General features: G+C 41.7%; 2 protein-coding genes across 5 annotated transcripts; one reads left to right on the top strand and one right to left on the bottom strand.

Annotated features, from left to right (window-relative positions):
- Positions 1-61255: 61255 nt before the first annotated feature.
- Positions 61256-85545, bottom strand: GLRX3 (glutaredoxin 3). The gene is made up of 11 exons (XM_075026647.1): positions 85408-85545; positions 79715-79823; positions 76674-76748; positions 75798-75999; positions 69202-69374; positions 69046-69107; positions 66244-66301; positions 64312-64364; positions 63167-63206; positions 62992-63084; positions 61256-61530 (listed from the first exon to the last, which is right to left on the bottom strand). The coding sequence occupies exons 1-11, from the start codon at positions 85482-85484 to the stop codon at positions 61480-61482; spliced, it is 993 nt and encodes a 330-aa protein (XP_074882748.1). The 5' UTR covers positions 85485-85545; the 3' UTR covers positions 61256-61479.
- Positions 85546-94338: 8793 nt separating this feature from the next.
- On the top strand, positions 94339-109757 carry C4H10orf143 (chromosome 4 C10orf143 homolog). 4 transcript variants are annotated; one of them, XR_012650196.1, is made up of 6 exons: positions 94339-94588; positions 98997-99137; positions 99264-99329; positions 103048-103218; positions 108299-108369; positions 109045-109757. XR_012650196.1 is itself a non-coding variant. In XM_075026645.1 (4 exons), exons 1-4 carry the CDS (start codon positions 94505-94507, stop codon positions 103075-103077), a joined length of 321 nt encoding a protein of 106 aa, XP_074882746.1. In that variant the 5' UTR covers positions 94339-94504; the 3' UTR covers positions 103078-108190. The 4 variants fall into 4 exon arrangements, 2 of the variants coding, with proteins under 2 accessions (XP_074882746.1, XP_074882747.1); XR_012650195.1 differs by having other exon boundaries at positions 108299-109757; XM_075026645.1 differs by lacking the exons at positions 108299-108369; positions 109045-109757 and having other exon boundaries at positions 103048-108190.
- The last annotated feature ends 34422 nt before the right edge of the window (positions 109758-144179 follow it).

Raw genomic sequence — 144179 nt, 5'->3', positions numbered from 1 at the left:
CCTATAGCACCTAGAAACCTGAGTGCCACTGCAGTAACTTTTATTCAAACATGACAAAAAGACAGTTTCGGCGTTGAAACAGGAATGATCTTCATCAATCCCACTGCAGCCAGTAAAAACACAGTATTTTTTGCTTCTTAAGATAAATAAATCTTAAAATATTCAAGCTTTAGCAAAATTCTCTTCTTAAACACATACATAACTATGTGAGTCTACCCTCAGTAGTTCAGACAACTGACATTTTCAGGGAAGAGACTCAGTAATTGAGGCCAACCGAATAAAAGCATCCAGGTAAATGGAAGCTTAATTTCATGGAAAAGCTGTCTAGAAACAGTTTCTGATAAACCTAAGGTTTTTCTAGAATGGTATCCTTTCTTTGAAAGTGGCCATTAGCTGATACCTCACAACTATAAGAACAAGAAACATGTACAATGTTATTTTGCCTGGGTGTACCTTTTTATTTTTGCATTTTAAAGGTTACCCTTTTTCTGAACCCATTTGTAGTTTTTGCACTGTGCAATGGTTACAATTTCCCCAAGTTAAGTATGAACTGCATGAAAAAGTACTGCCTTTTATTGTTAAACCTCACCCTCTTCTATCCTACTACACTGTTAAATTACTCCACATTATGCACAAAATATCTGGCATGTTCCGTGTCGAATCAAGCATTAGCACAGCATATTATGCCTCTGTACACAACAGCAGGAGTAAAAGAAGTGTTTATAGTTTACTGAGCTAGCAAGCAATCCATTACTTGAATTTTTTCCTGTAGTTTTCAAGTCTCTCAAATTAAGTTTTACATAAGATGTTTAATTTTTGCACAGCAGACCAAACAACTTGTCTGAAACATGGCTTTAATTAAAGTGCTCCAGCATCTCATCTATGCGCATGCAGGGTTCTCTTAACAAAAAAAAATTTAAAAAAAATAAAAAAAATAGGAGGGACTGGACACTAGATCTGAGACAATGGTGATCTGCTGAAGGAAAAAAAGAGTCAAAAAGAGAGTCACACAACCACCAGGAAGGAATAAAGGAGCAGTGTAGAGCCAAGCTACAGATATCCAAACTGAAATCCTTTTTCTGATGGGATCATCCTTCATCTCCCAAACGAATAAAAAAACCTGCTACAAGCATTGCACTTGGCATACAGTAGTTGCCTTCCTGCTCTGTGCAAGATAGAGAGGTTCTCACAGGAGCAATTTGGATCACGATAGAAAAATGCCTAAGGAGAAGATACTGTAGAAGTAGCCTATGCTTAAGTGAGCTGCTGGACATCTACTTCAGGCTCTGAAAGCCCCAGATGTCATAGACAGATATCCAGTAACATCAACAGTTTGCACGCAGACACGTCAGTAACTGTAAAATAGCTGCATACACAATTGCTTGGATGCCCTGCTTGTATAGACTAGTTAAAGTACATCTCAAACTATTAAAAATGATTTGGCGAAGCTCCACAGCAACCTTAGAGGAGATGTGAGTGCTAAACCAATCTCCCACCAGCTGGGATGTGCTTTGGAGGCATTCAGCTCAGACTGGAATAAGCCTTTTCAGAAGCTAGTCAGGCTGCATTTAAAGCAGTTTATAGACATGAAAACCATCCACAAACTCAGGTCAAAATGTGTAACTAATTTAATTGGTGAAAGAGACAAAAGTATTTCATCTAAACATTAGAGTTTTGACACAAATACTTTTTAAATATCCAAACTTAAATTAACTGTAAGTTGAATGACATATGCCTGAGGTGCAAGGAAGTGGTTGTTCTCAGTAAAAGTATGAGCAAGTCATGAGTTTTGATGAAGAGAAAGTCCTTCAGCAAATGAAGCACAAGTCCAGAACCGAAAAACAGAATGACCGATTCTTCACCCTCCATTGCTGAAAACAGTGAAGAGTCTGGACAGTTCTCAAGTCTTAAAAAATAACCATTTAAAAGATTTATCTGAGCAGTACTCCACAAGTCAAAACTGGAGAGTGTTAAGGGAAAAGCTACAAAAACATATTAAGGGATCAGAAAGTAGGACCACAGAGAAAGATCTGCAGAGGTCATACTACTTAGTTTATCAAAGAGGAGGTGAAAGGGGAACTTTTATCACAGTTTAAGAACGTAAAAGGATAACAAAAATCTGCTACAGCAAGCACTTCAATCTAGAGATGAGCGTATATCAATTTCCAGGGGTTACAAGTGGAAAAGTGCCAGAATCACACAGGAAAAAAAGAAACTCTTGAAGTAATGGTGTGAATAATTAATGACTGAAGAAAATTACCAAAGGTTCTCATGGACGCTGTATTGCAGAGCTCTTTAACACAAGACAGTTTCTCTACAAGAAACATTCCAGTTCAACCTGAGTTATTGGACCTGAATTAGCTCGGAGAAATCCCACAGCCTACGTTGTGCACAGGGTTCCCAACTTTGATGGACCTCAACAGAAAACAAAAAACAAATTCGCACTCGTGTTTTTTTCATAAATTGTTAGAAAGCACACACAAACACTCCAGGTATAGAGTATTTCCATTGAAAATCTCATTATGGCTAACAGTGCAAAGAGCCAGCAAGTAGGCAAACTTTCTTGCCGCTGGTACAGGAGCCATATTACTCCTTTCTAAACAGATTCAGAGAGAAGCATCTGGTGACAAATTTCTGTGCCCCAGAATCCATCTCTGCTCTTTCCAGAAGGTCAGGGACCAGATCTGATCCAAACTAAGTAACAAAGATAGTTACCGTGTTCAGAAACACGCAGGTTGCCAAAGTATGCTCCTCTTCCACCACCTGCTTCCTTGTCTTGTCCACCTCCCAAAACCACCTCTACTGCACAAACGGCAGGCTGGCTGAGCTCTGATACGGTTTGCTAAGTAACTCTCCCAGTGGCCATTGCACAATTGGCCATCACCAGCTCTATCCAACTCAAATTGCATTCCACTTAATTGATTCATTAAGGTAATCACTACTGTCATATCATGTGCTCATTACGAACAACAACAAATTATTCAAAATATGTTTTCCCTTCTGAGCAACTGTATCAAATATATTAATCAAAAGTTGGTTGGCCGTTTCAGCCGCTCATTATCTGCATGCCATTTATATAATAAAAAGCAAATGAACAAGCAACTTGCCATCAGGGAAAAATTAAATAGCCGACTGATGAGTTCTAAAATTTGTAAATTAAACAAGCAGTGGTGCTCCTGATTTATATGAGGAAGGTTTTGACCAAAAATATATTTAATCCATGGGCAAATCTCTTTTATATCCAACAACTTGTCAGTTTTCAAAAACTCTGCCAAAGGCTATTATTGATGGTAGAAGGCAAAACTGGTATGGAGAAGCCAACATTTTCACATTATACACAAGAAAAATCACACCGGCCATAACAAAATTGTTATTTAAGATGAAAAATGCTTATATATGAACTTGATCGAAATTCAAAAAACACCCTTTGCCCAAAGAAGCAGTCATACACCGCATCTTATCAGGTAGGTGTAAAATTAGCATGTAAGTGATTTATATAAATTTCTTTATACTATACCCTGAATTTGGTATCCTCTATCAGCACAGCAGACGATTAAGGTCTGCAGACTAGATAACAAAGCAATGAAGTGGGGCCATAGTAGTTTAAATCAGAGCAGCTGTGAATAATTCCCATTATGTCAGCTACGTGTTTCTGGCAGCTGATGTACCATCATCCAGGTCTTCAACTGCATGTCAGCCTTCTCATTTAAAATCCACACACGAGATTCAGCTAGATACCCACAGAAAGGTCTTAACTGACAGCGATTCCCTCTATTCTGAAGATTAGCAAATTAAAAGAATCGCGTGAGTGACTATTCCCTCTAAAGAGGAAACATTTCTTTACAGAATTAAGTCAATGCATTATTTATTTCTTGCCATAGTACTATTCGTGTTTTCTCAAAATGGGATTCGCAAGGGATGCTCCTAAAAGCCCATCAGGATACCATGATTTGCTGCAAGCGTTCATTGTTTTATACAGCTCATTTTACACCACCCTTAGATGAGTCATCACAAGTTACCTTCAGTGCAAAAGGTGACGTTCTTTGGTTCCTCAGGAAGCACCAGCATACAGATTTCCAATTATCTTTGGCCTCGCAGATGACAGAACCAGCTGCACTAGCAAGCAGAGACTGTTGTGTCACCTCGGGTAGACCAGCGTACACGGTCTTTTGGGTTGCTGAGGCTCTCCCGGACACATCGAGGAGCAAGCCGGTGACCATCCAGCAGCCTCATGCCATTCGCATGCTTGGCTGTTCCGCGAGGGCCGTACCCGCAGACCCGAAAAAAAGGTCTGCGCTTGACAGCAGGACAGCCCAGGGCTTGCGTGCTCTGATCAGCGGTGGGGCTGGCAGAGGGGCACACTGCCCATCCACACCAAGCAAGCAAAATAGCACATCGTCTGCACGCCTACCCGTGCAGGCAGAGTTGCATTTTTTGTGCTTTAAATGATGTTATGTTTCCATTTTCCCAATTTTTGAGGCAATCTACAGAGCGGCAGAGTTTGAGGGAGGGAGGGAAGAGTCAAGAGGGTGAGCGTGAAAGTATTGCAATAAAGAGGGATGAAATGAAGGGTAAAGGAGATGGCCCGAAGTGATAGATTGGCTGTCCTATCAGCAATGATAGTCTTTCTACAAATCATCAGAGCTCCTGCCCTGAAGACGGATTGTCCAATTCATCTTCATGGGAGCACCACCGAGACCCTGGGGGATGAGGAGAGGTGGCCAGGAGCCAGGATGGGAAACAACAGTTTTGCCTTGTTGGCACCCACGACGTTTGCCAAACAGCACTGGCAAATTATTACTTTCCACTACCACATTATCATCCTCTCACTTCTAATAAGCTAATCATTTGAGGTAAATTAATTACAGCAAGAACCAGGGCAACGCTAACAGATAATCACGTTAGCGACACTGCTAAATGCACAATGGTGCGGCTAGTCATGCTGGCTGGGAGTGGCAGCTGAAAGTGTTGAAAAGAGACTGGCTTGTCACTCAGCTAGTCCTCTCTACAGCAATATTTCTTTGCCTTTTAAGACAGTTTCTTGTTTTTCAGGGTTACCTGTGAAGCAACAGATCTGAACTCTATTAACTCTATGCCTGACACATTGTTTATAAAAGATCCTGAAAGCTTCATCTGTTCATACTGAGTGCTTCCTAGGAGAAAGAAATACCCAAGGAACTGTAAGTCATGTAATTATTATAAATGAAAATATCAAGCCATAAAGAATATTCTAGCACTGTTCATATTGTTCAAAGGAAGAGAATAACAAAGTAGCACAGCTTTGTTTAAAATTTCTTTTTCCAATGTAATCCAAAGAAATCCTACACTATCAACAGGGCCATGATATTACCAGACAATGTTAAACAAAATACCAGGCAGGTTAAATTGTACTGTGAAGTACCCAAACAAAGGGTATTTTTTACAAATAGATGTGTAAATAATATTCTTTGGGGATACAAAAAATGTATTTAGGGGAGGAGACATTTTGAACTCTGTAACATGATAGGAGCTGTCTTAATTTTCACAATATTTAAAATTGTTTGAATGTGTGTTCAACTCATTAAATCATTTAATACATATATAGGTATGTACGTACACTATGAACATACACTATGTATGGAAAATGAATACCACATAGCTCAAAGGTAGATTTAGCCCTGTACCCTATTTTTAGCACTAGCCAATTAGAGAAGTAAGAAAGAACAGGGCAAGTGTGTACGGAGAGTTCCCTAGGAAACTCTTCAGCCTCCTAAGTTTTGCAGTGTAGGGATAAGAAATGGTTCTTTAATATTCACATACCTCTGGTATTCTTTGCCCTTTAAAAAATTCAATCCTTTGGTGCCTCCGTATCTTGGGCAAGCAATGGGTTAATGAAGAAAAGCATGTGAGGTTACTATGACAGATTTGCAGTTTCCCCTTCATACACAGGATCAGAAATGAAGTAGCAGGTTCACAGTCACCATGGCCCCTTCTTGGGAAAAAAAAAAAAAAAAAAAAAAGGTCTAATGCCTCTTTAGGAATCAGAACTTAACAAATTTTACTTTAGGAAAACAGTTGAAACCTTGATTTAAATAGTGAAAATTATGCAGATTCTGAAAAGAAGAGATTTGTTAGAAGTCTTTGAAATAAGAAGGGAGAATCAGGCAGTATTATTTAGACTTTCAAGCCTCTTTTACAGACCATTATGAGAAGGCACCATAAAAACAAATTTTCAGAGGGCAAAATGAAGCTATACTGTGGTTAGTATCCAGTTAAGACAAAAAAGTGAGTAGGAGTGAACACAGCTGATATTCAACAAGGCAAGCAGAGATGTTTTCCAGAACAAGTACTTGCATCTAATATACAATTGGTTTGGAGAAACACTTTAGAAATAAATGCATATCTCAGCAGAAGATATCTATTTTCCTTGTCAAATTGACACATCATACATGAACTTTCTCTGCTCATATGTGATAAAGAAAAATCTTTCACTTTTTTGACCACTGAAAGAGAGAAGAAAGCATACTTTTTCAAAGTTTTCCTTTTTTTATATTAGTAAGACAGAAAAAAAAAAAAAACCAAACTAGACCAGTTGCCTATGTGACTGCATGCAGGTAACACACCATAGCACATTTTCATTTGTTAATTCCAAGCCTCAGCAGAAAGGCCACACTGGAACAGTGTAACTGTTTGGAGAAAAACAGCATAGAAGTGTTACGGGAAAATACGCTATGACTAGTCCATTTCTTGTAAGAAAAACATACAGTACTACTTGAGGCTACAATCTATGACCAAGTCATTTAAAAAGCACCTAATAAATGTCATTACTTTCTTTATTCTTTATGGTTATGATTATTCTGATCTCTCTCTCGAGAATTATTTCCAAGGTAACTAGTGAGAGGAGAACAAGTCACATGCACGGGCTGGCTTTCTACTTGTTTCAAAGGTAAGATAAACTTAAAGAATCACCACCTCTTGCACTTCAAGCATAAGGGTCAAAAGAAAACCAACAGTTTATAATAAATTACTGTCAACTGATTCATGAAATAGCCGAAACTGCAAGACCTACTGCCCACACAGAGGCAGAGCTGAGAGTTGAAGGCAGACAGCTGTATTCTTCAAACTGAGGGCACACGTGTGCCAGGGTAGTATTCAAAAGAAGGGAAGAATCAAGCATAGCTAACTGGAAGTACAAAGGCAAGAGGTTCAGAGGCATTTACATTTTTGCCTCCAACAGTTCGAAAGTAGACGTGAAAGAGCAACCGATGAAAACAGACCTGGAATTCTTCAGAAAAGGAAGCATTTTACTGGTTCTGCTTAGTTTGAGACAATTCACTGAAACACATTGGATACTGTTGAAACAAAACACGTTCTCACCTACTGGCTAATTGCTTAGGTCAAAAGAGGTAATATTCTCAAAGCCTCCTTAGCGTGCTGCACTAAGATGACCTCAGGTGACTACCTCTTGCTTCTAGCTGACTTATCTCAGCCCATTCCTCTGCTCTTTGGCCAGGTTCTTGACAAACTATAGCCTAATACTTCAGCAGAAAAGCCATCAACAGTGGGATAGCTCATTACAATTGCGTGGCCAACATTTCTTGCAGAGTCTGCGATGATCAACCTCACGGTGAAGAAACCTACTGCAGAATGACCCTCCAGTGGCCAGATCAAAACATGGTTATATACCAAGCCAAAACCAAAGCATGTGCTTTTCATCCAGAAATACCATATCATCCTCAAAGTACTTTTTCAATTTAAAAAGCCTTTACTTCATCCTTGTCCTGCCCTGTTGCAAGTGCCTCCTTGCCTATATGCCTTGAACTGAGCAGGGTATGTGGGAGTCTTCACAGAAAACGTCCCAGTCTTTCAACTTTAAAGTTTCTTCTGAATTACAGTTCTTAACGTTTTTACAGAACAAAATTTTTGTGTATAAGCATGCAGAAGTTACCATCACCTCATGTGCTAGCAACAACCATATTATTATAAAATCATTTGCACGAATCAAATCCCTTCCACTCCAGGACTCTCCTGAGGCCATTGCCTTGTGTCACCAGACATCCATTTCACACTTCATCTTCCTTTTGTTTCCTAGCTGCAATATGGTCTGTTTAGGTTACCTTTTGCCTCTTTCATTTGTCGTCTTAAGATTGTTTATAGATAGATTTACACACATATATACATTATTTACATAATTTCCCTATGGCTATGCATGGCTATATTTCTTGTTCTCTTTGTTGATTTTTTTCTTTCTCTTTTCCACCTTCTCTGCTTTTACTTTTCCGTATCTGTTTTCTTGCACTGCACTTTCATCCCCTTCCCTATTCTCTCTCAGTTTTCTCAAAAATATTCTCCTCTCACAGCTACAGGCAAAAAAAGCAAGAAGGCAAGAGCAAAAAGAGACTGCTCATTGCAAGAGCTGGAAGGGTGACTGCATAAGAGGTGTTCCTATTGCAACAAAATACAGTTTGCTGTGGCTCTGTCCCTTTGCTACTTCACATGTTGTGGAATAGGAGAGCATTTAAAAAATAATAAAAATAATCCAAGTATCCTTGTTGTTTAGTAAAAATTTGCACAGGGGTTTCTCAGTAGTCACCAAGATGTCAGTCCTGCTAAGAGCCATCTTCACAGGATGACCACACGAGACTAATTTGCTGCAATGATGCCTTCAGGTTGTGATGAATAAACCAGATGTAAAGTAAATGTTCAACCTCCAGAAAAACACCGAAGTTGGCTCAGGGAAATAACATCAGCAACACAGTAGGAGGCAATCTGCTCTTTGTGTTAGCACTGGGCAAAGGGCCATGGCACACTTCTGTTTTCCTATGTATTTTTCTCATTGGAGAGAACTTTGTGGCCAGTGTTTATTAAGCTATTAATAACAGCTTTTAGCAGGAGAGATCTTGACTGACATTTGAGCCAGTTCCAACTAAAAATTGTGTGCTGTTTCAGTCGGAGAAATCATTCTTTTCTCTGTTACTCTCAAAATAGTATGCTTTTTTTGTCAAGGTAAACCTCACAATGTGCTAGTGATAAAAAAAAAAAAGGCTTTTTAAAGAAGAGAGCAAGTCTAATAATTAATACCTGAACACCACCAGCCCAGGCAGATTCATGGCACTCTCTGCATCACTTGTACCATTCTCCTCAAATCTTTGAGTAGGTAAGCAGGGAAAATTTAGCTCTTAGAAGGTTTTTAGATATCATTTGATAGAAGCAACCTGGGGAGACATCTGACATCAGTTAGTTTTTTCAAGTTTCAAAAGAGAAGCAGCACCGTATTACCAGTCCTGTCTAGTGAATCAATGACATGTTCAAAACTGAGAAAGGAGCTTGTCCTGTAAGTCATAACTCATCAGATAAAATACTCCTTTAGGATCAAAACGAAATTTAGACCTGGAAGGAACATTTGAAACCTGTGTCTTCCATAGGGCAAAGTTTACCCGTGCAGAACTATTATCTGAAACAAGAAATTAGTGTACTATCTTGCTCTACTGTGGGGCAATATTTCAAATAATAGCAAGCTCCTGAATGGGTTATTTTTTCTGTGTGAACATTGGAATTTTCTCCTGTTACAGACTCACTATCACAACCCAGCTTCATTCCACCAGATATATATTTACTCAGCCACATGAAAAATCTGGTAAGTGTCATAGGACTGACTTTCAGGAGTGCCGTGCTCCCACATACGTCATCACTTTTTTAATTCTTGGAAAATGAAATAAAACAAAATATAGACACCTCAGACCTCATATTGCAATGTTTCACTTCTGTCTGGTTTTGCAGCTGATGCATTTTCTGCTTTACTTGTGTCTTTCTGAGACCTACCCTGTGCAGAAGGTACTGTACAAAGAAACCCTTACCAGGAATTTTTGGGGTGTATGCATGCATGTATGTATGTGTATGTGTGCACAACTATATCTTAGAGTCCCAGGTTTCATCTAGAACAGGTTTTTCTTTATATACATTTTTTGAAAAATCCTGATGTCCTAGGACTTATCAGGCATAGCCCTGAAAACCGAGTCCTTCCTGAGCTTTACTTCCCACGCATCTCATCAGAGATTCTGTTTTGAGCATGCTCAAGGTTTGGCACTTCAGCAACAGCTACATGGAAAACCTCTTATAGCAAGCTGACACTTCTGTAGGACCTGTTGTCATCCTCTTTTTCCCTCTCCTGTCCATTAGAGCTACCAGCTGATCTAAGTTCACCTTGCAGACACCTCTAGACCAGCCATGCCTTGCAGGGTTTGTACAAACCAACCCGCTCATCTAACCCTAATTTCTCAAAATTCCCATGGATGACTTCTGATTTCAAAAGACTGAAAAGAAAATAGAACAGAAATGATGCTGCTCAGAGAATTAGGAGACCTGTACTGAGTTTTTTTGCTCTGCCACATATCCCTTCTGCAGGCTTTTAACAAACTACTTCAGCTGTTTGTTTCTCCTTCCACTGCCACCTTTGGTGTAAGGAGATGGTGCTGGTTGGTGAGGCCAGCTGCAGGACACCATAGACTGGGCAGGAAGACATCCATCCACGCTCACAGGTGCAAACTTATTACAGACCCCAAAGAAAAATGGCAAATCTAATGACCAACTGCTACCAAGCAAACAGCACGCCGAAAGCATTAGGAAAACAGAATCTCACAGCATCACCCCCTTAAACATTTTCCCAAAGATGAAAGGAACCAGTACCACAGTGAGAATTGCTGTGTAAAGCAATGACAAGGTCTCTTCCGAAGAGACTCATTAATCCCCATCTACTGAACTGTGACAGTGCCAGGCTCTGCAGTGGCAAGATGGACAGCAAGGAGACATCACCCACACCTTTCAATGATCTGCACAACCTGCCTTTTGCCCTATCGATACCAAGACACATAGTTACTTCCTGACTTTGTGCTACTTAAGTTAACAAATTATTACTGAAGTGATTTTCTAAGGTGTTGAGGTCAGCAAAGCACTAGGAAGAATCATGGCTAATGAGCAAGCCATCGCTACTGCCAAATGAAAATTGCTATAAGGCAGTGCAGAGTATCTTATTAAAATTGGCCATGAATTTACAACTGCCAAATGGTATCTCTTGTTTCATGAAGGGTAGGGGTTTGGGTTTAGAATTTTTTAAAAGACTAAAGGCATACAGCTTTTGAACTTAGTCCAATCACCTGCAAACACATTCTGAACTCACTGTGTTAGTAAAGAGAACAAAAGCAAAAAGAAGGGCTTATAGTTTCACTTTCTAACTTCCCTTGTATTTCTAGCTCTTAAACAATTTTGATAACTAGTTGCAGTGAGTTATGTATGTGCCTTAACACTCAAGCAATGATTTCTCAGAGACATTTGTCATGCAAGTAAGGGTTCAAGATAGGCAGTTTCGCAGTGCATATTCATAATTTCACTTAAAAGCAAGTTGTTACAGCCACAGCCGCTGTAATCCAAGAGCGGATCTGGACTAGGAAAAAAGGAGAAGCACTTCCAACCACGGAGAACTTGGTCTGTTGGGCATCAGCATCCCCTCTGCAGCGTCTGTGCTATTACCCAGCAAGTCCCTTGGGAGCCGCAGTCTCTCCAGTCCAGCCTGGCAGTTGTGTGCTCATCAGAAGGAGATGACATCACCATAGACACACAAAAAGCAAAACCACCACCATTTCTCCAAGTAGAGTAAGTGGTGATGTCAAGGAGGTGGTTCCTGTCCTTGCTCTGTTCCTACTCAGTAAATACTCACAGCACTTTACAGCCAGTTCTAGACCCAACTCTTGTGTGCCAAGAATTGAAAGGATTTCCCTGATATTTTCATCCCAGACTATCTAGAGTCAATGCACTTTAGTCCTAAAATGCTGACCCTCTCTCACCAATCTCCCCAAAATATAACTAATCTGTTTCGTGGAAAAAAATCAGCCAAGCAGGGATCTTGTGATGCAGTTTGTCACAATGCAAGTTCAGTTTGCGGCATCTATAATGGTAATAATAATAATAATAATAATAATACAAGAAGCAACACAACTGACATTTAAAAGAATTTGATTGATGCTAAAGCCTGTGGGGAAAAAACATAGAACTTCAGAAGGGGTAGGAATGCTACTCACTGAAATAGAGACTTTGAGACATAAAGGTCTTAATCCTGGGGGGGTGGGGCGGGTGAGTGGGGAGAAGAAGGAAAGAAAAAGATGAAAATACTTCCTAGGACTTTTGTTCCTACAGGACAAAAAAAAAGTAATGCTATTGAGGATGCATTTTCAAAATTGTGAGAAGTCCTAAAAGCCATAATACATTCTGGCTAGAAAACAAATTGTCTTCACAGTATTATAGGATTTAAAACAAGCAGACTTTGTCAGTGGCTTTAGCGTGATGAATCAGGTAAATTGGAGGCTGAATCATCACTATATCCCCAGGCATCTGCAATGAAACAGAGAGGAAAAGAAAATAAAAAATTAGAGAAGCACCTAGAGGATGTTCAGGAAATCACAGGCAAACAGAATCACACTGATGTGGAATGTTTGCATCAGGTTTTTTAATGACAGGTAGTATTTGGGGGTTATGAGGAGATACAGCAGGGGGGCTTCTGAACCTCCCACAGCTGAGGCTAAACCCAGCAAGAATCGGACCACCACAAAGCAGACCCCCAAAAAATAGTGGAAGAACAGAAAAGACCTCTGTGTAAGCGATTAGATGGAGGTAACAAACTGAAATCTCCAGAAATTATGAAGAAGGAACCCAAAATAACTCCACCAGCAGCTGGAGGGCTGCCTTTCACCCCCACTGCCCCAGCAGTGCGGACTTTGGGACAGGCAAAGCCGTTCTCGCCCTCAGCCTGGGAAAGCTCCCCAGCCTGCTCGGCAGATGCTTTCATCACGTTTGGAAACAGCCCGGTGGCGATACCTTCTCCTGGCATCCTCCCCCTGCCTCCAGAACACAACTCTTCCGCCTGATTGAGGCGGCAGAGGTAACAAACCAGCCCCTCGGGGCTGGGCGTCAGCCGTGCTCTTGAGGAACGGGGAAAGCTGTTCTGCTGAGCAGGTGCCGTGGGGATGGGACAGCAACACGATGCTGTCCATGCTTGGTGTCTTCTTTTTCTTTAAGTTTCTCCCCCCCACCGCCCCTGCCTTTTTCAGAAAACTTATGCCTGACCTGTATCAACCTAACAGGAAAAAAGTTTGGGGGTTTTTTCTGATTGTTTATTCGTTCCCTTTCCCCCCCCACAGACTAGTACCATCAAGACACACGTTATCCTGACGGCAGAGAAAAAAGTCACTCCAGTAATGCAAACCAACCCCACTCCTTGTTGTGCCGCACACCGGTCCCTGGTGGCTTCAGGCTGCTGAGGAAGGTGAAGGACAGAGAGCTGCAAGAGCCTTTCCACCGCAGATGCCGTGAAAGCTCTCAGATCTCACTTCTGCTTTTCAGCACTTGCGAGAAAGGTACAACAGGACCTTTTCTTTCCGTCCATACAAAAAACAACCTGCTAGCTGAGGAATGAATAATATCTATTGTAGAGGCTGGCTGATTTCCTGCAGCAAACTACAAAAATCACTTTTAAGTGATATGCACGGCTTATTCTGCACATTTTACACATGGCCAAATGGAAGTGCTAGATGGCAGCAAGGCCCCAGGTAGATCCCATTTTAGCTCTGACTCACTTAGGAAGTGCCTTGATATTTACTTGACAGTCATTTCAAATACTTGTCATTGGAATTTGTCATCTACATTTTAGATCTGGATGTCCTCAATTCATCAAAACTCTTGTGCCCAGAATAGCACATACGAGACTTCCAGTGACCCTCTGCGGGGAAGACTACAATTATTCCTTGCAATTCACATGCAGCCAGGTTTACCTGTGCCTGTCCCCAGCGAGAACACAGAGCATCGGCTTCAAAAGCGCCGGTCCATAATTTCACAGATCTAACAGTCGAAGCACAGCTACTGTGAAGCTTAAAACAAACAAAACGTAGGTTTGTGCCATTTACATAACAGAGAGAAAGTGGAAAGAAAACTTGCTCAGATCTTGTACGTTTGAACGTGGACTTCAGTGCCACTCTCTGAAAGCTCAATCTAAGATTGGAGCTGCATTGAAGAAAGCAAAACAAGCCGAAAGCCCAAGCAGAGCTGTCCTTCAGCTTAGGCACTAAAACAGGGTGACTGGTGGGAGAAGGGACGTGTCCTCAGCCCACAGCCACGGCCCAGGTGAACTGCACATGTCCACGGCGGAGCAGTAAAAACACATAATCACTTTGGTTTGAAACTTCTCCTGAGAAGCCTTTCAACCTTCAACCAAACATCAGCTCATTAGCAATAGGTCAAAGCCACATGGTATTTAACTTTGGATTAAATATCACTCTCATTCTCAGCGGGAAGCCAGGGCATTAACATATGTCTTGTCATGTATTTTCCCTTCCTGTTACATCTGATTAATTATGCCTCTCTCCGAAATCTTTGCTTAGACTTTATGTGAAATGAAAACCCATGTCAATGGGAAGAGGACAAGCCTCAGGAGAGAGATGGCAGCAGGGGGAAAATAATTCTTCCCTCTCCCCAAAGCTCTGCCCTCTATTTAGAACTGCAGCAAAACCACAGGGAAGCATTTTTTCTTGGTTGAACGTACCTTCCATTTTCCTAAAGACTTCACTGATTGCAAGACTTCGTTAACACTAATACAGGCTAAAAACCACAGGTTGTTTCCATATGGAGTGGTACTGGTCTCAATCACAGACTAACAAAACATACCGCAGTAATGATATATGTATATCACGACAGTGAAAATATAACGCCTACAGGTACTTCCACTTCTAACTGGAGAAACCAGTTCCATAAATTTCCCAGTTTCTCAGCTTTGCCACTTTTTTTTACATTTTGCAATAAATATTGTTCAGCTTGGTGACAGGATATTCCAAAGCTTTTAAAGCAAAACAAACTGTTTGATCGTTTTTCTAGCACAGAAACATTAAAGCTCTTTCACATTAGGTTGAAAGCATTTGGACTAATATTTTGATGTTAAAAACATTGATTTTTCTTCTAGAAAGTTAGCAATGTTATGGATGCAGCAGCTGATGTTCACACATGACACATTAATGGTCAACTTGATCAGAAGTTATAACCTCAGATTTTAAGGTGCCATAGCCTCTTAATGAAAATTTGTTTCATGGTACAAATTTATTACTTAATTATTTTCATTATACTTGTAGAAACAGATTTGCATGTTCAGTAATAGCTGAGTGGAGCTTTGTAGAGCAGATTTAAATACTCCATAGATTATCCAAAAAAGCATTTGGAGCTGGAGAAGTTCGTTTTCATGTTAAAGTGATAAATACAGAGAGAGAAGTCAAACTGCATGTGTGAGAAACAAAAAAGCACTTCAAACAAAAAGCAAAGCAATGTCAGGAAGGTTGCAAGCAGCCACCAGCCATTCCCAAACTCACTCACATCTGCTCACGCAAACACAGTCGCAAATTCTTTCTGCATTCATTTCTCCCAGAGGCTTTGTCTCTGCACCGTGCCATTCCTTGGGGGGAGAGATGCTCCCTGTGCCATGCACCACAAAGAGCCTGCCATAAGTTAACTGATAAATGCATTTCTCTTACCTCCTGACTGGCAAAACATAGGTGTAGAGATTCTGCATCTGAAAAAAAAAAAAAAGAAAAAGGAAGAAAAACCCACAAAACACATAAAACTGGCAAAGACGACATGAAGATAGAATATATAGTATATAAAATAATATATATTACTATTAATAATGTATTACTACAATAATTAATGTATAACTATAATTATTATAATAGTTTTATAATATTATTGTATTATTGACAGTGTGCTTATACATATAGTAGTACCTATAATACACATATTACTGCGTAAGCAAAGAGACAGAATTGGCAGCTGGCACAAAATCAGGAAAACATCATCTGCCCAAAAAATTAATGGCAACTCTTTCACCATAAAATTTGCATGGTAGATTACGCACCTTCACAGCCTCTTCCCCATCATTTCTATTCTGCAACATGCATCGTGCAACCTCTCCTTATGCGCAGCAGATGCAATGGGCTGCCACATCCATAACCACCGTTTTAAAAAAGTCCATTTCAGTTGTGTCTGCATGTGCCTACATGTCAGTTCTAATGCAAAGATGGAATTGAAGACTACAGTTCCTCTGCTGTCAATTTTGGAGGTAAGCCCTCAGCACAACCATTTCCATGGGCGCAGCAATGCCCTGCCCATGAACGTCCTGGATTTCACAGAGGAAAGTTTTATGGAAACGAAGGATTTGTGCCTTTTGTAATGGGGCTTTTTACTCCAGTAAGCTGCCAAATGCACGAGTGTCATAGAGATAAAAGTGATTTTTAGGTTGTGAGGAAGTTATTTCAGGATTTTTTTCAAATAGCCTTTGAAGGAGCAATGAGGTATTCACAGCTGAGTAGAGGAGGTAAGAGGGGATTTTCTCCCCAGTAATACACCACACAAAATAATATTGAAATTCATAAATGTAAGACGCTGTATTTTATACCAAGCCTCCAACATCCGACTACTCTCTAGGCTTCAAAAACATCCAAGATTGCTAAAGTTTCCCTTTTAATTTTGGCTACAAACAGTCCAGGAAGGTCTCCGATTATATTAATGGCTCTCATCTGTCATTTAAACACAGAGCCACTTTCTATCATCTCTGTGATCAGGGAGCAAATGATCCCAACAAAACAACTTTATTTTTTATGTCTTTCTAATAATTTTGTTACTGCTGAGTTCTTGTTTCAGAGATATCTCTGTGATTTACAAGTTATTGTTCTGGCTAGAGTATATTATCTTAAGCAGCAACCAACATAATTTAATATCTATGGTGGTATGTACATATATGCACATATAATTTTAGGTAGATGTATGCGTTTTATGAATGAATGCTACCTGCTAAAAATGAACCTGTTGCTTAAGAAATTAATTCCTCTGGGAAAAACAGCTTTCCTTACCCACTGGAGCCCTGGCTCCCCTGAGGAATGCCCACGGATCAAGGACACACACAGCAGAAAGAGTGCATGGGATGCTTTACAGACAAATGCAGCTCCTGCACTTTTCAGGCCCCTAATGCACTAAAATAAAGTTATTACTAACAACACAAAATTCTAAAGACCAGAGGAGAAAAATTTAGCGACTGAGGCAAAACAGTCAATTGGGTTACAAAGCACCATAATCACGATTTATTTATACCTGTGCATCCACTGAAGCCGTTTGCTGGGGAAGGAGCTTGTGGTTGCTCGTATTGCACACACTGTGGGAATTTGGGATGAAGGTGCCGCTGTGACGCCGCTGGTCCTCTGATGGGCAGTGACCGCTTTGGAGCGCCTCCATAACGCACACAGATACCACGATGCTATGGAAACGCTGCTGTTTTACGCCAATTCCCTTCTTATCTCTGTGCTCTCTGCATCCCCGTCACAGGTTGTTATCAATAACCTGCAAAGCAACGGAGTCTGCGGTGCATGCTGTCCCTCCTCAGGGACTTCTGGCTACCCATCCGCAGCCTCCACCACACCATCAGGGCTTTGCTGTCCCTTCTCCCACCTTCTGCCGCCCTACTACAATCTTCGACTATCAAATTGGTGCTGAAACCCAGCTGCAGGGTGGGCTTTGAGCCTTGCAGCGCTGAAGGAAAGGGTCCGCGCTGTTTTGCTGCAGCACATCATCACGCCCTGGGCATGCCAGTCCCAGTAAAGCTGCAGCCGTTACCGCTCGACAAGGCAGGTTAGGCACCGCAATCGGTCCTTGGCAGCGTCCGGCCAGCCATGGCTGTAACAGCAGATGGTGAATGTCATCCTTGTCACCAAAGAGCTTCGTACCTCCTTACAGCATGAGAGCACACGCCTGCTTCTCTGCCCTCCTGGAGATGCCCAGCTGAGAAACATCAGACACGCGCACTGGGGTGTCCTCCAGCACCGTCGGCAGCTCTCGACGGTAACGATCCTCTCTCATTATCTCATACACAAAATTAGGGGTGCCTAAAAGGTTGTAACAAAGCCACCTTATGTCTTGATACTCAGAAACACCTATGAGTTTTTAGCACAAATTAGCATATATTTTTTGTAATATATATACACACCTACACTTTTTTATGTGTGTATATACACCCACACATACACACTTTTTTTCTGCCAAAGCATTACTCTAGCCCTGAAAAAAACATTGTGGCCCTTGTAAGCCATCTCATTTTCCGTCTCAAACTCCCTAACAAAAATTTTGCTTACTCTCCACCAGGCTTTTATGGGAAGACACCAGCCCTCATTATTTATCATGCTGGGAGCTCTCCTGCAGTTTCCTTCCCCAGCACCTCCAGGCTGTTTTAGCACAGATCCTTGCCAGGATGCAGACCCCGCTTGGCGGGTGTAGTCCTTTCTGGCTGTCGCCACACACTGTAGTACATTGTCACAATGGCCAAATATTTTTTTGCGTGCACCAAAGGATTATAACTGCTCCTCCTGACTGCCCTCTCATCATTATTTACTGCTCACCAACTCTTGTCATCTATTTGTTTTATCACTGGTGAGTTTATATTTACTTAAAATACTATGATTAAATATATGTAGTGTGTGTGAGTCTATATGTATACACATACAAGTCATAGGTAGTGAGGATTTTATCAAGGAAAAGGTACCTTTTTTTTGTCATCTGAACTTTGCGTTTCTGAAGGGGTTTCCATGGGCAGAAGCTGAAATTCTCAGCCCGTGAGCAGCCACACTCGGGCAGCAGCAAAGCACGCTGCGGTGCAGCGGCCAAACCTCCCTCCTCCGCAGCTTCCCTGGGAGCCACGAGCCCAGCAAGTCCTCTTCAGCCAGAGCACAGAGGGACAATACGTGGGATCGACAACTGCTCAGTAAACAGGTTATTGCAAGCATAATACTTTCTGAAATGTTAAATATTAAAACACTTTATTGTCACTCATAACCAAAATAAACCCTGTACCACCTGTCCCTCAGCTACAGTGCTACAAACCCCCCAAACCAACCAAACTTAAGTTCTCTATTAGAAAAATAAACTGAAATGATTTTGTACAACTGCATCAGCGTGATGTGCTCCCCCCATCGCCGGCGGGTCTCACCCTGCCGCTGCAGCCCACCCTGCAGAGCCTCAAGTCCTTCCCTGCAGCTCCCGAGTTACCTCAATGAAATCAGCACAAGCTACAGCTCAGCCTTGTTGGGCCTGGCTTACCTGAATAACTAATGTTTAGCACGAGGCTGTTTTCCACCTACTGAATGCGAACAACGTCTGAACCTTTCGGCTAACGCAAAGCGTCCCTGGTTGCCCAGCCCAGCCAGCACCGGCTGCAGGGCAGGGACCGAGGAGCTGCTCCGGCCACCCCTCCTGTCCAACAGGCGAGAGCAAGAACAGCGAAGCCTTCACCCCACTCTGTGAAGGAGGAAAAAGCAGCACATGGCAAGCATCATATGCAACATGGAGCCTGGTTTTCACCTGTTTTCATGGCAGTAACAACTTTTAGGACTACCACTAAACCTAACACCCTGGGAAATGCTGCCTGCCCAACACAGAGGGATCCACTGCTCTTACATAGCCTTCACCTGTGAGGGATCTTCTTACAGGTTTCAGTGGAAACAGGAGTAACCAGCACCTCTGGCAGTCCTTCACCGATTTTCAGCTCCTGCTCAGGTTTCTTTGCTAGAAAGAAGATGAAGTATTTGCTGATGAGTGGGAAGTTCTGCAGCAATTCACAGTAGCTTCCAGGAAGCATATCTTCCAGAGCTATGCCCTCTGACGGGCTCAGACGTAGCAGGTTACTTGGCAGCCAAGAGATTTTGGACCATGAGACGGCTCTGGAGCACAAGGACTATGAAAACAGCCGTCTCTCCCATTTAAACCTTGGGTTAAAGTGAGCTCTCCCCCTCTTCACTCTTTTCCAAACTGACTTCCAAGCACATTTTTTTGCTTCTACATACCAGTTCCTGCCCAAACAGCTTATCCTGACCCAGGAAATCCTTTCCCTAAGCTTATACTCTTTCTTTTCCAGAGAGCAATTTTATTTTTCACTTGCATCTCCTGATTTACTCTGTATACCCTTTAAGTCCAGTTGTGCTTCATGCAATGATCCCTGAATTTAAGTGATCACTTATCTCACCTAACACAAACTATAGAGATAACTCATTTTAAAAGCCTGCTCTTTTCATAGTACCCTCCAAAGCGGGGTGGCTTAAGACAGAAAGAAAATTGTTGCCGTAACTTTTTTTAGTGTCACTGCTGAAGTTTCTAGACTTTTTTTTTTTCCCAGTTCCAAAAAACCCGAAAAATGCTGTTAAGAAACCTGCATTAGGATCACATGTGATGCTTTTACTAGGGAGGTTAGTGTAGATGCTCATACAGTTTCACTGCTTGTCAGAAAGTCAAGATTAATTACTCCTCTAAAGCAACCACATGCAAGAAGTCCATCAGCATTGATACTCCGATGGCTGCAGCACTTCAGTGGGAAGACACTGAGAGATTTTTCTGGATATTCTCTGTTTAATGGCTTAAGTAGCCGCAAACACTAAGAATTATGTAGCTTTATAATGTATTTTGCTATAAAGCACAACATGCTGGGTAAGTCAGCCCTGAGAAACCAGTAGCCTTCCTCTACCGTCTGGCACAGCAGGAAGAGCCACTGCTGTGAATGTGCTGTGTGACAGTTTATTAAAAATAAATCTCACACCTAGAGGAGGAATATAAATGCTATTATCTCATCATGCAAACAATTTTCAAAATTTTCTGTCAACAGTGTCAAATCTAATGACATCTTAGAAGCTGAGGGACAGCAAAGAGTAAAATGTTGGGCTTGTTCTCATTAAAAAAAAAAAGAAAAAAATTCAAATCTCTGTGGGGCAATGGAAGAACCACATCCTGTGTCACATCTGCAGATCCATGGCCGATCTTTTTCAGTATCAATGACACACAGCCACGAGACAACCTTCCTCTGCGGGAAGCAGAGCGGGTGTCCTGGCTGCATCTGCACCAGGCAGAGGGTTTGGGCTAGAATCTGTCCCTCTGATGTCCTAGCACAGTGCTGGGAGTGCATCGTCACCGATGCCAGCCCGGGGGATATGATTTTGAGCCTGGCCCCAGGACACAGCTGAGAAGCGTGCGAGAGCACACGTACACCCCCGGTAACCTTCCCTGCTCCGGCTGTACTGCTGCCCTTGAGAGAACACCCAGCGTGAGCAGAAGGTACAACGAGGAAAATGAATTAGCGCAGCGGGTTGGAAAAAAATTAATTAATAGTTACAGGAGGGGGATAAAAATAGAAGAAAAACCAAATGATCCCCTATGTTTTTCAAGGGATTTGAACACTCACAGTCCACCGTGTCACCCAGCTGCTCTTCAACACATCCAAGGACAAGGCTTCTCCACTGGGACGGCCATTCCCCCACTGGACACCCTTCGGCTCTCCTGGGCTTTCCACCTAAACATAAGCATCGAGACAAAGACCCTGCGTAAGGCTGCGGGAATCTCTGGTCTCACACCAAATTTCCCTGACACTCACGGAGCAGGGCCAGCGTGGCACATCCCAGGTGTGGATGCCATGGGGGGACATCACCAGGGGCTGGCCTGGCAGGGACCGCGTGAGATCTTATAGCAAAAACGGGCTCGAACTGGACTTCTGTTGTTGGAAAGCTAATAACTTTTTCTATAAATTTTCCTGAAATTAGGACCACTCTGCCCTAAGTAAACAGATTCCTTTATAGAAAAAGTAAGCAAAAAAATAAGAACTTTATCTTTTCATGGATAGGGAAGCAATCTTATTATTGCAGGCTATTATAACTTTGAGGTTTCCATCAAAAAGTTCTCTAAGGGAGATAAATATCACATTAAACTAGCCATACAGTCCCAGAACTCCTGCATTTTAAAATCACCCTGGAGGTCAGAAACTTACACAATTACCTCTACATCTTACATTCTCTTATGAACCTCTATATCAAAAAGGAATAGTCAATTCTATTCAGGGTTAGTATGGCTTCAAGATAGACACAAAATTTTAGCAGGAAAGGTCTTGCAATAGAAATTTGGAGATACAGGGGTGGGTTTTGGTGCAGATAGCAGTATCAAGGTTACACTTGATTTTTTTAATGTGAATCCTGCTATAGTTTCATATTCATCATAAAATGCATGTATTAGTTATACTGTTTCTATTTGTGCTAGTTGGATAGGTTTAAATACGCCTTGTTTTCAATGTCATTTGTAGTAAGCCATGTTAGACTGAATCCATCCACCTTTGTATGCACAGTAAACCTTTAGAGATGAGAGGATGCTGAAGACTAAAGCATAGTGGGGTTTCTTCTCCAAGAAGGACTTTAGTACATTACATAGTTAATTTACCTTTTCAAAGATGATCCAAAATAACTAGTATTTAAAAGATTCAGGAGTTACTATCTTTTATTATGTATTAAGCAATGTAAAAGCTAACAATTGTTAAAAAAAAAAAAAAAAGACAGAAAAACATTTTTCCAGTTGGCTTATCCTTAACCCAAAAGTAATTTTTCCAATTACAACAAGAAGCTCCTTTCTGCTGATTTCACTTCCCTGGAACAGCTACAGAGCTAAGAACATTACTGCCAGAAGTCCTGTTTCTTTAAGATTCAACTTGTATTGACTCACAGCACTGGTTTTGTTGACTTCACGTGTATATAACAATCCTCTTATTTTGTCCTGTACTAGGAGCAGAAATATTCCACTTCTGATTGTGCAGTCTGCCATGCAAGTGTGTATAACTTGCATTTTCCTTTTGTGCACATAAACAGCTTTGTGATTTGTAAGGAGTAATTGGAAAGATGATCATTCCTGTTGTTATCTCATAATTATTACACACTTCTTGTTGTAAAGGCTCCTGATGAAATACCAGGGCACCATCTTCTGCAAAAGAATTACATTTAGATCACCCTAAAGAATTGAAGAGCAACAAGGTTTCCTTAGAAGTACAGGAGCATCCTTTTATAGCCAAAGATGCACAGTTTATTCATTTATTTCTCCAGTATCTAATTTTCCAACATAGTAAGAGTATCTGCATGGATCCTTTGAGAGAGGTCTGAATTCTAGCCTGCATCATCACAATAAAGAGAAAAGAAGCAGTGTAGAAATGTATTGGCAAGCCACGTATAAGCAGCAGTCTAGGCATGAAAACAGAAAGCTAGACACAAATTAATTTATGCTTTCAGAAAAAGGAAAATGTTGCCCTGTGAATATCTGCTGCAGTTAGATTGCCTCTAATATCCAATTATTTCCATGTTTTGCTGAAGATTATAGGACAGAGTCTGGAGCTCTGGTTTCTAATTTCAGGGCCGGGGGGTGGTCTTCACTGAAACTATGTCCCATCCTTCAAGCCTGACATTAGCAAGTTCAGAGTATCCCCAAGTGCCATGGTGGCCAGAGAAGGGAGTGAGCAAGTGGTCCCTCTGATCTGGGGTCCTCATTTTTTTGACCTATAACTCAGATTTAAATATAAAAAGAATACACAGGTAACAAAAGAATTATTCAGTTAGACACTGTTATCCTTATTTCACTCAGATGAATTTCTCTGACAAAGATTTCCCTGAAAGGGTTTTTCTCACTTTTGCAGCTGATAGTAATTAGGAATACATAGCTAAGAACTTTCATTTGTACAATGAGGAGTACTTTTCCTTGTACTTTCAAGACTCTGCCCTACACTAGCTCATTAACTAGCACAGCTTTAGTAATCACTGCAAAGACAGCACTGCAGATAAGAGGCAAAGCCAGTCCCTGCTTCCCACAACAGACGGCGAAGGAGGTCAGTGTACACCACACAACTACAGAACAAAGCCCTCTCTTTTTCCAAATCACTGCTGTGATCCTTTTATTAAATACCCATTGCTGGAGCCACCCAAGCAGTCAGGGAGTCCTGGTTCAGGGGCAGACCAGAAGGGGTATCCTTGGCAGAGGTGCGGAGAGATTTGTGCCAGGGTCCCTTTTCCCACAATCCCACCCAGACGCCCTGGACCCGATGCCGCAGGGCAGGATGAGGGCATCTGCAGCAGCCCACAGATGCTGCTGCACATTGAACGGACCAGCCAGGGCTGGTAAGTGATGCCAGCAGCCCCCGACACGCCAGGTTTCAGAGACAGCCAAGTCTCTGACATTACCACCCAACATATCTTCAGTTCCCCAGGAACTGGGATTTTCGTCTACATTTCTCAACACCTGCTCAAAGACACACAACTGAGCCAGTTTCCCAGAAACACATCTTGTTTATATACACTTACTTTCTTCAAAGAGCTTCAGAATTTAATTTTGCTTTTCGTTCAAAGCCAAACAGACATGGTCCTGGGAGATTCATTAGTGGCACAGAGGAAGCTTTTACAGCACCCTGCTCTGCAGAAGGCGGGTGGGGAGTTTGTTTTCCAGTCCTGGCCCAGGGTCCAGCCTCACTGGCAACGTCTCATACAGATGCAGAGCTCTGCTTGTAAGGATTATGTTCTGGGGATTTGCCTATATTTTTGTTTACTCTTGCTTTATGAATTCAAAAAGCCATTTGAAATTTTAATATGATTCACTATTAATCGCTATTACATTTTTTTCTATCACCAGATGACACACATTTCTATGCTTTTTTTTCTTTTTGTTGGTGTTTTACAGGATTAGTTTCTCATGGCATTTAGAGTGGCAGTGTAATATCACACATTTTGGGGTGCATCATGGGTGCCCCTTGCACCACTGTGGCACCAGTCCATGTCTCTCCCCCCTTCCACCGCAGTGGGCCACCACATCAGAGCAAACCCTTCCCATCTCATGCTTTTCACTTCTCCAGCCCCAAATCTATATCTGCTTTCATCCTTCCAGACCTCCTGTTGGCTAAATGGAAATTCTCATCTCATGCAGGTTTTTAAGCACATGAATTTTGATATAGCATAAGCTCACTGTAAGATTCATTTTCCTTAGGTGCTTGTAGTTTTGGGGTGAGGTGCATTACTACTCCATACCAGCCGCAGAAAATATGAGTAACAGAACATCTCAGCCATGATTATCCAGATGATTAACACATTCACCAATTAATTTGCTAAAAACCTGAAGGCACCTAAATCAGAGACCGGCTGGTCAGAAGCCTGGACATGCCCACCTTCCACCACCAGTCCCTCGTGGGGAGAAGGCACCCGGCTGACGAAACCTCCACGGGAGGGCTGTCCCTTCCCCTCAGCCATGCCCTCCTGCATGCCTACAAGCTCTGGACATAGAGGCAGGAGAGATACAAGGATATTTGGCTAGTTAACCCCCCCCACCCGACCACATACAGCAGACAGGGTGCCTGACACATACACTTTACGTGCTTGAAAGCAGATGGCATGGCAGCGCCCAAAGACATTACAATTTAAATATTCTTCCGTTATTAATTTATACTTTCATGCCAACAGCACTCCATGTCATCTCAATAGAGATTATTTTTGAGAATGGAAAGCTCAGCTTTTACTCGACAGATTTGCAGCAATTAAATCTCTTAACACTGGCACTTATTTTACATTTCTTACCTAGGTAAATGTCTTTTTTGACCAATACAGCACCTGTTGTCTTATCAGATGGCCCTATAATGAAAGTGAACAAATACTGTTTAAATGATAAAGTAATAAACTATAAACTATGTTGATTATTTACTGAGATTGTATTTTTCAGATTTAGTAATACTGAAAAAATATATACATCAGAATTATAAAAACAGCAAGCAGAATCACAATTTTAAAAAACTGACCAAATGGTCATGATCAGCAGTGCTATACTGACTAAAGTATTTAAGCAATATTATATTCTTTTTATTTATCTTCTCCTGTAAGCACAAAGACATAAATCACTACAAGTTTTAGCAAAACATTGGAACAAAGCGCAGACCCCCAGGGGGGTTGGGGCTGGCAGGAGCTTGGGGGGCTCTGTCCCACCCAGCTCCCAGCAGGTCCCCACAACTGGTCACTCAGGGACATGCCCAGGTGGGTTTGAGCATCTCCAAGGATGGAGACCCCACAATCACTCAACACCCATCCCTGTTCTGAGAGCTGAAGATCCTCAAAGAAATCACAGGTGGTTCCAAGTACTGAATGGATTCAACCTAAAGAGCAAATAGTGGGATGTGGCACTGCCTCAGGATATCACACTCCCACATCAGCGGTGCATTAAGCTCATTCCTAATAGATTGCAAAACTCCATTTTTGGAAATAGTAGTGAAATCCTGACATTTCTGTGCCTACACCCAGACTCTGTCCTGTCCCTGGAACCAGGCTCTGCATTTTCAACCCAAATTAAACAAAGATTTGACAAGTACTCGGCTCCCGGGGCATGGCTCCCTCCGGTCAGTAGATGCTTACCCCAACCTATCTGTCCTCCATGCATCTCTTTCCATTGATCAATACTGAACACTTCATCAGTGCACAGGCACTGGTGTTCCCTTTTTTTTTTTTTTTTTTAAATCTATATCATTCCCTCCATACTTCCACAACTCGGAAATAACAGGAACCATATGCTGGTTTAGGGTTTTCCCTTCAATTTTAAAATTACTTCTAAGTTGTGACCTTGAATACCAAGATTTTGCCTAAAGCAAGGTTTTATTGCCGTGTTATCAACTCCAGAAAATAAAACCTTCACATTATAAAAAGAAACAGACCTTTAATTAACTGCAATGATAGTTCTGGGTACCATTATCACACATTTTAGCTACAATAAAAAGCTTTTAAGAGAGTTGACAGCAAGTTCAGCCCATATTTCTCCCTCCTTCTGAGCACCTAGACTTAAGGAAGAAGGCAAGATCTCAGCTCCCTCTGCAAAACGCAAAATTTGGAAACATCTCAGATACTTGAGAGGTTGCACTGCAAGTGCTACATTAAACCCACACGGGCTTGAGGGCTGCTGTGACGGCATGGGCAGCTCCCTGGGAGAACCTCTAGAAGACATGGAAGACAACCAACCCTATAATAAGCATTTCCTTCAGCATCCTGAAGAGAAAATGGCTTTGGGAAGGGCAGCCCCAGGCAAGCTCCTTTCCAGTTCACATCTCGGTTCTGTTTTCTCTTCAAGACTTTGCAATAATTCCATTTTTTTCCTCCTATCCCTTTGGAAGAAAAGTCTAGGTAAGAAGTCACATCTAACATCATTCCAGTTGTAACCTGAGGTGGAACAGGCAAACCTCCTGAAAAAACCCTTTTCCTGAAAAGCATTCTGACTTCCAGATTTTGGATTTTCACACAATCTGAGAAGGAATTGCTTGCCACTAACTTTCAGCTTTTTAAAGTCCCAGCCACAGTGGAGCTGATTCTCTCCTCCCTCTACAAGTCTTATTGGAGTAAGTAAGAAAGCATGGACCCCAGGGCAGGTTGCCGCCCGGGAATGCAGCAGTCAGCCTGAACACTGACGGAGCATCACTTGTCACAGACTCACAGGCTGGTTGAAGTTGGAAGGGATCACTGTGGGTCATCAGGTCCAACCCGATTCCTTGGCTGTACAAAAGAAATTTCCTCAAAATACGTCCTGCAGAGAATAACAGCTTTTATCCACTTTAACATTAAAGAATGTCAGACCATTATTTACTTTGATTATAGCCAACTGCATCACAGGGCCCTGGCCTCAGTTGCTTTTCCAGGCACAGTATGCAGCGCAGGAGCAGTGTAAGCCACCAGCGTTCAACACAGGAAAAATCAAAATTTGCCCTGGATGGCAAAGCATTTTCTGAATTTTCCATTCTATCATCAAGATGGTTAGTATGCAAATTATAATTTGTCAACATTTTTGCAGGCTACAATTACATGGCATGAAATGTATTTACATGCTGTATGGAACCAAACCGGCGGGACTAAAATTGCAGATCAGTCTCAGCATTTAATTGGACACAGTAAATTTAATGAATAAAAAGGACCAAGGCAGCATCACAATGGCAACATTTAGCACATAAAAATTAGTATGGAAAGAGAAACTGCTAGGAAGGGCTCTGTTAATGAAAAAACACTTGTTCACAAGTGAGCCATTAGAACAGCACAGGCCAGAGGAAACATCAAGTAACATAAAACAACCATTTAGCTTTGTGTCTCATTACCTGCACTTAGGGTATACCAGGAACCTTGGCAGACAGAAGGGAGCCGAACCCTCATCTGGAGGCCACATCATCTGCAGAGTTATGAACTGGACCTCCTCCAGAGACTGCATCGTCTGCAGACCTGCCCTGGACAGCTGATAGGGACCCCCAGATTTGGGGCTCCTGCCTCGTGGGACCCATCTCTCCTGCTGCACGCCTCCGAGGACTGCATTTTGGTGAGGCTGTTTTTCCATACAATGGTACTAGCGCATAGTTAAAAACGCAAATATTTAATGGCCAAACCCATTAAATATAATTTTGTTTCAAACTTCTTCAGCTATTTTGGCCCATAGGTGAGCAGTCTTCCCTAAGAAATAATGTAAAAAGACCAAGGGAGAGGGAAGAAAGCCAAAAAGTCTGGTCTTTCCTGTCCCACGTTTTCCTGACTCCTCCATCACAGGAGAAGGTCCCTGAGATTCTTCTGTCTACACACAGATTTTCACCAAGATTTCTAGACTCCTAAGATATAGTCAGATCTTTCAGTGATCAAGCACATCTTGTCCTTATACCCCCATTTTCTGTGATTTTGCTGTTTTAGATTGAAGGAAACTTGCCCTTGCGAGAAACCAATACTTGTTCTTACTGATGCTAGAGATTCCCTACGCTCTAGTAATTTGCTTTTAAATTAAAAGAAACTATGGTTTAGAATATTGATGTATTTCTCAAATTTGTTTTGGTTTTCCCAAGTCACTCTATGCCAAGTAATAATTATTACTTACGTACTTTTTCTAATCAACTGGTTAGATAATCTACACAATAATTCCAGGTAGGCAGTCACTGGAGGGGTTTTAGCCTGTATTTCTTTGGTGCTCCCTAAAGGTAATAGCCCCATTCTCTGCCATGTAACACCTTTCACCACGGGGCAGGGCAGAAGTTATGTTACCCTGTGCTGCAGCTCCTTCAGAGCTAATCTCTCAGTTAGTGCTGCCATCAGAGTAAGAAATATCAGTAGCAATTTATTTTCTTAATCTACATCAAAACCTTCCAAAACAGAAAGAATGAAATTAGATTTTTAGCACTCCAAGATTGTTCCAGCGTCAACAAGGAGAAAACCCCTGCTACTCTTGAAATTAATGTTTTCATTCTCTAGCAGCCCCAGCATCTCAGTCAGGGAAAATAACAGAGGCATTAATATAAAATACACTACTTGACCAGAAGGAAAGCATTTCAAAATTATGTAGAAAAGTGTCTCAAAGGGCACACTGTGATAAAATATATATATGGTTAAAAATGAATCGTACTTTAATATGTTAACCAGAAACAGAAAAATCAATAACAGCAATTTAAGTTTGCAACCAAGAGAAAAAGACATGGTTGAGTGAATGTTCAGAATGCTCCACTTGCTGCTCAGTGTGCTTCATTAGGTATTTCTATATGCTGGATTTGAGTAGATACAAGAAACAGAATTTCAAATGGACAGTAAGAATCCAGAGCTGTGCTGACCCTTTGATCAACTTTGCTCAGCCCATAGCTAGTCAACATCATTTTTTGAAGGTGAACAGTGTACCAGACCAGAAGCACTTTTTTGGTCATCTTTTTAGTTTGATGCCACTTCATTTTACCCCCTTTCAGAACTGGACATGTTAAGATACTGTGTTTCACATCGTTCTCTTTTGTTGTTTTTTTTTAAACAGTTAGTTTATAAATATTTTTGTTTCAAATTCAGAATGGCAACACAGGCCCTGCACTCCTCTTTCTCGAGTACACTTAAGGTATTTCATTGCAACACAGAGAAATTATCAATTGCCTTCCATCTTTTTAAGCCCTGTCACTTAAGACAAAGAGATGACTTCTTTGTGTGAACCACTGTCCGTTCTCCTGCTGTCCCCAATGCTCAGCTCACTGTGTCTTCGTTAGAGGTGTACTATCACAGTCACCTTCTCGCTGTATCTCATTGTCTTCCCCTGCATTGGTTTTCACCTTACTATTTAAATAGAGCTACTCAAGATAAATGCTAGCAGAGCAACGTGATCTAAATTTGCCATCAACTTTTGAAGCCAGACTCTAGTTAGCATGTTCCATCAGAAAACAGTCATAGCTTTTTCTTGATATCCAATGCATCATTATTTTTTAAACAGCCTCAGAGAGCATTGCATGAAGTCAATTCTCCAAAGAGGCCAACAGGAACATAAAGATGATGTTACTTTTTCATGGGCTAGGCTGGGAAGAACTAATTCCTTTGTGATAGAAAGTTTCTAACCCTTGCAGAGTATGAAGGAAGAAGAAGGTATTTCCATAATTAAATAGCACAAACGCCAGCTGATACAGAGGCTATCCCTCAGCAGTCTGAAATAAATTCCTGCTAACCAAAGTAATCACCCCTGACTTCAGAGAAAGCCAAACACTTGGAGAAATAGCATGAAAGGTAGAGCTGACTTTCTTGTGAATTTCAATAAAACCAGGCCTCAAAGGGGAAGTTACTCACTGGGAACAATTATGCCGTGGTGTTTGATTCCGCAAAAAGGCACAGCAGCACTGGCGAGCTGAAAAGGCCAGATCAACAATGTGGAACAACTAAGGCTACGTTATTTGCTGAGTATCTTAGAAGTGCACGAGAGAGAAGTGACAAATTTACTACTTGCATTTCAAGGCATGAGTGGCAGGGCCATTGCTTCCTTACCCCCAGCATTTTCTATTATCTTATAGCTTTCCTCAGCTGAAGTAAATGCTCTTCTCCAAAAGCACTAACAGAAGAAGACTGAAAGCAAGTTTCTTAATACTACTGTCATCTTATCCACTTACCAAAGACTTGTTAAAAACTAAGCGTTCCCCAAGCATCTTTGCCCAAAAGCAGATAGAGCCACTATTGATAGTATCTTTGATAACTTAAAACTAGCTTGAAGCCCTAAAGTTGAAGTTGGAGCAGTACAAAGGAAACAGAACTTAGCTAGGCACCGTTAGCTCTGATGAAAAAAGTTGCCATGAGTTAAAGGCAGATGGACAGGACAAGCCTTCTAGTAATACTTTGGTTGGCTCTGAGTCAGTAACTTATTCCTTGTATTTTTTGGATTCATACCCGTATCACTGGCAGCTTGCAATGCCTGAAGACCTGCCGCTCAGACTTAGTGTGTATTATCACCGTAAAGGGCTTGATTGTGGGGTAGAGCAGAGGTCCACTCTTGCACACATCCATTACTAAACACTAATGAAATAGCTTCAAAGACACTAACTTTTTGCACTACATGAAAACTTACTTTCCCTTTTACTACTGCTATAGTCTGTTAGGACACAGCTAGGTCAACACATGATCCACCAACCCGGTCTCCTCATCCAGCACCTTCCCAGCCTTGCAATGCTAATGATGCAATGCACTTCCATGAAACTCGATGGTAGAGGCCAATGTTAGAAAAAGCAAAGTGTCAGAAGGCCATCAGTGAGCTTTGTGAAAAACCAACAGCATATTCCAAAACCTGTTTTTGCAGGGAACAAGACAAACAGACATCCCAGAAGCAGCTGACGTCCCACAGAAAATAAAAGGCCAAGACACAAGACTTGCCTAGGTACTACCCATCTTAGCAAGAACTGCAGAATCAGCTACAAAGATTAGATTTTTAAAAACACCCTTGCTTGGCCTTTAAAGTAGAAAACTGTCCAGAGCAAACCTCTAATGGAAATTCCCCAGTCACCTCACCTTTTAGAGGAGAGGACCAATTTCCAAACTTCTGTTGTTCAGTCAACAAGTGACAGATCTGGGATATCAATATTGGCAATTACTGCCCACAGCCTGACACGTTCCTCTTCTTCACAGTGTAAATATCTCACAGAAGGGATCGGATGTGTATCTCTTTTGCACAAACTCCTCTTCAAAGTCCTTAATTCTCTCTGTGACTTACTCATGTTACTGACAATCACTCCTGACAATTATACACATCCTGTTGACCTCATGTGCCCTGAGAAACAAGATATATTCTGCACATAAATAGACTTTCAGTTCTCTAAGATAAATTCAAGTCATTACAAAGAGACTCTAGATAACCAATCACGAACCACAGACACCTCAAAGTGCCTGATTAACCCTATCAAGGCCAACGTTAAGCATTTGCCAAGACGGCAGCAGTTTTATGGCTGAAGGTGTCCCCCAGCAGTAGAGCACTAGCAACACAATTTCAGTCCCTTGCTCACATCTACTGGGAGAAGAGTGCCTCAATCACAGTCCTCTACTTTTTAGCAAATTCATTTAATTGCTGCTTTCTCTACAGATACTTTTTTCCCCAGAGATTCAAGTGAAGCTGCTGGTCAGAAGCACTGTCAATTCAAAACAAATTCTTCTCGATTCAAACCTTCCTTCTCGAGTAAATCTGTCCAGCTGAGTGATACATCTTACCCAACTGTCTTTATGGTAGGAACAATAAAAATGATCAGATGTCAGCAGACATGTACTTTGTAGTACTTCACCAGAATTTCTACAGTTTTACCCAGTTTAATAGGAATGAAAAGCATTCAAAGATGACTCAATAGTCCCTGGAGGTACTCCAGAACCTACAAAGTCTAAAGGAAATTAAAAGTGATTTTACATACTTGGGCACAGCATGTTCTGAGGATGGTTATGTCTTACACCTGCATATATAGATAATCATTAAAAGAACCAAGATACTGTGGTCATACAGAATTCAGTAATGTATAAAATAAGGATTGAGGTGAAACAGTAAGAGATGTAGCATCTGGCCTCTCCTCACCGAGGAGAGATCCTGCTCAGTAGTAATAACACCTCTTTTCTGCAAGCAGGCTCAGTGGCAGCAAGACCTGCATGTGTAGTTCATGTTGATATTATGCATTAGAATGACAGCACACGGAAAAGTGCCTGATCCCAACCACAGCAGCCTCACACGTTCCCCTTTTATTTTGAGGACACTAACCTCAGTCAGGTGCCAGCTGGCAAGTACCATACTCCCCTCTATTAGCCTTTCTATGGGTGCCTTTTTTTTTTTTAATAATCCTTTGAAATGTTTTTAAAAAACATGTAAACCCCATTTTTAAAGTAACACAGACCCCAAATCACATCTGCCTTTCATAGCGGTATTACTTAACAGAGCTTTTTGTTCCACACATCTTGACACTATTCATAGACCTATGAATCAAGTATAATTAGCTTTTATTCTAAAAAGAAACAGGTGCTTTTCAGTTTATTACTTCATGGCCTCCCACACTACAGAATCTGACGTAGGAAAAGTTAGATTTATTATGTGCTCAGGAATTATTCCACTATATTAAACACCAATATAAAGTGATCTCGTTGGAGACTGCATTATCATACAAGCACTTCAGCATCTGCATGATGCAATGTATTCCAGACCCTTAGAGAGGTAAATAATTGATAGGAAATGACTCATTTTTCATCTTTGCAGCTTTTTTAAATCCTTTTTTAATGTACATCAGAGCATTCCTAGGACACCACAGTGCTAAAGTTTTGTTCAGGCAACTCGCTTATCAGCATTGTGGCAAAAAATGTATCACACGCTGGATATTTTGATGGGTGCTTAGCAACATGGTCAAAGATAGCTTTATTATTGTGGTATTTTGCAGAATTACTATGTACGTTAACAAAGCAGGAAATTGAATATCAGGTACATGTGCCAAATCAGGAAATTACTTGCAAAGCTCTTTGATGAGAGCAAGTCTACTGTCAACTAGGACACGGTATGAGTACAAAGATACAACATACAGCAAAAGCAGATCCTCTGGTTTGGGACAATATTGAGGTTCTGGAAGACACTGAAAAACTTGCAGATAATTGCAAAAAAATCAGAAAATGGTAAGATTTTCTTCTGCTGCTTTCCCATTGCCTTTCTTGTTTGATGTTCTAATCTCTGGTTACTATGTAGTAAGTATCTAAAAGAAAAAGATAAAAACCACAAAAAGCAGAAAATAAACAACAAACCACCAAAAAAACCCCACAAACAGAAGTAGTGAAGAAAAATAAGTTAGAAAGGTAAAAGAAGAGGTGAGAGAAGAGTGAAGGCCACGTGAGAGAGAAACTGAGGGAAGTGACTGATCAGATTTCCTTTGTGGTAGTTTTAGGAAGAAAAAAAAAAAAAGTGTTGTATAAAGGATCAACCAGACTATCTGCACTTCTGATCAACCTACCCTTCAGAGAGACTACAGAAAAAAATCATGCCATTAGCAATTCACTCTGTGCTCTGTAGGAAACCTAATTACATACACTGCTCCAAAGCAAGCTCTCTCTCCGCCCATCATAACCAACCAGCTCTGAATCTCCTCCTTGCGTGCAGCCCTTTTTCTAGAAATTGGTGCATGTGGCATGATTTACACTACACCCACAGTGACTCCCTGCGGCCCTTTGAAATGCACATAAATCAGCTCAGCTCGCTTCCCTGTTTTCTTGCTTCGAGAGTAATAATTTTGCTCCTATAAAGTTCATAAAATCTAATTGTGGGGGAAAAAAAAGGGTACCCACATCACCAAAATGTTGGCTTTTTGAATGACAATTAGCAACCATGCATTAAAGTCCCATCTTCTTTACATGCTAACACAACATCTTGCCAATTAACTTGATCTGATACAGCTTTTTATTATGGTTTCTCAGGACTTTCCTCCTGTTTCTGTTTCTATTTCTCTCCCATTTTCATTTTTTTCCTGAGTCTTTCCTGCTGCTGTGCAGCACATCAGAGGCCACTGAAGACCCCCAGATCTCAAGCTGACAGGAGGGATATCGCCTCTGTATCACTGTTGCCATCCCAGGGCTTTGAATTGCTAAGACCTAGTCAGCTCCCACCCAAGGATTTACAGTCCAGCAGGTATTCCCCTGCACATACGTTTCCCTCTGCTCTTCGCTGAGTGTTTCTGAGCAGAATGGATGTCAGAAAGGGTTTGCCTCTTCTGCAAGTCACCAGCCCCTCCTGCCCGGCCCTGTGGACAACTTAAAGCTACTCTCCTCCTACAGCCCTTGCTGAACTCCCCTGGTGAGAACAATGAGGATATATGTGCAGGTGAGGACAATGGTGTTTCTTGTTACTCTGCCCTTCTCCATCCAGGTAAGTAAAATGCCTTATCCCTAAAGCCCCTGGGAGTCTTCAGAAGTCTCCAAGGGAGACACACAGAGCAGTAATAAATGAGCAGGGATCAAATACCAAAAAGCTCTGAACTCACTGCTACATGAATTGGTCATCGTTCGTACCTGACACTCGATTCCTTCACTCCTCTATTCCAAGCCTTATATCAGGAATGAAGTGCAAATGTGCATGGATCTCAGGAATTGCAGTAGCTCCCTACGTCACTTTTCCTCAACACAGAAGCTACATAATGGTTCACTAGAAATTAAAATCAACTAATGGACAGCAGTGCGTGAGGTATTTCTGTGTTTTCTTGAAGTTAGAGGACTACTTAGTCCCTCTGAGCAGAAATGAAGAATAAATAGAACTGGAATTAAATCTCTCAGACTATTAGACAAATGAAAAATCTCTCTCTGCTGTCAGCTTCTCTGGCCTTTCATCAAGTACTGTCAAATACAGCAGCACACCTTGCATACCTGATGCAAAGTCCCCACTGCTCAGAACGAACCTGAAGCAACAGAGAGGCGAAGCTGGGCGCTTAGGCTGGTTAGGTCTGACTTGCAATATTCCTAGGACTTCTGTACTCTGCCATGAGGTCTATTCGCATGTTTTCAACCCAAATGAGAAATTATACATTTGTCAGCTTTATGAATCAGAGCTACCATAGATAATCTATTTTGTTCCCACAATACATCTTTCTTCTAAATAAGAAACTGTTCATCAGTCTACCTCTAAAATCAGATCTACTTCTCTCTCTATTGGAGAAAGAAGACAGATTACTCATAATGGTGTCTTGTATCCTATTACAAAAGCCCCGGGAGATGTGAAACGAACAGAGCTATATGTAACCAAAGAACGCGTGGAGTAGGTTCACCAAGTTGAAAAGAATTATAAAGAGACTTCATGATTTATAAAATGATACGACTGTAAGGCAAAAAGAAGAAAGTTAAGCCATGAAATGAAGACACGTCTAGTTAGGATGAATTTAATTTAATTTTTCTGTCTTCTAATGATTGGGAATACCTAAAGACTCTTTGATATGGATGACATGTCCCACCATCTAAGAAAAAAGGATGGGAAGGAAATGCAAAACAGAAGGAGAGAGATGAAATCCAAACAGACCAGGATCAAGCACTCAGTGACAAGAGATCACCTGCCCCATAGGGAACACCCAGTTCAACCAGTGGTACCAGTTACAAGCACAGGCAGAGCAAGGTTGGCACTCACATGCCTAGATGCCTTTATTCACCCACCTATACAGCATGAATCCAATCAAAGAAGGTGAACTCAGGGCCCTTCAAAAGCCAGAGGTAAAACTACTCCTTCTAGTAACTAACCCAACATTTGTATTCTGTTCAGAAATTATGAGATTAGGATTCTTTTTAGATTGTTTTTTCTTTTTTTTTTTGCTAGTTTGTCCTTTATTCTACCATTTTGCTTGCAGTTGAAAACAAACTATTGCCTATGCCTGTTCCTGCAAGCTAAAAAAATACCTTTGAATCCCATCTGTGCCTGAAACTGCAAATAGCAGCAGGGGTCCGTGCCAAGGCAAGGGTCCCTCTGCACAGGGGAAGGCATGAGCAGGACATTACTGGTCAAAGTAAGGCTGCATATCAAGGGAGCAACAATTGAGAGCAAAAATAAAAGGAAACAGAATCAAAGCTCTCTCAAGAATCTGGACTCAACAGGCTGTATATATAGTATGGAATGGAAAAGAACAGGTGGCTTTCAAGCCTGACTAAAAATAGTTTGCTCAAATTTCTTTCTAATGCCTTTAAAGATAGGAAGTGACAGTGGAAATGAGAAATCAGGCTGCCCGTGCTCAAACCACAGAGCGGATGAGCTTGAAAGGGACTTGCAGAGATCACCTAGTCCAAATCACAGCATCACAGTAATATTTTTTTCTACATCTCAGGTGAACATGTATTTTCTCTTTCCCTTATAATAACACTTCCAGTTTTGGACCATAACTGCAAACTGATTGTTTCCCTCCCTTTACCCCCAATTTGAGCACAAGCTGACTCTTCTTTTCTTGTTCCCTATAGGTGATTGGAGTGATGTTTGCTATGACAATTTAACATCCTAAGTTCTATTTATAGTTTTAAAACCTATACACTTCTTTTAACTGTCTCCTTCCTTTCATTGACTGTGCTTTGTTGTTCATTTATTATTGCAGGTGAAATCTTCTCACATACATCCTATATTCACGTATTTAATAAAGTTTTGATTATGCCATTGTATTTAGTAACTTTTCCCTCCCCAATCATGTTTTAGAAAACTGCATTTTAGTGAGCTTCCTCAAATATCTTTAATCACAGAGAATAGATGGGCAGTCTTCTGATATCAAAGTCCAGAATTTGGGATAGCTTCCACAGCATCTCCAGCTCCATTTGCAGAACAGCATCACACGATATGACAGATCCTTTTTTATGCCATGCAGGTGTGCTGGGGAGTCCCAGAGGTAAATGGATTACAGCGGATGCCATAATCCCTATCCCGCATTAATGCAGTGTTTTACCACTAGGAAGACCAGGGAGAACTCCGGCTGTTTATGCATTGCTTATCTCTAGAGCACTGCCTCGCAATATGTCAATTTTCATGCCAGTAAAACAAATCATTGAACCACGGAAGAGAATTCTGCATCCGGAAACAACACAAATCCTCTTTGGTAGTGCACCTTCAGTCCCCACACAATGACAGTTAATTCTTGCTGACTGTAGCAGCCGTCAGCTCCGAAAGCAGCAGCATCGGACTGCGATAATCACACCATGGTTTCTAACCCCTCCTGCACAAATGGCTGCATCTGCTGCCTGCCATTGGGGCCAAGCACTTTCATGGGGGTTGGCCATCCCTGATCAGCATCAGTGCAGGCCTAAAGCAAATAAAACGGCTCTTTCTCAAGGAGGTGATCTACATAGGAACTACCCCATCTAAAGGTTTGACAGCAGTTGTCCAAAAAAGTAAAACAAGCTGAGAAATGCTCTCCATAGTCCCAAATGTTACATCTGACTCCAGCTGCCTCTACATTTCTGAGGAAGGAAAAAAACCTGCTTATACTTAGCTCTGGTTTTCCAAAAGTACTATTGTTCAGTTTCTTGTGGCCTGATCTCAATAATTACCAGATCCAGAGCCTTGCAGCCAGGCTTGCCACAACCCTCACCGCTCAGTGCTGAAAGGAGAAAGGAATCACACATTACCGCAAAACAGAAAACACACAGCAAGCTTGCAAGGGACACCTTATCTCTCCTACCTCATTTTTAGGGAGATTTTGTGTCTTGGTTATTCAAATGGTAGGCAACTGGTTTTGTTTCTTGGAAACAGAAGAGTTTCTCAAAACAAGGAAGTTTAATCTTGGAGGTGATTCTTGCCAAATGCAAAAAAGCTTTCTATTGATCCTATTGCTGTCAATGAAGGATTACTTCTTTATTACTATTTCATTTATTTCAACAGAACTTCTAGAACTAAGAACATACAAAAAACTTGAACATTACAAGAAACTTAAGACAACCTTAACCTCTTCTAGGATCCTAGTGCATTTGTGATGCACTCACACCTACAGATGGAAAACGTGTTAACATTGGCCTTTAGAAAGGCTCACAGCTCCTCTCGGCTCACCTTGAACATGGCAAGTGAAGCCAAGTGCTCGCCACCTTTAAAGGATTCTGTTGGATTTTGCTTTTCAGTAGGATTTTTACCGAGGCAAGCATTAAGAACAGGGAATCCACTCCATTCAGTTTCCTTCTGCAGATAAAAATACCCTAACGCCCAATATTATTTCAGTACAGTATCTTCTGTTTACTTCCATTATGAATATTAGCTCACTGCAAACATAAATACACAGTAACACAAATATGCCAAGAATCATTGCATCTTCCAGGCTAGTTTCAGTGAGTTGCCTAACAATGTTGTTTCTCCTTTAAACATCTTTATATTTTGGTACACTGATAAAACTCCCTTTCATTTATTCAGTCATGTCGCATACATTCTGCTTTGTGCACTTCTGCATATTTGCAACTGCACTAATCATCTCAGTCTATTCTCCTTTAGGCTTGAATGAGATGTTCTACATTAATCAGTTGATTGTTATTAACCCAGTTACATTGTATCTTTGCATAATGCTGCTCCATCTCTAAATCCATAGTCTAATCAGGTATTATGACATACGTTTAATTACAGTACTTGTGTGCTTCATAATAATCCTCTTATTAAGTGATTGGGGTTTTATGGTTTAAGCCTTACGATATTTCAGCAAACCAAAGGATGGGAAGGCTGGTTTATGGGTCAGGATCAGGTACCTAACAGATAATGCTGCTCTGTATTGAACAAAACAAACGAACAAACAAAGAAACCAATCCAAACCCATCACAACTCATGTATGATACTCCCAGAGGACAGAAAAACCCTGCTCCCTCAGTCGTTTCTATAGCCAGGCCAGAACAAGCAAATGTCCACTTTGATTCTGCTAAGAACAAGCATTTGGGGTTATTCATCTGAACAGGAGTCCAACCAGTACTGCCTGTGGTCAAAGACAAAGGCAAAAACTACACATTCACCTCCTCAATCTACCCCTGAAACAAAAGGGTCTGCGTGCCAGCAAGTCTGTACTTCTCTCTCACAGCAAAACACATCAGGCTTTGGAGACAAAGGCAAATCCCCAGGAGGCAAAGCCACCAGCAAGAGCCTAGAGCAAAGCCATGCAAACCAGCGGGCTCTGAACTGGAAAGGGGGAGAACGCGACAAAAAAACATCCTCTCAAAGTAGGATAAATGTATATTCGTTTATCAATAGATATGCTTACTGTTGTCCAGAAGGGACTTACCACCACTGTGGGACCAGAGGACAGGAGGACTCCGAGGATGCAGAAGGAGGCAGGAGATACTGTCATGAGGCTGCCCTCAGCAGTCTTTCCAAGCTCATGGAGATTAGGGGAGGTTCCCCATGGCTGGAGAAAAGCAGATATTGCTTCAACACCAAACAGGGCAAACACCACCCCAGCCTCTGGGAAGACTGTAGATCTTCAAACCTTCACGTGCCTGGAAACAGCATCTGTGAAAGGCAAGAAGGGAACTGGGATCACTTTACCAAGGACAGACTGTGCCCAATGCTGATCAGCTGCTGGGATGAGATGACAGGATCTGTTGCAAGGTATAAGTAAGGGATGCCATTCATTGGGGAAAAGGAGGTGAGGGAGGGATCTAACAGCTACCTATAAAAGACGGTCATGGAGAAAACTCATCCAAAGGTGCTCAGCAAAAGAGCAGGTGGTAGCAATGCCAAGGTGCAATGAGGCAAGCTCCACTGAGGCCAAAGGAGAAAAAAAACATCACAGGGAGGCTGGATAAACACTGGACCAGACTTCCCCTTGCAACACCCTGTGAAATCCCCATGCTTGAAGATGCCCCTAGTTCAACAAGGCAAGACCCTGAGGACCTGGTGACTCTGGCCACCCCCCCAGCTACAAACACAGCCTGTAGATTATGTTGCTGTGGCTGCTACTGCCCCTATTCTTTTGGTGGCAAAGGAAACAAACACAGGTTTATTTTGCTTAGGTAGTAGGAAATCAGGTTTATGTCTTCCAGGGCAAATCACTTAACGGGAGATGTTAAGAGCTGGGCTGTATCCATAAACAATAGTGTTTGCCCTCACGCAAACTGAAACATAAATAACCAGTGCTAAAACAAATCCATAGTGAACTGGGAAGGTAAGTTCACCAGCAAGCAATACCCTCCAGAAAGTGGCATGTACTGGAAATTAATAAACACAAGAAGAAAAATAATATAAACTGAAACTAAATCCTAAAGGAACAACAAGACAAAAAAAAAGGTTCAGCCACAGATCAAAGCATCACCTTCCCACCACTGAAGTCTGGCCATAAACTACCCATAAACACAAAGAGTCCCGTTTAACTCAGTGGTTAGCTCAAATACTTGAAGATGTGTGGTCACCTAACTGCAGCCAAGATCAGGTTGTACATGTGTTTTCTTCCCTTCTTTTATCTGAATTTTGATCTCATTATGTAAATTTTAAAGCACGTGTGCAACTTCAGTCAAATAAACACCTCTATTGATTTGGGTGGTTATTCCTCAGCACAAAGTTACATATCCAAATGAGTTTCTAGGGTCATAATCTTAAATATTTGAACCAAATATACATCTTCCTATACATCTTTCCATGGTATTCAGACATACTTGTGAAAAGCCCAAATTAAAGCTGTAGTTCACTTGTTTGTTCACTTGTTTAGAAGAACATAGCTTAAGATACGCACAGCTGTCTGCAGAATTTTGGCATATACAGACAGTCATAATATAGTGATATATTTTTTTATTTTATTCCTCATACCACAGAGTAAAGTGAAAATATATTTAAACTGTCATCCCAATTGTTTTTTAGGTTTTTTTTTTTTTTACTGTAGACATCCCATAAAGATCATTTATAGAAGCAGACTATTCTGTTAGTGTGTGCTTTAAATATTTTATTTTTCATTTTATTACCTGCAGGTCTAATCAGACTTTTCATAGTGTAGAGTCTGATAGCAAATAATTTAGCTACCAGACATCTTTAGTCCCAAAAAATGATTTTAAGAAAGTGCACAGTGACACATTAAAAATGTAGTTTACAGAAAAATTATCTTTATAAGTTATTTTTGTAAAACATGCAGTTGCTGTGTATACACAAAAAATATGCTATACTTGGAAAAAGGATTTGCAGTATCTACATGAGCTTTCTTGGAATCATTAATGTATTTTAATAACCACTGCCACATTAACCATAGGCACACCATACAATGTAGATACTGCTTAATTATTAACGTGTTTACAACACATTTGCAAATAATGAGCTAATTACTACAATTATGTGTTTTTCAATCATCTGAAACTGCTCAGCTCCATTTCAGGCACGGAGGGAAGATGTGCCCTCGTTGGCTGCATGCTGTGCACCTTGGGTACGGGTTCAGTGATGGGACCAAAAGGTGACCCCCAGCCCCAGGGACCACCAGCAAAGCCACGTGGATGGGCAGTGGGTACCACACACTGCCGGTGACTGAGACAGCTGGCAGGAGCTTGCTCAGATGCCTGGGACAGCGGGCAGCTCCATGGCACATTCGGGAGCAGGTCTCTGTTCATGTGCAATCCCGGCAAAAGCGGCATCGAAGCCTCCAGTTCCCAGGCTGCTGTTTATTTTTGTTGACTATTGATTCTATGCCAGAAGTTAGTAGGATTCAATTTTAACTGATTGTCTAGTCATTCATACCAGCTTTAAATTATTAACGAGCATCATGTCTCAGTCACCTGTTCGCAGTACTCCAATGCCTCAGAAGTGACTGGCTTCAATACATAAATACCAGAATGGCTGAATACAGAAAGTGAAATATTTTGCTGTGGTGGCTCACTGTGAAACTTCTGCTACACCTGGACCACTGCAGGATGAAGAAACCCTAGGCTACTATAAATAAGCAAGATATAGCACAGGTAGAGGTGGGTTTCCCACCCTTTGAACTCTGCTATTTTGTCCCACAGGCTGCTATGAAAAGGTGAGCTGTCACAATTTTTTTGCTTGAACTTAAAAATAGTAATAATAGATAAGGCTAGCCTGTAGGTGAGCCAGGTGTAAGAGATCCTCAGCAATCTTAAAGAGAAGTAGAGCAGACAGAGATTTGATTCACAAATAATCATGATTACTCACTATCTACTATTCCTTTTGCAGTGGGGGAAGAGGATGTTAAGTCAAACTGCTTTAGTTTAACAACATTTACTGTCAAACCAAGCAAGAAAAAATAAGCCTCAGGGTTTTACTACCAAATTTGGAATTACATATAATTAATATAATGGGCTCAAGTTGATTATAACCAATGGCAACTGATTTTCTCCAAGTTAGCATCTGCTTCACACTATATCCACTACATGTATATGCTATGGACTATATAGTGCACTATATACATGTATACACAGACACACACACCCCCATATGCTCAGTGAAGATCCAAGTCTAGAAGAGAGAGCTTCCCCAGCCTCAGGTGCCAGAGACACAAGCCTCTCTGGCTTCAGTGTTTATTTCTTCTAAGCAATCTGCTCTATTACATATCTACGTTTCATGGCAAGGTTCATGGCTTAATATGAAGCCTTTTTTTGGCTTAGGAATAAAGAAAAATGTCACTGTTCATTAGGACAGAGAGGAAGCCAGGCTGTGTCAATGAAAAACGTGACTAGTGCCCATCTCTTGTAGGGTTAATGCAATTTTAACACAGGTACCTCACTCAGTTTTAGAGTTTCCTTTAGGTCTCATCACTTGTCAGGAGCTCCTTTAACACAAGTCAAACAAAACAGAAAGAAAGAGATGTGACTTAACAGCCACTAAATGCTCCAAGTGGGCATTTCCCCATCCTGAAGCACACCAAGGCCAGACCACATGCACAGGCTGCCCAAATCATCACTTCTTAGCAGAGGGGTGAAAAAAAATCTAAACAGTAACATGAATTAGAAAGACAGCAAAAGGAACAATGGCATCTTCCCTTAGGAAGAAATGTTCATTTAATCCTAAGGAAGAAGGGCATACCAGCACAGCAACCTGGCTGTGTTTATTGGGCATGGATGACCAACGGGGCAGTGATGCTGGAAGAGTACATCACACCCCGTTGTAGTTGAAATGCAACACAGACCTCACTTGAGAAGGTCTAGGGCTTCCAAAAATGTCAGCTTCAAGCATGTTGTAAGAACTAACAAGCGTAAAATGAAATACAGAGAAGTAGGAGAACTATCACACACTATTTTGCAGGAGCATAGGGCAGAAACAAGTCAGATCCAGTAAGTGCCAACAGCTGATGAGGGGACACTGCTCTACACGGGCACAAAACATGAGTGAGCTGACACTAGGAGCCTCAAGTAGAAGAAGATTAAAATCTCAGTAGATAAGCATTAGTGAGACAGCCATTAGGATTTTCTCTCAGGCTATTTCAAACTGATTCACTGCAGATAAAAAAAAAATCCTGTAGATGACTCTGCTGTAAACAGCCCAGTAACATTTTATAATCTACAATAAACTGATCAATTAAAAACCCGTAGAAATGTAGAAGATGAGGAGCGTTTGAAAGCATTGCCATTTATGTTAAGTAGCATAAAAGACCTCTTCGTCTGAGGAACCTCAAAAGAGATAGAAGATGACATGACATTGGCCTGCTGAGGATGAAAAAAGACACTTCTCATTTAACTCATTCTCAGAGAGCATTTTCCAAAGAAAAGGAAGAATGAGGTAGAATATGGCAAAGAAGGACAGAAGGGGTTACTGTACCAATTTATTCATGCGGCCCTGTAAAGTCTTGTAGTAAAACCAAGTGTCTTTATCTTTGTAGACCACAAGAGACACAAAGAAACCCCCAGGTCTAAAAATGATATTTTCTTCTCACCACTAAGATCAGTCCAGACTGACACATCCCATTCTGGATGACTAAAGGGCCAGAAATCTTATTACAGAGATAGTGACCAGGATTTTGCAAAGCTCTTGGGAAGAAAAAGGCTGGTAGATGCTGTAACTTAAAATGCCGTTCATAAGGGGGGAAAAAAACCCTTTTGTGACACAAGGATACATCCTAATAACAGTTTATCCTTTTGAGGAATGTAGGTAAATAAAAAGTTAGATGTAATAAACAACTTTTGTTCTTGGAACATGTAGTCAATTTTAGAAAAGTGAGCAAGGACAAGTCCAGAAGTTAGTTACATTTTCCTCTGAAACATCTGGCAATGGCTGCTGCTGTGGGAAGGATAAAGGGCCCACGAGTCTGGTCCAGCAGGGTGGGACATATATCCCTACCTTCCCATTTTGGTACTTCTACATCTCCTTGGTAAGATAACACTTTGGGGGGGGGGGGGGTGGAAATTCATTTATTGAAAAATCAGGTCTTTACATAGTACTCATAAAAGACAGTTTTCCAAACCAAATGGGATTTGACCACATTTCCAGCAGCAGCACTCAATGCTGTTCCCTGCTCCCAGCCATTTAATCCTCTCTAGCCAGAAAACTTCCCAGAGCTTTCCCCCCTTCCTCTGGCTGCAGGAATCCTGCCCCCCAGCAGCAATCCATCAGGAGGTCCCTGCCAGGGGCCAAGTGCTATTTCTGCAACTAGAGGTGTGGAATGCACGTGGCACCCGCAAAGCCAGCATTTAATGACAGGTAATTTTCTACTATTGAGAAGTTCATCGTGCCTCACAAAGAAACAGAATTATCTGAATTACAGAAACCAAATTTTCATTTTGATGCAAGGAAGTAATAGCAAAGGAGATATTAAAACTGGGGGGGTGGTGGTGGGGGAATATCAGTTGTCTCCCATAAAATTTAAAGGTTGAATTAAAAAGGGACAACTTCTGTGGTACATGTCTGTGTCAGCTCCTATCACCAGGGCTATTCATTAGAGTAGAGAGTATTTGGTGAAATAGGAATGTCCACCTCCTTGTGGCCCAGCAAGCTTCACAGCAACAGTTTGTGTCAAAAAAAAAAAGCACTAAACTGACTTCAGATCAGGAGGAGTCATTAGGAACATGAGGTTAGGTAGTAAAAGGCTTGGGGTTTTGCATGCAAAATATCCTTACCCACAAATTGAGGGTAATAATGACACCAAATGCAACAACTGGGAAGTGTTTTTTTTGCCTAAGTAATTTTCTTATTATTTTTATTGTTTTTATTAAGATGCACTGGGAAAAACATAGTTCAATCTAAAATAGGATTTTCATTAAATTCTCTGGTTCAATTCTTTTTACTATTTAGGGCTAAATGCAGCAAATAGCCAGTAAATAGAAGATTTGTCCTGTTTAAAGCTATTAAATACAGTTTCATAAATTCCACAGAAATCTCTAGATTTTGCTTTCAGATGAAAAGATAAAAACTGTCGCCACAAAATTACGTTCTGTCTGGGCATGAAATTCAGGAAAAGGGTGAAACCACAAAGGCTGCAGTGGAAAGGGACAGACAGAGGATGCCATCCTCATGCGAACAGCGCATTGCCCATGATCTGGACTTCACTGGGTGCGAGCTTTCTACTCTTTTAATACATTTAAATTGGGCCTTTCATAAATTCTTCCTACTATGCTTGCTTGGAGCACAGAAATAAAGACTTAGACTTTGCTTAATGAACACAGTAATGTCAGGTTTCAAAAATGCAAACAAAATATCCTTTGCCTTCCCTGTCTGTTTTGACACAGTGAACAGCCCAAGAGGGTAAAGTCAACTCCCAGCTCTCGAGGAGAGGAACAAACTGGCCTATTTTGGTTTTGTGGTTGGCCAAAGCACTGACAGCTACTACCCAAATGCAAAGACTCTCCATGCCAAAGAACCAGCCCTTTTCCCTGCACAAGTCTCAAACTGCCAGACAGTGACACAGGATCCAGCACTGTAATTAGTTCACAATTACTTTGTTGCATGTGCACCAACTGGGTTTTTTTTTAAGTATTCAAAATAACCTAAAATTTGAATTCATTCCTGTGCTTCACCTGAAAGTCCCAGATATGACTGCAGTGCTGTATGCATCTGTAAGTGCAGCTGACACCATCAAATTTCAGGCAAGTGGTGGGTTAGTGAAATCCAGATCTCTATTACTCAGTGGAAAAAACAACACAGAGCAACATCTTTTTTACTTGAGAAATCAAGGTACTAAAATACCAGCTTTCCAACTAAAAGCACTGAAAAATCGAAGGTAATACAGAAATTACCACTGCCCATTAGGGTCTATAGTACCCAAGTGTCTCATTAAATAGATGCACATTTTGCACAGATAGAAAAACATGATTTAATCTGAGATTTCAGAAGAACAGAAGAAATGAGAATTCTGGTAATGTACAACAGTGATTCTCTGTGTTTAAACCTGATGTTCCTATTTCACATTTTGATTCTCCCAAATGCCTATTGTGTTTTATTTATGTTTTTAAAATTAAGGTGAAGGTTTCACTAATGTGAAACCACATTTTTCCCCTCCCACAGTGGGGTTTTTTTTATTTACCCGTTCTACTTCAGAAAGCCATATCCCACAGTTCTCAGACGCACACCGCTCATCAGATGCTTCAACACACAGATGCAGTTCTTCCCTGGAGCTGGGAAAAACTTTTCAGGTGAAGATCTTTCATTTGGCAAAAGTTATTTAGGGCAGGCAAACCTGTTTAAAAATTCAAATTAGGTTTTCAAATAGTTTTTAGCTAAAGAATTCAAAAACATTTCCTGAAATACGAAATTTTAGTGCTTGTTCTCAGAGCGACTGGAAATGAATTCTGGATAAAAGTTAAGTGAGGAAAAAAAGTCACCTTTTAAGAAAAAACATTTTTTGAAAATTACCATTTCAGGGGATGAAATTGTGTTGCATTTGATCTGAAACTAATGAGGTCTGCTCAGTTACTTGGCTGTCCTCCTGAACAAAACCAACAGCTTATTCACCAAGTTCTGTCTTTGCACCATCTTCACTGAACAGCTACATTATCGTAGCAAAGACGAGGACAAAAGAGATGTCAAAACCCAGGCAGATGCTTGTCATACTAGATATTTAACGGCACATCAGCCATTGCAAGCCATTCCTCTCAGAAACAAACACCTCCGCACACAACATTACTGCTTTGTTTTCTATTAGCACCTTTGAAACACTCCAAACAGAGACCAAAAAAATGCATCTCATGTTCATGCTCCCACCCTCAGGTAGGTGAGGCACAGCACTGGCATACCGTGCGAAATTATGTATTAGTTTTAGATGATTACTGCCCAGTTCAACACCAGGAATATTGCCAAAATTTCTACTCAATTCTTTTGGTCACCTCCCACATTTCAGGAGTTTCAGATGGGACTTTGCAAAGCCCTGCCACTCATGAGCCTGAATTCCCTGCTAAGTAGTGAAGGAGCTTTTGTCACACTCTAAACTTATGACTTGTTTCATATGGAAAAGTAATTCATCTGTTGGACTAAGAGACATTACAGTAATCCTTCCCTGTCCACAGGCCAACTTCTCTTTAGTCGCACTTTGAATTCTTGGAAATCAAATTAAGGCATTTTTTATAAAATAAAGGAATTTTATTATCAAATATGTTGGACATTTGAAAGAAAACAATGATCTACCAGTTTGTAATCTTCAGCGACTTCAGCAGTGCTTTGTCACGCTCCTGATGACTAAGGTAAATCGGGACTTCCATCACCTCCCTCTGCATAATCGTCACGCACACACTCCCATACTTGCTCCTCTTTTCCTTTCCCTGTATCCATCATGTCACGAAAAAGCTTCCTATGCTTCCATTTCCACAGCGCTTTAACAGGGAACAGTAGCCCTTGTTCACCCATCTTATTCTAAGCCACTTCCCCCTTCACAAGTTTTCTTGTAAGCAGTCTCCACATCCATTGTTGCCCCAACACAGATGACTCACAATTCCAGTAAAACCCATGTATTTTTAATCACAAGAGATATGAACCAATTAATGGATGTGATTTCTTCAGTTCCTCTGCATCCTTAATAAATCAGCAGGATTTTGTTTGATACCAGAACTAAGCGAAAACCCTGGACCAATAACATAAGCTGGTACAGCATGTGAAAAGCTGGAAATTAAAGAAAAAAGAAATGAAAAGAGGCAGGAGAACACTCTCTGAATTTCTATATGTGTAACTTAACCCAGCCAAGAAAACAGTATAATGCAGCCTCCAGGATGGAAGAAAGCCATACGCAGTATTTCATCCCGTGAATGCAGTTGACACCACAGAGGAGGTTTCAGCCACAAGATCACCACCAGCTCATAACCCCTTTTATCTCCTCGCAGCCCAAGCACGCATGAGAAGATAAACCTAGCAGACAGGCTGCGTGGAGCATGCAGGTGACTTCTTACTGAATAAAAAGGTAGGAAAGACCATCATCTTGGTCACTCTGATAACACACTGACTTACAGGTAGAATGCGAAGTGTTAATTATCTCGACTTTGGTTTCTTGCTCTGCTGAGACAGACTCAGCGAAGGCTCAGACATGAGCTGCAGGTCACTTCGTTCTGTGCCTGCCACGACAGATGCCCCATCCATGACCACAGACATCAAGATCCAGTGACAGAAAGCTTGTCATTCCCATAGGATTAGTTTATGTTTCCTTTGCTTAAATTAAAATAAGGATGGTTAGAAGCCATGAGATACCTTTAAACATGGACATTCAGAATGAGAACAAGTGAGAAGCTGACTTTTAGGATCACACAGTCTCTTCATATTTATGAATTTCCCAGCAATGCTTTAAAAGGAGTACCTTGCCAGCACTTCCAGAATGCAGAATTCTCAAACGATACCCCAAAACCAGCAATGAAGTGGATCTGCATCTCCTTTGTTTGTCAGGAGCCTTTCACAAGGCAAAAGAGAGGTAATCTAAAGGAGGACTGGGAGGTATGACCTGTTCATATACTCCAAAGGCATTTGATAAAGTTCCTGCCTAGCTAGAGGCTGTAGAGAAAACACTGTTACCACCAGGTGAACAATAAAGTCTTGTCATGGATTAAAACAAGTTAAGAGATAGGAAAAAGAATAGAAATAAATGGCCAATTCTCAGCATGGAGAAAGGTTAATAGTGTAGTGCCCTAGGGACTGGTCTTCAGGCTGGTGTTTTTCAAAATATTCATTAACAGCCTGCAAGAGGTGGTGAATAGCAAGGCAGCAAGCGTGCCTAACAAAATTGTTTTAGGTCAGTCACAAGGTGTGGAGGCTGGGAAGGAGCAACCACCAGTGCACAAATGCACACTGAGCAACCCAGGCCCTGCTCCCCAACTGCAGCAGTGGGGAAATGGCATGGAGACATCAGAGCGCCTGGTATTGCCAGATAGTTGTAAACACCCAAGAAAAGCAGCCAAAAGTCCTGTAAGAACTCACCTAATGCTATACCTGATATAATGCCAAACATCTGCTAAGGTCCAGGAATAATCAAAACGAACAGTGAAAAGAAAAAACTCTAGACACACAAAAACATTATACAAAACATCTCCCCAACCTATTATCATTAAGATTTTTTTTTTAATAAGATGACAAAGCTAGCAGAAACAAAACTATTTTGAAATATCACAATATCCTTAGAATAGTCCATCACCCCTTCCACATCTCTCTAACCTTTTTTGTGCACTATTTTGAAATATCACAATATCCTTAGAATAGTCCATCACCCCTTCCACATCTCTCTAACCTTTTTTGTGCACTTGGTCTTCTCTGGTCCTTACAAGCATCTTACAGCATATCCAAAAGTTCTCCTTGGAAATCACCCACATTTCCAGCATTTAGAGGTCATGGTATTTTCTCCTTTACCTGCATTAGTGGCATCACTCGGATTAAATAAAGGCAGAACATTATTCATAGGCATAGAAAGTGCAAGGAACATTTGATGATACTATAGTTTGATTTGAGATTCATTGCTGCTCACCAAGCCTTAGATCAAGGGAAGAAGCTACCCCCAGGAACAAACAGTGGGAATAAAAATATCCCAAGAAACTAGTGGGAATTAGCACAAGAATGGGTATTCACCCAGGGAGATAATTTGCAGCAAGAGCCTCTTAGGTGTTGGGGGCAAAGGAGATCAGTTCATTCTCAATAAATCTTCATTCCTAAGAAAAAAACATTGCAAAAAAATATGCATGCGCGTGGCCAGACCAATGAACTATTGTTATTAATACCCACAGGGTGACTGATGTCTTCAAAACACTTGCATACCCACCTTCAAAGTATTATGAGAGGACCTCAGTACACACAGGAGGAACAAAACGCGATCATCACAGGTGAGAGAGAGACACGGATTTTGTTAGCAAGTAGGTGCCTAAAGAAAGGAGTCAGATACTCAAATACACACAGGAGTTAAAAGCCATGCAGCTCACACAATTCAGTGCTTTACAGAGCTGTCCAAGCCGGTTGTGAATAAGCCAGTACAGGGTACTAGGGTCAAGTAGCCGGATCTCTGCTTTATCCTTAGAGCAACGCCACTCCATTTTGATATCCCTCCGGCTGGGATTACCCACATCCCACTATACATCCCTGTGCCCTAAAGCAACGACAAATGACTGCTGCCTTGGAGCTGCTTGCAGCCGGCCGAGCACTGCCTTGGACTGACAGCCCGGCCCCCCCAACAACGAGGGATTTCAAGCAAAGATCCCCAAAATGACACACTAAGATGCCTCAAGGAACTCCCCATCTGCAGCTTGTAGATGGCATAAAACCGTTCTCACTGCGGCTCCAGGTGAGAACGGCCAAGTATCAGCTCTACGACTGCTCCCTTGTTCCCTGCGCAGTGTGTCGGAACATTATCAGCATTGAGACCGAGACAGCAACATTTCTGTTATTAACAACGCACCCCATACCACTACCACAATCACGGGTAACTGTTTTTAATACAATGATAAAGCACATTTTCTGAGCTGGCCCTACCAACACCTCTTTACTTTGCTACACAGCACACCGATACGTGGCTGAAGTAGAAAGCGGTAGCAATTTAGGGGAGAGAGGATGAATGTCAGCTTTGACAGATTACTTTTTCAATTGGTTGTAGTAATCTTTTAAAAGGCCACTGACAAACTCTGAGCAGCATATGAAAGCCATGTTCACCTGAAAATTAAAGGAAAGCTACTCAACACAAGGGGCCTGCATATCTGATGACTTATACCATGCAACGCAAACTTAGAAAGGCACAGGTTAATTCAGGTGGTTTAGGAGAAATATCATTGTTCTGAATTATTTATAGAAATTAACTGAAACTTTGATATCCTGTTGGTACTGCATTTAACTTACAAGACAAAATATTATACTGTGGATGATTTTGCCGTCGTTTTCAACTTATTCCTGTTACTTTACCAGACTGAATCCATCAACCAAAACTTTATAAAGTCTTTTTCGGTTGGTTGGTGAGTAGGCAGATTACAGGCAGTGATTATTTCTCACTGATAAGAGACTATCAGTCCATTTTATCGACTGATTGGAAAGCCATTGGCAGCCTCTCCTGTTCCACCCCTTACTGCAATAATGCAATGAAACTAGTGTCTTATGCAATGCATGAGCAAAGCATATGAAGGTAGGAAAGAACTTTAATTCTAAAAATACAAATTTTTTTTTTTCTAAACAATTAAGCAGCACATACCTATTTGCTTAAACATAAGAATTTTAAAAGCATGTCCTTATGTGTAGGAGTATGAAAGACTTAATTATCTTTCCATTTTTCCACTAAAGAGGCTATGATGAAATGATTCTAGTAAATTCATTGGGAACTATTCAGCTGAGCACAAAATTAAAGACGTATGCATAAATACTTGCAGAACTAGGTCATTAACCCATCAAGGATCTCTTTCTGCAAGGTTTGAAAATTGTTGGCAATCTTTTGGTCCAGAGGCTCTATCCTTTGTGTGGCACCGTGCATGACTCTGTAAGAGTTTTCTACAAGAGCTTCTCTTTCAGTTATCATTCTCAGTACAAACATATGTAATTTGCCCAAAATTTGTTTTATATTTGCATTTTCTCAGTATCCTATAATCATCCTGGATGTCAGCAAGATGTACTAGTTGTTTATATGCAGTCTAAAATTTGCAAAGAATAATTAAGATGACATGGTTCGTTTCATAATGATGTTGCAATTTTGTCTTCTTGGAAACTAGTATTCTGTAATCTGCTTTCTTGGTTGCTTTCAGAGGCTGCATATGTGCACAGAATGCTGACACCGCTCTGCTTCTGTAAGAATAACATTGGAAAGAGCTCCCCAATGTAACCACCACCACCATCGCGTCATTCAGAAAGATCAGCAGCCAGTGCGCTACAACACTACCACCAAAGCCATAATATGAAATAATAATCAGCTTATTTTAAAGTGTCAAAACCCATCATATTTTGAATAATTTTCCTAAGAAAGATAGTTGCATATGGTTGTGGAAAGCCAGACATTTGAAGGACAGGAACAATTCTACGTATATCTAGATGCAGGCACGTGGTCTTAAAGCCAAATATAATCCTTCGTCTACACATACTTCAAAAACTGCTTTAAAAATGATGTGTACATAATCTTCACTGCTATAACCTTTCTAATTCTTCGTTGTGATGTATTTTTCATGCAAAGGGAAACACCACATGATTTTTGCCCTCTGTAGGTATAAGAAAGAATTTCCTACCATGTTTTTCCTGTTAAATGGCATCCTTATTGCCAGCAAATACTTGCATTAACACATTTTACAAGACACTGCTGGAAGTGAAGAATGCTGCTCTGAACTCTTCTAACTCCTCTCTGCTCCTCCAGTGCACAGAAGGCTCCATCTAGTGTTACAAACACATAATCCTGGGGAAAAAGAAGAGAGAGGGGAAAAAAGCCAGTTGATAGTAATTGATATAGATTTTTAAGTTGTCCTGGCAAAATAACTGGACTTTCCTGCCCATGCTTTCCCATGCTTGCTTTGCTATCCACCTGGAGGCTTAGAGTCTAGACTGAAAAGCAATGAAAAGAAGTTAGAATAGGGAGCAGACTTTACTACACAGAGCTCTTCAGCCTCCTACCTAAACCCCTCACACATGTACAAACAATTGCATTTAATCATACAATAACAGGAAAGGAACTAAAATTTACCAAGTGGGAATGGTGCCAGGAATCGGATTTTCACCCATTTTTGGCAGCATGGCCATGCTGTGGCTGCTTTCTCTCTCATCACATATTAGGGCTGTGGGGGTGTTAAGGATCACAAGTCTCCATCCAGAGACAGCTAACAGTGGATACTGTACCTTGAACCTGGAAGTCACATCATGGATAAAATGCAACACAGCATCTCCAGCCCAAACCAAACCAGCTGAGGACCAGGTCTTCCATCCCGACTCGCACGTAATGCCATTAATGCTGTTGCCATCGCTTAGTTACACTAAAAGTCGCACTGTAACCAGCAATGGTTTTGAATACAATAGGTTTCTGTACAAAGCCAAGTTCTCAGACCACAGTGCTGGGCAGGCAGACTGGCATCCTGAAAAAACATGGCCCAGGGTTAAGCCAGCTCAGCTGACGGATTATCCCAGGCGCTGAGCAGGCAGAAATGCCAGACTGATTCTGCTGGGAGCCTGAACATCCCTTGGCTTATTTAAGAGTTTCAGTCTTCATGACAGCTTCAGTCAGCCTACTGTTAGGATTCTTAATTTCAACTGAAACTTCCAAGTTGTAAGAAAACGTTGTCAGCCCATCCTTCCTTCAGAAGCACAGGTGATGCTGCCAGGCTTTCAGAGCCACTCCATTAGCTGTGACACTGCTTGCACAGGGGCTGGTGTCACCACTCACCCAGGCCACACTTGGGGTCTAGGAAGCCCCCCTCAGGAGGCTCAGCGGAGGTCCCCAGTTTCATTCCCTGCCTCGGTTTCCATTGCATCTGCTCCCTGGCCCCCTTGGCCACGCAGCCGTCTGCCCCAGCCCTGCAGATGCCCCTTTCTGTCCCCCTTGTCCCCAGCTTTCCCCGCCTGCATCCCTCCGTACTCTGCCGCACATCGCTGCTTCGTCTGCTGCCACCCCTCGAGCTAAGACTGTCTCATTAATCATTTACATCTTTATTTCCAATATAACTGGGCATTGTGCAGCACTCCCCGAGGACAGCCATTTGGGGGATTTACCAGTCACCGTGGGCAGCTTTTATTGTTATTACTACCCAACATGTAAGCTTAAAAAAAGCTGAAAAGAGCCCAAGTTTGCCTTTGTAAACAGCTTCCTAACGTTTTAGCTTTAAACTTTAAAAAAACAAAAACAAAAAAACAATAGAGCAACATTTGAGAGAGCTCGCTGTGAACCTGGTAGCTGTACCAGATGATGCGCTGAGCTAACAAACTCCCGAGAGCCAGCAACCACCAGCTCCCGAACAACAAGCGCCCTCAAGCTGCACTTCAGCAGCCCATCATGAGCACTTCATTATATTCCCCCCCAAAACCCCCTGGTGCCGCTCCGCGGTGCGCACCGCCGCCCTGCGGTAGGAGAACACCTTAGGGCTGGGGGTTTGGGGTTTTTTGGTTGGGGTTTTTTTTTGTTGTTGTTTTGTTTTGTTTGGTGTTTTTTTTTGTTTTGGTTGGTTGGGGTTTTTTTAATCCAAATTCCATGCTTTTCAATATACTGACCAGGCTGCTCAGCATTTGCGTTCATGGCTAAAGATTCGCCTTTATCAAGTGGTCTAACTGGAGACAGACAAGGCAGCTTTCCAGCCGGAGCACTGGGGAAGCACATCGATGCCTGAATTACATTTAACCATTCACTGTTTTACTAGTTTTAAATATTCATCTCTCAATGACTATGCTGCAGAAAAACGTGCTGACTGAAGGTGCACCCTCCATCAGGTCACAAAACCAGCAAAGTTGGCAGCTGCTTCTAAAGATTTTGTCTTCAAGGTAAGTCTTGACTATTGCTAAAAATAACACTGCAAACTAATTCTAAACTAGGCACAGCACTGGCAAGGAAAGGCACTATAATTCCACAGCCTCTATTCAATTAAATTATTTGGAAGAGGCAAAAGTTTGTGGCTTTTTTGAGAATTTGTCTCAAGAAACCATCTCGTACCTGTAGAAGTTACCGCATTTACCATGGACACAGCAGCACAAGAGACCAGCACAAAGGTGATGGATGATGAAAGCAGCCCCCCAGACCGCAGCAGGGGTCTGGGCCTGACCCTCTGCTCCAGCACAGGGCAGCCGTGGGGAGCATGGCTCTGCCTGCCCCAGTGCCACCACATTCCCCCTCCTCACACCTCGCTGGGGTCAGCTTTAGCATTTGTGCCACCATAAGCCACACTGGGGGACTCTGGCATAGCCCACCCTAGGGACTGTGGAAAGCTGACCGACCACACAACCAGACCCACTGCTGCCTCACCTTACGTTCAGTGTTCATGCAGGACATGGAAGAAACATCTTCCCCTGGAAACATGTTTTTCTTTCATGTGGGCGAACCTAACCAGTTAGAACTGGTCAACCTGCAGATGAGTTCACCATGTGAATTTGTGGATTTAAAGAACGAAGGCTGCAACAGCCCGTGATCCATCCGTCCCCCTTCCCTTCACATCTTCTAAGGAAGACCAGAGCTTAAACAGATCTCAATTTAAGATAGGAAATAAGATGGGAAATTGGTCAGCGGGAGAAGCATTTTGAGAGTAAAAGGCTATGAAGCTCAGCAACCCACTTATCTGCTCTGATGAACCATGAGCCTTGTCCTACCAGCCTCTGCTTGTCTCGGATCAAGAGCACTAGCAATTCCTTCACCTCTCGCTCACACCTCACTTTTGCCCGAGGCTACTGTGACCAGAGCAACCAGCCAAAACTTGTTCTGCATGTCAGCCATGTGTGCCAAGGCCCAGGAGCCCACCTGAACCCGGGCTGCCCATCAGTACAGAGGCGCTGGGCGCTCAAAGAGCCCTTACAGGGACAGTGTCTGCTGGGACCCAACATGAGGGGGCACTGCCAGTATTTCTTTTAATAAGCCCAAGGCAGTTTCACATGCTGGATGTCAGCCCTCCCAGTTCAGGATTTTAGGAAACCAGAAGCTCAGCTGGAGCTCAGAGTACCACCAAAGCATCGGTCCTGTTGTATCTAAGGTCTTCAGCACATGCAGAAAGGAGAGGTCTTTCTCCAGTACACACCAAGAAACCCTTTAATCAAGTTTTTAAACATTTCTGTACACAAGCAATAAAGTCAGTAGAAATACTAGTATGACTGCTGGGCATAAATAGTTCTTGTACAGGGAGAAATACTTCACACACACACACAGATCACAACTACACTGCAACAGAGAACGGTAAACTTACCACATGGCCAAAGGACTTACAGACCCTGAATTTACAGTGGGATGCAAGTTTTCCTACAAAGGAGGAGGCAAGGACTGTATCAACATCTCTGTCTCCTCTGCCCTTAATTTTATTAGCCCACTTCCCAGTGTTCCCCTTGCTTGGAAAGGGACTCTGCTCTCCCTCACCATACACATCAGGAGAAAAGGAAGACAGTGACCAGGCTTTTTACACCCATGTTCATTGACTGTGCTTTGAATAGCTCGATGGTCTCATCTGAATCGGCTGCCTGGAACTACAACTTGAAAGAAAAAAAAAAAAAAAAAAAAAAAAAATCACTGCTTTCCTCACCTTCTGCCTCAGTACTATGAAATGAGATACTGTATCTTTCTGAATGCTTTCCATTAAATACTCCCCTTATTAAAATTATTAACTGCATCAAATTTCTCCTTGGACTGTCAGAAGCCTTTAACCAATGTTCACATAATGCCAGATTAATTTGTAATTTAAAAATTATATTGCATTACCTATCTCAGCTATATGACACTTGCCTTTAAAAAATGGAATACTTCATGGCATTTTGAAAGTGTTTCTTATTCAAGCACAGAGGAGGTGATGGGAGGTGGCATTTATCTGTTATGCAAAGTTATTAAATATAGTTAACACCATACAACAGTTAATCACTGCAGCAGGACTCTCATTTTGGCCACTCAAAGGGAGCCGTAGGTGCTGTTCTGCATTCTATTCACCAACACTTTTCACTATCCACTAACACTTCACTACCATACCATTCAAAAGCAGAAACTAATTCAGGTTGGGACAGACCTCTGCATGTTGTCTAGTCCAACCTGCTGCTAAAAGCGGATCAAATCAGATCAGGTTTCTCTGAGATTAATCTAATTCAGTCCTGAACAGCTCTGAGGACAGAGCCCCAACCTCTCAAGGCACCCTGTTCCCCTTTTGCCCATCCTCACGATTAATTTTTTTTTTCATTACACCCTAATATTAAAGTACAGGAAAAAAAACAATCTAACTGAAATCTTGGGACAAGCAAGGAAAAGAAAGCAAAAGAAAGAGAAAAATACAAATAAGTAGAATATAAGTTACATTGTTAATTGCAGCTGAACACCAATGTCAAATACTTCTCCACCGGTAAAAAGTAACATGCCATCTTTAGCAGCCATAAAAGCTCAAGACCTCACTTACCTCTTCACCTGGAGGACTGTAGCTCCGACACGTCATTGCCTTTTCTCCCTTCTGTGCAAAACACATATTTTTCCTTGGGTGTCTCCCAACACAGCACCCCAGGTCTCCCCCCATTCAACTTTAGAGGCCTGGGAACACCATCTGACTGTAGTGCCCAAATCATTCTAATTTACAAAAAAACAGTTCAGGAACTTAGTCTGCACTTTTCTATTGGTAGTTAAGAGGAGTGACTTTGGGAAGAGTACCAAGAAATGCATTTGTAGAAGGCAACATCTGTGTGTGAGCGTGCATGTGGAAAGCTGAAACAAGAACCAGCACCTACACTGGTTACAGGTATCAACCACATAAACTTCCACCAGCACTTCTTATCTCTCAATTAATTAATCTACCTCATCTTCATCTCATTACAAGTACTAATAAACTACACACTCTCTCCTCCATTCCATGTAAAGCCAAACTTTTTTCCCCAGTAGCAGCAGTCTGTTCCAGAGGCAGAGGGAGAACGTATTCCTATGGAAGGGCGACAGTTAGCCCTGCAAGGCAGCATACAAGCCATGCTCCCCAGTGGTCCCTTGAATTAAGGTTTTGGCCATATGGCTGAAATTGTTTCCAAGCGCGTTTTATGTAACTGCAGATATCCCTTGTTGAGCCAGGAGGGGACTGCAGGCCGGCCGTGCTGGTGGAATGTACGCTCTCCTGCCACGGAGCGGCAGCCTCCACCCACACATTCTTCCCTTTGCCAAGGCAGCTCGGCACTAACGGCTCTGCAGCTCCTTAAACACAAACACACCTAGCCAAAACTACAGCTACGGGACAGTAAACCCCATACACAGACTCAGTACAAATTCTTAAATTACAGAGCTGCAGGGGTGTCCCCACACCATGCAGCAGTGCAAGCCCTGTGCAGAGATATGCCACTTTCAGAAGCATTTTACCAGCACCAGTGTGAAATTTGGATGACACCCCCTTCACACCATTAAACTGCTGGAGGTTGATGTGCCGGTTGCCATGTTAAACACCCCGATCTGGAGGGGTCCTCCCCACACCGTGCTCCCCGGCCTTGCTTGGGCATCCCCCAAGTGCTTTGAATGCAGCCGCAGGCTGCGCTCACAGCCAGAGGCAGAATGGGTTAGAAAAGCGCTCCTCAGACAACCCACGTTTAAAAGTGCTTGTTTCCAGAAGGCCTGGTTTTGTCCAAAGAAACGCCGAAGTGCCATTTTAAGTTACACAGAGTGGGTTTACAATGAATTCTGACACAAGAACGAGTACAAAATATACCAAATGTTGCTAATTACCAAAGCTGGAGACCCCCAGTTGAGCACCATGAAAAGTTAAGAAACAGTCACCAAACATGAACAGCAGCACACGTAGTTTCACTTCAAGAATAAATTCCGTACTGGTTTAAGTGGAGCACTGGAATATACGGAATATAAAACCATAAATTGTCAGAGGAACAACTGTTATTTACTGGTGGCCTGTTGCACTTCTATAAACATATTAGCAGGACTCTATAAACCTCAAGTAGTTAAATTCCACTATAGTGAATTTTGAAGGAAAACTATTGCAGAAGAAATAGCATTTTGTATTTAGTCTGGTTTTAATTAAAGCTTCTAATGCCTAATTTGACCACAGGGATGTTACTTTTTGGTATAATTTTTTTTTATTTTTCTTTAAATGAAGTAGGTTACGATTACTACTGACAACTGCCTAGATGCATTTGCAATTCACTTTGAGAGATTAATTAAGGCTTGTTTTCATGAGAGGGACAAGATTTTTTATAGCAATTAAAATCAGTTTTAAAGTTATAAAGTATTTTATAGTAATTACTAAAATTATTCCTAGAAAATTGATTCTTGGACTGAATTAAATATCAGTCACTTTAAGAATTCTACAACATGTATAAGTACCTTCTTCAACCTTTACCAGTTTGGGACTAATTCCCATAACAGTCTTGCTTCAGGTTCCAGTGTATTTAGATCGTATTTAGAATTTAAGCAACAAAGCCCCAAACGTGCTTCCAAAAGCTTACTTCTCAGCTGCTGCCTAAAACTTCGCACCACCTAACTCATCAGGCATCTCTTCTTCCAGGGACATTTTGAAGAGCACACGGTCAGTCCTGACCCCTCCTAACAAGAAAGCAACTCCTCAGAAGTTTCTGGCCACAAATCTTGAGCAGACACAGGTGTTTCTCTGCAAGCACAACCAACACAGAAATTAGCAAGGAAAAGGCTTTCAGCAATACCTCTCTGCTCAAAATGTATTACTGGTAAGGTTCAGGCACCTGTCTCCTCACCAGTACTTCATTTGCTGGGTTTCATAAAGGGAGCTTGCTCCTCTTCAGGTTCTAGACCTCTCTAAGAATATGGTGTCCTCGTCCTCTTTAGTGTGCATAGCCAATGCACTCAAAACAGTTTTAACTAGTATTTCACAGCTAGAAGTCAGTAGCAGCTGATACTGCTGTCACACGCCACAGTATATTCGTAGTTAACCAGAAATATTTCAGTATTTCACAGACACAAAAACACCTTCCAAAATAAAAACCCCATTAGTCTCAGCACACATGCTAAGACCTCAAAAGACCTGAAAGTAAAAAAATGTTTCTCTTGAAGAGAAATACCCTCCTGCACATATTTGCAAGTACACCTCTCCTGTAGCTGGTTTGATGGTCAGCCCATTATTAGAGCCCATTATATTTCAGAGCATTGCAGGTATTGAAAGAAGGATTAAAAACAAATTCAATCCTCTGAATAGAGAAGTGAAAGATTCAATATGTTAACACGATTTAAATTGCCAAAGTCATAGCCCAGAAAGTAAACCTTTCCATCTAACTGAAGGAGCGCTGACGATACACCAAAGACTGGCCTAATCACTGCGTTTATTGGCTCATTTCCACTGTAATTTAAATATGTCCAAAAAGCTATGTTAAAATAGGTTGAACATCTGAAATTAACAATTACTGTACCTACTTAGATAATGAAGATGCATAGTATACAGCTGAAACTCATTAATAAAAACTTCCTAATGGTGCATTGGATTAAGGTTTCAATAGTGTTTTTCTCGCTCACTAGACATGAAAACAATTATTAACAGTGACAGAAAATTATTCCATACCACAGAGGTATACCCATTAATATTCTCCTAATGAGAGCTGAGCCCCTCCCAAAAGATGTAATTTAGTCCTATATAGCACTGCAACGGATAGTGGTGTCATTACTAATTCTTAAACATCTAGATGCAATGAATACACAGAAAGAGTGTAATAACAAACCCAAAGCTCTTTAGCATTACATTTTAATTGAATTTGAAGATCTTGACATTTTTGTCTCTTCAGTGGAAACACATTTTCATATGTAGTATGGTCTTGCAAAATACAGAGTACATAAGCTGTCTTTATTTACTCCTGATCAGTTCCACAAGGCTAAGTTGTATATTGCTCCAATACAATCTATAAATGAGTAATTGTTCAAAGTATTTCTGTTCCCATTGATGTCCTTTTCCATTAATTTTCTCCCTTCAGAATAGGCAACAATTCACCACTTTCCTTTAGTTCCTGTAAAGAAATATATACAGCAATTATTCTTTATGTATATTTTGTGATTATGCTAACAAGATTTCAACAGGGACAGTTTAGGGATAAGGAAATCAATTCACTGGCTATTAAGGGAATGCACTAGATGACCCACTAGAGGTCCCTCTTGACCAAGACACTGAAGTTCATAACATTGTATTTAAATTCTATTTTGTGTCTATTTAGTAAGAGAGGAAACTTACTTAGTTAAAAGATACACCTTCAAAAGAATTGGTAGTTGTCAACTTTACCTGGTAAATCCCATGGTATATCTCCTTCTAGATGTAATTCACGATACATTTTAGGCATACGCAAAATTTTACAACATCCAAAATGCCTTCCACAAAATGAAAAAATGACCATCCATTGATAAGACTGTTACTACCACACATTAAAATGAGACAGTAAGAGAGTTGTAGGAGTTCTAAATAAGACGTGCTTCCCCATATTATCTTGATGACTTAAATTCAAATTATAAGGCTGTTAACTTACTCAAGAGCTAGATAACACCAGGAAATAGTTTTAAAATAACATGTTGTGGAGTATATATTCTTTTCCCCCATCTCAAGAGAAACAACTGTCTCAATTTTATTACATGTTATGCTATATTATGGAATGCATTTTAAAATACTGACAACATTCATCTGCCCATACAAATTAGTGTGAAGTGAATACAGTCCAACAATGCAAACAGACAAATTACATTTAAATACCAGTGAGAGAAGTATTTCACAGCATCTCTGCAATGCCCAAGACTATACTTACTGATCACTGAAATAACCCCCACACTTGTTAAATAAATAAAATTAAAGTAATCTATATAATTTAAGTAATACTAGTATTTTTAGAACTAAATGAGATTTATTGATTGTATCTTCCCAGGAGTTACAATGTCTGAGGAATTGGCTATAAAACATTCAGACAAGAATGGGCTCAAGAGTATTTGGGGTTTAGAACACTGTGCCTGCTCTGTTACAAAAATCAAAAACCACAGTTACAGATGCAGATCTATTTTTGTTGCTTCAGGGTCTGTTCAAACAACTACAATAAACCTTACTTTCTTCCAGGAATGAGACTGTTTGCTAGGAAGAAATGTCTCACCCACCTTATTTGAGAAAAGCAATGTCAGAAGTAAAACTAGGAAGAGAAACCTGTAAAAATGCACCCATGGGGTAAAAATGGTCTTTACAGTAGCAGTAACTGACTGCTGTCAAGAAAATACATTTCACTGCTAAATCTTGGCATATGAGAATGGTAGAGATTTAGAGCTCCTTTCAACTGTATGTTGAGCTAATAGAAGTCACAGTAAAAGCAACCAAGTCATTTGGTTTCAAGATCTGGGGCCACTACACAGGAATTTCTGTATGTTATGGGCAGAACACATTTCTACAGTTTTAAACAAATGGTCAATTTACATCTCAAACAAGATTCTCCCATTCCTACCTTAACAATGTCCACCCCTCCAACAAGTTCACCTTTCACATATAATTGAGGATACGTTGGCCAGTTTGAATAGGTTTTTAATCCTTGCCGCACCTAAGAAAAATAATCTTATATGTAAACTTCAACTTCAGTAAAAGCAACAATGAAATCCGCAATGATGGAGAAGCTTAATTACCTCCTCATCTTCCAGTATGTCAAATGTCTCATAATCAACGCTAGGGGAAAAAAAAAAAAAACAAACACAACAAAATCATCTACTGTGTAGTTTTGCAATCTAAGACCCTCAAAAATCAACACCTTATGCACCAAGAACTGTAATATAAAAAATATCTCGTTTCATGGGAAACTCCTTATAATGCACATATTTAAAATGTATACTTAGGCTCTGATTGGCAAAAATGTGTTCAAAGTAATTCCATTCCCTATTAGCTTAAACATTAAAAAAACGCACCAAAAAACACCCCACCACACATGTATACTTCGGAAGTTTGGAATCAACCAGCTGCAGCTATTTCACCATCTTCATATACCACTTGCATAAAAACACAAAAATAAATTTGATTTCTGGTTGATTCATGTATGAGTTTTGGTATGCAATTCCTAGTATTCTAAGAACTAGCACTTTTCAATAACCAGCAGGTATGTAGATTCCTGCAAGTGAACTAGGGCCAGTAACAAGGAACAACGATTTGAGTTAACTGCTACTGATTTCCGAGTTGTATATTGATATATAGTTATCTGTTATCTCAAAAAGCCCATTCTAACATCTAGTAATCAAGACAACTGCTTAACCTCTAACTAGCAGTACAAATGAAACAGGAGTTTATTCAAAGGAAGATGATGCTAATCTCTCTCACTACAGAAAGAACTGCTTTGAAGAGGAAAACCGAGGCCAGATAACATGAGAGACTCCAAGATTAAGGAAACAGATCAGAGAGATCTCTCTAAGATGTGCTGCTTATCAGAGTGGAAGGATTTCTTTCATGCCAACAATCACAGAAAAAAAAAAAAAAGAAAAATTCACTGTTGCAATAAACTCCTCAATCCGAGCAAGACAATCACTACATAGTAGTGCTAAAGCAGTGTTAATATCTGACACGCCACATTTGACTTGGTATCGAATAAGCATAGTAGTGATTTAAACTATATGCTTTTACATAAAGATATTTTAAAATACTCTTGAACAAAGAAAATTATATTTGGGGAAGTCTTCCACTAGTATTTTCCAAACTCTTTATTTATAAAATGTAGTTTTTAAAACCAAACCGGCTTCCCAGATTCAATTAAAAAAAACCAAACAAACCCAAAACACTTACGTACCCAGTACTATTTATGATTTCTATAATTTGCTTGCTGAATCCACATTTTGCCATCTAGAATGCAAAACACACGTATGTTAAAACATATATCTGCTATATTTAATCCACAAAATTCCAGGTCCTCAAGCTACACCAAAGCTATTACCAATTTATTGCCAGTGATGACCTTACTGGATGAGCAATACTGCTAATCCCTTTTTCATTCTTCTTTATATTCTTTGAGCTTTAAACTGTACTGAATGTCTCTTTCTTTACATACTCTGCTGAAATAAATGAAAACATTGAGAATATTAAACACTTTCCTCAGCTGTGGTATGAAATGATACAAGGTGAATCTGTTTTCCGGGTTTGGCAATGCTATCTTGTAAACTAGTTAGGCTTGATTATTTTCTGAATGTTCGAAAAGCCAAAGCTATAGGTATGATGGGTATAAATAGCTTATATGCATTTGTAAAATAGACATGTTTTATTTTCAGACACACACTACCCTTTACTTTCCATTCTGGGGACAGTAGCAACCTATAGTCAACTGATAAATAGGTTGCATGTACGGCAACTCCCAACTGAAATTAGTAATTGAAAGTATCTACTGCAAACTCTTCATATTGACAGTGTAAGGACATAGAACACCCATCATTTTTTAGATATTGAATTTTTAATCTTCTTATTGGTGATTTCACTCCACCGGTAGCTCAAGCAAAATCAACGCATGTTAAGCAACCTGCCCAAAGTCTTGCTTTTCATAGGCAAGACACAGGGTTCTACTGGAGATAAAGTGCATCTCTTTAGAAGACCTAAGCCCATCTAGCTCATCACCACTGTTTCAGTGAGTCAGCCTAACCCACAGGGTTCCAGTGGCTACGAAATGGCTTAGTATAACAGCCTACAACACTCTTAAAAGTATCTGTTGTTAATACACACAGAAGGCTTAGGGAACTAATGAGAAAATGAAATGGAAAGACAAGTCACATGAATGAGCTCAGTCCCCTACCTCTGTACCCTTTAAAAAATTACCATATAAACAACTCTCATAACATGCAGTCACTAACAACAATTATTGTTTAGGGTACACCACTCCAATGAAAAGTCTGAGTTAGGTGCCATTCAAGTAATTTTGACGGGAAGAATTGCAGTGCCTTGCTGTTCAGAAGGGAATAATTTCTCCCTTGGCTACTCTGTTTGAGTATGCAACACAAAGCAATAGACTGACCTTTTCGTTTACAGTCATTTGTTATTATTTTAATCCTAACTGTTAGCAGTTGTCTGTCTTCAGTCACTACCTTCATTTCAGTGAGCAAGATAATTAAGTGCATCTTAAAGACACCAGGCATAGACCATTCCACGCACATGAGAAAAAGTGGATCATTTATGGTATGTGGCATTATACTTTAGCCTTAAAAACATCTAGCAGCTTTTTTTAAATGCAGTTGTGAAAGCATAAAGTGAGAGAAATTAAAAAGGATAGGACACCCAATCCAATTAGGTCAATAGAGGGAAATTTCAAGAAACATGTATCCAGAGATAAAGTTTTGGGCAACACTCAAACTGTAACCCTCAAGTAGGCTAGCCATCAGGGGCAAGCACTCAGAACATCAGAAGACAATCCATTATCTGCAAAGACAATCAATAACTAAAACCAAAAGGACATGCACAGTTCTTCTATTCATTCCTGAATTGTAGATCAATTGACAGATGTCACTGCAGGGCATCAAATTCCCTGATTTTACCGTAACACAGCTATTAGAATTTTAGCAATATATATCCATCAGGAAAAATAGGGACTGCTCTTCTCTGGCTTATAGAAGCACTAAAAAAGACAAATCTTCCCAGCACCATTAATTTTCATTAAGCAGGGAAAGCAAGGAAAAAAAGGTAATTGTCAGTGTTTAAAAAACTGTTTAAATATAATATATTCTGCAACATTTAATCTTACCTGTTTGCTTCCCTTCATAAAAAGCATCACAGGAGCTTTGTTTATCAAGATTTTAAGCCTACAGAAGGCATAAAAAGACAGACATAAAACAGCTCAGTTATTATCCCAACCTTTGTTTCAATAGGAAAACAAAATGCAAAAGTGGAAAGACAGCACCTTACAGCTTTACCAAATACATTTAAAGCATTATTATAAGCAAGGCTATTCATTTAAATTGCTTACAGTAACTCTAGTGAATGAATTTGGACCATCCTGTTACTTTTAGAGCAACAATTTACTTTTCTAGATTGACCTCTAAGTATCAAGCAGCAATAAGTTTAAAGAGAAACATCATTTTAGGATATTTTAAATACCATGCCTATATTTAGTGACATACTGCTTTTTTTTTTATATATACTGAATATAATACTTGGCATTTCTTATTCTCCATGTGAGAATGCCTTTTGCAGAGTAAGAGCCACACCTATTGTCCATCAGTCATAAGATCTATGGACTTACGGACTAAGGACTAATGACTCCTGAAATTCAGGAATAGGTCTGTTTTGCCTCACTGTGCCCTGCCCACTTCTGGTGCACCCACATGACTCTCAGACACTCCCCCTCTTTCCCTCTCCTTTCAGGAAAGGCTTTCTGTGACAACTGATGGAAAAAGTTAGCAAAGACTCCCGTCCAACAGTTGCCTGCTGAGGGCAAACTACCCTCTATAAAATGCATAACAAGTGATCCTTTTCTGTAAACGGTCACTTTGAATGATTCACACAATGCAAAAAGACTCTAGACTGGAGAATCCAGGGTCTTTGCAAAATAAAACTAAATGAAGTTTTGTTGGTGACCTACAGCCTTTGCATGTGTAAACCTCAAAAGAGTTTTTGTAACCAAGTTGTCTTTAGGGCAAAAAGCAACAGCAAAACTAACAGCTACAGCAAGGGTGAGCTACAGTAATCTGAGCTGGTTCCCCAGCTGTCAGATCTGTTTTGTGAAACCAAGCTGATTTCCAGAGTTCATTTTCAAGGGTATTTTCAAGTGAAGACACACAGTTAATTGGTGGAAAGAGATCAAACATTGAGTAAAGGAACATAATTTAGCATTAAATAGATTCTACTACTGATATCCCTTCATTCTATTAATTCTTAGCATGTTTGACTAACTATCACATAGGGTTTTTCTTGTGAGTGACTGGTAAGAGTGAATATAGTTTGAAAGAGAAGTCAGTTGCTCAGAAGTTAAGTATGAGGTTAGCTACAAAGAAAAACTAATCTGTGTCATGGAAAAAGAACTTCCCACTTGTCACCAGAAAAAAGACAGACAGACCTCAGCTAAACATCATGTGTTAACCCAAGAAACAAACACCTATTGAAAGACGAAGAACAAACCAGGGAACAAGAAGCTACTTGTGACTTATCTAGTAAATTTTTAGCCAGTTTTCCTTCAGGCCACTTCTACATCAAAATTTGATAAAATTAATAAAAACTTCACACACCTGTTCAAAAGATGATGATGATGCTCCTTTAGGGAGGCATTTAGCTATACCAACAATTTTAATCTATTAATACAGATTAGGTAAGCAGAGGACATTTCCCATACCTTCTTTCCCCAAAATAATTAAGCAAAGCAAAAAAACTATGGATACACTCAATAAAGTTGCAGCTTATGCAAGCTTGCAAAAAGGAAGGAAGAGACTAGAGGAAACTTTCTAAAATAAGGTTTTCAAAGGCCATACTGAGACAATCCCATCCTTACCTATAATTTAATCTCAAATTGCAAGAGGTAGTGATTGTTTTTTGTGCCCTTGGTGAAACAATTTACAAGTTACCCTACTAGAGTAACAAAAAATAAACATCAGCCCACAGAACAAATTAAAAATGAATTAGTAAATACACAGCTGTAGAAGTACAACTACTTTATCACTATATTGAAATGGCTTGCATTAAATCATTTCTCCACTGTGCTGAGAAGGCAAAAGAACCAGAACCAGTCACATCTAGAGCACTGTAAAACTTGTGCTTACCATCCTCAGACAGCAAGTGGGAATCTATGCTAACATATTTGCCTTCAAGGTACAGGCCACCTTCTTGGTAAACCAGCCCCCCTTTGCATGTCTTAATGGCACTACTCACATAAAAACTAGAAAAAAAGTCACATCTACTAGCAACTTCTCAAACAGAACGACTTGTCAGAGATCTGGAGCTTGACTGCCTGGGGCACATCAGAATTTCAAACAAGTGAATCTTCAAATGGGAAGGTTAAAGGACGACAAATTGGTTTCTAGATATTACATCTGATTCAGGAAGCAACACACTTCCTACTGCTGCAGCATATATTCATTTTGCCAAGGTGAAAGAAAACAGGAACTGAAGGACATGAGTAATCAAGAAAAATGAGGAGACAAGCCTAGATGTTTTCTCCAGTGACATCATAGTTATGAAGTCTACACTAAATGAAGGTAACAAAAGCTACGAATGTTTAAAAGATGATTTTCCCAGTTATCTTTAAAGAATAAATTCTTAAAAGAGAGGCAAGAAGGAATCTATATGTTCCTGCTATAATTAAAAATTAAAAAACTACAAATACAATAAGAGTAAAGCCTACTGGAACAGTACAGCTTTATATTAAGTGATGCTTACTGTATAGGAAACAGACCATATTAAACAACTGCAGCTGTTCTGTAATTAAAGAAAATCTTGGCACACTTCTGATAAAGCCAAAGAACAGGAATTTATATAGGGGTTCCCCCTATATAAATGAACATACAGGAAACCTCAAAAACAGACGACCTTAAAATAATGACATAATACATCACACCTGTCCTCCAACTTCTGTGCCTTCGGACAGACTGTGTCCAGCTCTCCAGATGCCTCAAGCTCCTAGGGAGATTGGGGAGAAGAAAAATCAGATGTAAAAAGCAAGAAGAACGTGCTTCTGACAACTAACAAGATTAAAAATGTCTCAGTTTCTAACCTTGACAATATCAAGTCCACCTATAAGCTCTCCAGCTACATACAGCTGAGGGTAAGTCGGCCAATTAGAATATGTTTTCAGACCCTGACGAACTTCTTCATCAGAAAAAATGTCAAAACTGCTAAATGAAATACCATGTTTGTTCAGTATCTCCACCATTTGTTTGCTGAAACCTGCAAACACAAAAAGAGGAATTACATATAATTTTAAATAAAGCATTCCCATGTCTGTATGAAACCTTATTCATTTAAAAAATGCAATTCTTCTAGATGGTAAGTTCAAAACAGCTCTAGTGTGTTATTCTTTACTCTGCAAATATCCTCAAATATTATAAACAGGCAAAAACCGTATTTATTACTGCGATTACAAAACCAAAGTATATGGACAACTTGGCAAGTCTGGTGCTTCTCTATTTAGAGAGCTACACAGCAAGTAACCTTCCTGTTGTTCCAACACACAATTAAAGCAAAGTTAAATGCATTCCCTTATTCTGCCTTTTCCAGCTCTTCTTCACTGAGCATTCACAAAGAATAAAAGCTTCTTAATGACCATAACAGCATCTTCAGTACCTTTCACTTCATTCCTCTAATTGCATATCACTTCCTCTACCCCTGTCATTTCTTCCTCCAACTACTACTGAACTTATCCTACACCAAATGTGGATAAAGTTGACACACCAAGTGGCAACCAGGTTTTAAACACACTACTGTGTCACTAGTTTAACTTAGAAACTTGGCTTTTATAATGTTTTCTACTACTTTTGCTTTAAGATCACGTACTTTCCTACTTCATGGTAAAAGGCAGACTCCTTTTTATTTTTTTAAATCTTTATGTTCACATAAGTACTTAATATTATTTTACTACCCTTGTGACACTTTCATACCATGTTTTGTTTTCCTTTATGACAGATCTTCATTATGTCCTACTCTGACAACACTCAGCAGGACATTAAGCACTGAATATTATGATGTAAACATCCAGATTTTCTAAGTATATTATGTGGCCAAGCTGCAAAGAAAAGTTTCTCCCTTCTGTAACTAAGCACCTTTTTCCTAAGAAAATAGTCACATTATTTGTAAAAAGTTGCGTGTATGAAAACTTTAACATTATGGAATTTACAGTCCATAATCACCTGAATCTTCTTACACTAGAGGGAAACCTACATGAAATTTCACTTTCAAACAATTCTCCTTCAACTCTTATTTTAAATTCACCATTCTCATTAAAGTGAAACATTGATTTATTTTTTTTAAAGAAGATAAATTGGTTTCTTAAATCATTAGTCTCTACAGAAACTCTTCAAAATCACTTTAAAAACCAAAACACACACATACACACCACCCACACCTAGTCTGTACCCTTTATGTCAACAAGTCCATTCTTTATGGAGTAACTTGAAAGGAAACCTTAGACCGATGTTCAAAGTCATCTTCATTCACTTAACACTGCCACTGATGCGGAAGCACAAACAGTCCTCCAGAGAAGACATCAGCCTACTGGATGTTTCACAGTATGTTCCAGATATTTACTCCGTAAGAAAACAGATGAGAAGAGGTCTGCTGCACTTTACAACACAAGGGAGCCAATGCCTTGACCTTTAGGACTGGTGATCAAATCTTGATTCACAACTCCACTGTTCCTCCATAAGCTATTTGCCCTGCTACGAAAATTATGCTCATCAGGAAACCACACTAAGTACATTGCAACACTTTGAAAGATTTTGGAGTTTTGCTTCATTTCTAACACATGGTCTTTATCCTACAGTATTTCAACACCTGCCACTGTTGCTTGCTTGCATGCACATCCCTTCTAAGGAAGTAGAAGCCTCCTAGACAACACTATCATATGGTTTGCAAAAAGGATCTATGAGAATTTGTCCATAAACCAATGTGATAATAATGTGTGTGTTATATCATTGCCAACTCATTCTGTTTTGGATTCAAATGCCCTTGCAATCCTACCAATTCCCTCAAAGAATTCCAACAAATGCTGTGCAGACAAATGAAAACCTCTATACAAATATTAAAAATAAAAAAAAGACAACGCTTAAAGGCTTTAATAAAGGAATAGAAAAATAAAGACTCTTTAAATGGGAAAAAGAATCAAAGTGCCATAGAAGAATAACCTTTGATTTCAGCTTGCAAGACCACCTATTAGTTTTTGAAATATGGATTTTTACTACAGCTTTCTGCACTTTTCATGATCTGCAATTTATTGAGATATGAAGTAGCAGTATTTATATGTACAGCATCTAAGTTGCTGTTCTTTCTACAACTGAAGTGTTAAGTTCATGTACAGCCTGAAGTAAAACACAGATTCTGAAATTTTTCATACATCTGGGAGTTCATTAGTAAACAGCTAAAGGCTGATTGCTGATGGTTATTCCATCGCCAATATATTAACTCATTTCTACTGTAAGGAACTAGGGAAAAAAAGCTTTATTTTAGCTGTAGGCAATTACATGCAAACTAGAAAGATTGATTGGTTGTGTTTCATTTTGAAGGGTTATGGCAGCAGTCTGGAAGTGTTATGCTTAAGGATAAAGCGCCAGAACAGCTTTACTTTCATAACAAAAGATTTAGGTTGAATTTCTGAAGAAATGCCATACATGCATTACAAGGAATAATTAAACTGCTAACAAAATGTTTTAAGCAGTTATCTAGATGATCACAAATGCCACTCCAGATTCTACACCAATAAAAACACCCTAAATAAATTATGGTATTGATGAAGCAAGTAAATACTGCCACAGTCCAAATGAATTTGCTGAAATAATACAACGTACATAGTACTCACATACAATTGCCAGTAAACACATAGCCAAGGGCACAAACCTTACTTTACACTATGCTTAGCTGGCTTTTCCAAGGAAGAAATTACAAACTACAAGATTATCCCAAAATACACTGCTGGACAGGGTTCCCTCTACTTGCCAACTGCACTGAAGTGTTGAGTGCAAGACTATTATTTGTATCAAAATAGGTACAATTCAAAAATACTTTCACCTTTAAACAAGCATGGCTCCTTTTAGTTAATTTTATTTCTATTACTCCTACTACAGATCCATATCATCTTTGACAAAATGTTAAATTACCTTTACCTTGAAAAAGACTGTCTATTCTAGGAAATTTAATGGACCCAACTTACTAACATCATCCAACTATTGCCAGAAACTACCACAGCAGTCTAAAGCAGGCACAGTATTTAACTGCAAAATTAAGAGCTGTAAATTCAGATTATTTCATGTGTTGCACTACATTTGAATACTTCCAATGTACCTCTATTTAGGTAAGTACCTCCTGTGCATTTTTCATGGGGTACCTTGATCCTAAACCTTGATGCCTCGATGTCTTTTTTTGCTTGTGTTTTTTGTGGGGTTTTTTTGTTTGTTGGTTTTGGTGGGTTTTTTTTTTCAAATAGCCTCACAATGCTCTCCCATCAAAAATTCAAACACATAAGAAACAGTAAAGGGTCTTTTCTCTACGTAACTTTAAAATCTGCCCAGTGTTCTGCTCAATGCCCTTTAGAAAGCTGGGTCTCTACCGAACACCTGCAGAAATCCAAAGGAGAAACGGTGTGCCAGTGCCATGAATTGATCACGCCGACACAAAGGCTGACTCGGGTGTAACAGAGAACCTGTGCACACAAGCACTGCAGGGGAGACTCACCACTGCCTGCACAACACCTTTGAGCTCACCACAGACATAGCAAGAACCACGCTCTGCTCCGACAGCTTGCCACACACCTGTCAACTCACAGCGCAAGCACAGCAGGTTCATTAACAATAGTCCCACATTAGCATCCAACACAATTAAACTTAAAGCACGTGTATCTGAATAACCTAAACTGTAGACACCTCAAATGCACTCATAAATATCAGGAGCTCATCAGAGCAGTGCTCTATTACGCACAGGTAGACTTGCCGAATCTACTTCTGAATAAGCCAAAATTTCCATTCCTGCAAAATTATCTATAAATTCCTATGATGATATGTAACTTTCACACACCTATAACTGTACTATTACATAATACAAATACAGAATCATCTACACATAAATAGATGGAACTTCATCAGCTCTTCGTAGGAGCAAATGCCTATGCACAAACTGCTAGAATCCCAACCTACGACACAACAGCATAATGAATGTGGAAGTTTTGAAATCTATGGTTATTTCTGAAACCATTTCTACCAAAGTGATTCTGGGACCTGTTAGTGCATTGAAATGAAACAGCCACCTCGAAATTAGAAAGGGAAAAAGAAGGAGAAAAACAGAGTGTGCAGGTACCAACACAGTAGAAGCCCAATACAGTATGTGAAGCCTCAGTACATACAGGATCTTGCACTTCCTCTTGTATTTCTGTAACCCTTTCACAGCAACACCTGAAAAAGCAGATTGTAAAATGGCATGCAAATATTTTAAAAGTAGCTGAAAGTACACTTAGGTACGGAAGGCAGAGGCAATAAGAAAAGCTGCACACAAGCTGTAAGCAAGTGCTTCATCAACCTGAAGTAGCCTGGACCAAGTTACAAGACTCCCCTCACTCTGCCAAGGCAGGATTACCCTCTACAGCAAATGGCCCAGATTGACATATATACTTGACATGCTTTAACCATTGTTTCTCTTTCAAATATTGTTTCATGACTTTTACACATAAACCTTCCTTCTCGAAAAGGGCAGCACATACTAAACTCCCTCCAATTAACAGCACTTGACAGCAGACTCTCCTCCTTTCCTGCCCCATATACACAATATCAGTCCAAAGCTGCTCTTTGTAATTCAATCCAGACAGGCCCACCCAGCAGCTTCACCACTGTTACCACTCTGCTCAGCTCCCTCATTTATCAAGCATTGGTCCTGACACGAAACCACCTGAAGTTAATGAAAAGACTCTTATTTACTCTGTGGACCCAAATCCTCAATTTCAATAACTAGAACTATATAGAACTGCGTAAATAGCTCTCCTGTAATAGAATGCCTTCCCAGATAAAATGCAAATTAGCAGAGGCTGTTTGGCAAGTCATGTATCACAAATCTGCATTATTCTCACGTCACCAAATCAATGCGTTCCATATCTTTATCCTTCCCTTTTCCCCCTTTTAACAGCACATGGTGATATGACAATTTGAATCCTTCCAGATTAACAAAAAGAGACAGAACACATAAAATCAGGGTTTTTTAGGTCCTTTAATAACATTTCATCCATTTTCCTTTACATAGTTCTGCACTCAGTTACTTTTGGAAACTTCCTGGACACAGTCCAATAGAAAGCACAAGAAGCAGCTACATGGGGATGTCTGCCCTTGAAACTGTTAACTGGATTTAATACTTAAAACTGTGGCAAGATCTTCCATGGCTGAAAGATCAGCAGTGCATGCACACCACAAGGATATTTGGCAATTATGTGAATATAGCATCAATAAATCACCACACCCAACAGTTCAAACCAAGCATTTGTGGACTCCTGACTAGACACGAGAAGCACTGCTCTGTCTCTAGGATGCACCTGCTGAGCCCTTACCAGAAGGGGTCAAAAAGTATAGTTCCACAAGTCCTCATTCCTTTCCTCAAAATGTTCTAAACACATTTAGTTCACATGCATCTCTGTCATTATATAGAAACATTTATGAGGAATCTTTCAAGCTTGTGCATGCTACTGTAATTCATGGACAGATGGACAAAACAAGTATTTTCATTATTTGCTTTTAGACACAAATAACTGAGGTTTTTGCATCACAATTTAACTTTTTGAGCAATTATCTCTTTATTGATTCCATAAGTATATGCCATGGGCCTTTCTTCAGGAGCTTGGCTGTAAGGAGTTAGCTATTGCTAGTTCCTTTCTTATTCTCCTGTTATGTTTCACAATTCCTTCATCTCTTTGGCCCAGCACTGTAGCTGATATGATTTGCCCCACAGGATACATGTTTGCTTAGCAAAGAAGTCAGCGCAACTTCTTGAGACTGCAGGAGCAGAGGGATAGCAGCTTCATAGTACTTAGAAATTTTGCCTTTTAATATTTGTTCATGTGTTTTCCATATAGATCAACACTTCAAGTTAGTTATGAACCAACCACTCTAAACAGTGAGCAAGAGTTAAGAGAACTAGGTTTAAGAAAAGGCCTTTCCACTGCAACAGAAACACATGCTACTTGGTCTTTAAATTTTACCAGCTGGGATAGTTTTATTTTCTTTTTCCAAATGGCAACAGTGATCCCAGATGTTAGGCAATTCTTGTTATTCCTTGAATTGAAACATTCTCTTCAGACTATTTTACATTTTCAATGTGTGTAACTCGATGCACAAAATATGTCAGGAATAAACACTGAGCTACCTCGGGAAAAGTGTCCTAGTTCAAGGATAGCATTGCATATCACATATTCTTTAGAAAGCCCCTAATCTCTGCAATTCCATTTCCAAAATTTAACTAAGAGAACAGCAATTCTCTAGCTGCTTATAAGCAATATGAAAATACTTTCATTAATACTTCAGGTATACAAGACACTGTTGGGATGTATCTTCCCAACATTGAGTAAATCTGACAACTAGCCCAAAGCAAGTGCTGTCACATTGAACACGAACTTCAGAAAATGCTTACCACAGCGAGGTTCTTTTGGAGACCCTTTCATAAACAGCATGCAAGGGGCAGCATTGATGAGTTTCTTTAGACGCACATTAAGATCTTCTTTTACACTGTCATTAGAGCCAGCAGAAACAGAACTGCTGGACGCATGGCGCTGCACTTTTTTGGTCAGCTCTGGGGCATGGGCACCATCTAATCTGTCAACTTTCTGAGAATTCTAAGGAAACCAAAACACAGGCTCGTGTTACAGGATTAAATTCAGAATTTGTACTGTAATAAAAAGAACAGTAAAACCACCATATAAAGTATAGATTTTCAGATGCAGGGTGGATTAGCGTATTGATCTTTTGGCCAGTCTTTAGTTCCAAGACTCATACCATTCTGTTGGCTGGCTACCGTTAATGCTAGCAAATTTGCTATTAGAAGAATTTATTAAAGAAAATATATTTAATTTTATTATCACAGGCAAACATGACCCAGACGGACTTGTAATTTCTACCAAAAGATTATTTACTTGGGTTTTTGCCATGTTGTAGAACTATGGCTAGACAAGGAAACATTACTGAAATTTTTTTGACCCAATACAAGGTAGGACAACTAAAATATAAACTATGTAAGGATCCCAAAGCAATTAAGGAAGCTCTGAAATATTATGTATAAAGTTTAAGAACCATTTCTACCTACTTTAGGTTTCACTGGATAGACTTAAATGTAAGAACCGTTTCTATCTACTTTTTCAGGTTCCACTGGATAGACTTAAATCAGATACATAAGTGTTTCTTCACTGAGAAAGTACTTAAGGTTCTGCTCTTCTGGTAGCATTATTAAAAAAAGTATACATATTAAGAGTCCACATGGAATCCATTTTCTCTTAAATCCATTTTCTCTTACCTTAAAGAATAAGAACGTTGGAACAGAACTAATTTCGTATTTTTCAGATACTTCAGGCACAGCTTCAGCTTCCAGCTAAAAAAACAAACAAAAAAAAACCCAGAGAAAAAGATTATTTTTATAATCTTCTTTAAAGTTTGACTGTGGATGTAAATCCTGTCTAGAATGTTCTTCTAGGCATTTTATACATTTAAAAAGGATTTGACGCAGAAGTTTGTGACACATTTGCATTTAAATGAGACTCACTGGGTTGGCGTGTCATCCACTGAGCCTACACAGTGTCAAAACAGGTTCAGAGGTTTTTATTTTGTTGCACATTTCAAAAGATGCCCGGAGGCTGCGAATAAAATTTTTGGTGCACTAGTGACCTAGTAAATTTTCAATCATATGCAGCTACTACTATATTGAAATCCATAAATCATTGACCCCAGTTATGTCATGATTACAGTGCTTATTTTCTGCCCACAGCAATTCTTGCTGTTTGCTCTATTGACTAATTTCAAGGGGCAGTACATCATGACTGACATTTGCAGCCTTCTGCAAATTATGAAGAAAAAAGGAGTGTTTCTTCAATAAGCTATTGATGTCTACTAAATTTTATTTTTAACTCCTGCAAGGCTAACAAGTATTGAGTGGAAAGCTTGTTGAGACTATTGGTTCTAATTTTATTCAGCATTCAAATGCATACCTTGCAATTATATAGTGTAGCAATTTGTCAAGAAAATATATCTTTTAATTAACTCAAATTTGTTATTTTCTGTGCATAGGCTAAAAGCTTACTTGAGTGACAGAAGATCTAGTAGAAGGCTGTTTAAGACACTAGCTCTGCAACAACTGCAGTTAATGGTTAAAAAAGTGGTAATAGATCAAAATGTTTCAAACAGAAAACTGCAATCCAGTGCACAGGAGAAAAAGCCTTTCAAATTCTTATTCCACAAACCATACAGTGAATGAACAAGCATCAAGAGAGCTACTTAGCAGTTTGCTCCTGCCCGTCTCTGTCCATCCTTATGCATTTTAGAAAATACCGTGATTGTTCTCACTATTAACCAAAATGTAGTGAACCTCTGAATACTGTAGTATTACAGCATGTTTTGATTTGCTCCAGCTATATAGTCTCTTAATGAACTCAGTAAATACAGAAGCAGCCCAGCAGACTAAGTCAAAACTGAGAGTCCAAGCTTCACCTCTACTTCTGTAAATCAACGCTCCAACAGGATCAACTGAGAAACTAAAGCTATAAATTGAAAACTGTAAATAGATTCCAATTACCTATTCTCTTTCAAGTGGCAAATGATTAAATGACTTCTCCCTATAATATTAATTTTCTTTTCCACTAAAATTTCCTACTTACTTGAATACTTAAGTTCCACTCTGGTGAGGTTCACACATACTGAACAGATTTAATTTCATATTTCAGTAACTTGCTCTTATTGGTACAACTTTCCAAAACATTGTTTCTAACTGTTTCTGGATACAGACACATTTTAACCAAGCCAAGGATCTTAGAGTTAGGCTATGCAACAACTAAAAAGAGAAACTACATTCAGAAAGACTTCAAGATTTACTGACAGTTTTGAAATTCATTTCATTATTACTTAGGTCTATTTTAGAATGTAACTTTATGATTTGCAAGGCAGTACACTACTCTTGGTCAGTCCTTTGTAACCATCTGATGAGTTAACAGGTTCTTCCCAATTAAAAGGCAGACTGCCTATTCTGGAATACAGACCAAAATCCCACAAAGCAGCTTCCAAAATCAAATACATTCCCCATGAGGAGCTTCCCCCCCAAAAAAAAAAAAATTCTATCAAAAAAATTCACCCAAGTCTTTCAGTAGCTTGTTTTCTCTAAACAAGTACACCAGTAATATTGGGAGGAGGGAGTGGGGCAAATGAGGTGCCATTACCTTAGTTCTGCAACACTTGATCACTTTGGAACCTTGTTATTAAAAAATAAATTACAGCTGAATAATAAACCTTATTATTCATATATTACTTATTTATAAAGAGGCAACTGAGAGTTTTCAAACTTTCTTGAGCATACTAAAAGCTATAGCAACTCTATATAAATATAAGCATCTTGAATTTTCAAAATGTTGAAAATTGGTCTTTTGAAGCTCTAAGCGATAAAATACTGCCATTAACATAGCTCTGTCCTTATGTTTAACAGAAATACCAACTGAGAGAGGAATCATTGGAAAAAAACAAACACAAAACCTAAAGGCTGTTAAGAAATCAAATTAAAATACTCACACACAGCTGGCTGCTCCATTACTCCCTGCCCTCATAATCACAGAGGTGTCTCATTAACAAAAGAAAGTTGTTTTAAAACAAACAGCACATTGATGAAATGCATTCATTTTTCCCTCCACACTGGCTCCCTTACTAGGATGTGAAGATGATCTCACAAATATATAGCATCTCATTTGTGTTTATACCATCCAGCACTATGTGAGTGTCATCTTAGAGGGACAGTGTTGCACAGACTTAAATTTACCTTCCTTTAAACTTGATGAAGATTACTGTTCATCCTTAAGATCAGACAGAAAATCTCTATGAATTCTGAGATCTATTTAGTTAACAAACAACATCATGGGAACAAATGAAATCTCCAGCACACTTGAAAATAACAGTGTTGCCAAATTAATCTCAAATCCAGCAATAAAAATCATGCTTTAAAAATATGGCTATCTACAGAACTGAAGGACTGAGACACTGCAAGCACAGAGAAATTTAAAAGACTATTTGCTAGATGGAGTAGCTAGTGGAAAAAAAAAATCCTTCATTGTTATCTTAGGAGACTGATTTATTTTTTCTCTTTAAACAGCATGATAAAATTAAAGTACTATTTAAGCTTGCAATACCAAGTTTGGAAAGATGAACCTAGAACTTTCATTCCACAGACTTTTGATGCCTCTTTTGCATATGTTCAACTCATCTTCAAACATGAAGCCATAAAGGAATTTCAAAAATAACTTTACCCATATTTTGTAATAATGGCTCTTCTCTGTTTAAAACAAGCTCAACTGCTTGACTTACCTTCACAAATGTAACCTGCGTGTGTTCCTTTGCTAGTGCTGCCATAACTTCATTCATTTGAGCACACTGAGGAGCCCATGGTGCCCAAAAGTGGACAACTACAAGGGACCTATTAAAAACAAAAAAAAGTAACAGCATTTACTTTTAAAAAAGAATCATGCAATATAAAAGTTTGATACGCCGTGCCAAAAAAAAACCCCACAAACAAAAACATATGCAAAAACCACGACCACCACCCACACCACATTCCTGAGAAAAAAGAAAATCAGACAAGTGAAACCAGGAACACTTTCTATGACTTGCACAGAGGAGTACTTCGATGCTTTTTCAGGAAACATTCCAAAACCCAACCAGCACTGTTAAGGTAATGCAATACAAAGAAAAACATCATCCTGTATTTTGATAGTAAAAGGTCATCCCATACGAATGTCAGACAGGAAGCAGAACAAGCAGAAACACTAAAGATCAAGTCATACAATACAGGATGCAGATTTCGCAGCACCTGTAGGCCAAGCAGCCAGAATCACTCCTAGGCATCCTGCATTTCTTCCCAGGCAAGCCTTCTATCTTCAGAAGCTCTGGGAGCAACAGAGCTCAGCAGCTTCACGCTAGAAGCTGCACCATTGCTTTTCTCCTCTCAGTGCCACTATTGCCTCTTTACTACTTATGCAGGAAATAAGGTAGCAACTTTGCAAGTCTACTGGGACTTTTCTAAAAATACAGTATTCTTATGCTGAAACGTTATTTTCTGCTTTTATTAGCTTCAACTTCTTCCAGCTTCAATAAGGTTCCCTTGAAGGTTTGTATTGATTATACACAGTATTTAAAGATGAGAAGTCACATATGTGAACAGAAATCCCATCAAGATGGGTACCATGAGATAGTTCTCATGAGCTTAAACAACACACTTTGATGACAACAGCGACAAGATATTTGCATCTGATTTTCCATTCCATTTTTCAGGTTTGCTGAAGTCAAAACCACTAGATAATAGGGGATAAAGAATAAAAGACATATTATGTACTACTTTTATCTACTTAGAGATGCAGAAATCAAGTCAATCATACCACAGAAGCCATTTAATGTCTTTTAGTACTAAATAATGGAAGTTCATTATAAATTTTAATAGCTATGCGGGCAGTACAACATTCCTATTGGAACAGTTAACAGCTGTGTTATCTGACCACATAAGCTGAACACAGCACTAAACTCAATTCAGACACGGAACTTTAAAATTCATAAACCTGATTTTCCAAAGCAATTATAGGAAGCTTTGGTAGAAATATAATAGGATAGCCTCTTTTTATTTTTCAGCATGCCATCAGTCAGAGTGTGGTTCTGCTTCAAAAGCCGATTAAAACTGGCAAAGTTTAAAGGCTAGTAAAAACTCAATTTACGGAACGACAAGGCAGTTCTGTTCTGCAAGTACCAGCCTTGCAAATTTAGACCTGAGCTCAGGAACAGTTCAAGACATCTTCTCCAGGGCTGTCACCTGTATAGATTCTTCCAACGCTCCTGTACACGAGTCATCAACAGCAGTGATCCCAAAGGCAAACCATCTCTCTAATTACAACAAAATAGCTGTAAGGCTTCTTTGGACTGATTTCACTGCTCACAACTGACACCAGCATTTAAACCCCAGTAAAGGCCCACTTAAGTGATTTACTCTTTACCCATAGATGGGATTTGATATGGACTCCTTGAGAAACCTGAGACCACGTGTCATGGCAAAACTCTGTTTCGGCATGTAAACTTTCACAGCAATGCTCTTTGTGGAGCCCAGCTACAGGGCAAATGAAGAGGCAGATTACAGCACAGGTAGCTCATGCAGGAGCTTTATCTGCCCTCATAGCAGATAGGTCTTCCGAACTTTACTACAGCTGTCAGCTCACGCAGATACATTTTAATTACGACTCCTGAGCCAACGGGGACAAGCACTTCACATCATGCTGCAACCAACATTTTTTGCCACAAAGTAATGAGGTGAAAATTATTAGGTAAGTTGGGAGACGTGGAAGTCATTTATATGTATGAGAACACCCAGTCACAACAGACAGAAAATTCTAAAATGAAAAAACCAGCAGCAGTTCAATATTTCAGAAGACAGACCAAGCTCTGATGCAGAGAGTAATCAAGAGTTTTGCTCCAGGATTGGTTTTCCGGTACTTGTTCATCACATCTTACACATGAAATACCAATTTTGAGACCTCCTCCAATATCGTTCTTTATATATGCACTGTTTACTGACACTGTTAAGAGCTCAGGAAAGTTGTTACAAACGGATCAAGGATGAACAAAATTTTATTTTTTTTTTGTAAATCAAGTTTTGTGATGTTACCTTAGTCTTCACAAAACAGGCTACTCTGATCTATTACAGCTTTTGCAATTAAAGAGAATAAAGTTGTCAAGCTGTCATTGCAACTGCACAATGCCTGTACATTCAAAAAAATATTTTTTACATCTGTTAGACTACAAGTAGGACAAGAGAATTCTTCCACTGGCTAAAAGCAAATAGTGGAAGAAAAGAGAACAGAGAACATAAAAGTAGTACAGTGGCTACCCATCAGGCCAAAGCACTAACAACTAACTTGATGCACTTTCCTTCCATTAACTGAACTCAGGAATGCATACTCTTCCCCGCTACCAAGAAGTATTTCACAAGTGCTCAATTTAATTTAGTGTGCATAGCGGGACACATCTTGATCACATGAATGTCAGCTCATGACAAGTAGAGGAGAAATAAGCACACGGTTATTTAATCCTCATTCCATCAGAGCCTGTTCTTTCCTTACCAACACATAGCTGTGATGCACTTAATTTTTATCTTCATGAAGAACATACTTTAATTTGCACCAAGGGTTTGGGGGATGGGGGGTTGACAAATTCATTCACAGAACAAGCCTAATTTTGCAATTAGGCTGCCCTGTTGGTATCTGAGCACTTCAAATTAGGCTTGAAAAATAGCAAAAGTAATTCAAAACATTAAGAAAATAGAGAGTCAGTAAAATGAAGCACATAAGTGATTCTAAAGAAAGTATTTCTTACATTCAACCAATATATTTCTAAAATCTCTACTATTATCTATAAATGAGGATTGTGACAAAAAGCTTATGACAAGTCCCAAAGTTTCTCTTCCTGTATCATATTTCACATTTTGGAGGAAAAGCTCTAGGCCCAAAAATAAAATTAACTTTCTTCAATACAACTTTTTTAAACTTTAGTAGCAGAAAAAACATCAGAAGGCCATATCATACAATTTCTGCAGAGATACAAAAAGCCCAAGGTCTTGCTTCTATACTGTATTAAAAAAAAAAAAATTGGTTGAGACAGACTCACAAAGTAGACCTTTAAAACAAAGAGTCTATTGACTGTAGAACCAAATAGCATGACATTCCCTGGTAGGGATATGCAGAATATAATTACTCTGTAGGTGACCCTCCATTTGGGCCAAGACACAAGTATTTTGTAAGCATGAAGATATTGGCTTAGTTCATCTTTTGCAACTGTACAATCTAGGTTCATTTGGAAAAAAAAAAAAACAACTTGAAATTTACACTTGTTCTATAACACAAAGCTTACTAGTAACTTGGTGTCAGAAAGATTCATTTTCTGAAACAATAACTCCTATGAAATTAAGTGTCAACATAAAATGCTGGCAGTTGCAGCTGACTAGTGGTAATTCTGTTAGTTTGGAAAAATCAGGAAGCCCATTTGAAAAAAAAAATTAGCAGTAAAATAGCATTAGGCCTAGCCTTAAAAATTCAGCACTTTTTTTTTTCTTAAGCTTTATCTTTCAAGAGAAAAATACTTCCTTGAAGAAACTTCCTCCTTTCCCACTTTATTAAGTGAATGTTTAAAACTTTTTTTTTTTTACATCATTGATTTTCAAATACATTTGATAATCTAAATATAGGTAGCTTAAGTCAGCCAATGGGTATTTTTAAACTTCTACAACCATCCAGAAACAGGGAGATTGTTAAAAAAGAAAAAAAAAATCTATTATTTGAGGGATTTGTTATGCTCTGTGAGCACAGGTTTGTTTGGTTTCTTAGCAGCAACAAAACCCAAAGCCAAATATTTTGAAATGAAGTAGAGGAAGAGAGTTATCAGTGCTATCAATTCATCTTGGGACCAAAAAAATATGCATAAAACAATCAAGTCCATTAAAGAGAAAACCGAATCATGTTCTGTGGACAAAGGGAATGAGAGAATTACTGAGGCTTTTGTTGAAAATAACTTCAAAATATTGTATTTGTTCCTGAAGCCATTTTCATTTCAGTACGCCTCAGTGAGTGTGAGAATGTGACTTTCCTCTGGGATGTCCCCACATAACAATTCAGTTGAAGAATAATTCCAGAAGAGAAAACTGAAAGTCATGTAGCAAGTTTCAAAGAATCTAATTTTTTCTTCCCATAATCAAAATTTTTCCATGTTTCCTTATGTTGCCTTTACAAATGTGAAGCTGCTAGTTTCATCATCCTTTTTAAACCACTCATTTAATCAGTTTTCTCTCCTTATTCACTTAAGGGCCACGTGCTATGCAACAGTTAAACGATGTAGAAATGTCTTTGACCCAGCCCCTTATTTTAATGTGCCTTACAAGATCTAGTTAAATACACACTCAGCTAGTGGATTAAAAGATAGAGTAATAGTTACTACACCTCTGATTCAACAAGACAAACAAGTAAATTTCATAACCAAACCTCTCTGTCTTCAGTAAGGCACTTGAGTACATGTTCACCTTTAATTACAGTAGTAGCTGTTGCAACTCTTTCCTACCAAAGCAGAACATGTGCACAATTTTCCCCTGCACGACCAGCGCCCAAGGCTTCCAACACCAGACCAAAAGCCACAGCCCAGTGGCTACAGAGAATCAGTGGTCCATGCTGAGATACACCAATGGAAAGAGAGCCCTGTTACGTGTTAGCAGCGCACAAAACCAGATTAATGAGAAACCAGCCCTGTTGCACAAAAGATGAACCACTTAGTTTCACACTGTTTCTCAATAAACAACCTAAAGCTGCTGTTTTCACTGAAAATGTTGTACGCTAATTGTTCGTTCTGTTGACACCTCGGGGCTTGGGAGAAAAATAAAATCCTTAGGTTGCATGCAAATTCTGTTTTGCATAATTTTCCTGCCAATCTGCCCATGTAGGCCTCCTGTCCCCTACAGAAGGTTTTGCAGCTGCAGCAGTCCTCCCCGTCCGAACACCGGACCTCCCCTACAGCCTCATAAGCTGCACCTGAGGAAACGGGTGCTTAAAACGCAGTCTCTCAAGAAGCAAACCCCAAGTCCTTCTCCGGCCTGCGGGTTGTTTGGAGGGGTTTTTTTTTTATGTCCCCGCGGAGTTTTTACCCAGCCCTGAGGCAGCACCGGGCCCGTTTCCCTCAGCAGACAGCGGCCTTTCACGAAACTCGCGCCAAACGCCCGAAGTCGACCGCGGAGCCCCGTTTTGGGGGAAGAGCGGGACAAAAATCCAAAAGCGCCCTTTACTCCCGCAGGGCCTGAGGTTTCGGGACCCGCTGCAGTCACCCGGCGGGAAGCCCACGCTCTCTCGGGGAGCAGGGCAGTGTGGAAAGGCAGACGCTGCAGGCGGCGAGGCCAGCCTTTCCAGTCAGGAAAACTCTCTCCGGAGGCGGGCCCCGCTCCCTCAGCACCCGGCGGGCCGTACCCCGTCCCCACCCACCCTCACCTGTCCTTCTGCTGCAGCAGCTGCTGAAACTGCTCGACGGAACCCGCCGCCGCTACCTCCCCCGCCACCGCCGCCATGACCGGACCGCCGCCACAGGAAGGGGGGGGGGAAAGGCGCCGGGTCACGTGGGGGAGGCCCCCGCGCATGCGCCACAGCGGCCGCGCCTCCAGCGCATGCGCGGCCCGCCCGCGCAGGCGCAACGGCGGCCCGGCAGCGGCGGGCGGGAAGCGGCAGCCATGGTGGGCCGGGCCGGGCCGGGCCATTCCCGGTCAGCGCGGGAGGCGGCAGGAAGGGAATCGCTGTTCGGTTTTACTCCATCTGGTTGATGTTCGGCCCTCGGAGGGGAGGGTGTTTTGTAGGCTGTGGAGGCCGCTTCCCCCGCCCCGTCGCGGCCTTCGGTCCCACTGAGAAATAGCGGTGCGGGTTCACGAACGTAAATCTGAAGTTAATAGGCTCGTAGGCAGTAATGAAGGCGTTTTGTTAATGAGGCCGGTGATTCCGTTATTCACACCTGCTTTGCTCGGTAATGGCTCTACGCGGCCGTGACCTGTTGCTGGTGGCACCAGCGGAAAGCAAAACCTCCGACTGCTTTGTCGTCTGTGAACGAGGAGAACAGCCCCGAAATTTGTGTGTCTCAGGTATATTTTTAAGTAAAATCAAAAAGGCTAGCCAGGGCTCTACCTAAATACAGAGGTAACTCTGATACTCAGAAGAGGTCCCAGTTCATGATGCAATTACCAAAGACCCACTTGAATTCATCCATAAAAGATTTTAGTGTCATACAGAAAATCTGTATCTTGAATAATTTTGTTAGTTTTCTAGAATCTGCCAGTTCAAACAAGGCCTCAGGTTTATCTTCACCATTATTAACATCTGCATTACCAAAATAACGCAGCTTCCGTTTCTAGTGAAGAAAAGGCTTAGAGATTACAGTCCAATGTAATTTGCACAATAAAGAAAGAAACCCAGAAGTTTATAAGAGTTTATATATTAGCACATAAAGCTGGAAAAAAGGCTAACCTGGACATAAGAGGTCTCAAAGGCTTGCACCCACACTCAGCGCTAGAATGGATTCGGTGTATGGAATGGGAAAGCAGGCAGTGTGCCCTCTCCTTGTGATGTAATCTTTTGCTTCAAAAGCAGCATCAAGGCAGTAGTTTTTCCAAGGAGCTTGACACAGGAATGGTCACATCATAAAGTAACAGCAGGTCACTTAAACTCTTAAAAAAGAAACAAAAGGTACGATAGGGCAGGTTTTATGTAGTTCTTACCATTCGTATCAGGTTGCTGTTCAGGACTGACATATTACCATTTTCCTTCACATTTGCCAAGATAGTCTATTGAAAAGACTCAGGTATAATGTCAACCTGAAATTAGATTTTCACTTCTCAAGCTCACTGCCCATAAATATGCAGCTGTTACAACTCATGCCACTGGAACCAGGATTACCCCTGGTGACAGGGAATCAGGGAATCACATTGTGAAGAAATGGAACAGGATAAGAAGAGTGAATATTTTATTTTGTTTTCTCTGGTAATACTTACATCCTTTTGATGCGGAAAGAGAAAAAAAAATAATCCAAAATACTGTCTTATCTCTGTGCTGTTAAAAAGATGGCCATAAAGCATCCTGAAGAATCTTTACTGTTCTTATTGACACATTAATCATCATTCAAAAAGCAAAACAGAAATTAATCCAAAATAAAATATTAATACCTCTATTGAGTTACTGTCTTTTCTGAAAGAATATTTCTAAGAAAACAGAAGCATGTAAGTACTTTTGAAGAAAACAAAGGAAAAGTACGATGTAAAACTACATGCTTTCTATAAACAAATTCCAGTTGACGTAAAGTAAATTGCTACCACGTTGCACAAATAGCCACCCAAGGGAAAGACCTGAAGGCAGTGTGTGACACCATAATAAAAGTCACAGGCCAGCTAAAAGGAGATTCAACTTTAAGGTTGTTCTCAGACCACCCTAAATCTTCATTGTTCAACAATATGGTTGTTTTTCGATTACTTTTGAAAAGCAGCAAGTGGAGGATGTATTTGAAAGTTTTGATAAAGTCTTCTTCACTCTTTATCTGTTCAATGCTTATTAATTGACTACATTATCAGAGGGAAAAAATAGTTTAGAAACAAACTTTTGGAATAAATTAGAGGTATTTTAACAAAATTCTAAACAAAGGGTATGATCGTGAAGCAAGATCACACATTTTATTCATCTTAACAGTTATAGGTTCGTCTTAATAGCAATTCAAAAAGATTTCACAGGCACTGTAAGAAGTATGAGAACCTCAGCTCTGTTTACTAATTGCTGCATCTCTCAGATGATTTAGGATGAGTGGAGGGAAGGAAGTCTAATTCTATATATTTTCACTGACATTTTAGCCTGACAGAAAACCAGTGGCGTAATCAGAAATTTGTAAGAATATAAAATCTTTAGGGAAAGCATATTTGGGATTTTATGCCATGTTTTGCTGAGTTTCAGTGCTTTTAAAAATTACTGTTCCTTTCAGTCACAAAACAAGGAAAAAACAGTGATTTTTTTCCCATGAAATACTTGTTTCAAAGAAAATAATTTTGCTTAAATTCCAAATTCTTGTGCTAGACAAGTAAGTCCCACAGATGGCCCAATTTTATTTTAGATAGAATCACAGAATGATTTAGGTTGGAAAAGACCTTTAAGATGATTGAGTCCAACCATAAACCTAACACTGCCAAGTCCATATCGCCATTCCTTCCCAAAACATGCACCCTCCAGGATGCTCTTGCAGACTAACACTGAAGTAAAGCTCTGAAAAGCACTGGATTTCCACCAACTCTGCCAAGTATTTCAGATCATTAAAAAAAAAAACCATATTAAATAACCTAGAACGTTGAGCAAATAGCATATAGCCTGCTCGTGCAGCTCTTTCATGAGTAATGAAAAGCATTAGACTGTGTAGAGTGCCATAGGACAGAGAGCTGTGCCATTAATAAGACTAAAATATGTAATTCCACAAACAAATCTATTTTCTAATGGTAAATTCTTTTGCCTTTTAAATTCCCTAGTACCATACAAAATGTGCATTCTGATTGATCTAAGCATTTCTGCTGTATTAAAGACAGGCTTACATTTGTGGAAAAGACTGTAATTTTTGCAATAAGAAAACACGCTGTTACAGTCTGATTAACTATTGGTTTATTATTTATTGTCCCTATTGTTGGTCCCATTGCCTGACCCATTTTCTACAAATGGAGCTACTTTTCCTCTGCGAAGGAATTCAGCACAAGATATCATGGCCTATACGCTGTTCGGGTCAACGCAATACGCGACAGAGGTTGTGAGTACTCTCTAGTCTGCGGGCCAAAGCTCAATGACACAATTACACTTTAGGAATGACTCGTCCTGCTTCAGCTGTAGGACAGATGTAACTTCTGGAAATAAATGTCTTCCTCTGTAGCCTATGTCAACTACAGCTATGTCACATAATTTAAAACCTCATTCTTTAATAAGGTTCACAAGACCTTTTCAAGGTTCATTTGGAAGGTAAAAACAAGGATTGCTGTTAAAAATGTATAGGCCCATTGAGACGCAGGAGAACTAAATCTCCCTAACATTAGGCTATATTTCTGGGCATCCCATATGGAGTATTTGGCAGCACGGTCCCAGGGAAACCCAGGGCTTCAATGACTCCAGATTGAACAACAGGCAGCAGGCCAAATTAATCTGGCAAGCCTCCCATAGTGCCCAGTTGATCTACTGCTCACCTCAAGTTGCAAAGAACTTGATTGCAGAGGCGATACCCACATCAGGATGAAAGAAAACCTGAAGACACAGCACACCGCAGTGGCATGGACGGTCACTCCCGAGTACCACTCCAGTTTTCCAGCCCTGCCTGAATAAGTCAGTTTACGAAAGAATTGTGTCTTGGTTTTACATTTGCTAATTACCTTATTGTACTGCCCTGCTGAAGTACTGAAATGCATATTCCTTACAGATACAGGTTTTATTCTGCTATATTCAAGATGGGAAATCCTGTAAAATATTGATGTCTTTTAATGTAATTCTCTTTCTAGCCAGTCCCTGAACCCATGACTTTATACATGGCAGAAAAGTTACTGGTGGTTAATACTATTTTCCTGAGATGTGCTTAGGCAAAGACGTAACAGTAGAGAGACTATGTAATTCCAATTTGAAGAAATTAAAGTAGCTAGAAGTTGCTAACCATTCAGGATATATATAAGCTAAGTTTTGATACAGAAATAGTATTTATTACAGTGTAAAATAAAAACTAACACATTTAGACTATGCCTAAGCAGCACCTCTTGTTTTACCTGGTTACATCCTTTCTTTATTCTAATATATCATAGGCTATACTTTTGGGACTTTAGTCTGTCCTTTGCTACAAAAGACTTCTTATTATGCACTAATTTGTTGTCTTATTTATACAAAGTGATTAAGAATATCATGGTTTTATTGATTCTTTCAAAAACAGCTTCTTGGGTGTCTGAACTGGTGAAATCTACTCAACTGTACAAGATCCTAGAAAAAAACTCTGGTTAAAGAAATGGCTGCATTCGAAGTCAAATTAAAATTTGTATTAAACCAGATGACTTTTATTGATACAATTCTTGTATTTTTTAGTACTGTTTTTTTCCCTAGGGGCCTTGACTGTGACTACTGATGATATGATTAACACATAAGGTTCTCTCCCTCCTTAAAAACCAGTTGTAAATCAAAGCAGAATTGTTTCCTGTGTAGCCAGAGATATCCAGGGGCGACAACCTGCTTTCACTGAAGCAAAGATGAGATTCAGCACATATGTGCAACTGCATGTTCACACCATTCTTGTTGGTTCGTAGAAGGAGTCTTTATTGTCCCCTTTTATTGTAGGGGGCTTGGAGAGCCTTGAACATGAAGAGAAAAAAAAAGCTTGGGTGTGATAAGAATGTGTGATATGATTATAAAGGGTGAAGATGACAGATTCAGAAGATGAGCATAGAAAACTCATAACAATTAGAGGGTAGGAGTCAGGAGGAGGGCACTGACAATGGTAAGAATGCATAATAGAGTTCTGAAAAAAACCTTTCGTGGTAAGCAAAAACATGGTCCAGCATTATATTTTGACTTTTGGATGCAAGACACAAGGTAAAACGAAAAACACTTTGGTCTGGAAGAACGTATAGGTTTGGGAGGTGAAGAGATTGTGTAGTATGAACACTGCAAAACAAAGAGCAAATATTCTGAAACAAGACAGGAATTCACTTTAAGACATGTCAGGTCTTAGTATAATAGCAGTGGGAAAAGGCTATGACAGGTCACTAGTTTTCTTGATTAAATGTCAGTAAGAGTTGTATACACAGAATAAAACAAAATGAGAGGGAATTTAACAGGGAATCAAATACAGCAAACATGGAAATACTGACATTTTCGTCTAGGAAAATGGTAAAATTAAGGTCCCAGTTGAAGATAAAGATATCAGTTAGCTTTGGACCAAGGATGTAAAAAAGAACGAACATGTCTGTAATTGCAGAGTTCCCACAGTCATGAGTCTTTCCCTAACAGCAGTCAACAAGGTGTGCAAAGAAACAGGTTGGAAGGTGTGACAGGTTTGTGACTGCTAAATCTCTTTACTAAGGGTAAACATGAACACAGCAAAAAACAGGTTTTTTTACTGTGAGGGTGGCCAAACTCTGGAGCAGGCTGCCGAGAGAGGCTGTGGAGTCTCCATCCTTGGAGATGCTCAAAACCCCCCAGGACACAGTCCTGGGTAACCGCCTCTAGGGACCCTGCTTGAGCAGGGGCTTGGACTAGATCATCTCAAGAGGTCCCTTCCAACCCAAATGATTCTGTGAAATTGTCCTCCTTTTAAATTACCTGGTACTCCATGAAATGATGGAGTTAACAGCAGAGAAAGCATGGAAAAACATTTAGCAAATGAGCTTAATGGAGGAAAGGAAAAAATTGAGCAAACGGAGAGAAGAATGAGGAGACTTGTGAGTCCTCGGTTTCTCAGGGTACAAGAACAGCAAATCTAAGAGTGGGATTTTGGGGCAGTACAAAGTAATTTCTCTGCAAAAAAGGGCAAACTACTACAGATAAAAGTCAGAAAAGTCCCAAAAGGCAAAGGTCTATGAATTTAGCAAGTACAAGTAGAGTTGATAGTCTGTGGATGGCAACAAGCTACCTCTGACAACCAAAGTAAATCTCCATTCTTTTGCTGGAGGGTTTTGGGTTTTTTTTGGTCGGGTCTCACCTGCAGAAGACAAGGTGCATCCCTAATTGAAAACATAAGACATTGCATTTGGAGGTGTATTCATGTAAACATCAGCATGTCTTTTATTTCTAGCCTCTTAGTTCCCAAGATGTCTTGAAAAGGTTTGTAAATTATATATCCTCTACCTTTGTTACTGAACTCATAAAAAATCTGGGGATGATAGCATGTGCATTTTTACTTCAGGCCATGCAGCCTTCACAGCATAAGCAATTAATCACTTCACAAAATTACCCTTTTGGATTTGCACGACTATTCTTTGCAACTTACTGAAGTGATCTTTCCTACTCTTTATCGTACTCTTTACAAAGCTAAGCTTTTTCTTACTCAGAAAAATATCCATGGAGGGAGAGAACCGATACTCATTCTGTTCACACAGGTACCACTTAAGTCCACAGTTTGTATGTCAGATGAGACTTTTCTAATGCAACTGCCATTTGCAAAGCTTGCACCTGCAGAAAAGGATCCCCTGCCATATGCTGACACATTTAGATGGATGTGTCACAAAATGCATGTTTTTTATAGTGCATCCTATTGTTCTACATGTGAATATAAACGGGAAGCCAGTCCACAATGCTAGCTATACTGGCAAGGCACATAAATAGGCTCTGGGGGTGGAATTGGAAGGTGGTTTTGAAATAATTAAATAAATTGATTTGATGTGAATGGATTTGGGTTTGGTTCAAACTCTGAAATGACTTATGCTTCAGATGTTCTGCAAACTGGATTACCCAGATTTAGGGTTATTTTTCTATCAGGCATGTCAAAAGCTAAATTAAAAAAAAAAAGGAGAATCTGTGGATTATTTTTTTGTGATACAGCCTCAGGCTCAACGAACATGACAGAGCATATACTGTAAGTACAACTGGATCCCTAGTGAAGAATAAGCTCTAGAAGGAATGAATGCCAGGGATAGCTTGACAATACGTGTTCTCTCCTGCAAAATAGCTTGATTTAGCAGAGCAGAAAAGACGAGCAGTATATTACACCCTCCTGACTGAGGATATCGTCCCATGCTGGCCTCAAGACCCAGCAAAAGTAAAATGAAGGACTCTGATTTATTCTGTGACATACAGCGCCAGTGAGTTACGAGCACTATTGAATTCTGCTCAGTCACACCTCCTCCCTTGCATTTTTTTTTTCTCCCTTTTGGTAGGAGATAAGGGGTGCAGAAGACACCTTTGCACCTAGAACAGAATCCTCCGTTGATCATTTTCAGAATGAATCTGAAATGAGTATCTACCCATTCTGGATTGCCATGCAGTTTGCACAGCCAGCTCTCGGGTCCAAGCTGGCGCTAATGATTTTGGTCTTCTGCTGCCATGGGTGGGAGTTTGCAGATGATCCTTGGAAGCTTCTGAATGATTCTGTTTGGCAATTGGATATTTCTATATTGAAACTCAAGTACGTTCCTGTGACTGAATCAGAAATAATGACGAGCAGCTCGTTGCCTGTCATCCCAACAGGAAGGGTGACTTGTAGTAGGCAATGATATAACAACACGCAGCAGCCAGGGCAGGAGGACACCAGGTCAGCACAAGTCCCTGTAATGGTCAATCGCTCGCCTGAATGTCTGTAGGTAGACTGAGGTACCCCGAATCTAAAAGTCATAATCATTATTCTCAGTGCTGCTCAAATTTGCAGCTGCTCCCTAATACAGAGTTCTTTGGTGCACCATCACATGGCATTTAAATGTTTCTTTTAGAGAAGAACAACTTCTGCAAAAAAGGTAGGAACCACACCATGGTGTTCTTGTCAATTCTGTGTTCAGTCCTTACTCCTCAGCACAGCAGGTCATATTTGAGGAGTGAACTTCTTATTCCCTGGCTTTCACAATGCACACGATGCTGGGTACGTGTCATTTTCAGGTTGTAATTTTCACGTGGCTTCAGATCTTTCCTGGGACTCTAGAGGAGGTTTAGTTCTGTGGGAAAGATCTAATTACAAAATAAGCTGAAATCACTGATGGCAACAGCCCTGGTCACACTGTTACCTAAATGGATGAACTGCTCCTGGTGTTCACAAAAAGGTTACAGACACACTTCACGGACAGAACCAGGTCAGGCGGTGGTTTTTTCCGACACTTGCTTTAGGCGGCACACAGAGAGAGCAAGCCTTTTTACTCTTCCCCAGGAAGTACTTTTTTTTTTTCCCCCCCATCTACTGTGTCAACTTTAAAGCTCTCTATTTCCAGCCCCCACCCTAGTGCAGCCTCAGTCATACTTTCACGTGGCTTTTGTTCTTTGACATTTTGGCATTCCTACAGCCAGCAGGCACGGAAATTAGACTGTAAATTACACGAAGTCACAAACGCATATTTTCTTTTTGGCCACCAAACCCCGGAGAAATTCGAAGTGAGAAAAAAAGCCTGCCGTGCATCCCACACGCTTCCTACCTGGTGCAGGGTGTGGAGAGCGGGGAGCAGGTAAGGTTACCGGCTGTTCGAAGACCGCTTGCCTCGCTTTTCACGCTTTCCTTGCCAATTTAGGGAGCGCTCGGTTAAGAAAACTCCAACTCCCAAAGCCGATCGGGATGACCCACCACCGCCAGGACCACCCAGGCCTCCCTGCGAGCTAAGGTCACCTCATGAGGCGGGAGGCTGACGGAGCGAACCGCCGCCCCTGACCGGGACCCGGCTAAACGTCCGGCGCAATAAAAGGCGGAGCAGCTGCGCAATTAAAAAACTTGTTCCCTCGCCCGCCGCAGGGCCCCCTAAGATGGCAAACGCTTGGCTGAGGGACGGCCTCCCGCCCCGGGCCCGCCCCACACGGGCGGGCAGCAGCGCCCGGAGCGGCCGCGGGGTTCGCCCGGGGACGGGGAGAGGTCGAGCCGGGCGCCATGACGGCGCTGCCGTTGCCCGCCCGGGGTCGGCGAGGAGCTTTGCGGGCACCACGACAGCCGGAGCCGGGGGAACCGGAGCCCGTGAGTTGGAGAACCGGCGGGTCGGGTCGGCCTTCCTCACGGCCGGGAAGGGGGAGCGGCGGGCAGCGCCGGCCGCGGGGAGCAGCTTCGCGCGGGCTGAAGCGGGTTGGGCGAGGCCCCGCCGCCAGCCCTCCGCCGTGGCGGGAAGGCCGTGAGGAGGGAGGGAGAGCGGGGAGGCGGCGCGGCGGTCCCGGGCCTGTGAGGCGGCCGTCGGGCCCGGGGCCGTGAGGCGGCCGGTGCCCTCTGGCGGCAGCGCGGCGGCGGTGCCGGGAGCGGGAGGAGGAGAAGCGGGAGAGCGGAGAGCGGGGCCGGGCGGGAGCGGAGGGAGGCGGCGGAGCCCCTCGGCCTCCCGCCCAGCCCGTCCCGTCGCGGCTCCGCCTGGAGACGGCGGCTCCGCCTGGCGCGGTCTCGTCACTTCAAGCGGAATTTCACTGAACGAGCTTTTATATTTTTTATTATTTCTTTCTGGCTGATACCCTCTTTGCCAGGTGGTGTTATTGACGCTGTTCTCTGCCGTCCTGGCTGCAGGACGTGCCTCGCAAGAACGGCGCGTTGAGCGCTCATGCGTTGGGCTTCTGGAATAGTTTTCCATTTCAGCTAAGCTCGTGCGCGTGTACTTCGTCCTAGTAAGTGCCAAGCTGCAAAAGTTAAGAGGAGTTCCAAGAAAAACTTATCCTGGTGTTCACAGTCTCCCCCACCGTTACTTGACCATCCTTGTTCACGTGGGACGCGAGCGAAAACTTGCGTACTTAGGGGCTAACCGCATTTATCAGAGAAAGACCATTTGCAGAGAAGAACGTCTGTTCAGTGAACTTTCTGACTGTGACTGACAAGGTTGCATGGGAAAGAAGGAATTTCTCTTCCTCTTCTTGAGGGTAGAGAGGCAAACTATAGCTTTCTTCTGGTTCATGAATTGCAGTTTGTCCACTAAGGCAGGCATTAATGAGCCAGTGGTCTGGAGGCCAGATAAAATTCTTCTGGAACTCCTATGACAGAGAGCAACTCAGAATTGCTGTCACCGCCTCTGTAGATAGCAGAATACATGAGTCAAGCTCTGCAATGTAGTTTTAAAAGAGAACTTTCCTTATCAGAGTTCAGAACATTTTCTACGTGGAGTAGCCTAGGCAAGACATTAGAGAGTGGGGTTTTTTCTATAACAGCAGTTGTTATGGTCCAGATTACAATTGAGTCACCATGGCTTAATGCGTTTAAGTGAGCAGTTGAGCTGCTGCAGTCACATGCTTCGTCACAGATACAAGGTGAAACACCTACGCTTAACCTTTCTGACTGTTGAGGCGATGCATACTGATCAAATTGCGCTTTCCATCTTCTAGTACCTGCTCACTGTGGTGCAGGGGTTTCTTAGCTAAATAACTCACAACTGTTTTCTATTTTCAACTTTGGCTTAACAGCATAAGCCCGAGTAGCAATGCATATAGGGTGCTTTCCTTTGTAACTCATACAGTTGTCATGCTGTACAGAGTTTTGTGCATTTAAGGTCTAATATCAGAACATTTGTCACTCTTCTTGTGTTTCTGTCCTTTTGGGTTTTAAGCCGTTGCCAGTACTGCAGCTTGAAGTCATTACGAACGCTGTAGCCGGCCTTTGCAGAGCTGTTATCTCTGAATCAGCTGCTCAGGGAGGGGAGCTCAGAACTCGGCTCTACTAACTGAAGCAAGCAGGGCCAGACTGATCCCTGGATTTGGGGAGACAACTATTTTGGAGTCTTAATCATCCCCTTATTTGATGCTGCTATCATGCAGTGGTCCTGTGCTAGTGGCTGTTGTGACCAGGGAAGATTCCCTACGTTATTTTCTGTTCTCCCTCAGTTCCTACTGTACATTATATATATGTACATATGATTTTCTTTTGCCTTTTGTACCTTGACGTAGTTATTCGCGTATATTTCAGAAACTTGCTTTAGGTTGGATCTCATTGATGTCGTACTGGTTTTAAGGCATTTGGATTTAAAGGCTAGTAAAGAATAACAGGTTTTCAAGGCTAGAGCTATTCACATGGCATGTTCTGGTTTGCACTGGCCTGCAAGCAACGTTTCCCAGAACAAGGACCTGCATGGACTTCACATTCCTTCTGCTTTCCCAAACTGAGCCGTCTGCACCTCTTTCAGTAGGGAGCTGGGTCCTAATAACAGGGAGCATCTACACAAGGCCATCATTGTCCTTTCCATAAAGGTATGCAGTGGAGCTAAACTCAGAAAAGCTGGGCTGGCTGGAGACCTGTTTTATACCTATACAACAGCTGTTTGTGAAACACAAAACAGAAGCTAGCCTGGCTTTTAAAAATGTGGTAAACAAAACAGAAACTGCTTGTAATTAACAAATTTATAGGAGATCTTTCAAATCTGAGAGCTAAATTAAAAAAAAAAATATTAAAAAAACAAGTGGTATTCCATTGCATTTAAGTTAGTTATTGCAATGTAGCTAGTTTTTGCACCAGTTTAATTTCACTGTTTATGAAAAGCAGCATCTGTGAGGCCTTTATCCTTTCAGCATCAGTGTAAATGCATGTGTTTTTCCAGGACTTTCAGCTGGAAAAGAAAGTTACAGAGTATCTTCTCTGCAGGAACCTGTTTTCTACCTGTTGTAGGACAGCATGTGACTTGCTGTTGCTTGTCTTAAACTAGGTTTCCAAGCTGGATGTAGCATGATCATTCCCTAAAAAAAGTAGTCATTTTGATGAAAACCTTGCTTGCCTTTTTAGCTTGTTGGTCCGTATTAATCACAAGCTCTTTGAATCCTGTGCTGTGTTCTGTGCGCAAGCAGGATTGATGTATTGATTGTTTCTTTCCTAAGAGAGAGAATTCCAGAGCGTGAAGTCTTCCCTGAACCCAGCCTCTGCTAGAAACTTCGACAAATTGTCTTGGCATTGGTATGATAAGTTTGGCAGCCATCTACTCTGTATGCTGAATTCCTGTCACTGATGCTAAGTATCTTAACCCCCCCAAAAAAACAATACCTTGAATTTATTTTTAATAAGCCAAATTTCTTCTGATGTATGGCAGTAAGTCATTTTTTTCCCTTTTCTCCTTCATCTCACACGTCTTGCCACTTACGCTGCTGTACCACTATGCTGTACCTTTTAATAAAGGACGAGTACTTCAGCAACAAAGAGAAGAGAATGTTTTCCCAGTGGAAGGCAGTCTATCTTTAGAGGACCTTCTCAGACTTTTTGTTATTATATTATTCACTTTCTTAGTACAACACATATTTCACTTTTTGATTTACTTCCCATCCAAATATCCTGTATTCCTTGATAGTGTTCTCGTTTCAACTGTTTTCCACTGAGGTTCCTGTTGTATTGATCCATTTTTGCATAACATATTCAAATTTTAAATTTAGTTTCCATGCTTCAATAGCCTGTTAGTTCTGTGGCAACACATCTTCTGCCTGTGAAATCATATGCTTGTGAAAGAGATCGAGTATTGTTATTCCTTAAACAAAGTTTGTTCAGAAAGGCATCAGAAAAAAATTTCAAAAGCATCTGTATCTCTTTGGAGAGTCAGAGCCTGAAACATCTGTGTCAGTTTTGAAATTTCCCATTATTCTGTTAATTTGCTGTTACAATTTCAAGGAGCCCCTGGGATTTAGGTAGTCCTCCCATTGCATGGGATAGCAGTCACAGGCCAAGGATACTCTTCTTAAAGTTTTCAATCGGTGTCTTCCACAGACTTGCATCTTAACCTTACCAGTTCCTAACCTGTTTCCTACAGAGTAGTAAAGCAGTGTTTCTGGGGACCGCTGATCTTGTGTTGGGTCGCTGGGCACTGTGAGAAAGACATCCCTGGTTAGGCCAGCACTGTCTCCGGAGGTGGATGCCTTTGATTCGCAGGACATCCAAATGTCATTTGGTACTAGATAACAGCTCAGGTTAGAACTTCAAAGCGTGAAGTTAATTGATTATATAGCAATGGAAGGCTGCGAAAACATGACACTATTCAGAGAGAGATACAAAAATCATTACAAAATATGTCTTCATAGCTGTCTGACTTGGCTTCAGGGTTTTCCTTCCGTTTCCTTGATGTAATTAGTCATTTCACACAACTTCCCATGATCCGCTCCTTTGATAAATGCCATCTTAAATTATACATTAATGGAGGGTGAAGTATGCTCTCTTCCCAGTGGCATTTTATCCCCAGTTCATGCAACTGAGGCACAGAGACATTCAGTGAGATCTGCAGATTTCCATGCTCATCCAGCATGAGATGCAGTGTTAAGTACAAAATTCTGGTGTTCTGGCCTCATGTCTGCTAGTCCACATTTTACTAACTTACTGTTCTTCCAAATGAATGTGAGATCCCTATCAGTCATAAACAATAAAATCCTGAAAACTGGTATTCAATGGCCTATGGCTTGTGAAGACCTGTAAATATTGCTTTTGATTCTTTCAGAAGCGAGCATGCAAGCCGTTAGAAACCATTCCAAATGAGGCCGATGCTCGCCTCATTGACTGTGCCATGGAGCTGGATTCTAAACAGAAAATCTCCGCTGACTGTGATCCCTGGGCTACAAAGACAAAGCAAAATTCAATGGTATGTTTACACTGTCAACAACATCTGTCTTTTAGAAGAACACATTTAAAATACATTTTATAATAAAATTGCAAATAATTGCCCCCCCTTTTTTTTGATGGTGTTGTGTATGTTTTTGTTCATTAGATTTTTGAAAACCATGGAAGCAGAGGTACTGCCCAGCCTTGCCCAAGATGTATTGCTGGAGAATCTGTAAGTATATTAACCTTCTTTCTGTGACATAAAAGATAGACTTGTTCTTAAGTATTAGATCCATAAAACATAAAGTTAATAAAAACCGCAATTACATTTCTCAGGAATAAAGCATGTAAATAAAAGAAGGCAGATTGATTTAGCATTTCTGAGGTACGCAGCAGAGCACAAACTAATATGTTTCCAGCAGCAGTTGGAAAATATGGAGGCTGTGAACACATTTTTCAAATTCACTCTAAAAAGCAGAGTTTAGGAAGTAACTGAAGCAAACACTAACATACAACTTCCTCTACCCCATTTTTATATTGTCCTTGATTTACTGGATCATACTAAAATATTCAGGAATCCCATTCTATCTCCTATTTTTTCCTCTAATTGGATACTTCCTTTCCAACGGGTAGACATAGCCTAAAAATATTACACTGTAGACATACAAGAGCTAGTTTTAAACAAGCTAGCTAAACAACCAGGAGCAATCGGAGCTCGGCATAGACAACTTGACTTTCCTGAAAAACAGTGCAAGTATTTGGACAGCTGAATAATGCTGACTTCTGAGCTGATTCAGATAGGCTCCTCTTGGTGTCCAAAGCAAGCTGTTTAAAACCCGTATTTTTCTTTTATGTAGGCTGTAGTCACAGCTGTGACTTGGCACCATGTAGTACGCCGTAATATTGCAGCAGTAGCAGTAGAATCTCCCACTAACAGATGACTGTGATCTTAACCACTCTTTTTTTAGCCCTGGATAAAAGGCCAAAACCCTCAAGAGATAACGGCTAGTAATAGTGAAAGAGGTTATGGTATTCCTACAGTTTAGTTTTTCACACAAATTGTCTAACCAAAGTTTAGGGAGCTTCTTAAATGTATGGGAGCTACTCTTGACTTACGTTTGCATCCTCTGCATCCTTTTGAACCATCATACAGGATTCCTTACAAAGCCAAAAATGAGGAGAGGTGTGGAGGAATGCCATGCATTTCTTCAGAAAGGCTGAGTGTTTATAGCAAAATCTTTGATTTGATGGAATTAATGGCAAGGTTTCCATTGAATGCTATGAGGCTGAGGTTGCTGTCATAAGTCAGGAGCTGTGACTGAAAAGACATTTACTGTGTTAACTTATTGCTGCTCATCTTTAAAAATAAAACAGAAACCAGATCCAGGCCTGCCTTTAGGAATACAGAAAACAGTATGACCACATATGTGGATTACTAAGTTTGAACTTTCCAGATATGTTACCATCTTTGGGGACATGGAGAACATCTCGGGGATTAAAAAAACAAAAAAGAAAAGAACATCTTGTGATTAAAACCCAAATTGGCACATTAGGAAGTAAATTTTGTTGTATTCCAGAATTACAGTGACAACATTAGAGTTTGTAAAAATCTTCTATATCAGTGACCACTTAATTTTGGAAAATTATGACTGAGTACAAATACCGTAATTCCAAATAACACCATTTCTGTTTCAAGTCAGATTAGCCTGTTGGTTTTTTTCCTATGGCCTAGTAATGAACTTGATAAAAGCCAGATAACTTGAAGAGTCAACATTCATCTCTTCCACAAACATTTATGTATTGAAGTTTGGTTATAATGGATGACCTATTCACTTTTAAATGCTTTTCAGCTACAGCTGTAAGAAACAAGGAAAACAATTTGCTAACTTTACTCGGTGAGAACCGGAATCTCAAAACTAAAGAATTTTTCTACTTGACTGTCTCTCTGTGCTTTCAATATAGAAACTCAAGGTAGTGTTATAAAAATCTGGAGTCCTTGTAGAGCTACTTAGTAGGCTTCTTGCTAAATTAGTCTCATATTGTTGAGTTGAAATGGAAAACGCTTTGCTCAAGGCAGGGTGATTTTAAATATGACTGATTTGAAGCATGATTCTGATTTCCATGATGTACCCTGTAGTGGGGGAAAAAGTTTACTCATGTGTGTTGCAAAATGTCAAATATAAATTAAAGTTTAAGAAGCAACATACAATGTTTGGTAATGGAATCATGAAGTTAGCGTATATATTCAGTTCTCCATTATTTGAGTCATGGGGCTGGAACAATCTGGATGAAAGAAAAATATGGCTACTCTTGCACAGGTATCTTGCTCTTGCAGAGAGGAGGGACTCTTCTGCTCCCAGTTTCTGTTAGGAGAGTTTTCTAGTTTGGACATAATGCCACACAAATACAGGACTAGAGCAGCCAGAACTGTGTTCTGGTATAGCTGAATTTATGTCATGTTAAGCTAGCACAATCACCCTGATGTAAACGGGCTTGTGTGAGTGTCCTTGCATTCACAGCATGATTCATGTGTAACCTCTCTACCTGTCAACGATGCACTGATTGTATAGATTTGTTAACTGTGTCCTCTTTGGATAATCAGTTATTTGTGCCCAGTGACATAACAGATGATTCGGTTATATTTCAATAAATTTGGTAGGAGTTATATTAGTAAATTTTCTTCATTCTTGAAATAATAAAAAGCTTATACTAAGAGTATAATGTCTAGTAAGCCAGTAGAGCTCAGAAAACTTTCTTTAGTTAAAATTTCATTTCAGGAAAACCAGGCTGTCACAGTGATTAACATGCATCATGGAAGTCGTTCAGAACAGCTGAAATGAACAGAAGGGAGGAGCCTACAGATAGCAAGATAAAGAATGTTATAATTTTTTTCTTAATCAATAATATTGTTAAAATCCTACAAGAAGCTTTATTCTACTGATGGTAGGGAAATTCAAATAAATTAAAACATCCAAACTGGAACAAGTCAAACACAAAGCATATTGGACTGAGAAAATTTTTCGTTGTTGTGGGTAGTCTTATCAGGATTGTATTTTGCATCAGGAAGTCCTAATACTTAAGCTAATCAGTCATGTGAGGAACTGGACTAACATCAGCCTTCTTGAACACATTTAATTCTGTGTCACTACTGTAAGTGCTGTGAACTTCAAATTGTATTGGAAGGCAGTATCACTATTAGGTTTGCTCTCTTAACTTTTAGAGCTCTTTTGATACATTTAATGACTACCACATGTTTCAGAAGGAATAATAGATGTGTATTAAACCACAATTTGAGAAAAGAGTACTACTATAGCTGCATTTTTTGTAAGTTTTCTTTGGACTAATATGTTATTGACTATTTAGGCAGGGGCTTAGAAGAAGAGGAAGAAGTGGTGTTAACTAGAAGGAAATTAGGTAGGATTTCAGGGCGGGAAGAACACCACCATCATTCTTGAGATTTTTCTGTGTTACATGATAGCTAGAGGTAATGCTTTTTTTTGTTCTAAAGTATTACTGTGAATACATTCTTTTAAAAAATACAATGTGATATAAATAAATGAAGACTTGAGTTTAAAATAAAAGTTGCCAACCAGAAAGTAAATTTCTGTTCTATCCTCAAAATCTTTAAACATTTAATGGTAGAATAGAATAAGGCATAGAAGCATGATGCTAAAATTGTCTATATTCTCTATGGGTATATTTTAACTTCATGTGCAAAACGAGTATCATAACTCAGTCATGCTCCTTATATAGATTACACTGAATGGTCCATTTACTGTCCAAACTTTTTAGTTGTCCACTAGTCCTTCAGGAAAAAAAAGGGAAGATTTGTGATGCAGTTAGTGGAACTGACAGTTTCTTTTAAAATAAAGTTTGAAAACATATACTGAGGAAAAGACTTCAGGTTTTGATGAGATAATTTTTAGTGACATGAAATTTTGTCATTTCAGGGACACTTCAGTCATATCCTGGGCTTCTAGAAATTGAGAGACGGCAAGTCAGCAGCACTGCTTTTCTGTTTACATTCTAAACATGCACCTGTGAACCCTGTACAGCTGGATATCTGTACATTCACTCACGGCGTGGATTTGTGTGTGGTATTCAGCATATAGCAGTTTGCTGTATGTGTTACTCTTTTAGTGCACAATGATGGATATCATTGTTTTTACACTTGAAAAAATGCTTCTGCTTTTAAGGTAGCTTGATATATGTTTAAAAAAAATTTTGATTTAATGTTTTAGGCTAGTTAAGTTGATCTGGCCTTTGGCCCAGTCTTCACCTTGGACTGGGCCAAAGGTCATGTTGATACAAGAGATTTTCCTGTCTCTCTTGGGCACTTTCTCTGATACTCTTGGAAAACGGTCCTTGCATTTACATGTGTACAGGGCCTGCAGTTTTAGCTCAGCCCTATATATGCAGGCAGATATGTGAGGACAGAAGTGTCTTCATTTTTAGATGGCTATTCAGCTTTGCAGCTGTGAAGACCAGTAAAAATCCTGTTGAAACTTATGTTTAAATCCCAAATATGCATCCAATTCAGATATCTTACACGTTATACTTCTAGTTTGTTTATAACAAGCAGTTTGTGAATGTGGTACGTAAGTAACTAATAGAAAAAAGAGTTTATTTGAACAACCCTCTATAAAGTTAAGATGAATAGTAATTTGGAGTCCTCAAAAAGTTAAGATACCATCTGACACTCCCTGACTGTCTTTCCAGTTATTGTGATATTAGAACAGATCTGTTTAAAAAGTCTTGAAGTTGTCATCCAACATAATTTTATTGGTTTGTCACAAATAATTTCATCTACATTTTGCCAGTATGTAGGACTATGTAATTTTTAAACACATTCAGATTTTTGGACTCTTAGGTAGCTGAGTTGTGCTATTTGGGTGTAACACTTCACTGGCTGCTCTGGTTTAGGCAGAAGGGTCCTGAAAGCTCCGAACTGAATGGCAGCGTGTTAACCCTCTGCACTGGAGGGAAATTGCTGTGACCTGCCAAAGTTCACAAAGCAAGCAATCTCCACTGCCTGGAGAACTGCTGAGCTATAACTGTGCCCTGCTGCCACTCAGCTCTCAGGCAGAGTTCAACCCAAAACAGATATGGCAGGCATAACAGCATTTGGCCTCTCCTGTTCTGAGAGCAGCCAGTAGCCAGTTTAAATTAAAATGGTAGCTCCGAAGTTGCAAAAATCTAGTGACAGGCTTTTAAAGGTTAGTTTCCCAGTGGGGTTTATCAGACTGCAAAATCCTTAGACAAAGGTTTTTGAGAGTCCTAAAGTGCTTCCCATATTGTGTGTGGAGCTGGCACTGAGTTGACTGCTGTTAAGGAGATTCTTCCTAAATATATGACTATCATATAAATACTGAATTCAATTAAGTAATAGATAAGGAAATAAGTCTATAAAGCAGACCTGCGCTAAATTGGCATATAGACTGTTTGGCTAGGAAAGAATAAGTTTCCTCCAAGCCAATATAAATTCTTGTTACATCAAAAATAAGTATTTTCAAAGAGAAATTTTTCAGACACTTCAAAATTTTCTTCAATCACAAGAACAGTACAATCCCTTAAAAGATCAAATCTCCAAGAAGCACAGCGGGTTTAAAAATTGTATTGTCCCTGTCACCTTGAAGATCTGAAACTCATCTTGAATCCTCCCACTCCCAATGCAGGTTGATGCAAGCAATAGTATCTATCCAAGCTAGAAAGGAACATATCCTCACTTGAAATGACAGTATGATGAGCAAATTCCTGCATACTGATATCAGAGTTTATCAATTAGTGCAAAATAAAAAACAAAAATGTTTCCTAAAGACTGAAATTACATATTTGCTACCAAGATAACTAGATCATATTTTGTGGGCAGTTCGTTTTCACAACATTTTCCAACCCTTGTTTTTTAAAAATCCTGCTAACAACGGCAGTCAAAAAAAAGATGGCTAAGCATCAGTCCCTGTGCTGTAAAAGTTGAAATAAAGTAAAAGGCTAAAAGGTATCTGAAAGTTTAGTTACTGCAAAATGACTCAAAACCTGTTATGCTTTATCAAGTAAAATGTATGACAAGTAATGATTAGTAGAACAGTTTATGGTCAAAATTTAGGGTATCCAAAGAGGAGAATATCAAAAGTAGACTTGGACTCCGTGATGGAAGAGTTTTTTGCTAGAATATATTTGAGCAAAGTAGTATGCCATCATGTTTAAAACACGGAGGATATGTGTATGGATTATCAAACCAAAAGGGTGCTTTTCATTTAAATAATTCAAATTTTATCATGTTAAGAATTCACAGATACTAATGCATATATTTCTTCTGTTTGCTTTAAACTTAACTGTATTTTAGTGTGGTATGGAATATGGTAAAACATAGAAACAACTAGTTTTCCTTAGGGTCCTCATAGGTTTTGTGCCATGTTCTTTTTAATTCTTCTCCTTTTAGAATAAACATTACTTGGTTTTTGTAAAATCTTATCGTACATAAGTCACAGGACTGGTCATAGGTTGTGGCTGCATTACAGAGGCTGATGAACTCATACTAGTGTTCGATTTTTATGTAATTTTTTCATATCAGTCTTCCCATTGTTACTGTACACTGTGTAGGTATTTTATTACACTCTCCACCCTGAGTCTCAAGACTGTCCTTGGAGATTACTGCATCTATACAGCTGAAGAAAATAGGAGAACTTCATCCTATTTTTCACTCTGTTACCTGCAGTGTGAACATGGGCCTGTTGTGCTTTCTCTACACTGTTAAAAATGTAATGCTGCAGTTTACATCAAGTCTAACTGATTAGTAGTTATGTTATTTACATGTACACTTTGAACATCTAAATGCTATGCTATAGAAACTAAACTTGAGTAAAATGGTCCTAAGTAGGGTTCTTTTTGTTTGTTTTTAACTATAGCTTTTTGCATTCTCCAGGAACACAATATAGGATATGTCAGATCAATTCCATAATAATATTTAAATAAAAAAAGAACCACCTCTGTTCCCCTTCCAATTTAATCTGTTTTGAGAATGAACTCTAAAAAGGGGTGTAGAAATAGATTAGCTAGTGGAAGGTTAACTCCCCTCATTTTCAGCCTGTCCCAATTACCACTTTCACGTAGTTATACTGTTGTCAATAAAATACACTAGAATAGAAGAGGAATGAAAAACACTTGGTAGTTACCATCTCTGCTGCATCATAACACAATTTGTAATGGAAGAGTGAGTATTAAAAAAAAAAGGTTTTGATACAGAAATGTGATGCCTTTCTTCCTTAGCAGATTTCTATGAAAACCCATCTGTATCTTTCTATTCTTTCAGAGTTGATAAGTGTTTTAATTTTTGCATCCCTAACATTTCAGTGTCCAGGATAATCTTCCCTAGTTATTTAACTGCAAAAGCACCAGACTGGGTCAAATGGGAACACCTAGTTCGATATCCTATATGCTCTAGTGACTAGTAGCAGGCAGATGCATGGGAAGAGTCCAAGAAACAGGACACGTGCTGCATGGAAAGACTTTTTACAAATACAGAACCAGTGTTTTACATCAGGTTTTGTTGTGGGCGTCCTTTCTTGCCTCATAGCTAAGCTTTGAACATCAATTATCACAGAAATTATGAAAACGTCAATAGTTTCCCACAGTATTTTTTTTCTTTGCTATTGTTGATATAAAAAATGTATTGGCTATCAGGAGAATGTTAAACTTGACTTTGCTCTTTTTATTAAGCATTGGAATCTTCAATATTTAAGAAGTCGTTCCTGTATGACTAGAATTCAAGTGTGTGTGTATACTCACACTTAATTTGCAGTGTAGGGATACTCTTCCTACTATTTGTCAAAAATAGCAGCTCCCTCCTTTCTGTTTTTCTTGAGTTGGCTTACAATATAAAAAAAAAAAAAAACAGAAACCTTTGGGAGCTGTAGTTCAAGGCAGGAGGCAGAAGGGTAACTGCCCTGTACCTTTTTTTTTAGTGTTCTACATTCCTCTGTGTTGCAGGAGGCCGTTAAGTCCTAACAAAAACTTGAACAGATTTTTACTTACATTTCTGGTAATGCTACTGCTGATAAATAAAGTATTCTGGCTAGACATACATTTCAGTTATATTCTGTCTAAAGGATCTCAAAGTGAAATAACTGGTGTTGCTCACTTTGTGAGCCGGAGTTTACATCCAAGGGTTCATTGCTTTGCGGGGCAAAGCAGCACCTGCTGCGGGTGGCTGTGCCTGCTTCCCTGCAAAACGGCGGCTGGTCTTACTCGTTCTGAAGTGGTAGCTGACTTCTCCAGCTGACTAGAAACATGTTTAGCTGTTTAGGAACATCATTGTTTTCCCTGATTTTTTTCACAAGTGAGAATGCGTACGTTTCTGGATAAACTTTCAAGTGAATCTTTCAGCTAGGATGTGATTCCTTGCTCCGTGCTTTCTCATAGGGCAAGGAATGCATTTATAAATCAGCCAGTATGAAAACAAATTGTAGTTCAATGGTTTACTATATTGAAGGCTTATAACAATGGTATTCTTTTAAATAGATGTACTGTGTTTGTAATTTGTTTCAGGATTTGTCAGTCAGAATCATAAAGCTATTGTGATAGGTACAGATGAATGCCGTACGGGTTGGGACAGGTGAATATTTCTTTAAAGCAGATTTGTGTCAAATCTGCAGTGGAATCACAAAATTATTTTTGTAAGACTTTTCTTTACCTTGTATAACTATAAAATTTTGTTTTATTGATAAAAATTATATACTCTTTATATTTCCTAATGCTCTGCTTTGTACACAAAATCACCTCAGTGATACTGTATTTACATGTATATAGTAAAATAGGCATATGGTCTGTTTTTAATTCAGGTTAAAATTATATAATCTAATATTTTTAACTTTGTATTTTGTAAATTGTTACTTACAAAAGCAGAAGCATTAAACACGACTGTGGCTACAGTATGAAACTGACTGGTTTTGTTATTCCATTAATAATTGAATTGCATTCTGCAGACACTAAGGTATAAAGGTAAATAAAAACTGTTTGTAGTTTGTATTATATACAGTTTCATTTGTGCGGTATAGCCCACACAGTGTTTCCCCCTCATGGGCCAGATGTATGAATGATATGCAGAATCAATATTTTGAAACAAAGTAATTCCTCTACAGGTTTGGTTTAATAGAGTTAAACATTAATATTTTTCAACTGATCCCTCTCCATCTGTGTCTCCAGATTTTGTTTTTCCTCACCTAGTTGGAACACCTGAGGATCAGACCTGAGTTCCTGTGGATTTCAGTAGAAACGTAGGTGTCTAGATACCTTCCTGATTCTAAACTGTGAGCTCCTTAAACTATTGCTTTATTTAGATTATCATTTTGCTTCATAGCAGTGTGGTTTTGAAGCGAATCCCCCGACCACTGCCACTTGCTGCGCATCCCTACAGTTGGTCGCGCAGTTTCAGTGCACACGAGATGGTTTCTTTCAAAAGGAGTCTGCCCTGGGACCTCCGCTCCAGCTGCACATCGGGTTCTCCCCATGGGAGTCTGAACCTTGGGCAGCTCCTGCTCAGTGCAGCAGGCTGAGTTTAGTCCAGCGTAAAACCTCCAAACTATGTGCAGTGTAGGTGTAGGGGCCTTAACAGGAGCTGCTGCGGTAGACTTCTCACCTACCGGATCCAACTGCGTGCTGGTGTGCTCCTAAGCTCAGTTGTTCTCCTCTTCTTAACCCAAAAGAGAGTCCGTTGCCTTGTGCTCTGAAGGTCTGCTGTTGCAGAGTACAGGGCAATCACTGCCCGAACCCTTCCTGAGACTCGGGACAGCTGGTAAACCACAGACAGGGTGCATGCTGCCCTTCAAAGCCCTTGCCTTAACTTGCCATGTCTGCAAAAATCTTCAAAAAATAAAGTGAAACTTGTTTGATAAGTAAGTACACGTTAACTTGCTTACTTGCTTGCATTGATTTCTTTCTGGAGAAAACAGGTTTTAACTGTCTGCCTTGGAAAAGTCTAACCTGGGCCACGCAGGAAAGGCTAACGGTCCTGGAGCAGGAACGATGGACCTCAGGACAGCAGTATTGAAACAAAGGGCAGGGGAAGGATAAAGGCATCATTTTTTGCTTACTTTTTTTTTTTCTTCTTTTGTCACCTATTCTTACATGTATTGAGGGTGAAGTAACTTTGTCTATATAGAGATGAACAGGATTTTAGCTGGTTAGCATTGTACGTACATTTTGTATAAAGGTAAGCAGATGAAGCACAAGACAAGAATTAATCCTGGTTTGATGTCTGGAGTAGCAAGAAGCACAAGAGCGAATGTGAAAGGGGTTGGATAAATGTAATATTGATGAAAATAATAAATATATTATCTATGTTACGTAAAATTTTTGTACTAGGTTTAGTTGCTTTAGACTATGGTACTAGCATTTGCTTAACTATTCATTTGATGATAATTACACATCGACTTGTCATCTTGACTGCCAAAAAAAGACAGAAAAACAAAATTTTGAGTTTAGGATGTGCAGTTTAAAGGCAGTCTGTATATGACTAACCATGAAGACAAGAAATTTATACAACATACATGTTGAAAATAATATATTTAAAATTAGTGGTGTTTATGTCTAAATTAGTTGGGAAAACTATATACATATTAAAACCTCAGCAGCCCTCCTGAGAACCCCGTACAGTGCTTCCTGGGAAAATAATATGATATCCTGTATTATCAGATTAATAGTCACACATTAATAATGCTATTTTTGCCTTGATTACTGGCAGTAAGTATAAAATTCAGAGTTACACCTTGACATTTTATCACACATGAAACTTCCACACAGAATAACTGCCCATAAACACCACATATGCAAAAATGTACATATTGCTCTGAGAAGCACCAAGGGCTTCCATTGCTGGGGGACAGATATTTTACTAAAGTGACTGTTACTGAAAACTAAAGTCTACAGGTAGAGTGGGAAATGTCCCGCGTCAAGGGGCACCGAGACTCGTCCTTTGCTCTCTCTTCCCGAGTTGTTCCCAACTCTTTCACAAGTAAGCAAGAAAAACATTGGCCATCTTGTTTTCTTTTTAAACACATACAAAAAGAAAAGAAAAAAAATCCCAGGCAGATCAAATAGGCATTCATGGATCTGAACCTCATCCTCTATCCAATAATATGTCCTCACCAACTTCAAAAAACCCATTTGCCATTCCATAACAACGTACGTGTTAAGGTCTTTAAATTGTGACCTCCAGATCTGAACACATCATGCTTTGTTCTTTGCTGTAATGCACTGCACTGTGTTTCTGAATCTGAGTTTTCAAACAATAGCTTTCAGAAAGCTAAATAACAACTTGCCTGGTGTTTGGCTGCCCCATGGGATATGGTCCCTGCTAATACTAATGCGCACATGTTCAATACATGGTGGCTCTTATTTAGCACTAGGTATATATTATGTTAGCGCCTGAAGTCCATACTATTTAATGCCATTTGCTTTGTAGAATCAGGTGTAGTGATATTTGTGCATGATTATAGTGTTGTTACTGAAACAATATAGAAATCACTGCATGATATTTGCTTGCAACACAGGGTGTCATTCATGAGTTATACATAAATGGCAGCTTTACATATTTAAAAGGAACATGGACTGCTTCATATCTGAAGTATGTTTCCCAGGAGATAACACCACCATTTGATCTATTTTTGATTAAAATGTAAAAATTAAAAATTAAATCAAATGGTAGTATAATTCCTTTGGGAAAACATACTTCAGTTATGAAGTATTCCCCATAGTAACCTTGAGAATCTTACAGCTGTATTGTCTCATCTGTAGGTGGTCTTTTTATGTCTCACATAATTAAAATGAATTGCTGTTAGAGAACCCATACTACTGCATACAGATTTATGAACCTTGAGGCACCTCCATTCACAGACAAACAGTGATATCAAAAGCTAACTGTGCAGATACACTGCATCAAGGCAGGTACTGGTAATCGAGATGTTTACTGGGGAGCGTTACTTACCTCTGCCCTGAAAGGGTAAACAAGGAGTGTACTGTAAAACGATATTGCATTTCCAGTAAAGAACGGTGTCTAAAGAAAGATAGCGTACAGTACAACTGCATTATGCTACATGTTGTTGTAGAACACAGTAGTTAAAATATTCAAAGAACGTTTTATATACTAAGGAATGGCTAATATGTCACCAGAAAAAGATTGTGAAATTGGATTTGCTAGGAAAATGTGCTCTACAGAATCTAATGCAACTTGTTTATAGCAAGCTGCTTTATCAGACTGACTCAGAATATGGGAATGTATATTTGATAAGATTAGAGAGTAGTGGGGATCAGAAAAAATAAGACTATAGAATTTGCATTCACATTTTCACATATCTGAAGGACAAAAATGTCATTTATTTTTTGTTTGGTTTCGATTCTCTTAGTCCTGTTAATGCTATCCATAACAATGACTTGTGACTATGCATTCTGTTCAGGCTGTAATTAAAACTTCCATAACATACATTTCAGTAAAAAAAAATGGATGGAAGTGAAATGCTCGGATTTAATGTTTAAATAGAGAAAAGAAAAAATTTCTAACAATGAAAATATAAAGTCTAAGAGTTCCATAGTGCCTTGTAGAAACATTTTGTAATAAGCAGCAGGAGTGTTCAAATTTCAGTGTAATACTTAAAAGAAAATGTCTCTGATCTTTGAATTTCTTTATAGAGGGGAGTTTTTCATGTATAATCAGACTAAAATCCTCCTGTAATTGCACAGTGAGAGGCCTGTGAAGTTTCAGGAAGGCTGCAGATGGGATATAGACCTGCAGAAGCAAGAAGATTTTTCGTAATCTATGGAGCCAGCAATGCGAAATCAGCCTGAGGTTTCCCTCCGCGCGTGTTCGGCATGGGATATCTCTCCACCAGCTGTGTTGCCACCTAGTGATGGCCGGTAATGGTTCCAAGTGGGCACGACGGTTAAATATTAAGAGCAATTACAACAAAATCATCTATCTCGGAACATTAAAACAGCAGCAAGCAGTTGGTGTTGTACTTTCCCTTTCCAGTTGTTCAAGGTCTGCAAGTCCGTCTGCGCTGGAGTCCGTCCAGCTCCTTCTGAAAGCGTTCCCCCTCCAGACTGAAACCGTGCTATTAACGTTTACCTCTTAATTACGTTAACATAAGCACCCACACGTGGAGCGACTAAAGCTTTGCACTGTGTATAATCCCTCTCCTCTCGTACCCTCGCACTTCACCAGAGGTCCCCTCGCTCCCACCGCTCCCACTGCAGCAGTAAAAGCAAACCGGTAACGTACGGCGCGGTCCCGGGCTTCCTCGGGTCTACGGGAAAATCCTGCCTGCTGCGTACCCGCATCTACGCCAGCAAGGTGTGATACCCCCCAGCAGCCTCAGAGCTTTGCCCTCGGTCAAGCACAAATGAAGGGAAGGAGCGAGAAAACCTCGATGTAACCTTCCCTATTTCCGAACTGAAATAGTGCTCAGAGCCACTCCGCAGGACAGCAGCAAATAAAATCTAAGAAAACAAGGAAACGGGCAGAAAGTTTGAGAGAGAGTGCTCAAACCAGAAAAATGAAAACCGCAGGACTAGCTTTCAGGTTTCCACAGCTACAAAGGACAAAATGCCGGCTGCGTGAGAAAGCAGAACCCTCTCAACTGAAACTATTAAAAAAAGATCACCCAAAACATTAATAGTTCAGACCTTGATTCTGCAAGTTACTTCCCAAGCGTGAGATTTGGATCCACCAAGTTGCTTGGCTAAACACCCCCTGTTATGAATTAGGCCTTAATTAATAAAGAGATGTCAACACCATCTCTCTGCTTCTCACTCGTGTCCTAAGCCAGGCTTGTCCATGCCCTGGGAAGAACAAGACACAAGTTTAGTGGAATGTGGGTATTACACCACATTTTACAAGGCTGACAGCAAGGCAGAGCACAGCTAAAATCTTCCAAGTGCCTCCCAGCCCGAATCGAAAGGCTCCCTCTACTTACAGACACCTTCCCGAGCATCGGCCTTCATCCCCACCACCCTCATCTTCACACCCACGAGGAGAGGAGTGAGGAATCCATCCCCAGTTCCTCAGCACTTGCTGCACCCAGGGCTGCCTCCAGCACCCTGCTGGATGCCGCTTTGTTCGAGTCTTGAACAAAGGTATTTTTTATCGATGTAATATGGTGCCTTTAAATAAAAGGAAGTTATCTGTACCCAACACCTCTGTCTAGAAAATGCCCAGTAAGTGAAAGATGTTTTGGGTCCATGATTCAAGAAGCTTGCAAAGGAAAGTCTATGAAGCTTTTAAAACGTTAACTTCTGAGCAAAAGCTAAGAAGGAGAAGAATTCAAAAGAGCAATTTTTAAAAGGGTTTGTAAGAAAAGGGAACTAGATCTTTTGAGTTATTTAGTAAAGAGATGCTATTGCATTGAAGATCAGATAATTTAGAATCGTTAGTAAATAACAGAATTTAGTAAATAGCAGAATTTTGTCTGCTTTTAATTGCCAGGGTTACATCCATTTGACAATTTTGTTGATGATCACGTTGAAGCCACTCCAATTCTGTTAAAAGCTGAGTCACAAAATCCTGCTCTTTATAAACTGACACTTTCTCAGTGTTTATATGCAGCAAATCACTTTCCCAGATCAGAGACTGTGACAGTTATTTTAGAAAAGGAACTAAAAGTTTTTCTCTCCCATTTCTTGACAAAAAACGTTGCTATCTAGGTTGAAAAGCGGTGGGGGGGATTCGGTTTTAGTGCCAGCCATTAAGATGAGGAATTTGGGATTTTTATTATTACTGCGTTGGGCACAGCTGCGGAGGGTACGCTCCTGGAATAGCTTGTGGGTTAAAGACCTGATTTACTTGGGTGGATCTTTCTGAAGCCTTATGGCCCACCGAGGGCTGCACATGCACAAGATACGGGCATGACGAAAACACCACTCAATGCTGTAGGGGTGGGAAAAGAACTGCACCTGGGAACGGGCAATTGGCTTTAAATAAAACTCCGATATGAGAGAGATGCTTTTTTCAAAACAAGCAAAAGAATGGGTTCATATGATAGCAATCATTCAGGGTACTGCCCCAAATATGGCACTAGCATGGAAAGGAATCAGTATTTTCATGGTTTTATGCTGAAAATAGTGAATGTCTTCTTTTGCCGTCACTAAGTCTTCAGTAATTCAGGTGTAGCACATGTCTAAACCTGAAGGGAAAGCCAAACAGCAGAAGCCCTGTAGAATTTCAGAATAACTAGGTCCAAGCAAAATGATCTGTTTGGAGTTCGCCTCCTGATGTAATTTGGACTGACGCAAACGCAGAGCTTAGTCTAACTTTCTGGTAGAATAGCATCGGCAGGTAAAGCAAGCTCTGTGGCTTTACAGGTTTTGAAGAGCGGATGATTCAACAGCAGTATGAATAAATAATGAAAGAAGCTGAGATTATAAATTGTACTTCCTTATTTGAAAGGACTTGTCTCCCGATTCACGATTATAAATGCGTTACAAACTTCGGGTCATTTACAAAATAATAGAGCACTTTAAGATTACCCTTAGCTTTATGTAAATGTAATTTTAATATTCTGTCTTCATTAATTATCTAATCTTGGGAGCAAATAAACTACTGACACAATTCTGTAGCTATTTTGCCAGCAGGATTTCCTTTGAAGTCGGTGGCAGTTGTAAGAGGAAGTGGATGACAGGACTGAGCCTCACCATCACTTTTAGAAGAGGAGAAACTTAAACAGCAGCTGAAAATCGAGACTTCGTATCAGTGCGGAGCTATTTCTGCCCTGCAAGATATTCATTAGTGCAAGAAAATAGGTGGCATTTCATTCCCACTGCTCTCATCCTGGGAGCGCAGGAGGGGCTTGCTTCCACCTCCACGCAGTTTTGCGGTCACCCTCTGCTCTCGGCGCGACGCGCAGCCCCAAATGCGTTCGGAGGGCCAGGTTCCCACCTGGTGTATGTCTAGATGGGTGTATATACTTCAATTAAATTTGTCAGTCGGGTCTAGGCAAGACTGTGATCTGCAGAGCATTATAGCACAGGCAAACGTCACCCACGGCCCAGACCACAAGTGTCACGGTGGCAGCCCGGAGCACCTGTAGCCCTGCTCACCTTCCCATTCCTATGTTAATACAGGCAAATTAGCCCTGGATGTTTTCTACTTTATTTGGAACTTTACCCAGCTATATGCATATAAATGCTTATATTAAAAGGAATTCATTAATAACTCATACTTGGTTTCTTCAGTACAAAAAGAGCAAAATCAGTACATCAGATAGAAAGAGTAGAGTTCAAAATTACCATCTACAGCCCAATCAGCAGTAGGTCTGCTAATACTCCCCTTAGAGCTCATCAGCTGAGACAACAGATTTCAAAGTATGAATTCTGGCATTGCACAACCCCAGGGCTATTCATTACATTATACAGTTTCCCGTCTGTTTTATGAAAGGTAGAGATGTATATTACAGTAGTTTGCAGGCTATAATTTTCATTAATAATCTGATCCATGTCTTTAGATTATTTTAGTAATTACTTCACATAAAAAGACTACTGAGTATGATTACAAATATGTCTTTGTTTTGATTGTCTGCTTTTGTGGTGAATACCAGATGTCTGAATTTCTTGACTTTGTTTAACAATATAAATAATGTTCACTGAGGTTTCCAAATGCCTCGCTCTGACCCCAGGAGTATACAACTTAATAATACAACACTCTAATAAACTAATCTGCAAACTGTTCAAAGTTCAGAAATTAAACCTTATTTGCATACAAAAAAATACATCAAAAGAACATTAAGGGCCAAATTCTGTTCTTTTGAAGATCCGCACGCACGACTTGCAAATTACTGCCGCTTTCCATGTGGCGAGAAGAGCAGGCAGGACCGGCGGCTCTGCCCTTCGCCTCCCGCTGCCGGGGGCTGCCCGGGCGGGCAGGCTCTCCCGCGGCCAGAACTCCTCAAAGCTGCCCGGACCCAGCACCGGGCACGCCTGGGGGACGTACGCCGCTTTGCCTTCCCCTCGCTCCATTTTTACATACCCAACACGAACTATTCCACCGTTCTGCTCGGGAAAACACGTGCGGCTGCAGTAATAAAGTCGCCTTATAAAAGGGCTGTACCGTGGGTGACCGTACAGCCGGCCAAGCGCTTCTCCACCATGCAACCGGTCGGTGCTACCGCGCAACTCCTCGCCGGTTAGCCTACGTAGCCTAAAGAGAGCGGAGACCCACGGGTGGGTTGCCCGACCTCTCTGCCCACCTACTGCAGACCCCCAGGCATCACCGCCGGGCTGCTCTTCTCCTCCCAACGGGCCGGCTGGAGGAGATGGCGGGTAGGAGGGCTGGCAGATGTACGCTCAGGCCCATCTCCTCCCGAGGCGAGGCTGGTGGTACACGACAAGTAACTCATCGCTGCCACCACAGGAAGGAGCTCAAGCACCGCTCGTGGAGCATCGCTCTCTGCGCTCCCCGCTACCTGGGCTCTCCTGTGCGTGTACAGCTCTATTTTCTCTGTTCGGTTTCAGTTCTTCTCCTGAGCGCTGCCTCTCCGCAGTTCAAACGCTGCCCGTAGCTGAGGGTCCTCGAGGAAGCTCCCGCTGAGCTCTGTCCTCTCCTTGCTGCGGCGAGGGGAAGCTACGGGGCCGCGTTTTGGGACCGCTGGGGAGGAACCTTGGTTCGTACGAGTCTCGTTTCTGCTGGAAACCAGCCCTGCCTGACACCGGCAAAGCCGCCTACAAGTACCTCACTACATCTTCCAGGAGCAGGCGATTTGCAATTCTGAAAAGAGTTCAAAGAAGACATTATGTTCTGTTTTATCTAGAGGGAAAGTGCAAAGTGTAACCTTTGCCGGGCGCTGTCAGCTGCAACAAAAGATAGGCTCAAATATTGATCAGCCCTTCATAAAACCAGCGAGGGCTCCTGATCACCAGCCTCCTTCGACATCTGGCGAGATGCTGCGCGGCCGGGTTCTCGGCAGGCAGCACCGGCACGCTGTTGGGTCGGAACCGCATCTCTGCCACGGGAGAGGGAGCAGAGGACCGGCCGGAGAAGGCACAGCACCACCGGTTTGATCCGAATGAGCTCTAACCCCTGCGAGTTAGCAGCAACCCTTTGGCCACACCAATAACTCAGCCACCAGTGCAAATATTCAAAGGCAAATGTCCGCGGCCCCTCTCGCCCGGCAGCCCCAGGGCTCCGTGCAAAGGGCCCCCTCATTTGCCCGGGACCCCCCACCCTGGCAGACCCGCAGCTGGGTGCCAGGTGAGCTGACACAGCTTTTATACCATTGCCTCAAAAACCACGATGCCCACCCAAACCCATCCCAGCACCAGCTCCGGCAGAGCAACCTTCTCAGAAGTGCAGGTGCCTCGGTGGAAAACAGTAGCAGTAAACCACTTGGGTGGATAAATTAACAATCTCTGGGTGCTACAAATGTGTCCCCCCATGTTTACCCTCCCTGTCGCTCACGGTTTCCCATTTTGCCCTCTTTTGGGGGTCTGAATGCTGCACAGAGGAGCAGGATGGTTTGGGAAGGGGGTTCCTGGCAAGGGTGGGCACTGGTGGAGGGGATCTGCTCCTCCCGGGCAGGGGAGCAGGCACCAGGGCCGAGGCAACCCCTCCGCTCCTCCGGACCCCCTAAATTGAGGGCTTTGAACACAAGGGTGCGTGACACCAGGAAAAGCAGCCCAGAGGAGTGATGCGCTCCCAGTCCTGGATCCCAGGGAGATCACACTGCTGCAGCCATCCCAGTTACCCTTTCTTTAAGGGCCCGTGTTGCCAAACACAATAAACCAGTAAGCCAGTGAGGCGGCAGCAAATGCACATAAATTTGATGTCGGTGCATCATTAGCAGGAGTGAATAAATCCCAGGCCAGTGGTGCTGCACCCCTCCTGGATACGCAATTATGTGGGAGATGAGCACCTGGAGTAGAAAAACAACCAGAAAGTGGTCTGAGTTGATAATTTATGAATGGAGAGAGCGTTTTGTGGGGAAGCTCTCCTGCTTCCCCAGCAGCATAACCTCTGTCTTTCCTGGATTTTCTTTCCACCTGCGTTTCCTCAATTTGATGCTGGCTTCCTCAGCCAGACAGCAGCAGCCCGCTGATTACGAGTCGGGAATGACAGCGCGCATCTATCCTTGCCAGGAATTAAGTCCATAGAGTTTCAACATTTTTTCCAACGAGCTGCATATAAATATTCAGCAGAACATGTGAGGGGATAAAATCTGCAACGTTCCCCACCTGGTGGGTCTGGTGGCAAAGGTGGAGCTGAGCATCGCTGCTCTCCTGCCCGGTAATGAAAGGGTTTCCAGCCGCCCGCACTAACTCCCAGCCGGTACACAGTACTGTCCTCTCACAATTTACCTAATACATTTGTATTCAGGTTGCATTCCTTCTCCAGAGCTGATAAGAAATAAATTTAGAAAGTGTACATTGTATACATCACAGCCTGGTCAGGATCACTTGAAAGTACAAATACCTGGGCTAAGGCTTAAAGTCACTGTAATCTATTAAACTTACTAACCTGTACAAACCTATCAAACCAAGAAATAAAAGTGCTGCAACCTACCAAAGAAACTCAGGAGCTCAAAACTAGAGGGTAAGGCTGTGCGGATCCAGGGGGACGGTGCCCGGCTCTGGCAGCCCCATCAGCATCACGGTTTGTCACAACAGGCTCTGCCGCTGCAGCTCGGTGTTCTTCCCGGGCTCTCGCCAGAGTAAATGCCCGTAGTTACACGTGTTCAAACCTACACGCTTGTCTCTGCTGTGCTGGAAAACTTCAACGCTAATTGCTTGCGATTTTTGGACTGCCTGGAAGTGCAAAGAGGTTTTCTTTAGCTTCACTAGTTCCCCTGGAATTGAGAAAATAATTGGAGTTTAAAGATAACACTGCTTTCCCTTGCTCAAAAAAGTATCTATGTGCGAGAGGACGGCATCTGCTAATTCGGCAAAGCAAAGGGCCAGGGGGTCGGTCGCGGTGGGCGGCTGCAGAGCAGCACGGAGCCCCAGCACAAATACCCATGGCTGGGTGCATATGAGCACCCCAAAAGGCTTCCCCAGAACTAACTGTCATCATTTCCGCCTCATGTCCTACTGCCAAATATATTTTAGCATCTTCTCTCAGGTATACGTCAAAAAAAACACTATCTACGTGAAAAAATGCTGCTCCATCCCTTTGCTGTGCTCCAGTCACCTCTCCTGCTGTAGTTTGATGCAATGAAGTATAGAACACATGCAACAAAAAAGGAATAAAAATAAAGCAGAGAAATGGTTTTTATGTAAAAGTAAAATTTGAATAAAAGTATGTTCACAAAATACATAAGCAGATACTATGTAGTCTGTGGTAAAAAAATACCACCTGATTTGTTACAAAGAGAATCTTAGTTCCAGTACATCACCAAAGGGGACAGACCTTTGTTTAGGAAACTGAATAAGTACAAATGCAAAGCAAATTAAAAAAAAAAATCAATTAGTTAAACCAAGGTTTCTCACTTTTTGATTTAAATCATGATTAAAAGCAGTTACTTGACTCACTGATTTAAATCAATCCACACCATCTCTCTCAGATGATCTCAAGCAGTTAAATAAGAAAAGAGAATATCATCAATAACCCATCTGTGTCACAGATGAGAAAGCATCCCCGTGGGACTGCCTTTCCCCATTTTTCATGTGGTGGTCCCTAGATTTTCAAGGAGTGGCACAAGCCCAGAGGAAACCACAAAAATGCAAGAGTTTGTACCTGCAAGTCTGCTACAGGAAAAAAGTGGCGAGGGCTCGCACAGCCAAGATGCATAAGAGACTGTATATTTCCACCCCCTACATAGAGTCTAAAGCATCCTTAAGTGGCACAGGGGTAAATTACGTGTTTCACAAAAAATTTTTTTTCTGCAGATGCTGCCACTGCTTTGGAAAAATTTTGATGTGAATAAGGAACAGGGCCGATGCTCCTGAGGACAGCAAAAACCAGCAGGTCAGAAATCCCCCATCAGACCCTCTCCCCCCCCAAATATGCTGCTCCATCAGCCACCATCCTCAGCCGAGCCGTGCAAACAGGGGCAGCACCCGGAGCTCCCCAGCAGCATGTAGTGATGGAGAATAGGTTTCTTTAAGGAGACAATAAGCAGGAGCAGGGGAAAAAACTGCATCAGAGAGAGAAGGAAGAGCAGAAAAGCCAAGGGAGCACAGACGGGTGCGCGGGGCGAGCGCCGGGGCTCGGTGGGTGCCAGAGCCACCGTCGCAGGGATGTTCGCCGTGTTTGGGCATATTCCCTTTAGGCTGCAGTTCCCAAGTTGTCTAATTGTCCTTGATGTATCTTTTCTCCCCCAGGAATGCCATCCAGACCTAGCAGCTCCAGATGTCTGAATATTATGCAGGAAGCCGGTAAACAAATTCCTCCTATTTTTCCTGCTTGCAATTAGAAACGTAGGAAGAACGCATCGCTTAACAGGCAAGGAATCCGCCAAAGATATTCAATATGCATTTATAGGCACTTAATGATTCTGAAATAGGTGATAAACACTGAATATCATAAGCCTTTTAGACTACCCCTTGTTGCTACAAAAAGCAAGCTTTGTGAAAAAGTAAAAATAAGGAAAAAAAGCAGGAGTTGAAATGGAGTTAAAGTTGGGACAAACTTGTGATTACAACTGCTTCCAGAGTAACCATCGAACTCAGGTGACAGAGCAGCTCTGCCACCTCCCCTCAAACAGCTGTTTCAAGTAGTTTCAACTTTTAAACCCAACTTTATTTTCAGAGTAGGTCCCTGCCTAGTTCCCGCGCCTTCCCTCCCCATTAATTTCTTTGCATGCTTGAGCAATCCTGCCCTAGGAGGAGGGACGGCTTAGGTGGCTTCAGGAGTCTTTTCCAGCATTAATTGTTATGATTTTAGAGCCCCACGGGGTGAAGACTTTGAAAAGGAGAATTTGTTCCAAAGGCTGGGAGGAAAATGAAAAAATGCAGCACCGCAGCCCGTGCACAACACCTGCACAGAGACAGTGCCGGGAAACCCACACTCCGGGTCTCTGTGCCAGGAAAGAGAATTAAAGCGTTCCAGCTCACGGACTGAAGGTACAGCTCACGAAAAGCACAAACCACGCATCCGCACACTGGAAGTTTACAAGTTGCAGAATTTCAGGAGCAACTGAGTAAATAACCCAAATCTCACAGGTGATCTAAGAAGAACCTGCTCTAGCTTGGTGCTTGCTATGAAAAAGAGCTTTATTTGGCCCAGCCCCGCTGCCCTGGGGTTATCATTGCTGCAGCGCTTTCCGGGAGAATTCATTCATCTGTTTCAAACCAAAGCATGAGCTGAGATTTCTTTTCTATGCTCAAAAAAAATCTGTAGCATTTTCATAAATAAGTAGCTGTCCCAGAGTTGATTTAGGGACAATCTTTTTAGGCTGTTTTTTGGTCTTATGACGCACACGAAAGGTGTATCGCCCTGAAGCAGTGGGAAAACCTAGAACGAGACAGAGGCAGCTCCTCCTTTCCACCTCCGGGGCATTCGGCACATCGCACCTCAACAGCCGTCTGGTATCGGTGCACATCTCTGAGCATCCCCCCCCCAGCCACCGGCTCTCGTGTCACTTGGCCCTTTCCCTGTTGTATCTTGTCCCATCCCGGTGGATCAGCGAGCAGCGGCCAAGCCCCGCTGATCTGCTCTCCATCCCCAGCCATGGGTGCGCCCGTGCAGGTACCACACACGCACCCGCTTGCGTGAGCATCCAGCACCCCAAATCTGCCCAGCCCTCGCTCCCCAAGAACCCCCACACCCCGGGGGCTGCGTGACCCTTGCGGACCACCGCTGCCGTGCTACATGGGGGGGGGGGGGTGGCCATCACCATCCTCACTCCAGCTCATGGGCTGGCGATGTCGACCCCGAAGTGAATCTGACCTTCATGCCAAATCACATCGGGTCTCTCCTTGTCACACACCTCTCCAAAATGTCGTTGGGGTAACCGGGAAGAAATTCTCCTTCTGACCTTGCCCTCGGCAGGGATCCCAGCATCGCCCTGCACAAGCACAGAGCTGCTGCCGCTACTGCAGACCACGTGCAAAAACCGAGGCAAGCAGGACCTGATGCTACAATTAATGCTTCAGCTGTCCCCGCTATGGCTTTACTGATCTCTTTAGCAATCTTCCACAAGTATGCCAGCCCTGGGCAGCATTATGGGAAGCTGAGGCTCTCAGCAGCAGTCCCCTAACTGCAGCACAAAGGCCAGCACTGCATTTTGCAAGGAGCCTTTTCATCCATTTTTTTCTTTTTTTTTTCCCTAAACAAACATGTTGCTCAGGACCTAGATCGCCCAGAGTGTTACTGACTGTGTTTCCCTTGGCCATGTGCTGCAAGCAGGGCAGAAAGCGTCTGGTGCCACCACTGCTTAGGGAAAGGGTGCAGGAAACCTGACACGAGATCCTCACATCTTTTTCAAGCCTTCTCAAATGAAGGTTTAAAATAGCAGCAGTGACATGATGATTGTGCGGTTAGTGACCACAGCAGCTTAACAAGCTGTCTCAAATCAAGAACTGAAGCATGTGCATGAAGTCACTGTGCAAAAGGACATCTACATCAAGCAGCGTTTGCAGGTGAGGGTCACAACCACCCCCTTATCCGCGCAGTGACCCAGAACACCAGCTCTGCAAAGGATATTTAAAGACCCCTTTCAAATTCATTATTCTTAAGCAGAAATAAGCAGCAAACTTGCAAAATAAGTGTGTCCATTTGCCATTTTCACCATCTCTTCCACCGTGCTTCATCTGGCTCAGGTGTGTGCTGACTATATACCTGTTGGAGGACTAAGATCATTCCTGCTTCTTACTGCGATGAAGGAATTAAATACAAAATCTTCTGTAGGAAGCAATTGTGAAGTGTGGAAGTTTCTAGTCAGGCAAATAAATTGGATTTAAGTATATTACAGTCATAATCTTTTTCTGCCTCTCTCCAGACAGCCTTTGTACATGGAGAAATGAGAATGTATTCTCAGACAAATCTTGACCTGAGGGAGAAGGCTGCGGGAATCTGGATTTTCAATAACATAAGACAATAAAGCTCAGACTTCTAACCTGCCGCAATATGGTAAAAGTATAAAGAGCTTAGCAACTAATAAAAGAAAAGGGTCTTCCAACTCATATTTGAAGATCTAGACCCCCAAAAGGACACTTCATAAAGATCATAATGGGTTAGTCAGTATCTAACAGATACCATGTACCTTGTTGACCAATTGTCTGACAGTTGTCTTCTGCAGGCCTGGATATTAATAAGCCTTGTGTTGATTTCCTTGGGGTATTTTGTCTTCGTAATTGTACATCTACTTGTTGTGACACTGCAGCTTGCTATATATTTATTTAATGCGATTCCTATAGCAAAAAAATGTATGTATGCTATTGTTTTCCTTAGATGATATGCATACACTGCAAATTTCATCTCCCTCTAAGGTATAGTGAATCAAAGCTGCTACAGTGTAAGGGAGAGCACACGGTCTTGGGGCAAAGAGGAAATCCAGATGTGTTTTCCCCTTAGGTGTGAATATGTCTTACTCCTTGCATTACACAGGGAATATAAAGGGATTCAATTATCGCTGCATTTTTATTTCTAATAATAACAAAAACTTGTTCTAGAAGGTATTCCAGTTAAATAATATTTTGACAGATAATGCTAGTGTAAAGTAGCTGTCACTCACGCAGCAAGATCAAGGGGAAATAGATGCATAAGAAAGATCACAGAGTGGCTTATGTAGTGAAAATGAAGCCTGTTAAAAACTCCTCTCGCTAACAAAACAAAGACTGTCTGCGGCTTGATCCCGCTCTCACCATTTTCTGTACAGCTGCAGAATAAAACGCAAATATTTAGAGATTGCATGTTATATATAAATTGCAGTTTTCCATAGATACTCAAATACAGGCATATTTAAAAGTACTCTGTGCTTTCAGGGCTCCCTCAGTCATAGCAGACTCGGCCTAACCAGCCATGAAAACGTCAAGACAGAGCGAGGGAGGGCAGTTTAAGTGTCTCTGCCGGTGCCAGAGAAGGGACAAGACCACGGGGGGGCAAGCAGTCCCGGTCCCAGGGAACTGCGTGACACCCCGGAGATGTCTTAGCATTCCTCCAGAGCAGGTTATCTTCAGCCAGAGACCTAAAAACGTTGAGTTTCTAGGTAAAATTTCAGTTGGGGAGGAAAAATCTTAAAGTCTCCAGAAGGAAGAAATGAAGCAAGGAAAGTACCTGATCCACCACCGCCAGGTTCCTCCAGCACCTTCCCCTCCACAGGGGATATGGGCAAAGATACAGGTATTTGTAGTAGCAGGACAGACCAGGGGATTAGCAGGCTTTACTATAGGGTGCTGTGCTGCAGAGAAGGTGCTGCAAGCTATGGGATAAAGCAAAGGAATAATCTAGCTGGATAGTCCCAACAATAACTGCTTCAGGACTGTACAAGAGTCTCAAGATAAATGGGGAATGCTTCTTTTAAATGGATTATTAATACACAGTGGTCTAAACCTCAAGTCATTGTCAGTGCTTGAGGTAGGTTCAATAAAACTGCATTTTTAACATAGCTGATATTAAGAAACTTTTTTTCCTTTAAGCATTCAGTGTTAGTGACAGAAGCAGAGAAGGCAGAAGAATGTGCTGCCCCAGGAACCACAGCATCTACAGCACATGGCATTGGTCACCTGTGAGCCAGTTATTCATCTGTCTTTTTTTAAACCCTCATACAGATTTACAAGATAAGGCAAGTGTAACTGAAGTTAACAAGCATCTAATTTTATCCTTTGTTTTGCCTGGTAAACATTAACTTAGTCGTAGCTGAGAGCTGCAGCTGCACTTGGGAAGGAAATAGATTTTCATTTAATACAGAGTGTACTGTATTTTAGTAAATTTGCAGTGGCTTTATGAGACTGTCACTGGAAAGTTTGTTTTCATTCCCCCTCTTTACCTGAAGTTCGTTGAATAAATTCCCATAAACACATTTCTCTGAACAAGCAATAAATGGGTTTTAGTCATGTCCGCCCCAAACTCATTAAAATAGTCCAAAATCCATTTAGCAGCAACACTGCAGCCATCTTTGATCCATATGAAAGATCTTATGTACTCAAGATAACTTCAAAACAGAAGATAACAGCCACGGGGGCAACATTTACTAGAGAAATAAGGTACATATGCAAAGTACCCCTGAAGAATGGGTACAGTCCCGGGACAGTCCGAGAGCAGCCACCACACTGTGGGAAGCAGGGCTGTGCACGCATGGGCTTTTGAGGAAAGCCGTGACAAAGCATGAGTTTTGATAGCACAAACGTGCAGAATGTTGTTCATTCCCAACGCAAGAATTTCACCTGCGGAGGCCAGGATGTGATGAATCCTCCTGTGATTGAGCTAGAGAGAATTTGGGGAAAATGCTAAATCTTGTTCACCTCAGAACTACCAGCAACTTTATCCAAAACATAACTGGCTGAATTCAGTGTGCCACAATACTCCGAGTACTCCAGACTGAAGCACGGGCATAGACAAGCATGTGCCAATGCCCCAAAGAACACCGTATTTTAGGCAACATGTTTCAGCAAGAGCACTGGCTCCTGCACACCGCTCATCATGTAGATCAATGAAACAAAGACAAGTTTGATGTGTATACTTTAAAGCTGATATTTAACCTCAGTGACCAAAACCAGTATTTGTTGGCTCTCTCTGACCATAAGAAACCAGACCAAGATACCACGATGGAAAGCGACCAGCCTTACTTCCTTTTCCTTCTGTATTTAATCACTAAAGGTACAGCTAGTAACCAAATGCAAAGATTTGCGGTCCAGCAGCTAATAACACCCGGGCACTTGCTAGAGGAGACAGAGTAAAACGGCCTAATGTGCTCTTGCCGTGTGGTAATTTTCCAGATAAATGGACAGTTGCTTCAGCAGTTCCACTGTTGAAGGTCAATGATCCATATAATACGGGCAATTACAGAAGTATTTCTGTTGCAGACTCTGTGACAAATTTTTAGTGCAAGACAACAGATAAACTGTAGCAAAGGTACCAAGATGAGGGTACTAGACTTGAAACCCTGCACCCCAACTCGTCTGGTATTTGCTGGAGAAACCAACTCTCCCTCCCCTCGGCTCATCTGATCAGTGTCCATGCCCATCGTACTGTCCCTATTTCCTCTTATTTTGACATTTTAGTCCTTTTTTCAATACTGAGCCTAAATTACCAACTCATTGCTTTCACGCGGTCTGCTGTTTTCCTGCCTTCTAGTTCAAAGTTAAGCACTTGGCTATTTTATAAAGATTCTCTAGGGCTGAAGAAAAGAAAAAAATGAAATAAGGGAAAACTCCTCAGCAATTTGAAAACTTGGACTCCCGGTGGATACACAAACATAACCATTTCTAATTGCATTTCAAAGAAAAGGCAGAAAGCATTCTCAGGGAGTATGTACTGCTGATACACTTACAAACACTACACACAGAGCTAGCTTAAATCCTGGCTTACATGCTAACAGTTTATTCATTGGAAAGAAGATTCTGAGCAATACATGGATTGAAATAAATAATTGTTTTGTGTAATGAAGTGTGCATGAGGAAATAACCACTCGTACCGTGGCACAGATTGTTTTAGCGTTACTTGCATCCTCAAAAAGCGCAGACACTTGCTGCGCAGTATTACAACCTGCCACGAGAAATCAATACCAAAACCTCTGAAAATATTTAAGAACATGCCAGAGTCACTCCCCAGCAACACCAACATTTCCAGCTCTGAGCTTGTAAAAGCAAAGAGGTTCTTGCAGTTTCAGCACCTGCTTATAAAACGTCTACATGCAACAACAAAATGTAAAATATACAGGTGCCCTCAGCCATCCAAGTGCTGTAGAAGTTTAACGATAAACACATAAGACCCTGAAAGACTTTTGTGATTTCTGATGGGAATACATTAAACCTGTAGTAGTGCTTCCCTTGTGAATTGTACTTCTGTTTCAGTTTCAGTTTACTGCTGCTTTTACCCATCATGTAAGAGACAGACTGCCATTTCATTCCACCAAAATGAACAGGAAACATCAGTAAAGAGCAGCCTTAATGGTGGAGGAATTCACCAGGGACGGACTTTGGAGTTGTTCAAGAACCTATTTCAAAATTTAAGCAGATTTTGCTAAAAAGGAAAGAGAGAAGAAAGGCAGAGACTTGAAATGCTAGGATTTAACCTTCATGTAGGAAATGAAAAAATGCATTCAGTGCTACCTGAGGCAGGAGCCATCCCTCCCTTGCCCGCGAGCAGGAGCACGAGCCCCGTTTGCAGAAGCCAGGACATAGAGACAAGCACCATTGCTTATGCAAATAAGTGATTTTGTACCAGATTAATTAGTAGAGGGATGCTTTTGGATACCTTGCGAGGACAGTGGCTGGTTTATGAAATAGGTATCAATAATCCACAGCCACATAAGAGCTGGATGCATCAGAGCTCAGCAGATATTGCAGAATTAGCACCAACGTGCCTTTCTCGAGGAGATCAGCAGGGATGGGGACGGGACAGCCCAAGGGCTCAGCCCCTCTGTCGGTCCTGCCCTCGGGTCCCTCCTGCCCACCAGCACCACATCTAAACGTGTGGGAAAGAGCTCCCTGTACTCCAACACCCCCATTAAGAAATGAGTGAGTTACAGATCTGCCTTCTGAGAAGGATCACTGTGTCAGGCTCCCGAGGCTTTTATGCAATGTACGGTTAAACGTGTGATGTCTAATCCAGCAAAAAAAGGAAGCTGGTTATTTGGCAAGGCTGTCATTAGGAGAGTCTGTTTTGAATAGAATTAATGCCAATGTTTGTAACATTTAAAAAAAAAAATCAATGATCTATTTTCGCTTGCAGAGCAGCTCCCATGAGAAAGTCCCCGTGTTTGCTCCAAACTTTTCTGGAAGACACATCCCATCCGACAATATGGAAATGGATAAATATATTCCTTTTAACATGAGCTGAGGTTACCAATGGGAACTAAATACACCGCTTTTCCCTGTCCTGGGCAGCAGCTGATTTGACACAGTAATACTCCTGCTACGTACACAAACAAACTCCTTCCCTAAACCATCCCCCAACCCTGTTTTCCCTTGTAAAAATTATGTAATTGCATGTTATTTCAGAAAATTGCATAAAAGTTGACTCTATTATGATTAATTGTCCCCACGGCTTCTTGTAAAATTTTCAAAGTTCCAGCTGGTCACACAGGGTTTAGTTTACAAAAGTGTTGCACATTATTAGATTTTCTGATAAAGTGTGCTCTTTTGTGATTCAGAAAACCGCTTCTCCTCCAGACAACTGGCATCCTCTTTGTTATTCACCCCAGAGATACACCAGCCAAAATGGAGTGCACTCAGATGAAAAAAAAAGGTATTCCCAATCAGACATGCAGATTAAGCATTACTTATGCAGTGTAAACAAAACATTACCAAAGTTTCAGCGCGAGCTCTCCCTGCGAAGTGTACAGGCTGAAAGCGCGCACCGACACTTTGGTTGGGGTTTGCTGCCCTTGCCGTCAGCCAGAACGTGCCCAGTGCAATCCCAGGGAAGGTCCTGGCTCTGAATCCTGCTCCAGTTGTTTTGTCACTTGGCATATTTAACTTCGGATAAATGCCGATTGAGGAAGGCAGAACAGAGAGGATGCAACACTACCCACACCACTACCCTTCCGCCCTCCTCCGTATACCCCAGCCTTCACACCAGCACCTTCCATCTCCCCTCCAGCCCACCTCCACACAGCCTAACACTGGGGAGGGCTGAGGAGAAACCTAGAGACACTCTCCAAGAAACCCCACAACCAGAGACCTTCTCCGCCTGTGCCACATCGTCATAGCAGCATGGAAAAAACAAGTGTCACAGCAGCTGATAGGGCAGCCAAGAGAAGAAGCAGTAGTGAGGAAGACCAGACCAACGGGACCACCGCGGGGCTGTGGCATCTCCGTTCTGCCAAATGTGAGGGCCAGGCTGAAGAATGTCTTGAAATACAGGGTGCGAGTCAGAAGGAAACTTTACTGAGAACAACAAGGAAGCAAGCAAACACTTAAAAGTGTGTTTCAGGAACAGAAGCTGATTCTTTTGGTCTAACAATATTGCCGTTCTTCTGATTTCTTCTCCACCACCACCATGTGTACATGTCCCTGAACACCAACCTGGGACACAGAAACAAAAATCCAAGCCCAGAAATGAAGCCATAACACAAGTACTTAAAGTTTTCTGAAGTAATGACTGCACATGCGGGCAGAGCTGATCCAACTGACAGAGTCCTCACGTCAGAAACGCTCTGGGGAAGGTCCCACAGTGGCAGCTGGATGGGACCTGGTGGGAAGGGCAATTCCTACCTGAGTGACTGGTCAGAAGAGCCACGGATGGAGGGGGATGGCAGACGCCGATGGAGTCCCAGGCAGACCTGCCTGTACCAATCTACCAAGCTGTGAAGCTAAAAGCAGTTATTTCACAATGTCAGAGCGACTGGCTGATAAAAATGGTAGTAAATGTTAAGTTATGCACTAAGGGGGGAAAGACAGTCCTAACTTTATAGCTATGGTTTCTGACCTATTACCATTTACCAAAGGAAAAAATCATTCTAATTCTACAAAGAATTCAGCTCAGTAGCAAATGGAGCATTGAGGATTACTAGGAAAGAAATTGAAATGAAAACAGAAAACAGCAATTGTGTAGATCCAGGGTGCACCTGCCCGTTGAGCACCACCTGCAACTCCAGTTCCCTCCAGTCTCAAAGTCAATATAAAAAAGCCAGAAAAAAAATACAAGAGTTGTTAAAAACAAAAGAGATCTCACGGTTAGAGGAATTCAGCAAGTTCAGGGGATATTTCTTCAGGATAAAGAGTGTGACAAGCATGAACAATTTAGGGGAGAGTAATCCAGGTGGGGCTAGCACCCTCAGAAACTTCCCAACTTATCCCTGCAAACACCTCAGGTCTCATACAAGTACTGGGATACTTATCAACAGCAACAGAAGAGTTTAGGATAAAAACTACATGCGAGCCACTGTTTCCATCTGCCAAGAGATCACTGTCACGGGCACAAGGATTGGTGCTGGTGTCTAAACTTCATACTGGTCTAAGCTTTGTACTGGTGTCTAAACTTCCAGAACCACAGTTGTTCCTGGGGATGCTAATAAATAATCCAAGTCTCCTCACCTCCTGCTGCCCATTTTTGCCTCACTTTGTATTATGCAAAACAGAAAAATATTATCATCCTTATAAGCATCCTTCTTGAAAGGCATGCATTTCAAATATCATAAAGAAGTATTGTCATAATGAGGTTAATGACAATAGGGTTTCCAATATCAAAGAGCCAACATGCAGCTGCTTTATAGTATGGAGTGATATAGCACAGAGCTCCATAATGAGTGTAGAGAGTTTTTGGGTTACGCATTTTAATGAGTTTGTAATAAGCAAACTACTACGGAAGCGGTAATTTGCATTTCACAGCACTATTTAGATAGAATACTTTGTTAACACTCACTACATTGAAGCAGGAAAATTAGCCCAACTTCATAAGGATTTAGAGTCTGAACATGCACAGGCCATTGCGCAGAAGATTATATGCTTTTAGAGCCGAAAGAAAAGTATTCAGTAATACACACGGGGAGAGAAAACTGAGGAGAAGAATGCAACGCCTGGGCCTTTCTTGACCTATAGAATAAGTAGAAATAACCACTGTGTATTTTGCATTACATATGCCTCATTTGATGCCTCAGTTTGCACCTTGCAGTAGTGAAGCACGCCAGTGCTTCTGCTGAAGGAAAGATCTTCAATATTGAGCTCAAACTAATTCTGCAATAGCTGTGTATCAGCACGTGTAAAGGCTTGTTTTCTGCCCTAAACCTGGCAGCCACCACCAACGCTGCTGAGCTCTGCTGCCTCAGACACTCAGCTCATTCCCCATCTCTTGCAGCATGAATCCAGCCTGGAAGTTAAAAAATGTCCAAGGTCCATGGTGCGCATACAGCACCACGCACCCCGTGCTCCGTGGAGCACTGCATCGTGCTCATTACGGCTCATTCGATAAAGAGATGTACCTTAAGAACAATGCATTCATCTATTAATGTTCCTTATGGGAGACATAATCAGCTTCATTAGAAGTCATTATTATGGTAAAACCCTGGAAAAAACATCATGTACAAGGCGGCAGCATGATCAATTAAAAACCTAGAATATGTGACTAATATTGACAGATGTTTACAGGAATCGCCGTGGGAGGTCAGGCGCTCCAGCGGGGGTGGCAGCTCCCCCGGACACAGCCCACCCCCACACCCGCAGCCTTCCCAGGGGCTGGCCGGACCCGCCGCGGAGCCAGAAGCGGCAAGGAGGGCACTTGTGTGCCCTAGAAGCAAGCAACACAAAATACGGGTGCAACCACCAGACTACCCCAAGCCAGCGACCCAGTCCCCGTTCACCCCACCGCAGCAGGAGATGCTGCGCCGTGCCCCGGGGCAGCCCCCCCTCCTTGCACCCTTGCTCCCACCGCTCCGGTCCGCACAGAGTTTTCACAGCAAACTGTGCAGAACATATTGTCTGAAGCCAGAAAATGTTAACATTTTAAGTGGAAAGCTACTAAACTTTCTGAACTGACAATCATTATTTCATCAGGTTTTTTTTTTCTTACTCTGAAAGCTCCTATCACTGACAGTGTTTTTCACTGTCCTACCAGCCCCAGTTTCTTACGAAGGAGCACAAAATGGGAAGATTAGAGAGGATGCATCTTTCCCAGGTCACAAAACTTCTGCCAGTCAAGCAGAGGTAGCCAAGGGAGCAAGAACAGCAATGGGGAAAGCCCCTTCATAAGGCCCCTGCGTAGCCCCAGCACCAGGGCAGGGTACGGCTCCAGTTGAGGCCAACAGCCCCTTGCAGGATGCCTTTGGGTTGATGCCTTTACGATTTGGAGCAGTTTGCAGGCAACGCTCCACGTCAAACGCGAGGCCAGGCTCTGGCGGCACGGTCGCCTTTCCCGAGGCTGAGCATCCTCGCCCATAAGGCCCAGGAAATTACAGCTTGTGCTTGGTGAGATGTTATTTTTAAGCCTTAACAAACAAGGGCTTGATCTTCTTAAACAGTTTGGATCCGCTCTGCCATACACATTCACAGCTCAACAGCTGACTCGGTTTTGGGTACGTATCTGGCACAGTAAAACAAGAGTTGGGCTCAGGCAGGAATTCAGACGGTGGTAGCTGCTAAAAGCTTTTTCCATTGCATATATCAGTGTAAAAGTTGAGTTATTCAGCAGGACTAATACATCAGTTGCTGTGAAGTCAATAGCATTGATTTCAGTGGGACCAGGGTTTCACTCAGTTGCAAACAGTTGTTCCAGTAAGAGCCGGGTAACTGGGAGCGCTCCAGGACTGCGGGAGCCAGCAGCTCCTGGGAAAGGCTTTCCCATGAGGAACCCAGCGGTGCCAAGACTACAGGGACCAGGGAGAAGGTACTGACGTGTTGCTCAGTTTTAAGCATGCCCTATCTTTGACAAGCTAGCATCTAGGAAAAAAGGCACAGGAGCCACAGACATCTCCTCAGTGCGCAGAAGTTTAACAAACACCTACAACTGGAGGAAGGGGCTATTAAAATGCATTCACTTGTAGCAGCTACTACTTGATAATTTGTTATTTAAGCAGAAAGAAGGACAACAAAGTACACAGTAACATGTAGTCTTCTGAAGGAAGACAGCTAAAGGGAAGCAGAGCCCGACGAGCGGCTCCACAGCCAAGGGGCAACTGCAGGATCAGACCCTCCCCTGCCGCTGCGCTGAGACCCAGCTCCGCTTCCTACCTGCGAATCTTAATTTCGGCATAATGACCCCGCACCCACACCAACCCTCTCAAGCGCGCACGGGTCCCGCTCAGCCCCGGGGCCGGCGGCTGCTGCTCCCGCCCCGAGCTGCTCTCAGCCTCCTACTCAGCAGCCGCGGTGCAGCAAAGGCTCCAGTTGTCATTAAGGCTTCACAGAGCCGTTAGCTACATGATCAAATAAAGAGATACGGTAATTTACAGCAGTAAGCTATAATCTCTTTTAAATAAAGAATTATTGCTTCCTCCTTCAGCAAGGACTTCAGTGCGCTGGGCTGGTTCTTCCTTGAAGCGCTGCAATACCTCACTCGGGACTAAGCAAAAACATGTAAAGAGCAGAGGGTACGCTCAAGAAAATGCTCAAGGAGGGGACGGTGCACCTGGGCAGGTGGTGCAGATGCTCACCGCAGAGCGCGGTGCAGTTTCCTCTGCCTTAAAACTCTTTTTCTATAAATCACCTCACGGCCTGGTGGGATCTTTGCTCTTGCAAAACATCCACCGAGCGCAGCAAGCCCTAGCACGGCTGCACCTGTAAAACAGCGCGGGGAAGGCTCTCCCAATCACTAAAAAATAGTAATAAAAGTCAGAAAATGGGGAATCCCAGCCACAGTACACACGGAGAAGCTCCTGAGGGCAAGCTGGGCACATAACCTTTACAGCTTTGTCTCCAACCTACTACATGCGGGTATTATCTGTCACGGCTGCGTTTTGGACCGGGCTAGTCATGAGCGCGAGGCAGCCGTGCCCGGCAGATCTGAGGGAGCGCTCGCTAAGCCCACTGTCCCGACTAAAAATAGTCCCAGAGAACAACTGTTCCCTGCCCCACCGGGGCGGGGGAGAGCCATGCGAGAGCAAGGCTTTTCTCCTGGTCAGCTAGAACAGTCGTGACGCTTCTGTGGGCGCTGGACGTCCAACATCCCGGCTGCACGGCCTTTGAAAAAGGACAGAAAGGAGGCGAGCGCTTGCTGGGGCAACCCTTGATGCCGGGAGCAAGCCCTGCCTGGCACGCACACAGGCTACGGCCCCTGTCCCCAGCAGCATCTCCAGCCCGGGGGCCAGTAGCTCCATTAAAAAGGTTTAAAATATTTCTCTGAAGAGTTTGAGAGGCCAGGCCCCACGAACCACCTTACAAAAAAATAACCAGTAGATGGCAGGCCTGCAAAGCCTGATAAGATCACGCAAGTTCATTTTACTTCAGTAAGAAGAGACAGAATGATATTTAAAGACAAATGTTTTTATACTTTAACTACCCTAACAGGATCTATTAGTACATCTGTAGAGATATTTTAAAGAGTTATGGCTACAGGATTACAATTAGTGCACCAAACAACCCAGATCAGGAAGATCCATCCAAGTCAAAGCTGTTTTTCAAAACCAAATAAAGTAGAGCATCTAATAAAGTGCAGATAATTTCTCTACAGCAATATCCAGCTCATTTTAGGCATCAGCCAAGTCAATTTAGGACTATTGCCATCAACATGTTTGTTAGATAGTAAAGACATATCAGAGGCACAAGCATGTACCAGTGCCTGCTTCCAGCCCCCACAGAAAAGAAATATCCTATTCCTTCCTTTCATTATTATTTCCAAGACGATAAACCCTGCATCTTGCCCAAATCAGTCACACACCACCTTCAGTTATGCGCCGTGTAGTATGGATCCCACCATAATGCTTGCAATACAAAATACCGTTTTTAAACATACTGGGAATTTTAAAATACCAGGTTACACGAGGAATAATCAGAGCTACTCACTCTTGGTGGAGCAAACCCCGTGCTGAGCAGCGCCGGGCGATGTTCCTGTCTGTAAGGGAGCGGACAGCGAGGGACCTGTCCCACACCAGCAGTGGCCTGAGGACACATATGGACACTTCTCTCTAGGATTTCTCTTGAATATTTCAGGACATGACTTCCTTCCACAGGCAGATTTGTTAAGCGTGCTTTTACATTTGCCCAAGTTTAAGAGCTTTATGGAAATCTTATTTTAAATTTAATGTCATTATAATGCTACTTTCAAGTCAATACAGTTGATTTTTGTAGCAACTCATTTCATCTGTGTGGCGATTTATTTTACTTTACTATTGCTAACTTCTGAGTCAAAGCAAGTCCTTTCCTCTATTTCCCAGCACACCCAAAGGCTCTGCAGGAGGGGTTCGCTCATGAGAGCTTGGCCAGGGCTGGCGGTGGAGGCTGTGACACCAGTTGTGTCCCGGGCTGTTGTCAGTCGAAGTGGCTTGGGGTATCTGCACTCCTGAGCACTGCCAGAAAAAAAACCATAATGGGTAGTTTGGTTTTCTTACAATGCCCAGAAAAGATATTTCTTGACTTTGGCCTCATCACCATGAAATTATAGCCCTAAGATTACATCCCTGAGGCATTCCAGCTGTAACGAGCAGATACCGATCTGCATTTGTGGACACAGACTAGAACAAAACCATTAAGAGCGCTGTCATTAGATGGTCAGCTCCAAAGTGCTTGAGATGCTCTCCCCATAGCACAGCTCCAGGCATGGGATCCTACAAACAAGCCTTGTTACGAAACTTTTTTCTCCCCCTTTTTTGCACCAAAGAGGAAAAAAGTAGCAGCAGCCTGCTTTCTGATTTCCCTGCTCCGCTTGCCTTTTTTGTGGGCATTAGTCCACGCTTAACCTCTGGATTTGGGCAACCTACATTTCTGCAGCGGGTGAGAGCAGTGGCCCAGGCGGGTTTTCACCCCCCTCCTGCGGGACCACATTCAGGAGGGCTGGCTGGGGACAGCGGGTCTGCTCCACAGCACGGGCACCAGCCTGAACCCACCGCCCAGAAATCCTCACTTGGCTTTCTAGCAACCCCCTCCCAGCTTCGTATCGTCCTCAAAAGAGTAACTTAGAGAAAGTTACCTAAAACACAGTAGATTATTGCACGCACATGGGTTATTTTCCTCAGAGTAGGCAACCTAAGCTTACACATGGTCTCGCTGTCCAGTGTTAATGCTGGACAAGATAATTCTCATGCTCCAATACTCTCAGGCACTCACATCGACATGTCCACCTCAACCACTGCAAGAACCTGCAGGTGCTCTGCAAGGTGCACTGCCCACCGCTCCCAAAATGAGGGTGCCCCCCCACCTCTGAGCACCCAAAGATTCAGGCTGCCCCTTGTAAGGGAATGGCTGAGCTCCCAGCAGCTTCAGGGAGGGCATTTCACCACAAGGCTGGCACATTAAAGCCAGCCTGCCAAATTACCACCCCCCCAAATGAATAAAAAAATAACCAGAGTCTCTGCACACTTGCAGTATGCCAAAGCTTAGAGATTATCACGCTTTTAAACTATCTGAGGTTGACGCTCCAATGCTTTCTCAGTTTACTTACCACGAGGAACGCAACAGACCCCCATTCATCCCACCAGGACAGGACCATCACACGCACAGCAGCCACTCTACCTGCACGTATCCTCTTGTGTGCTAAGGGGGAAACCACCACCAGGAACAGCCCTTAACTGGAGCACTCCCAAAGGGCCCCAGGGAGGCAGGGGCCACCAAATAAATCCTTGCTGGGATTATCGCACCCACCTGAGCAAACCCTTCTCTTCCTGATGAAGGGATCAGCAGCACCTGGCACAGCACGGGCAGCCCCAGCTGCCTCTGCCCAGCCTCACCGGGCAGCAAAGGAAACCAAATCCGATTATTTCCTACCTGATCTACCCCTCCGCACCCTTCCCATGCACGATGCTTCAATGCAGTGCTCAGCGCTGCAGCCGGGCAGCTGCTCCAGGACCGGCCACGCACCACGGGAGTTCACCGAATCTACAGACCAAAACCTCGTCCGGTGATAAAGGAGGAATTACTTGCCCAGCTGGCTTCTAAAAATCCCAAATACAGGACTGTTCTGCATATAGAAAACACCCACACTACACTGCTGGGGTGACCCTGGTGCTGCTGCACTGGTCCCCATGCAGGTGCTGGTGCAGGCGATCCGCAGGCACACAGCGGTGGCATCATGCCCAGGGCTCGTGGTGCACACACGGCCAAGCCTGCACAGCTCCTTCAAAACACACCTGGCACACCACACTCACCCACCGTTACAGATTCCATCTGGGAAATCCCAGAGAGAAATATGGAAGTGCAATTCTGGATGGAACCGCCGGAGCCATCACGTCGTGTCGCCCACAATCCCAGGCAACCACATAATTGACGTCTCATTTAAAAAATTCATAGAATCATAGAATCATAGCATCGTTTAGGTTGGAAAAGACCTTAAGATCATCGAGCCCAACCATCAACCCAACACCACCATGCCCACTAAACCGTGTCCTGAAGTGCCACGTCTACGTGTTTTTTGAACACCTCCAGGCATGGTGACTCCAACACTTCCCTGGGCACCCTGTTCCAATCTCTGACAACCTTTTTGGTGAAGACATGTTTCCTAATATCCAATCTAAACCTCCCTGGGTGCAACTTGAGGCCATTTCCTCTTGTCCTATCACTTGTTACTTCATAGAAGAGACCTGTACCCGCCTTGCTACAACCTCCTTTCAGGTAGTTGTAGAGAGTGATAAGATCTCCCCTCAGCTTCTTCTTCTCCAGGCTAAACAACCCCAGTTCCCTCAGCCACCTCTCCTAAGACTTGTGCTCCAGACCCTTCAGCATCTTCATTGCCCTTCTCTGAACACGCTCCAGCACCTCAAGGTCTTGAGCGCTTCCCAGGACATCTCTGCAATGTGCTGCTGCGGACCACAGACCCATCCCCGTGCCCTCTACGGCAAACTCCAGCCGGGTGGGAAAGGGGTGACCCGAGCGCTGCGTTTTGCTGCAGGCGTTAGAGGCTGAGCAGAGCCCCAGCATCGCAGCCCCCCGGGTTGGGGCCGTGCTCAGCGAAGTCCGGCTGGGCTGATGGCTCCTGGGACGGGGCACACGGGAGGTCAGGGCTCCTGGGTCCCAGCCTCGTGCTTGGGGTGCTGAAGGGGCGCACGCGGAGTCATCTTAAGCTAATAAATGTTACCACTTAGCGCAAGGTCCAGGGCCTAACGGTAAAGATTTGGCCCATTTGTATAGAAAATAAGGAGGAAACTGCAGTGGTGGGAGTAATTAATCACTGGAAAAAGCTTACCAAGAGTTGTGCCTTCTCTATTCCCCACCTTTTTTTTAAATCAATATTATGTGTTGTGTCCATATTCAAAGACGACTTCAGTGAAGCCCTGCAGGCTGTTTTATTCCAGGGATCAGGTCTGGTGAGCTCAACGATTCATAGAGGATCGCTGAAGCAGTCACGAGGCCTCTGGAAATCGCAGCTCCCAGGATTTAAGCATTAAAAGGAAGTGTGCTGTTATGTGTAACAAGTGATTATATGGCACTTAAACAGGAAATCAGATGCTTCTTATACTGCAGTATGTTAGGAAAAGAAACACGGTAATGGGCGAGGTGAGAGGTGGTTAATACTATAATGTTTCCCTGTACGCTACTGGTGGAACCATTCTGGAATATTGCATACAATTCGTAGCATATACATACACGAAAATGTCTCTGAAATATATAACGCTTGCTGAAATGTTGCATGAGGGAGTAAAAGATCACTGTCTGCTACTGTCTGAAAGATGATAAATACCAAGCAAGAAGGCGGCTTATTTCAGATGATCAAACTTGACATAATTGTGAGTAGCGGGATTAGCACGAGATTCAGTACTTTACTCAGATTTACAGACGCCGCAACCATCTGATTACAAGAGCCTCTCAGCTTTCAATTGAAATAAATATATAATTACTAGGCCTTCCTGAATATTTAGGTTAGTTTGAAGATACAAGCTTTAAAGGAGAAATGCCACAGGACAGATAAAGAACATCTTGCAAGTCATATTTTTGTCCCTCCCTTTTGAGTATCTGAGCTTGCCAAAGAAAGTTTTAAGATGCTAAAAAAAACCCAATTAACCTGAGAAACGTGTGCTGCGGAGCCCTGTCTCAGGGGAAGCCGTGGAAGCCCCATTGCCTGGATCACCCGAGCCTGGGCTGGACAAACCACTGGGCTTCGGTCTGCCGAGGCAACCTGGCACTGGCAAAGGCTCTCAAAGCCATAAAATAAGGTTATTTTTCCCCTCCTGTTTCTATTACTCTTTTGCTAATTTGAATTTATCAAGCTAAATAAAACCAAACCCCGCCACACAGCCGCATGTGAGCTGTCGGTACCTTTCTGGGGAAGGGATGCTGATGCGGGCGCTGCTGCTGCCCCATCCCTGCGCTGGACCCCCCCGGCGTGGCTGGGGGTGAGCCAGGGCGCCCGGAGCAGCGGGGACCCAGGCTGGGAGAGAAATACAGGGTCTCCCCTCAAAAGATATGTTTAATTGAAGCTGTGTGAGGACAGTTGTAAAACCTGACAGGTTTACATCCACATTATAAAGACAGAACAGAAGAGTTCGTCATCCACTCTAATCAATTTTTCCCTTTTTTGTGCATTAAGAGTTCTAGATAAATTGCATGGCGGTGTTTTAAATTGCTGAACAGCTTCAGGTGAACTTTACAGGTGTCAGCTGGCATCTATAAACTGTCCAAGAGCCCTATAAAAGACTGTGAAACAAGAGCAAAATTAGGAGATAAATCTATCACTTAAAAAAAAAGAAGCTAGTGAAGCATATTTTCAGTGTTACCTTTTAACAGAACGCTGGTACAGAGAATCGCAGGTAGCAAAGAGCTTCTGACGCTGCTAATATTCAAGGTGCGCTAGCAAATTCATTTCATTATCCCCCAAATTCTTGCTTTCTCAGGTCTGTGGTGTCGTGGTGGCCAGCTTCAGTTCTGTGCTGATATACTAGAACACGGCACAGGGGGTTATTTTCAAAAACATGTATCTTATTTCATGCCTAAATTTCACAGCTATTACACTAAAATAAAAGCAATAAATAATAGATAAGCTCTTACCTGTATCTTCTATAATTTCTGTTAGTAAAAGAGCAGTTAAACGTTTGTGCCTTATAAAAATTGAGCATCTGATTGTGAAGTAAATTCAATCGGCAAAACACAACTTTTGCTTGCTAGCAATGCAACAGAGGCAAGCAGATTGTGGATATAATTCCACCCAAAACAAAGCAGACAAATAAAAACACACTGAAATCTATTATTTAGTGGGTTCAAAACGTATCTAGGCAGGTCTATGAGGTGTTGACACCTGGGACCAGTCATTTTACCTTAAAAGAAACAAAGGCCTGCATCATTTTTTACCTCGTTTCCTGCTTTATTCGCTACTTGTGTTCAGCCAAAGTTCATTTTTCATAAAGCTGCTCAAACGGGAGTACCAGCCATTTCCATAATTTATGCTATAAAAAGACATAACAACAAATAGCCTTTCGAACAGTAAGATATGCCCGGGTGCGCTCTCTGCTTTGGGCTTGCGGCTGCAAAATGGGGTCCCTGTGATCCGCCGTGGATTTGAACCTCGCGCGTCCTTCTAGCAGGGGAAGCGACGAGGGGTTGAAGCCTCAGGACGTCCAAGCCCCGGCGAGCCCCGTCACTGGGAATGCAGGGGGGGAATAGGAACAGAATAGGAGCAAGGGGAACAAATGAATTTTTTTGCCAGCCCCATCGTTTCTAAATTAGCTTTTGGTGGGCACAGGTAGAGTATAAACTCGCTAGCTCAGAGGTCCCGAAAGCCTTCTCCAGTTTCCCTTCTCGTACCGAGACATCACGAACCACCACTGGCCGCAAGACGGCATTTTCTATACACGATTGCTCAGAAATATTGGCAATATTTTTGCCTCATAACTTCTCCTTCGCGTACTTCACGTACGCCTCAGAACGTGAGCTGAGTTACTCAACTAAAATACAGGTTTGGAAAAACCTGGTTTATATTTATTATTCGCGTCCTTTGCTAGGACGAGAACACAGTAAGTGCACATAATCGAAGCAGATAACTCCAACTTACTCCCCCTGCGTGTGTATTGCCATGCACATACATCTTGATTAGATCATTTTCCTTTTAAAAAGGAAGCATTTTTGTATCGTGGTGTCTAAGAGAATTTCCAGCAGAGTCTGCTGGTGGAGTTCTCTGCTAGCGATATTTAAATTGCATATTCTCCTTGCTGTTGTTTATTTTTTTACAAATGCTCACGTTTTCCTCCCTCATTCCACCTGTCTCCAGCAGCAGGTCGCAACACTTTTGCACTAGTGAAGAGGCCTGGAGGCAAACATTCCCTGTCGCTGCTCTTTTTTGTTTGAATTCCTCTTACGGAGGGAGAAGCGGCTGCATGTTCTGCACGCCTGACAGGCCTCTCTGGCTCTTGGTGAAGTTGCTGTGATTTTGGTTGGCGTGGTCCCTGGTGAGTGCTGCTGCCACATTTTCACTTGAACCGGTGGCCACACGATAGGTGACCTCCCACCCCACGACCCCGCTTCCAGGAGGTCTCCGAGCTGGGGGATTCCAGGCGGTGCACGAAGACGGTTGCTTGAGGAAGGGGCCACTGCTTCAGTCAACGTCCTCTTACATCCCTGACACTTCCCACTAAAGTATTTAACCTCCAGCACTAGAGGAGATGACATTACTTTTTTTATGGTTTGGAGAGTACGACCTTTTCTATCACCGTACTTTACTTACTTCGCTTTCTGCATGAAAAAAATAACCGGGAGAGGTTTCAGCACATAAGGAAAATGATTTTGTGATTACTAAAACCAGAGAGTCTTTACACAAGGTTGTTAAAAATAACTGATGAGCTGGAAGTAATCCCCCTGTAAAGGAATGGCTTCACTAATGCACTGGGTCTTGTATAAAGGGCTGTTGGGTCATATCCGAAACACATTTTCATGAAGTCATTCAAAGGTGCGCCTTGCATTTGCATCCTTACGCTGGTGGCATATTGAGTCCTTGCACGGAGGAAAAGTGGAGCGGGGCTTACTCTGAGGTGTAGGTGCACACGGATCAGGACCGTGCACTTGCGATCGCAGTCGCTTCACTGAAAGCCCTATCGCTGATATAGCGCAGGGGAACTTGGGTGCCCGAGTTCAGCCTCCCACATACAAGACTGCTTTAGTGAGCTGCAAGTGTTTAATAGTGTATTTTATACGTGTTGAGACACAGTTGCAGCGTGTCCACTTGAAAAAGAGCTGCAAATGTGCGCTGCCGTGAGGAATACCCTGATTTGGGAGCAGACAAGATGCCCCAGGCTGATGGAAGAGTGAAACTGCAAAGGTAACATGCTTATACCATGGGGAAACGTCACCGCTCACTTCTGTAGCATCCCCGCAGAGCTGGAGTCGGGAGTTTCACTGCCTCAGCGCTGAAAGGAGCCATTCGAACACACTGAAGGCTGGAGGTAAGATTAAAGAAGGAGGAATGAAAACTGCTGATAGAGAGTGTGGTGCACTAAAAAGTGAGCTAAGAATAAAGCGATAAGGAGCACCAAGATGTTGTCACAGTTCTACTCTAATAACTTAAGTAGCTGCCGTTAGACAGCAGTCCCAGAGCACCGTAATTTAATCTGGGAGTGAAAGATGCCAAGAATACATACGGTGTCAAAATAAAAGGGACCACGGTGAGCCTGCGAGCAGCCCTCTGACTCTGGTGGGGCTGCATCACATCCAGGTGGTCCAAAGCATTTAGAAAGAATATGATTTCAGCATTTTAAATACCTGACGCTCTTCAGCCACCTACTAGTTTGTATGCATGCTGTTGATTTAAAAGGCTGGAGCATAATCAAGCATTCTTTTCTAAAGAGCGCAATGAGCATGTGAAAAATATATGATCTTTTTAAATTTTAAAAAGCAGATTGGTGATGCTCCTCGCAACAGAAGGAGAGTGGCACAATTAATTTTCAAGCCTTATGCACCACACAGCTCTTCTGTGGGCCGTAACAAAAGGCGGTGCTCGGTGCGGGGGTTTGAAGGTGAAGATTTGAGGGAGAGCACGACGCCAGCCCGGCATCGCCTGCGAGGGCAGACCGCCTGCCTTGGGAACGGCGTGGGGCTGTCGAGGAATCTGCTTTATAAATATTTTGTGAACACCTATCTATCTTAATAAGACTAGCTCAGCCTCCATGTGAGAAGTAGTTACTGTGTAATGAAAGCAAATTCACGGCTATTTTTCAACAGTTTCTTGGTTTGGGGCGAGGTGGTGGGTTGGGCAGAATCAGCAGGGCTCAGGCCTGGAACGACCAGCTCTCCCTGTGTCTCTGCCTCCTGATTTCATCCATGCTGACTTCGCAAAGCCCACAGAGGCCCTTTTCTTCTTTCCTGTCAGGAACACTTGCTAAAATTTGTGCATTTTTCACAGTTTTCCAGATGTATAAACTTCCCTTGAAGGAACCCCCAGAATTTTACCAACCCATGCAATGCATATGTTGTAAAACAACGAACATTCAGATCCTCTGGTTTCCCCCAGTGGACTTCCTAAGGCCACCGTCAGTGATTCCTGCTGGGTCACCAGACCCCAGGTCCACCCTCCAAGCCCCAGGCCAGGCATGAAAAACGTTCCATGAAACGCTAAGCCGAAGCACCTCCACCTGTAGCTGTGCCGCATCGGGACACGGGAGAGCGGGAGCAGAGTCGTGTTGTCTTGTCGAGGTCTAAACCCGACTTTAAACACCTGTGGCATATCTGGACAGCCTTTTCCCAAGCGTTTACCCTGGTGTAAGCAGCAGCCGAGCTTGCCCGTGGGTGAACGCAGCAGAAACAGCCCTGTGAGGTGCCCCTGCCCAGGACAAGCGGAAAGCTCTGAGACGGACACCGGTGCGAAGGGTAGCGTTGGCCACGGCCAGCATCCCCTCGCCCGCCCAGGCAGGGGTCTGACGTCCTCCAAACCAACGGAGACGGGCTCCTGCCCAGCTGCCGGCAGCCCCTCTCCTCTCCTGGCTGCTAAAAGCAACCACTCTGTACGAATTAAAACCAAACCAGAAAGCGGCTGCTGTCAAAACAAACCTAAAGGTGGATGTTACTTGAATTTATAAGCAAGGTCAACACTGATGGGCTTATTCTTTTATAAATGTAGCTCCGTTCCTAAACCGTGGCTTCACTTCACTGCAGGAATCTGCCTGACCTGGTAACTGCTACTTTTTTTCTAAACACCTTCACATCTCGTAACTGTGCATCACTTACAAAGGTGCTGGATCACTAGAAAGTACCCACCGTAGTGGCCAGCGTGCTAAATATCACGGCGGCTATCCCCTCCTCGAAGATGAACCAATACTGCAAGAGTTCCTCTACTAAACTGGGAGAGGGAGGGGAAGAGCAGAAATAAACAAAATAAAATTTCTTCTAGCCAGTAGCATTCTTTGCACGCCGCGTTGCCAGTACAGCCACAGGCGGCTCAAAATCACGGATGAGCATAGCCGAGAAGTTCTTGAAGCCCAGTACCTGCCAGCATCGCGCCCAATAA

The sequence above is a fragment of the Buteo buteo genome, chromosome 4 (genome assembly GCF_964188355.1).
Source record: "Buteo buteo chromosome 4, bButBut1.hap1.1, whole genome shotgun sequence".
NCBI lineage: Eukaryota > Metazoa > Chordata > Aves > Accipitriformes > Accipitridae > Buteo > Buteo buteo.
The sequence above is the reverse complement of the archived record's forward strand: the minus strand, read 5'-3'. Positions and strand labels throughout refer to the sequence as shown.

What these genes read in the sequence shown, in the direction of transcription:
- GLRX3 (XM_075026647.1), bottom strand. Translation starts at nt 85,484, where the DNA reads ATGGCGGCGGTGGCGGGGGAGGTAGCGGCGGCGGGTTCCGTCGAGCAG. An exon ending in CTGCTGCAGCAGAAGGACAG is followed by an intron (nt 79,824 to 85,407) that starts GTGAGGGTGGGT and finishes TGTTTTTAATAG; the next exon opens with GTCCCTTGTAGTTGTCCACT. An exon ending in GCACAGAAGTTGGAGGACAG is followed by an intron (nt 66,302 to 69,045) that starts GTGTGATGTATT and finishes TGCCTTCTGTAG; the next exon opens with GCTTAAAATCTTGATAAACA.
- C4H10orf143 (XM_075026645.1), top strand. Translation starts at nt 94,505, where the DNA reads ATGACGGCGCTGCCGTTGCCCGCCCGGGGTCGGCGAGGAGCTTTGCGG. An exon ending in AGCCGGGGGAACCGGAGCCC is followed by an intron (nt 94,589 to 98,996) that starts GTGAGTTGGAGA and finishes TGATTCTTTCAG; the next exon opens with AAGCGAGCATGCAAGCCGTT. An exon ending in GATGTATTGCTGGAGAATCT is followed by an intron (nt 99,330 to 103,047) that starts GTAAGTATATTA and finishes TTGTCATTTCAG; the next exon opens with GGACACTTCAGTCATATCCT.